The sequence below is a fragment of the Ranitomeya imitator genome, chromosome 8, assembly GCF_032444005.1.
Source record: "Ranitomeya imitator isolate aRanImi1 chromosome 8, aRanImi1.pri, whole genome shotgun sequence".
Classification (NCBI taxonomy): domain Eukaryota; kingdom Metazoa; phylum Chordata; class Amphibia; order Anura; family Dendrobatidae; genus Ranitomeya; species Ranitomeya imitator.
In genome coordinates, this window is record NC_091289.1 from 199,800,842 (window position 1) to 199,945,020 (window position 144,179).

At 49.6% G+C, this 144,179-nt stretch overlaps 3 protein-coding genes across 5 annotated transcripts; 1 reads left to right on the forward strand and 2 right to left on the reverse strand.

Moving 5' to 3' along the window:
- The first annotated feature begins 5,245 nt into the window (after nt 1–5,245).
- Nucleotides 5,246–49,753, forward strand: SPATA1 (spermatogenesis associated 1). 3 transcript variants are annotated; one of them, XM_069735816.1, is made up of 12 exons: nt 5,246–5,447; nt 9,535–9,641; nt 13,517–13,634; nt 21,953–22,006; nt 26,965–27,286; nt 30,716–30,845; nt 31,021–31,081; nt 37,549–37,669; nt 42,736–42,861; nt 43,476–43,654; nt 45,341–45,439; nt 49,415–49,753. In XM_069735816.1, the coding sequence occupies exons 1-12, from the start codon at nt 5,397–5,399 to the stop codon at nt 49,517–49,519; spliced, it is 1,473 nt and encodes a 490-aa protein (XP_069591917.1). In that variant the 5' UTR covers nt 5,246–5,396; the 3' UTR covers nt 49,520–49,753. The 3 variants fall into 3 exon arrangements, with proteins under 3 accessions (XP_069591917.1, XP_069591920.1, XP_069591918.1); XM_069735819.1 differs by lacking the exon at nt 45,341–45,439; XM_069735817.1 differs by lacking the exon at nt 21,953–22,006.
- On the reverse strand, nt 49,751–97,625 carry CTBS (chitobiase). The gene is made up of 7 exons (XM_069735820.1): nt 97,440–97,625; nt 96,080–96,218; nt 87,513–87,721; nt 51,961–52,132; nt 51,221–51,318; nt 50,343–50,504; nt 49,751–50,268 (listed from the first exon to the last, which is right to left on the reverse strand). The coding sequence occupies exons 1-7, from the start codon at nt 97,569–97,571 to the stop codon at nt 50,083–50,085; spliced, it is 1,098 nt and encodes a 365-aa protein (XP_069591921.1). The 5' UTR covers nt 97,572–97,625; the 3' UTR covers nt 49,751–50,082.
- A 3,223-nt stretch (nt 97,626–100,848) lies between these two features.
- On the reverse strand, nt 100,849–118,645 carry LOC138648151 (vitellogenin-A2-like). Its single transcript, XM_069737655.1, has 35 exons — nt 118,597–118,645; nt 118,388–118,408; nt 116,989–117,140; nt 115,870–116,121; nt 114,806–114,970; nt 114,583–114,731; nt 114,182–114,332; nt 113,222–113,379; nt 112,956–113,115; nt 112,612–112,737; nt 112,159–112,377; nt 111,851–112,074; nt 111,666–111,763; nt 111,217–111,341; nt 111,020–111,121; nt 110,812–110,931; nt 110,533–110,722; nt 109,851–109,944; nt 109,512–109,697; nt 108,651–108,798; nt 108,213–108,432; nt 107,957–108,123; nt 107,416–107,871; nt 107,070–107,117; nt 106,677–106,790; nt 104,751–104,963; nt 104,532–104,674; nt 104,082–104,220; nt 103,757–103,892; nt 103,107–103,293; nt 102,698–102,792; nt 102,328–102,425; nt 101,737–101,896; nt 101,350–101,508; nt 100,849–101,090 (listed from the first exon to the last, which is right to left on the reverse strand). The coding sequence occupies exons 1-35, from the start codon at nt 118,634–118,636 to the stop codon at nt 100,981–100,983; spliced, it is 5,325 nt and encodes a 1,774-aa protein (XP_069593756.1). The 5' UTR covers nt 118,637–118,645; the 3' UTR covers nt 100,849–100,980.
- Between the last annotated feature and the right edge of the window lie 25,534 nt (nt 118,646–144,179).

Below are 144,179 nucleotides of genomic sequence, written 5' to 3' on the forward strand. Positions count from 1 at the left end.
AAAGTGGGGTGTTTGCCCACTGTGATGCCAGTTCTGATGCCCAGAACCCATTTGGGCCGGGCTGGAGGGTCCTGGCTCTGATGTGTCTGCAGTGTGAGATCAGTGCCCACAGTCATTTAACCCTTTCACCAATGCCCTTCGGTGCCCACTTTGATGCCCATTTTTGTGCCAGTTTTATAGTCTTTCTAGCTGTTTTTAAGTATATTCACATCAGGGCCCCTCCCTGCACCGTGTGTTATTATTGAGGGGATTATTTTTTGTTGTTAAACCTATAAGAAACAGAAAAGAAAAAATTACCGAATATGAAACTGACGAGTAAGGAACCAACTTCAGCCTCGTCCTTTCCAGCCGATTCCATCAGGAGACGTCTCCTAGAAGTGACCGGTGACTTTTCTCCTAGAAGTGACCGGTGACTTTTCTCCTAGAAGTGACCGGTGACTTTTTTCCTAGAAGTGACCGGTGACTTTTCTCCTAGAAGTGACCGGTGACTTTCCTCCTAGAAGTGACCGGTGACTTTTCTCCTAGAAGTGACCAGTGACTTTTCTCCTAGAAGTGACCAGTGACTTTTCTCCTAGAAGTGACCAGTGACTTTTCTCCTAGAAGTGACCGGTGACTTTTCTCATAGAAATGACCAGTGACTTTTCTCCTAGAAGTGACCAGTGACTTTTCTCCTAGAAGTGACCAGTGACTTTTCTCATAGAAATGACCAGTGACTTTTCTCCTAGAAGTGACCGGTGACTTTCCTCCTAGAAGTGACCGGTGACTTTTCTCCTAGAAGTGACCGGTGACTTTTCTCCTAGAAGTGACCGGTGACTTTTCTCCTAGAAGTGACCGGTGACTTTTTTCCTAGAAGTGACCGGTGACTTTTCTCCTAGAAGTGACCGGTGACTTTTCTCCTAGAAGTGACCGGTGACTTTTCTCCTAGAAGTGACCGGTGACTTTTCTCCTAGAAGTGACCGGTGACTTTTCTCCTAGAAGTGACCGGTGACTTTTCTCCTAGAAATGACCGGTGACTTTTCTCCTAGAAGTGACCGGTGACTTTTCTCCTAGAAGTGACCGGTGACTTTTCTCCTAGAAGTGACCGGTGACTTTTCTCCTAGAAGTGACCGGTGACTTTTCTCCTAGAAGTGACCGGTGACTTTTCTCCTAGAAGTGACCGGTGACTTTTCTCCTAGAAGTGACCGGTGACTTTTCTCCTAGAAGTGACCGGTGACTTTTCTCCTAGAAGTGACCGGTGACTTTTCTCCTAGAAGTGACCGGTGACTTTTCTCCTAGAAGTGACCAGTGACTTTTCTCCTAGAAGTGACCAGTGACTTTTCTCCTAGAAGTTACCAGTGACTTTTTTCCTACACGTGACCAGTAACTTTTCTCCTAGAAGTGACCAGTGACTTTTCTCCTAGAAGTGACCAGTGGCTTTTCTCCTAGAAGTGACCAGTGGCTTTTTTCCTACACGTGACCAGTGACTTTTCTCCTAGAAGTGACCGGTGACTTTTCTCCTAGAAGTGACCAGTGGCTTTTCTCCTAGAAGTGACCAGTGGCTTTTTTCCTACACGTGACCAGTGACTTTTCTCCTAGAAGTGACCGGTGACTTTTCTCCTAGAAGTGACCGGTGACTTTTCTCCTAGAAGTGACCGGTGACTTTTCTCCTAGAAGTGACCGGTGACTTTTCTCCTAGAAGTGACCGGTGACTTTCCTCCTAGAAGTGACCGGTGACTTTTCTCCTAGAAGTGACCGGTGACTTTCCTCCTAGAAGTGACCGGTGACTTTTCTCCTAGAAGTGACCGGTGACTTTTCTCCTAGAAGTGACCGGTGACTTTTCTCCTAGAAGTGACCGGTGACTTTTCTCCTAGAAGTGACCGGTGACTTTTCTCCTAGAAGTGACCAGTGACTTTTCTCCTAGAAGTGACCAGTGACTTTTCTCCTAGAAGTGACCAGTGACTTTTCTCCTAGAAGTTACCAGTGACTTTTTTCCTACACGTGACCAGTAACTTTTCTCCTAGAAGTGACCAGTGACTTTTCTCCTAGAAGTGACCAGTGACTTTCCTCCTAGAAGTGACCGGTGACTTTTCTCCTAGAAGTGACCAGTGACTTTTCTCCTAGAAGTGACCGGTGACTTTTCTCCTAGAAATGACCGGTGACTTTTCTCCTAGAAGTGACCGGTGACTTTCCTCCTAGAAGTGACCGGTGACTTTTCTCCTAGAAGTGACCGGTGACTTTTCTCCTAGAAGTGACCGGTGACTTTTCTCCTAGAAGTGACCGGTGACTTTTCTCCTGGAAGTGACCGGTGACTTTTCTCCTAGAAGTGACCGGTGACTTTTCTCCTAGAAGTGACCGGTGACTTTTCTCCTAGAAGTGACCGGTGACTTTTCTCCTAGAAGTGACCGGTGACTTTTCTCCTAGAAGTGACCGGTGACTTTTCTCCTAGAAGTGACCGGTGACTTTTCTCCTAGAAGTGACCGGTGACTTTTCTCCTAGAAGTGACCGGTGACTTTTCTCCTAGAAGTGACCGGTGACTTTTCTCCTAGAAGTGACCGGTGACTTTTCTCCTAGAAGTGACCGGTGACTTTCCTCCTAGAAGTGACCGGTGACTTTTCTCCTAGAAGTGACCGGTGACTTTCCTCCTAGAAGTGACCGGTGACTTTTCTCCTAGAAGTGACCGGTGACTTTTCTCCTAGAAGTGACCGGTGACTTTTCTCCTAGAAGTGACCAGTGACTTTTCTCCTAGAAGTGACCAGTGACTTTTCTCCTAGAAGTGACCAGTGACTTTTCTCCTAGAAGTTACCAGTGACTTTTTTCCTACACGTGACCAGTGACTTTTCTCCTAGAAGTGACCAGTGACTTTTCTCCTAGAAGTGACCAGTGGCTTTTCTCCTAGAAGTGACCAGTGGCTTTTTTCCTACACGTGACCAGTGACTTTTCTCCTAGATGTGACCAGTGACTTTTCTCCTAGAAGTGACCAGTGGCTTTTTTCCTACACGTGACCAGTGACTTTTCTCCTAGAAGTGACCAGTGACTTTTCTCCTAGAAGTGACCAGTGACTCTTCTCCTAGAAGTGACCAGTGACTTTTTTCCTAGAAGTGACCAGTGACTTTTCTCCTACACGTGACCAGTGACTTTTCTCCTAGAAGTGACCAGTGACTTTTTTCCTACACGTGACTAGTGACTTTTCTCCTAGAAGTGACCAGTGACTTTTCTCCTAGAAGTGACCAGTGACTTTTTTTGCTAGAAGTGACCGGTGACTTTTCTCCTAGAAGTGACCAGTGATTTTTCTCCTAGAAGTGACCAGTGACTTTTCTCCTAGAAATGACCGGTGACTTTTCTCCTAGAAGTGACCGGTGACTTTCCTCCTAGAAGTGACCGGTGACTTTTCTCCTAGAAGTGACCGGTGACTTTTCTCCTAGAAGTGACCGGTGACTTTTCTCCTAGAAGTGACCGGTGACTTTTCTCCTAGAAGTGACCGGTGACTTTTCTCCTAGAAGTGACCTGTGACTTTTCTCCTAGAAGTGACCGGTGACTTTTCTCCTAGAAATGACCGGTGACTTTTCTCCTAGAAGTGACCGGTGACTTTCCTCCTAGAAGTGACCGGTGACTTTTCTCCTAGAAGTGACCGGTGACTTTTCTCCTAGAAGTGACCGGTGACTTTTCTCCTAGAAGTGACCGGTGACTTTTCTCCTGGAAGTGACCGGTGACTTTTCTCCTAGAAGTGACCGGTGACTTTTCTCCTAGAAGTGACCGGTGACTTTTCTCCTAGAAGTGACCGGTGACTTTTCTCCTAGAAGTGACCGGTGACTTTTCTCCTAGAAGTGACCGGTGACTTTTCTCCTAGAAGTGACCGGTGACTTTTCTCCTAGAAGTGACCGGTGACTTTTCTCCTAGAAGTGACCGGTGACTTTTCTCCTAGAAGTGACCGGTGACTTTCCTCCTAGAAGTGACCGGTGACTTTTCTCCTAGAAGTGACCGGTGACTTTCCTCCTAGAAGTGACCGGTGACTTTTCTCCTAGAAGTGACCGGTGACTTTTCTCCTAGAAGTGACCGGTGACTTTTCTCCTAGAAGTGACCGGTGACTTTTCTCCTAGAAGTGACCAGTGACTTTTCTCCTAGAAGTGACCAGTGACTTTTCTCCTAGAAGTTACCAGTGACTTTTTTCCTACACGTGACCAGTGACTTTTCTCCTAGAAGTGACCAGTGACTTTTCTCCTAGAAGTGACCAGTGGCTTTTCTCCTAGAAGTGACCAGTGGCTTTTTTCCTACACGTGACCAGTGACTTTTCTCCTAGAAGTGACCGGTGACTTTCCTCCTAGAAGTGACCGGTGACTTTTCTCCTAGAAGTGACCAGTGACTTTTCTCCTAGAAGTGACCGGTGACTTTTCTCCTAGAAGTGACCAGTGGCTTTTTTCCTACACGTGACCAGTGACTTTTCTCCTAGAAGTGACCAGTGACTTTTCTCCTAGAAGTGACCAGTGACTTTTCTCCTAGAAGTGACCAGTGACTTTTTTCCTAGAAGTGACCAGTGACTTTTCTCCTACACGTGACCAGTGACTTTTCTCCTAGAAGTGACCGGTGACTTTTCTCCTAGAAGTGACCAGTGACTTTTCTCCTAGAAGTGACCGGTGACTTTTCTCCTAGAAGTGACCGGTGACTTTTCTCCTAGAAGTGACCAGTGACTTTTCTCCTAGAAGTGACCAGTGACTTTTTTTGCTAGAAGTGACCAGTGACTTTTTTCCTACACGTGACCAGTGACTTTTCTCCTAGAAGTGACTCGCGCTCTTTTTTCCACTAGACGAGGATTTGAGAGGATCTGCTGGGAAAAAAGTAATCCTCCAAAAGCTCCATGTGCACATGGCCCAAGGACGGGCTGAGAGGAGCCGCATTTGGCCAGTGAGCCCCTCTGCCAGCTCTCGCCCCATGACGCCGGTCTGCCGCAGCTTCTCTTTCAGATTTACACCCCTGACAGGACTCGCAGCGCACACCTGTCTGGTCCTTTTTCTGCCCACACTAGTGCCTCCAATACCCGGCCCTGCGGAGGAGCAACCTGCGACCACGTCTACCGTCTGTAGATTCCCCTGACTGGTCAGAACCTGTGTGTGAACGCAGCTTTATACAATGCGTCTCTGACTTCTGGACTCGCAGCCAATTCACCTGCCCACAACCAACCCCCTAATTACCAGATTCCAGCCCTGCGCCGGAGGAGCGGCGTCCTGACGACAGAGGCGTGGTGCACACTTGTAGGACACAACAAACGCCGCGCTCTTGGCAGATGATGTAGTGTGTGGACATTACCGCCGGGTGCTGTGTGTCCAAGGTGTGGCAGCTACACGCCGGCTCCTGAGGCCCCGGACAGCACAGCGCTGACTGACTGCCACCATGCAAGCGTCCACTTTGGGTTCTTATTCGCCATGGATCAGATTCACACTCCGATGAATCAGACGAGGCCGTCGACAGCGGGGGTGAGAGCGGAGACGTCTGCGGGGCTCCTGTGTATTCCATGTGTCTGGTGGATCCATGTGGGACGTGCACTGAGATGACGTGCGATGTATGAGTGGACCTGGGCGTGAGTTTAGATCATTGGGTCTGAGAACCCGGAGACGGGAAATGCGAGAATAGAGGCGCATTCACACAAGGCAGACATTCCTGCGAGCGGCAGATTCACCTGGATTCATTTAGTAGAAATCCATTTACTGTGGATCCAGATGGACGATATTTTATCATTTGGGGGATTATTGTTTTTACTTTTTGTGACCTCGAGATTTCAGACTTCTTGTAATGAAGGAAACTTTGGGGCACAAGATGCAGCTTAGATGTAATCAGATGAAAATTGTGATTTCTAAGTCTTTGCGTCCTCAGTACATTGTGACGTGAGGCATCTTACAAAGAAAGGAAACTGTCGGTAAAACATCTACTGGTCCTTCAAGCAAAGCTGCTAAAATGTGCCCCAAAGCTGCCAGTACAAGTCCCCCGGTGATAACGTCCCCCCGTAGTTCTCCAGTACAAGTCCCCCGGTGATAACGTCCCCCCGTAGTTCTCCAGTACAAGTCCCCTGGTGATAACATCCCCCCGTAGTTCTCCAGTACAAGTCCCCTGGTGACAACGTCCCCCCGTAGTTCTCCAGTACAAGTCCTCTGGTGATAACGTCCCCCCGTAGTTCTCCAGTACAAGTCCCCTGGTGACAACGTCCCCCCGTAGTTCTCCAGTACAAGTCCCCTGGTGACAACGTCCCCCCGTAGTTCTCCAGTACAAGTCCCCTGGTGACAACGTCCCCCCGTAGTTCTCCAGTACAAGTCCTCTGGTGATAACGTCCCCCCGTAGTTCTCCAGTACAAGTCCTCTGGTGATAACGTCCCCCCGTAGTTCTCCAGTACAAGTCCTCTGGTGATAACGTCCCCCCGTAGTTCTCCAGTACAAGTCCCCTGGTGATAACATCCCCCCGTAGTTCTCCAGTACAAGTCCCCTGGTGATAACGTCCCCCCGTAGTTCTCCAGTACAAGTCCCCTGGTGACAACGTCCCCCCGTAGTTCTCCAGTACAAGTCCCCTGGTGACAACGTCCCCCCGTAGTTCTCCAGTACAAGTGCCCTGGTGATAACGTCCCCCCGTAGTTCTCCAGTACAAGTCCCCTGGTGACAACGTCCCCCCGTAGTTCTCCAGTACAAGTCCCCTGGTGACAACGTCCCCCCGTAGTTCTCCAGTACAAGTCCCCTGGTGACAACGTCCCCCCGTAGTTCTCCAGTACAAGTCCTCTGGTGACAACGTCCCCCCGTAGTTCTCCAGTACAAGTGCCCTGGTGATAACGTCCCCCCGTAGTTCTCCAGTACAAGTCCCCTGGTGATAACATCCCCCCGTAGTTCTCCAGTACAAGTCTTCTGGTGACAACGTCCCCCCGTAGTTCTCCAGTACAAGTCCCCTGGTGATAACGTCCCCCGTAGTTCTCCAGTACAAGTCCCCTGGTGACAACGTCCCCCCGTAGTTCTCCAGTACAAGTCCCCTGGTGACAACGTCCCCCCGTAGTTCTCCAGTACAAGTCCCCTGGTGATAACGTCCCTCCGTAGTTCTCCAGTACAAGTCCCCTGGTGATAACATCCCCCCGTAGTTCTCCAGTACAAGTCCTCTGGTGATAACGTCCCCCCGTAGTTCTCCAGTACAAGACCTCTGGTGATAATATCCCCCCGTAGTTCTCCAGTGCAAGTCCCCTGGTGATAACGTCCCCCCGTAGTTCTCCAGTACAAGTCCCCTGGTGACAACGTCCCCCCGTAGTTCTCCAGTACAAGTCCCCTGGTGACAACGTCCCCCCGTAGTTCTCCAGTACAAGTGCCCTGGTGATAACGTCCCCCCGTAGTTCCCCAGTACAAGACCCCTGGTGATAACATCCCCCCGTAGTTCTCCTGTACAAGTCCCCTGGTGATAACGTCCCCCCGTAGTTCTCCAGTACAAGTCCCCTGGTGATAACGTCCCCCCGTAGTTCTCCAGTACAAGTCCCCTGGTGATAACGTCCCCCTGTAGTTCTCCAGTACAAGTCCCCTGGTGATAACGTCCCCCCGTAGTTATCCAGTACAAGTCCTCTGGTGATAACGTCCCCCTGTAGTTCTCCAGTACAAGTCCCCTGGTGATAACGTCCCCCCGTAGTTATCCAGTACAAGTCACCTGGTGATAACGTCCCCCTGTAGTTCTCCAGTGCAAGTCCCCTGGTGATAACATCCCCCCGTAGTTATCCAGTACAAGTCCTCTGGTGATAACGTCCCCCCGTAGTTCTCCAGTACAAGTCCTCTGGTGATAACGTCCCCCCGTAGTTATCCAGTACAAGTCCCCTGGTGATAACATCCCCCCGTAGTTATCCAGTACAAGTCCCCTGGTGATAACGTCCCCCCGTAGTTCTCCAGTACAAGTCCCCTGGTGATAACGTCTCCCCCATAGTTCTCCAGTACAAGTCCCCTGGTGATAACGTCCCCCCGTAGTTATCCAGTACAAGTCCTCTGGTGATAACGTCCCCCCGTAGTTCTCCAGTACAAGTCCTCTGGTGATAACGTCCCCCCGTAGTTATCCAGTACAAGTCCCCTGGTGATAACATCCCCCCGTAGTTATCCAGTACAAGTCCCCTGGTGATAACATCCCCCCGTAGTTCTCCAGTACAAGTCCCCTGGTGATAACGTCCCCCCGTAGTTATCCAGTACAAGTCCTCTGGTGATAACGTCCCCCCGTAGTTCTCCAGTACAAGTCCCCTGGTGATAACATCCCCCCGTAGTTATCCAGTACAAGTCCCCTGGTGATAACATCCCCCCGTAGTTCTCCAGTACAAGTCCCCTGGTGATAACGTCTCCCCCATAGTTCTCCAGTACAAGTCCCCTGGTGATAACATCTCCCCCATAGTTCTCCAGTACAAGTCCCCTGGTGATAACATCCCCCCGTAGTTATCCAGTACAAGTCCCCTGGTGATAACATCCCCCCGTAGTTATCCAGTACAAGTCCCCTGGTGATAACGTCTCCCCCATAGTTCTCCAGTACAAGTCCCCTGGTGATAACATCCCCCCGTAGTTATCCAGTACAAGTCCCCTGGTGATAACATCCCCCCGTAGTTCTCCAGTACAAGTCCCCTGGTGATAACGTCTCCCCCATAGTTCTCCAGTACAAGTCCCCTGGTGATAACATCCCCCCGTAGTTATCCAGTACAAGTCCCCTGGTGATAACATCCCCCCGTAGTTATCCAGTACAAGTCCCCTGGTGATAACGTCTCCCCCGTAGTTCTCCAGTACAAGTCCCCTGGTGATAACGTCTCCCCCATAGTTCTCCAGTACAAGTCCCCTGGTGATAACGTCCCCCCGTAGTTCTCCAGTACAAGTCCCCTGGTGATAACATCCCCCCGTAGTTCTCCAGTACAAGTCCCCTGGTGATAACATCCCCCGTAGTTATCCAGTACAAGTCCCCTGGTGATAACATCCCCCGTAGTTCTCCAGTACAAGTCCCCTGGTGATAACATCCCCCCATAGTTCTCCAGCACAAGTCCCCTGGTGATAACATCCCCCCGTAGTTCTCCAGTACAAGTCCCCTGGTGATAACGTCTCCCCCATAGTTCTCCAGTACAAGTCCCCTGGTGATGACGTCCCCCATAGTTCTCCGGTCACTTTGGACCCATTGAGATGCCCCCAGTCCCTGGTACAATCATTCGGTGACATAAAGGTCCTTAGCGATCTGATAACGTGTATCTAATGAATGAGAATCTGGGTGGTCAGCAGGTGAGGACCTTGTCTCTGGGGAGACCCCATGGGCAATGTCCCCGTCCTAGGAGATCACCTGGTTTCTTTCCGAGCCCCTGATGGTCCATCACCATGGTCTGTCCACAGGCCGAGGTCTGATGTAGGAACGTTCCTGATACTCCCTTATAATCCAATGTTTGGTCTCGAACAAAAAAACCTACAGACTAAGGAAATGTGTCTACACCTCTATGACATGGAATCGTAGGTGACGTCTGATGATGGGGGTAGTAGTGTGAATGCATCAGGTCTATATTTATCGAGTATATATAATGTATGGCCGCCTGTATTTCAGCTGATAGAACTGCACGTCTATCTTGTGCCGGAAGATCTGTGGAGCCCCAAACTCAATAAAGCTTCTCTGGATGTGATCGGGAGATTTATTTCACTTGGATTCATCAGGTAAAGAAAAGAAAGAATCCTTTATATGTGACGAGCACGGCAGTATCGCGACTGGATTATTTATCCTGCCTAGAAAGGGACAAATAATACATTTGTCCACATTGTCCCACATGTTGGTCAGATGCATGAGCCCTCGAAGTTCTAAATCTTATAAGGACAAACAAGTTCCCCCACTATGGAGTAATGTTCCCCATCCTGTGCCCATCCTACTGGGTGTATATATACATATGTACATGACTCGTCCTGGTATATATCTTCCCCATCATGGGCCCATCCCAGTATATATGTCCCTTAACCTGGTATATATGTCCCTTATCCTGGACCCATCCTGGTATATATGTCCCCCACCCTGGTATATATGTCCCCCATCCTGGTATATATGTCCCCCACCCTGGTATATATGTCCCCCATCCTGGTATATATGTCCCCCACCCTGGTATATATGTCCCCCCATCCTGGTATATATGTCCCCCCATCCTGGTATATATGTCCCCCATCCTGGTATATATGTCCCCCACCCTGGTATATATGTCCCCCATCCTGGTATATATGTCCCCCACCCTGGTATATATGTCCCCCCATCCTGGTATATATGTCCCCCATCCTGGTATATATGTCCCCCATCCTGGTATATATGTCCCCCATCCTGGTATATATGTCCCCCATCCTGGTATATATGTCCCCCATCCTGGTATATATGTCCCCCATCATGGTATATACGGTATGTCCCCCATCCTGGTATATATGTCTCCCATCCTGGTATATATGTCCCCCATCCTGGTATATATGTCCCCCATCCTGGTATATATGTCCCCCATCCTGGTATATACGTCCCCCCATCCTGGTATATACGTCCCCCCATCCTGGTATATACGTCCCCCCATCCTGGTATATGTCCCCCATCCTGGTATATATGTCCCCATCCTGGTATATACGTCCCCCCATCCTGGTATATGTTCCCCATCCTGGTATATATGTCCCCCATCCTGGTATATATGTCCCCCATCCTGGTATATACGTCCCCCATCCTGGTATATATGTCCCCTTCCTGGTATATATGTCCCCCATCCTGGTATATACGTCCCCCATCCTGGTATATACGTCCCCCCATCCTGGTATATACATCCCCCCATCCTGGTATATGTCCCCCATCCTGGTATATATGTCCCCATCCTGGTATATACATCCCCCCATCCTGGTATATGTCCCCCATCCTGGTATATACGCCCCCCCATCCTGGTATATGTCCACCATCCTGGTATATATGTCCCCATCCTGGTATATATGTTCCCCATTCTGGTATATATGTTCCCCATCATGGTATATATGTCCCCTATCCTGGTATATATGTCCCCCCATCCTGGTATATATGTCCCCCCATCCTGGTATATACATCCCCCCATCCTGGTATATACGTCCCCCCATCCTGGTATATACATCCCCCCATCCTGGTATATACGTCTCCCCATCCTGGTATATGTCCCCCATCCTGGTATATACGTCCCCCCATCCTGGTATATGTCCCCCATCCTGGTATATATGTTCCCCATCCTGGTATATATGCCCCTCATCCTGGTATATATGCCCCCCATCCTGGTATATATGTCCCCCATCCTGGTATATGTCCCCCATCCTGGTATATATGTCCCCATCCTGGTATATACGTCCCCCCATCCTGGTATATGTTCCCCATCCTGGTATATATGTCCCCCATCCTGGTATATATGTCCCCCATCCTGGTATATACGTCCCCCATCCTGGTATATATGTCCCCTTCCTGGTATATATGTCCCCCATCCTGGTATATACGTCCCCCATCCTGGTATATACGTCCCCCCATCCTGGTATATACGTCCCCCCATCCTGGTATATGTCCCCCATCCTGGTATATATGTCCCCATCCTGGTATATACATCCCCCCATCCTGGTATATGTCCCCCATCCTGGTATATACGCCCCCCCATCCTGGTATATGTCCACCATCCTGGTATATATGTCCCCATCCTGGTATATATGTTCCCCATTCTGGTATATATGTTCCCCATCATGGTATATATGTCCCCTATCCTGGTATATATGTCCCCCCATCCTGGTATATATGTCCCCCCATCCTGGTATATACATCCCCCCATCCTGGTATATACGTCCCCCCATCCTGGTATATACGTCCCCCCATCCTGGTATATACGTCCCCCCATCCTGGTATATGTCCCCCATCCTGGTATATACGTCCCCCCATCCTGGTATATGTCCCCCATCCTGGTATATATGTTCCCCATCCTGGTATATATGCCCCTCATCCTGGTATATATGCCCCCCATCCTGGTATATATGCCCTCCATCCTGGTATATGTCCCCCATCCTGGTATATATGTCCCCCATCTGTGTATATATTTCCCTCATTCTGGTATATACATCCCCCCATCCTGGTATATACGTCCCCCCATCCTGGTATATACGTCCCCCCATCCTGGTATATATGTCCCCCCATCCTGGTATATGTCCCCCATCCTGGTATATATGTCCCCATCCTGGTATACACGTCCCCCCATCCTGGTATATGTCCCCCCCCATCCTGGTATATACGCCCCCCCATCCTGGTATATGTCCCCCATCCTGGTATATATGTTCCACATCCTGGTATATATGTTCCCCATCATGGTATATATGTCCCCCATCCTGGTATATATGTCCCCCCATCCTGGTATATATGTTCCCCATCCTGGTATATATGTTCCCCATCATGGTATATATGTCCCCCATCCTGGTATATATGTCCCCCCATCCTGGTATATACGTCCCCCCATCCTGGTATATACGTCCTCCCATCCTGGTATATATGTCCCCCCATCCTAGTATATACGTCCCCCCATCCTGGTATATGTCCCCCATCCTGGTATATACATCCCCCCATTCTGGTATATGTCCCCCATCCTGGTATATATGTTCCCCATCCTGGTATATATGCCCCCCATCCTGGTATATATGCCCCCCATCCTGGTATATATGCCCCCCATCCTGGTATATATGTTCCCCATCCTGGTATATATGCCCCCATCCTGGTATATATGTCCCCCATCCTGGTATATATGTCCCCCATCCTGGTATATATGTCCCCCATCCTGGTATATATGTCCCCCATCCTGGTATATATGTCCCCCATCCTGGTATATATGTCCCCCATCCTGGTATATATGTTCCCCATCCTGGTATATATGTCTCCCATCCTGGTATATATGTCCCCCATCCTGGTATATATGTCCCCCATCCTAGTATATATGTCCCCCATCCTGGTATATATGTCCCCCATCCTGGTATATATGTTCCCCATCCTGGTATATATGCCCCCCATCCTGGTATATATGCCCCCCATCCTGGTATATATGTCCCCCATCCTGGTATACATGTCCCCCATCCTGGTATACATGCCCCCCATCCTGGGCCCATCCTGGTATATATGTTCTCCCATCCTGGTATATATGCCCCCCATCCTGGTATATATTATTATTATTATTATTATTATTATTATTTATTATTATTTATTTATATAGCACCATTGATTCCATGGTGCTGTACATGAGAATGGGTTACATACAAGTTACAAATATCACATACAGTAAACAAACTAACAATGACGGACTGATACAGAGGGGCGAGGACCCTTCCCTTGCGGGCTTACATTCTACATGTCCCCCATTCTGGTATATATGCCCCCCATCCTGGTATATATGTCCCCCATCCTGGTATATAGTGTATGTCCCCCCTAAATCTCTTTGTGCACACGGCCTGATTCCGGCCTAGACATCAGAATGGCAGGTGATGTCCTTGCGGCTGGTGATTGGACTCTTTTTTTGTCATTGCTGGCTCTTTTTTAGGGTGCCCCCTGATATAAAGCTGCGGACGCTGAGGGAGAACCTGGCTGAATTCCTGGGAGACGACTCCGTCACAGACAAGTTTGTGTTCCTGAAATGTGTTGGCAGCAGCCTGGCGGTGGTAACTGTCTATAGGCGTCCGATCTCTTGTCGTCTTGATAATCTGATGTCTTTACCTGTGTATTCTGTCATCTCGTCTTTATATGAATATGTCGCCCACCCGGCTGGTGATAGTCGCTGCTCGGCATCCCGTGTAGTCAGGGCCTCCGATAGCGGCTTACTCTGGGGTGTTACTGTCACCTGATGTTCATTGTTGGAGTCAGTGGGACGTGGTAACAGTTTGTGGCGTCTTGTCGGCCCATCGCTCGTAGGGGACCGTCCTCCTACGCTGCTCATTTTCAGTCCCGTCCTGGAATGATGCTGCTCATAAAGGGGCGCAACTGATGCAAACAGACCCACATTGGGCATTTCGGGGTATTTGCACATGTTCCTGTTGTGATGCAGTGACCCCTGTAACAGGTAGGGGGCCCTGCATGGTCTCCCCAGTATACGCACGGAGGCATATTGAGGCCATAGGAATGCATGGCAGTTGCATTCATGGATGTGATTATGTGATAAAGTCCGGCATTGTGGTGAATGGCCGATATATGTGTCGCAGAGGAGGGGACTCTGCGCTGCCAGCCTGAAGCGATGTGGTGTTCTGGGTCCTATAGTCCCACAAGTGCATGCTGTATGTTTATAATGGGAGGTTGGCAGGGCTAGTTATGTGAGATCGGCGGGACAAACTAGCCACACACCCACACTCCCACCCAGGGGAGTGGTTAAGGGTATATAATGTGACCAGGGTGTGGGTCACATGTCGCTGTGAGTTTCCTGTTTGAAGCCTGTGTTGGAAGACCTGGGAGGAGGCTTCCTGAAGAGCACATAATGGGGCTTTGCTACTGGTGGCCTGGGTATTGGACGGTCCCAGCTGGGGATGGACATCCTGAATAGTACCCGGACTGGCCACCTGTGTGATCCTGTGTAACCTGGGTGTTGGGAGGTCCTGGGAGTAGGATCGGATCCCTGAATAGCACGAGGTGAAGAGCGGGATCTGCAGAGCCAGTGACAGCTACTGTGTGGGGAAGCTACAGTCCTTCGGTGGGTCTGGACTGACTAATGTGTGCCGGCCAGGCAAGTTGGTGATCCCCGTGAGGCAGTTTCCCAAGAGAGAGGACTGACAAGGAGTCAGCAGGTGGGGCAGGAGCTCCCGTAAGCTACCATAGACTGTTGGTGCTTGTGTTGTGATATGAACCGTGTGGTAACCCACGGCAACTGGTCAAAGGAGGACCAGCGTGATTAGTTGCTGCAACCTGTTAATGGGAAGATAATGAGTTAACCACATCTTGCTGTGTTACAGAATGGACTACATGTAAGTCAGTGAAATGCAACTTGGCTTACGATGCAGTTTGTGCTGTATATAATGAACCATATGGACTGATTTGTGTGAAAAACCGTGCCCGTGTGCCTGAATCTCGTGCCAAGCGAGTGTCCCCCAATACACTCAGTAAGAGCAATCTTACACTGTGCAGTCTTATTGGAAAATTGCATCAAATAAGCTTATGCATGGTCTCCGGAGGACGGCACTTTTTATGTCCGGTGATCGGCCAATTCAGAAGTGACAGCTCGTCGTACACATCTGCAAGGAACGCTGCAACAAAAATCTAGTATTATGTCATGCTGGATAAACCAGATCACGAGCTCTCCTCTCTGGCTGATAAAGGGGGTCTGCAGTGGGGGTCTGTGTATGTCATATCCATATGACATACTAGCAGAGCTCATGGACAGTGCAGCAGTCACTTAGGTTACCGGGATACCTGATCACATCTATGAGTAATGTGCATGGCGTCCTGTGGGGGTGGGACGTGTCCAGGATACCTGATCACATCTATGAGTAATGTGCATGGCGTCCTGCGGGGGTGGGACGTGTCCGGTATTCCTGATGACATCTATGAGTAATGTGCATGGCGTCCTGCGGGGGTGGGACGTGTCCGGGATACCTGATCACATCTATGAGTGATGTGCATGGCGTCCTGCGGGGGTGGGACGTGTCCGGGATACCTGATCACATCTATGAGTGATGTGCATGGCGTCCTGCGGGGGTGGGACGTGTCCGGGATACCTGATCACATCTATGAGTAATGTGCATGGCGTCCTGCGGGGGTGGGACGTGTCCGGGATACCTGATCACATCTATGAGTGATGTGCATGGCGTCCTGCGGGGGTGGGACGTGTCCGGGATTCCTGATCACATCTATGAGTAATGTGCATGGCGTCCTGTGGGGGTGGGACGTGTCCGGGATTCCTGATCACATCTATGAGTGATGTGCATGGCGTCCTGCGGGGGTGGGACGTGTCCGGGATACCTGATCACATCTATGAGTGATGTGCATGGCGTCCTGCGGGGGTGGGACGTGTCCGGGATACCTGATCACATCTATGAGTAATGTGCATGGCGTCCTGCGGGGGTGGGACGTGTCCGGGATACCTGATCACATCTATGAGTGATGTGCATGGCGTCCTGCGGGGGTGGGACGTGTCCGGGATACCTGATCACATCTATGAGTAATGTGCATGGCGTCCTGCGGGGGTGGGACGTGTCCGGGATACCTGATCACATCTATGAGTGATGTGCATGGCGTCCTGCGGGGGTGGGACGTGTCCGGGATTCCTGATCACATCTATGAGTAATGTGCATGGCGTCCTGCGGGGGTGGGACGTGTCCGGGATACCTGATCACATCTATGAGTGATGTGCATGGCGTCCTGCGGGGGTGGGATGTGTCCGAGTTACCTGATCATATCTATGAGTGATGTGCATGGCGTCCTGCGGGGGTGGGACGTGTCCGGGATTCCTGATCACATCTATGAGTGATGTGCATGGCGTCCTGCGGGGGTGGGACGTGTCCGGGATTCCTGATCACATCTATGAGTGATGTGCATGGTGTCCTGCGGGGGTGGGACGTGTCCGGGATTCCTGATCACATCTATGAGTGATGTGCATGGTGTCCTGCGGGGGTGGGACGTGTCCGGGATTCCTGATCACATCTATGAGTAATGTGCATGGCGTCCTGTGGGGGTGGGACGTGTCCGGGATTCCTGATCACATCTATGAGTAATGTGCATGGCGTCCTGCGGGGGTGGGACGTGTCCGGGATACCTGATCACATCTATGAGTGATGTGCATGGCGTCCTGCGGGGGTGGGACGTGTCCGGGATTCCTGATCACATCTATGAGTAATGTGCATGGCGTCCTGCGGGGTTGGGACGTGTCCGGGATTCCTGATCACATCTATGAGTAATGTGCATGGTGTCCTGCGGGGGTGGGATGTGTCCGGGATACCTGATAACATCTATGAGTAATGAGCATGGTGTCCTGCGGGGGTGGGACGTGTCCGAGTTACCTGATCATATCTATGAGTGATGTGCATGGCGTCCTGCGGGGGTGGGATGTGTCCGGGATACCTGATCACATCTATGAGTAATGTGCATGGCGTCCTGTGGGGGTGGGATGTGTCCGGGATACCTGATAACATCTATGAGTGATGTGCATGGCGTCCTGCGGGGTTGGGACGTGTCCGGGATTCCTGATCACATCTATGAGTGATGTGCATGGCGTCCTGCGGGGGTGGGACGTGTCCGGGATTCCTGATCACATCTATGAGTGATGTGCATGGCATCCTGCGGGGGTGGGACGTGTCCGGGATACCTGATCACATCTATGAGTAATGTGCATGGCGTCCTGCGGGGTTGGGACGTGTCCGGGATTCCTGATCACATCTATGAGTGATGTGCATGGCGTCCTGCGGGGGTGGGATGTGTCCGGGATTCCTGATCACATCTATGAGTGATGTGCATGGCCTCCTGCGGGGGTGGGACGTGTCCGGGATACCTGATCACATCTATGAGTAATGTGCATGGTGTCCTGCGGGGGTGGGATGTGTCCGGGATACCTGATCACATCTATGAGTGATGTGCATGGCGTCCTGCGGGGGTGGGATGTGTCCGGGATTCCTGATCACATCTATGAGTGATGTGCATGGCCTCCTGCGGGGGTGGGACGTGTCCGGGATACCTGATCACATCTATGAGTGATGTGCATGGCGTCCTGCGGGGGTGGGATGTGTCCGGTATTCCTGATCACATCTATGAGTGATGTGCATGGTGTCCTGCGGGGGTGGGACGTGTCCGGGATTCCTGATCACATCTATGAGTGATGTGCATGGCGTCCTGCGGGGGTGGGATGTGTCCGGGATTCCTGATCACATCTATGAGTGATGTGCATGGCCTCCTGCGGGGGTGGGACGTGTCCGGGATTCCTGATCACATCTATGAGTAATGTGCATGGCGTCCTGCGGGGGTGGGATGTGTCCGGGATACCTGATAACATCTATGAGTAATGTGCATGGCGTCCTGCGGGGGTGGGATGTGTCCGGGATTCCTGATCACATCTATGAGTGATGTGCATGGCGTCCTGCGGGGGTGGGACATGTCCGGTATTCCTGATCACATCTATGAGTGATGTGCATGGCGTCCTGTGGGGGTGAGACGTGTCCGGGATTCCTGATCACATCTATGAGTAATGTGCATGGTGTCCTGCGGGGGTGGGACGTGTCCGGGATTCCTGATCACATCTATGAGTAATGTGCATGGCGTCCTGCGGGGGTGGGATGTGTCCGGGATTCCTGATCACATCTATGAGTGATGTGCATGGCGTCCTGCGGGGGTGGGACATGTCCGGTATTCCTGATCACATCTATGAGTGATGTGCATGGCGTCCTGTGGGGGTGAGACGTGTCCGGGATTCCTGATCACATCTATGAGTAATGTGCATGGTGTCCTGCGGGGGTGGGACGTGTCCGGGATTCCTGATCACATCTATGAGTAATGTGCATGGCGTCCTGCGGGGGTGGGACGTGTCCGGGATTCCTGATTACATCTATGAGTAATGTGCATGGCGTCCTGCGGGGGTGGGACGTGTCCGGGATACCTGATCACATCTATGAGTGATGTGCATGGCGTCCTGCGGGGGTGGGACGTGTCCGGGATACCTGATCACATCTATGAGTGATGTGCATGGCGTCCTGCGGGGGTGGGACGTGTCCGGGATACCTGATCACATCTATGAGTGATGTGCATGGCGTCCTGCGGGGGTGGGACGTGTCCGGGATTCCTGATCACATCTATGAGTAATGTGCATGGCGTCCTGTGGAGGTGGGACGTGTCCGGGATTCCTGATCACATCTATGAGTAATGTGCATGGCGTCCTGCGGGGGTGGGACGTGTCCGGGATTCCTGATCACATCTATGAGTGATGTGCATGGCGTCCTGCGGGGGTGGGACGTGTCCGGGATTCCTGTTCACATCTATGAGTGATGTGCATTGTGTCCTGCGGGGGTGGGACGTGTCCGGGATTCCTGATCACATCTATGAGTAATGTGCATGGCGTCCTGCGGGGGTGGGACGTGTCCGGGATTCCTGATCACATCTATGAGTAATGTGCATGGCGTCCTGTGGGGGTGGGACGTGTCCGGGATACCTGATCACATCTATGAGTGATGTGCATGGCGTCCTGTGGGGGTGGGACGTGTCCGGGATACCTGATCACATCTATGAGTGATGTGCATGGCGTCCTGCGGGGGTGGGACTTGTCCGGGATACCTGATCACATCTATGAGTAATGTGCATGGTGTCCTGCGGGGGTGGGACGTGTCCGGGATACCTGATCACATCTATGAGTGATGTGCATGGCGTCCTGCGGGGGTGGGACTTGTCCGGGATACCTGATCACATCTATGAGTGATGTGCATGGCGTCCTGTGGGGGTGGGACGTGTCCGGGATTCCTGATCACATCTATGAGTAATGTGCATGGCATCCTGCGGGGGTGGGACGTGTCCGGGATTCCTGATCACATCTATGAGTGATGTGCATGGCGTCCTGTGGGGGTGGGACGTGTCCGGGATTCCTGATCACATCTATGAGTGATGTGCATGGCGTCCTGCGGGGGTGGGACGTGTCCGGGATACCTGATCACATCTATGAGTGATGTGCATGGCGTCCTGTGGGGGTGGGACGTGTCCGGGATTCCTGATCACATCTATGAGTGATGTGCATGGCGTCCTGCGGGGGTGGGACGTGTCCGGGATACCTGATCACATCTATGAGTGATGTGCATGGCGTCCTGCGGGGGTGGGACGTGTCCGGGATTCCTGATCACATCTATGAGTGATGTGCATGGCGTCCTGCGGGGGTGGGACGTGTCCGGGATACCTGATCACATCTATGAGTGATGTGCATGGCGTCCTGTGGGGGTGGGACGTGTCCGGGATACCTGATCACATCTATGAGTGATGTGCATGGCGTCCTGCGGGGGTGGGACGTGTCCGGGATTCCTGATCACATCTATGAGTGATGTGCATGGCGTCCTGCGGGGGTGGGACGTGTCCGGGATTCCTGATCACATCTATGAGTGATGTGCATGGCGTCCTGCGGGGGTGGGACGTGTCCGGGATACCTGATCACATCTATGAGTGATGTGCATGGCGTCCTGCGGGGGTGGGACGTGTCCGGGATACCGATCACATCCATGAGTGATGTGCATGGCGTCCTGTGGGGGTGGGACGTGTCCGGGATACCTGATCACATCTATGAGTAATGTGCATGGCGTCCTGCGGGGGTGGGACGTGTCCGGGATTCCTGATCACATCCATGAGTAATGTGCATGGCGTCCTGTGGGGGTGGGACGTGTCCGGGATTCCTGATCACATCTATGAGTAATGTGCATGGCGTCCTGCGGGGGTGGGACGTGTCCGGGATTCCTGATCACATCTATGAGTGATGTGCATGGCGTCCTGCGGGGGTGAGACGTGTCCGGGATACCTGATCACATCTATGAGTGATGTGCATGGCATCCTGCGGGGGTGGGACGTGTCCGGGATTCCTGATCACATCTATGAGTGATGTGCATGGCGTCCTGCGGGGGTGAGACGTGTCCGGGATACCTGATCACATCTATGAGTGATGTGCATGGCATCCTGCGGGGGTGAGACGTGTCCGGGATACCTGATCACATCTATGAGTGATGTGCATGGCATCCTGTGGGGGTGGGACGTGTCCGGGATTCCTGATCACATCTATGAGTAATGTGCATGGCGTCCTGCGGGGGTGGGACGTGTCCGGGATACCTGATCACATCTATGAGTAATGTGCATGGCGTCCTGTGGGGGTGGGACGTGTCCGGGATTCCTGATCACATCTATGAGTGATGTGCATGGCGTCCTGCGGGGGTGAGACGTGTCCGGGATACCTGATCACATCTATGAGTGATGTGCATGGCGTCCTGTGGGGGTGGGACGTGTCCGGGATTCCTGATCACATCTATGAGTAATGTGCATGGCGTCCTGCGGGGGTGGGACGTGTCCGGGATTCCTGATCACATCTATGAGTAATGTGCATGGCGTCCTGCGGGGGTGGGACGTGTCCGGGATACCTGATCACATCTATGAGTAATGTGCATGGCGTCCTGTGGGGGTGGGACGTGTCCGGGATTCCTGATCACATCTATGAGTAATGTGCATGGCGTCCTGCGGGGGTGGGACGTGTCCGGGATACCTGATCACATCTATGAGTGATGTGCATGGCGTCCTGCGGGGGTGGGACGTGTCCGGGATACCTGATCACATCTATGAGTGATGTGCATGGCGTCCTGTGGGGGTGGGACGTGTCCGGGATACCTGATCACATCTATGAGTGATGTGCATGGCGTCCTGTGGGGGTGGGACGTGTCCGGGATTCCTGATCACATCTATGAGTAATGTGCATGGCGTCCTGTGGGGGTGGGACGTGTCCGGGATTCCTGATCACATCTATGAGTGATGTGCATGGCGTCCTGCGGGGGTGGGACGTGTCCGGGATTCCTGATCACATCCATGAGTAATGTGCATGGCGTCCTGCGGGGGTGGGACGTGTCCGGGATACCGATCACATCTATGAGTAATGTGCATGGCGTCCTGATTCTTTCTGTTGTCTTGCAATCCTTCTTCCTGGGAACGTGACTTCATTGTTTTGTAGCCAAATATTTGCAGTTTCCCGGAGTTGCGATTTCACCATTGTTGCGCAGCTCCTCTCCTCGGTGCTCTGCGGACGCAGAGTTCTGCATGAATCTCTATGTTATGCGGGAGGACAGCGGCGTCTTCTCCGCAGATTTATTATTATTTATTTTTATTAAGTGAAAGAAAACAGAGAACCTGACGGCAAAGACGGACGGGAGACTTCATCTTGCTGAGCTGTGATTGGCTGCGTCGAGCGACACGTCTTGATTTTATGTATTTTTGTCCTAATCAATAAAGCTGCGATTATTTCAGTCCATCTGTTCTCATATAAATGTATTTTTGTGTGCAGGTAAAATTGCGTCAGGAATATGATCTGAAGCTGAAGTCGTTTGCTCCACCGTATGTAAGTCGTCTGTGCACTCCCTAATGCAAAACCTTCAGGCGCCTCCATCCTGCTGGGCTCCTCTCACTCCATCACTGACTGCTGTGTACGCAATGTGTAACTTGTATCTTAGGCTATGTTCACATTAGCGTTTTGCGTGTTTGCGTCGGGCGACGCAGCGGCGACGCATGCGTCATGCGCCTCTATATTTAACATGGGGGACGCATGGACATGCGTTGTGCTGCGTTGTGCGACGCATGCGTTTTTTTTTTGCCGCAAGCGTCGGGCGCAGAAAACGCAACAAGTTGCATTTTTCTTGCGTCCAAATTTCGGCAAAAAACGATGCATGCATCGCAAAACGCAGCGTTTTTGCATGCGTTTTGGTGCGTTTTTATTTGCGTTGTGCGTTGCGTCGCCGACGCAGTGGCGCACAACGCAAATGTGAACGTAGCCTTACTGACTGCATAATTAAATGGGAAAACCCTTGACGTTGTATCACTGGATGATCGCACTGATGTATTGGTGCAGGACCCGAGATCGCAGAGCAATGCGGTAAACAGGATTATTTAACAGTAGAGATGAAAGTGATCTGGAAACAAGAAATAAAGGCAGAACAAAGATTAATGCGTCACTCTGAAGTTTACAGAGCGCTTATCGTGACTCCCGCTGGTCCTCCTTGAAATACAGTCCGATGGGGGTTGTAGTACCAGAAACGCCCGGCGCAGGGTGCTGAGATAGGGTCCTTTGTCAACACTCTGACTTCTGGCGGCGGTCTCCGGTTTTACCCGCTGAGCCCCTGGTCCATAAACATGTGCAGCCAAAGTGAAGGAAGCTGCTGGAGTCTGTATCTAGAGTGAGGTGATGCACGGTGGGCAGCAGAGGGGAGCGCACCGCAGTGTCCTGTACCGGCCTCAGTACGAGCGCTGCCCGGTGCTCTCCTCTGTCACTGCTCTGCTGGACTCTGGTCGCGGAAGTTTGCGGCACACGCCGCTGCACACCCCGCGGCATGCCCTGCCTGCTGCACACCCTGCGGCACACCCTGCTGTACACCCTGCCTGCTGCACACTCTGCGGCACACCCCGCGGCACGCCCTGCTGCACGCCCGAGGCATGCCCTGCCTGCTGCACACCCTGCGGCACACCCCGCTGCACACCCTGCCTGCTGTACACCCCACTGCACACCCCGCTGTGCACCCTGCTGCACACGCCGCTGCACACCTCACTGCACACCCCGCTGTAAATCCTGCTGCACAGCCCGCTGCACACCCTGCCTGCGGCACGCCCGGCTGCATGCCCCGAGGCATGCCCTGCTTGCTGCACACCCTGCAGCACACCCCGCTACACACCCTGCCTGCTGCACACCCCGCTGAACACCCTGCTGCACACCCTTATGCACAGCCTGCCTGCTGTACACCCCACTGCACACCCTGCTGCACACCCCGAGGCATGCCCTGCCTGCTGCACACCCTGCGGCACACCCCGCGGCACACCCTGCCTGCTGCACACCCCGCTGCACACTCTGCTGCACACCCTTCTGCACACCCTGCCTGCTGTACACCCCACTGTATACCTCACTGTACACCCTGCTGCACACCCTGCCTGCTGTACACCCCACTGCACACCTCACTGCACACCCTGCTGCACACCCTGCTGCACGCCCCGAGGCATGCCCTGCCTGCGGCACACCCCGCTGCACACCCTGCCTTCTGCACACCCTGCTGCACACCCTGCCTGCTGTACACCCCACTGTACACCTCACTGCACACCCCGCTGTACACCCTGCTGCACACCCCACTGCACACCTCACTGCACACCCTGCTGCACACCCCGCTGCAACCTCACTGCACACCCCGCTGCACACCCCGCGGCACACCTTTCTGCACACCCCGCTGCACACCCAGCTGCACACCCCACTGCACACCCCGCAGCACACCCCGCTACACACACCACGGCACACCTCGCTGCACACCCCGCTGGCCGGAAACCCACTGCCGATTCACCCGCTTTCAGCTCTGTTTCCCGCTTAAACACGCCCCCCTCTTCCGGGTCATGGGTCCTGTCGGGTACCCTATTTCTTCCCCTGGACAACACGGGACGCAGCCTCGACAGTTCCAGACCTGGTCAATGCAGGTATCCGCAGCCCGATCTTCCTCCTTATACTATTGCCCCTAATAATTAGAAGAGCAGTGGTCCCCGAGGTTTTGCCAGGCACAGCGCCGTCCTCCTCTATAGGCAGTGTCCGGTATTGCAGCTACCACTCACATTGGGGCAGCACCGGAGGCAGCTGATGGGACGGCGCTGTGTCAGGTAACAATGTTTATGAGGCTCATACTTTCATCCTTCTTCACATTTCATACAGTGCCTACAAGTAATATTCAACCCCCTGCAGATTTAGCAGGTTTAATAAGATGCAAATAAGTTAGAGCCTTCAAACTTCAAACAAGAGCAGGATTTATTAACAGATGCATAAATCTTACAAACCAAAAAGTTTTGTTGCTCAGTTAAATTTTTATAAATTTTAAACATAAAAGTGTGGGTCAATTATTATTCAACCCCTAGGTTTAATATTTTGTGGAATAACCTTTGTTTGCAATTACAGCTAATAATCGTCTTTTATAAGACCTGATCAGGCCGGCACAGGTCTCTGGAGTTATCTTGGCCCACTCCTCCATGCAGATCTTCTCCAAGTTATCAGGGTTCTTTGGGTGTCTCATGTGGACTTTAATCTTGAGCTCCTTCCACAAGTTTTCAATTGGGTTAAGGTCAGGAGACTGACTAGGCCACTGCAACACCTTGATTTTTTGCCTCTTGAACCAGGCCTTGGTTTTCTTGGCTGTGTGCTTTGGGTCGTTGTCTTGTTGGAAGATGAAATGACGACCCATCTTAAGATCCTTGATGGAGGAGCGGAGGTTCTTGGCCAAAATCTCCAGGTAGGCCGTGCTATCCATCTTCCCATGGATGTGGACCAGATGGCCAGGCCCCTTGGCTGAGAAACAGCCCCACAGCATGATGCTGCCACCACCATGCTTGACTGTAGGGATGGTATTCTTGGGATCGTATGCAGTGCCATCCAGTCTCCAAACGTCACGTGTGTGGTTGGCACCAAAGATCTCGATCTTGGTCTCATCAGACCAGAGAACCTTGAACGAGTCAGTCTCAGAGTCCTCCAAGTGATCATGAGCACACTGTAGACGAGCCTTGACATGACGCTTTGAAAGTAAAGGTACCTTACGGGCTCGTCTGGAACGGAGACCATTGCGATGGAGTACATTACTTATGGTATTGACTGAAACCAATGTCCCCACTGCCATGAGATCTTCCCAGAGCTCCTTCCTTGTTGTCCTTGGGTTAGCCTTGACTCTTCGGACAAGCCTGGCCTCGGTACGGGAGGAAACTTTGAAAGGCTGTCCAGGCTGTGGAAGGCTAACAGTAGTTCCATAAGCCTTCCACTTCCGGATGATGCTCCCAACAGTGGAGACAGGTAGGCCCGACTCCTTGGAAAGGGTTTTGTACCCCTTGCCAGCCTTGTGACCCTCCACGATCTTGTCTCTGATGGCCTTGGAATGCTCCTTTGTCTTTCCCATGTTGACCATGTATGAGTGCTGTTCACAAGTTTGGGGAGGGTCTTAAATAGTCAGAAAAAGCTGGAAAAAGAGATAATGAATCCAAACATGTGAAGCTCATTGTTCTTTGTGCCTGAACTACTTCTTAATACTTTAGGGGAACCAAACAGAATTCTGGTGGGTTGAGGGGTTGAATAATAAATGACCCTCTGAAAAGACTTTTCACAATTTAAAAAAAAATAAACAAAGAAATAACATTCTTTTTTGCTGCAGTGCATTTCACACTTTCAGGCTGATCTACAGTCCAAATGTCACAATGCCAAGTTAATTCCAAATGTATAAACCTGCTAAATCTGCAGGGGGTTGAATACTACTTGTAGGCACTGTAGATAATGTAACAGGCAGACAATCTGCAAATCAATGTATATATAAATCATCTTATCTCACCCTCAGAAAACCCCTAAAAGCCATTAGGTGTCTCCTTTATGTGTAACCTGCTGTGTGATGGCCAGCATAATCCATCTGTAACAGCAGAGGCAGATTACAGGAAGTGGGGGTGTGGCTTTATACATCTACAGGAAGTGGGGGTGTGGCTTTATACATCTACAGGAAGTGGGGGTGTGGCTTTATACATCTACAGGAAGTGGGGGTGTGGCTTTGTACATCTACAGGAAGTGGGTGTGTGGCTTTGTACATCTACAGGAAGTGGGGGTGTGGCTTTGCACATCTACAGGAAGTGGGGGTGTGGCTTTGCACATCTACAGGAAGTGGAGGTGTGGCTTTGCACATCTACAGGAAGTGGGGTGTGGCTGTGCACATCTGCAGGAATTGGGGCGTGGCTTTTTACCTCCACAGGAAGTTGTGTAGAGCTTTGTACCGATATAGGAAGTGGTGTCGGTAGGTTTTGCCTTTTGTCTCCACTTCTGCCCTCTTGTCTGACATACTGCATGCAGGTGAAAAACAAAGGCTGGGTTTTGACTCCGGGCAGACGAGCCATTGGAAAACAGCAGGACCAATGCATGCAGGCAACTGAGGGAAAAGAAGTTCCAGCACCTATAGTGCTGGCTGAATGCTGGTGAGGAGACCACTAAAAAATATAATGGACAGCAAATTACTGAGAAGGAGAACCAGACCAGATCCTGGACGTATTATGCTGGTGCTGTCGTGGGGTTGAGGGCAGCAGGACCGCGCTTGTCTACAGGCTTTGTGTGTAAGGACAGGCACAATCTAACGGATACTTCTTCCAAATTAAAAAAAGTGCTTAATTGCAGCTAAGATGAGTGTAAATGTGACGATCTGTCAGCGCGGTGTGGTGCAGACCCGTCCTGGGGGGCTTCCTGCTCCGTCCTCCGAGGTCCTTCCTCACTGACCAGTGTGCACACTGTAAACTCCTCGTCCCATTTGGTCTTTTTTTCAGGCTCGTGAACCAGAATTATATCTACTCCCCGGGGACCTTTATGAAGGCAGTGTATACGCATCCACAGTCTCTCCGGAGCAGCGGCATTTCCAGGCCGAGTATTCATCCTCTGAGCAGTCTGAAGCGCGAGCCGACGCCATCATCGATGAGAGGACGACGGTTCAGCCGATCCCTGAGAATGACCCAGCCGCGCCCCGACCACCGCAGGACGGAGGCCGGAGCTTCATATGGAATAAGAAGAGAGGCGACGTAGTGCCGGCCACCAGCCAGATACAATATCAAGTTCAGATGGAGAGCGGCGCTGTCTTACCTCTGCTCAACGGTATCAGTCACTCGTCTGCATGGAAACAAATGTCTAAATGTGCAGAGACGCTGAGACAGGGAAACTCATCTTCCCACCTTCCTTCCCTTTTTCTTGGCCTGTCATGTTAGCAGCAGGCTTTCCCCAACTGCAGCACCTTCTCCCCTCTCACAACATGCAGTCTCAGAGCCATAGAGAGAAGCTGCAGCTGCATCCCCCTCCTCCTCTCTCACAGCATTCAGTCGCCGAGAACCTGCAGCTGCATCCCCCCTCCTCTCTCACAGCATTCAGTGGCAGAGAAGCTGCAGCTGCATCCCCCTCCTCTCACAGCATTCATTCGCAGAGAAGAGCAGCTCCATCCCCCTCCTCCCCTCTCACAGCATGCAGTCTCAGAGGCACAGAGAGAAGCTGCAGCTGCATCCCCCTCCTCCCCTCTCACAGCATTCAGTCACACAGACGTGCAGCTCCATCCCCCTCCTCCCCTCACAGCATGCAGTCTCAGAGCCATAGAGAGAAGCTGCAGCTGCATCCCCCTCCTCCCCTCTCACAGCATTCAGTCACAGAGAAGCTGCAGCTGCATCCCCCTCCTCTCTCACAGCATTGTCGCAGAGAAGCTGCAGCTGCATCCCCCTCCTCCTCCCACAACATGCAGCCTCAGAGCCATGGAGACAGAGAAGCTGCAGCTGCATCCCCCTCCTCCCCTCTCACAGCATGCAGTCTCAGAGCCACAGAGACAGAGAAGCTGCAGCTCCATCCCCCTTCTCCCCTCACACAGCAGGCAGTCTCAGAGCCACAGAGACAGAGAAGCTGCAGCTGCATCCCCCTCCTCCTCTCTCACAGCATTCAGTCACACAGAAGTGCAGCTCCATCCCCTCCTCCCCTCTCACAGCATGCAGCCACAGAGAGAGAGAGAAACTGCAGCTCCATCCCCCTCCTCCCCTCTAACAGCATGCAGTCTCAGAGACACAGAGAGAGAGAAGCTGCATCCCCCTTCTCCTCACAGCATTCAGTCACACAGAAGTGCAGCTCCATCCCCCTCCTCCCCTCTCACAGCATGCAGACTCAGAGCGACAGAGAGAGAAGCTGCAACTGCATCATCCTCCTCCCCTCTCACAGCATTCAGTCACATAGAAGCTGCATCCCCCTCCTCTCTCACAGCATTCAGTCACAGAGAAGTGCAGCTCCATCCCCCTCCTCCCCTCTCACAGCATGCAGCCTCAGAGCGACAGAGAGAGAGAGAGAAGCTGCAGCTGCATCATCCTCCTCCCCTCTCACAGCATTCAGTCACAGAGAAGCTGCATCCCCCTCCTCTCTCACAGCATTCAGTCACAGAGAAGCTGAAGCTGCATCCCCCTCCTCCCCTCTCACAACATTCAATGGCAGAAAAGCTGCAGCTGCATCCCCCTCTCACAGCATTCAGTCGCAGAGAAGCTGCAGCTACTTCCCCCTCTCACAGCATTCAGTTGCACAGAAACTGCAGCTCCATCCCCCTCCTCCCCTCTAACAGCATGCAGTCTCAGAGCCACAGAGAGAGAAGCTGCATCCGCCTCCTCCTCTCACAGCATTCAGTCACACAGAAGTGCAGCTCCATCCCCCTCCTCCCCTCTCACAGCATGCAGCCTCAGAGCCACAGAGAGAGAGAGAGAAGCTGCAGCTGCATCCTCCTCCTCCCCCTCACTGCATTCAGTCACAGAGAAGCTGCAGCTGCATCTCCCCCTCCTCTCTCACAGCATTCAGTCGCAGAGAAGCTGCAGCTGCATCCCCCTCCTCTCACAGCATTCAGTCACAGAGAAGCTGCAGCTGCATCCCCCTCCTCCCCTCTCACAACATTCAGTGGCAGAGAAGTTGCAGCTGCATCCCCCTCCCCCTCTCACAGCATTCAGTCACATAGAAGTGCAGCTCCATCCCCCTCCTCCCCTCTCACAGCATGCAGTCTCAGAGGCACTGAGAGAAGCTGCAGCTGCATCCCCCTCCTCTCACAGCATTCAGTCGCAGAGAAGCTGCAGCTGCATCCCCCTCCTCCCCTCTCACTGCTTTCAGTCGCAGAGAAGCTGTAGCTGTATCCCCCTCCTCTCACAGCATTCAGTCACAGAGAAGCTACAGCTACATCCCCCTCCTCCTCTCACAACATGCAGCCTCAGAGCCATGGAGACAAAGAAGTTGCAGCTGCATCCCCCTCCTCCCCTCTCACAGCATGCAGTTTTAGAGCCACAGAGACAAAGAAGCTGCAGCCTCATCCCCCTTCTCCCCTCACACAGCAGGCAGTCTCAGAGCCACAGAGTAAAGGTACCGTCACACTGAACGATATCGCTAGCGATCCGTGACGTTGCAGGGTCCTGGCTAGCGATATCGTTCAGTTTGACACGCAGCAGCGATCAGGATCCTGCTGTGATGTCGTCGGTCGCTGCAGAAAGTCCAGCACTTTATTTCGTCGCTGGACTCCCTGCAGACTTCGCTGAATCAGCGTGTGTGACGCCGATTCAGCGATGTCTTCACTGGTAACCAGGGTAAACATCGGGTTACTTAGCGCAGGGCCGCGCTTAGTAACCCGATGTTTACTTTGGTTACCAGCGTAAAAGTTAAAAAAAACAAACACTCTGCACTGGTTGTGAGCGCCGGCCAGCCGGAAAGCAGAGCACAGCGGTGACGTCACCGCTCTGCTTTCCGGCTGGCCGGCGCTCACAGTCAGTGCAGGAAAGCACAGCGCCGGGGACAGACAGCGGAAGGTAAGTATGTAGTGTTTGTTTTTTTTACTTTTACGATGGTAACCAGGGTAAACATCGGGTTACTAAGCGCGGCCCTGCGCTTAGTAACCCGATGTTTACCCTGGTTACCGGCATCGTTGGTCGCTGGAGAGCTGTATGTGTGACAGCTCTCCAGCGACCAAACAGCGACGCTGCAGCGATCGACATCGTTGTCGGTATCACTGCAGCGTCACTTAGTGTGACGGTACCTAAAGAGAAGCTGCAGTTGCATCCCCCTCCTCCCATATCACTGCATTCAGTCGCAGAGAAGCTGCAGTTGTATCCCCCTCCTCTCACAGCATTCAGTTGCAGAGAAGCTGCAGCTGCATCCCCCTCCCCCTATCACAGCATTCAGTCACATAGAAGTGCAGCTCCATCCCCCCTCCTCCCCTTTCAGAGCCACAGAGACAAAGAAGCTGCAGCTCCATCCCCCTTCTCCCCTCTCACAGCAGGCAGTCTAAGCCACAGAGAGAGAAGCTGCAGATGCCCTTTGTATAGTGTAGCTGGAGACATACAGTATATACAGGGAGGATGTGGATACAGGGGATGGACAGGCTGCAGGAACGTGAGTAGAATGCATCCTCTCATGGCCAAATATCTTACAAAGTTCATGTTACATTACTGACACATTTTAAAGCATTGTCCATATATTGTAGATGTCAGTGTTGTAAATAATAATAAACCTTGATACATTTCTTTTATCCAGGAAACATTAAACAGTCAGAAATAGTCGGATCTGAGGATGGCAAGATATTATCAGGAAGAAACCCGACTGGTGATTCTGGGATTGCACATTCCCTCCTGGGTGCAGAACTCGACCGTTCACAGCACAAGCGGTAAGATAAGGGGACGATTTATGGAAACTCTTTCATGCCTATTGCAACCAATCACAGCACAGCTTTTATTTTTCAAGAGCAGAATATTTAAGATCGCTGCACTGCGATTGGTTGCCAGGAGCCACAGCTCTTCCTCTCACTGATACTCTGTGTCTCCTATTTGTTTTATTTTTAGGCAGGAAACATTTATACAAGAAAATCCTGCAAATCGGGGATCAAGGGACGAGCGCAATCAGGTAACCGGGGGCTGTGGATGGGATATTGCGGGTCCGGGGATGGCGCCTCAGGTGATGTGCAGCCCGATCGCCATGTCAATCAGTTGCAATTTTATTTTGCCGCTTTTCTGTTTTATTTTGTTATTCGCTGATGTTTTTTGCACTTTGGCGCATGCAGTTCAGGAATTTTGCACAAACTAAAATATGATTTTTTTTAGTTTATTTAACCGTTTTTTGCAATTTCTTAGAGCATAAAGTCTGAAGTTTTGTAAAATGCCGCCAGAATTACTGACTTGCATAAAATCACTCCAGGGGCGACTCAAGATCCCAAATAAAGAATCACGGGAAAACATCGGGGAACACCAACGTCCGAGTGCGGCCGGATTATTGTGTTCTCACATCTATAGACTGGAATAGACGAGTTTAATCTGCGTCTGACTCCCTTCTCCTGGTGATTGACGTCTCCCAGGTACATACATGACAGATACCTGTCAATCAGCTGGAGCAGGGCGGCACCGGACCAGTGGGGTCTCAGGTCCAGCTTTTCATACCGTGTTTTCTCTGGACCACCGCAGTATTTCAGAGAGACAAACCTTGCTGCAATGGGGGAGTTGCGCTCTGATTCACACCTGTCTGTAATGACGGAGCTGCGCTCTGATTCACACCTGGCTGTAATGACGGAGCTGCGCTCTGATTCACACCTGGCTGTAATGACGGAGCTGCGCTCTGATTCACACCTGGCTGTAATGGCGGAGCTGCGCTCTGATTCACACCTGGCTGTAATGGGGGAGCTGCGCCCTGATTCACACCTGGCTGTAATGGGGGAGCTGCGCCCTGATTCACACCTGGCTGTAATGGCGGAGCTGCGCTCTGATTCACACCTGGCTGTAATGGGGGAGCTGCGCTCTGATTCACACCTGGCTGTAATGGCGGAGCTGCGCTCTGATTCACACCTGGCTGTAATGGCGGAGCTGCGCTCTGATTCACACCTGGCTGTAATGGCGGAGCTGCGCTCTGATTCACACCTGGCTGTAATGGCGGAGCTGCGCTCTGATTCACACCTGGCTGTAATGGCGGAGCTGCGCTCTGATTCACACCTGGCTGTAATGGCGGAGCTGCGCTCTGATTCACACCTGGCTGTAATGACGGAGCTGCGCTCTGATTCACACCTGACTGTAATGGGGGAGCTGCGCTTTGATTCACACCTGGCTGTAATGGCGGAGCTGCGCTCTGATTCACACCTGGCTGTAATGGCGGAGCTGCGCTCTGATTCACACCTGGCTGTAATGGCGGAGCTGCGCTCTGATTCACACCTGGCTGTAATGGCGGAGCTGCGCTCTGATTCACACCTGGCTGTAATGACGGAGCTGTGCTCTGATTCACACCTGTCTGTAATGACGGAGCTGCGCTCTGATTCACACCTGGCTGTAATGACGGAGCTGCGCTCTGATTCACACCTGACTGTAATGACGGAGCTGCGCTCTGATTCACACCTGGCTGTAATGGCGGAGCTGCGCTCTGATTCACACCTGGCTGTAATGGCGGAGCTGCGCTCTGATTCACACCTGGCTGTAATGACGGAGCTGCGCTCTGATTCACACCTGGCTGTAATGACGGTGCTGCGCTCTGATTCACACCTGGCTGTAATGACGGAGCTGCGCTCTGATTCACACCTGGCTGTAATGACGGTGCTGCGCTCTTATTCACACCTGGCTGTAATGGCGGAGCTGCGCTCTGATTCACACCTGGCTGTAATGACGGTGCTGCGCTCTTATTCACACCTGGCTGCAATGACGGAGCTGCGTTCTGATTCACACCTGACTGTAATGACGGAGCTGCGCTCTGATTCACACCTGGCTGTAATGGCGGAGCTGCGCTCTGATTCACACCTGGCTGTAATGACGGAGCTGCGCTCTGATTCACACCTGGCTGTAATGACGGTGCTGCGCTCTGATTCACACCTGGCTGTAATGACGGAGCTGCGCTCTGATTCACACCTGGCTGTAATGACGGTGCTGCGCTCTGATTCACACCTGGCTGCAATGACGGAGCTGCGTTCTGATTCACACCTGGCTGTAATGGCGGAGCTGTGCTCTGATTCACACCTGTCTGTAATGACGGAGCTGCGCTCTGATTCACACCTGGCTGTAATGACGGTGCTGCGCTCTTATTCACACCTGGCTGTAATGGCGGAGCTGCGCTCTGATTCACACCTGGCTGTAATGGCGGAGCTGCGCTCTGATTCACACCTGGCTGTAATGACGGAGCTGCGCTCTGATTCACACCTGGCTGTAATGACGTAGCTGCGCTCTGATTCACACCTGGCTGTAATGACGGAGCTGCGCTCTGATTCACACCTGGCTGTAATGACGGTGCTGCGCTCTGATTCACACCTGGCTGTAATGACGGAGCTGCGCTCTGATTCACACCTGGCTGTAATGACGGTGCTGCGCTCTTATTCACACCTGGCTGCAATGACGGAGCTGCGTTCTGATTCACACCTGGCTGTAATGGCGGAGCTGCGCTCTGATTCACACCTGGCTGTAATGACGGTGCTGCGCTCTGATTCATGGTGCTCGTGGTTCGGGCATTGTGAATCCAGTGACAGGTTCCCTTTAAGGAGTTTTCCCCCACAGAATGGATCCAGTGCAGGTTTTCTGCTGTGGATTTCCATGTGGAATATCTGCTGCGTCTTTCTCTGCCAGCAAAGTACATGAGATTTTAAGAGATGTCATTCATAAGCTGTGAAAAAGAAAAAAAACTCCACAGCAAAAATTCAGCCGTGCTGCAGATCTGAGCTGCAGTGCCTGAAATCTGCAGAAAATTGTGCAGGTTTTTTTAAACTTTATATTAGTCAGTAAGAACAGGTCCCAAAGGGTTTTTCTGGGACTTTTATATTTCCGTTTTTTTCTTAGGATTGTCAGGGTCGTCGCACTGATCACATAGGTCACAGCAGGCAGTGGATGTCCTTGGTGTCAACGCTCGTTGCGTCTCAGTCCTAACCTGCTGATGGGACAGCTACGTAGCGCCAGGGATGTTCACTGCAAAACGTACGGTGTCTTATACGCCATGAAGAGGACGGTTATCCAGACACCGCGACCGTCCCACAACTTATGGATGACTGTCCCGGGAGTCGGACCCCACTGATGTTCAGGGGCCCGTGTGCAGCTCCGTGTGTTCATCCGCGTCACAGGCGGTGCAGGAGCTACTGTCCACTGCATGCACCGTCCTGTGATGTCTGTGAGCGCACACGGACCGGCCACGGACCAAACACACCCAACTGAACGAGCCTAAGTTTGGGAAAAGTTTGAGAATGTTTCTGTAATGTAAACAAGATAAAGATCAGTTCCCCCTCACACAGGACACGCTGCATCTCCTGCCCGTGTGTCCCGTGTTCCCTGCGTCTCCTGCCCGTGCGTCCCGTGTTCCCTGCGTCTCCTGCCCGTGCGTCCCGGGCAGGAGACACCTGGCTGTAATGGCGGAGCTGCGCTCTGATTCACACCTGGCTGTAATGGCGGAGCTGCGCTCTGATTCACACCTGGCTGTAATGACGGAGCTGCGCTCTGATTCACACCTGGCTGTAATGACGGAGCTGCGCTCTGATTCACACCTGGCTGTAATGGCGGAGCTGCGCTCTGATTCACACCTGTCTGTAATGACGGAGCTGCGCTCTGATTCACACCTGGCTGTAATGACGGAGCTGCGCTCTGATTCACACCTGACTGTAATGACGGAGCTGCGCTCTGATTCACACCTGGCTGTAATGGCGGAGCTGCGCTCTGATTCACACCTGGCTGTAATGGCGGAGCTGCGCTCTGATTCACACCTGGCTGTAATGACGGAGCTGCGCTCTGATTCACACCTGGCTGTAATGACGGTGCTGCGCTCTGATTCACACCTGGCTGTAATGACGGTGCTGCGCTCTGATTCACACCTGGCTGCAATGACGGAGCTGCGTTCTGATTCACACCTGGCTGTAATGGCGGAGCTGTGCTCTGATTCACACCTGTCTGTAATGACGGAGCTGCGCTCTGATTCACACCTGGCTGTAATGACGGTGCTGCGCTCTTATTCACACCTGGCTGTAATGGCGGAGCTGCGCTCTGATTCACACCTGGCTGTAATGACGGTGCTGCGCTCTTATTCACACCTGGCTGCAATGACGGAGCTGCGTTCTGATTCACACCTGACTGTAATGACGGAGCTGCGCTCTGATTCACACCTGGCTGTAATGGCGGAGCTGCGCTCTGATTCACACCTGGCTGTAATGACGGAGCTGCGCTCTGATTCACACCTGGCTGTAATGACGGTGCTGCGCTCTGATTCACACCTGGCTGTAATGACGGTGCTGCGCTCTGATTCACACCTGGCTGCAATGACGGAGCTGCGTTCTGATTCACACCTGGCTGTAATGGCGGAGCTGTGCTCTGATTCACACCTGTCTGTAATGACGGAGCTGCGCTCTGATTCACACCTGGCTGTAATGACGGTGCTGCGCTCTTATTCACACCTGGCTGTAATGGCGGAGCTGCGCTCTGATTCACACCTGGCTGTAATGACGGTGCTGCGCTCTTATTCACACCTGGCTGTAATGGCGGAGCTGCGCTCTGATTCACACCTGGCTGTAATGACGGAGCTGCGCTCTGATTCACACCTGGCTGTAATGACGGAGCTGCGCTCTGATTCACACCTGACTGTAATGACGGAGCTGCGCTCTGATTCACACCTGGCTGTAATGACGGTGCTGCGCTCTTATTCACACCTGGCTGCAATGACGGAGCTGCGTTCTGATTCACACCTGGCTGTAATGGCGGAGCTGCGCTCTGATTCACACCTGGCTGTAATGACGGAGCTGCGCTCTGATTCACACCTGGCTGTAATGACGGTGCTGCGCTCTGATTCATGGTGCTCGTGGTTCGGGCATTGTGAATCCAGTGACAGGTTCCCTTTAAGGAGTTTTCCCCCACAGAATGGATCCAGTGCAGGTTTTCTGCTGTGGATTTCCATGTGGAATATCTGCTGCGTCTTTCTCTGCCAGCAAAGTACATGAGATTTTAAGAGATGTCATTCATAAGCTGTGAAAAAGAAAAAAAACTCCACAGCAAAAATTCAGCCGTGCTGCAGATCTGAGCTGCAGTGCCTGAAATCTGCAGAAAATTGTGCAGGTTTTTTTAAACTTTATATTAGTCAGTAAGAACAGGTCCCAAAGGGTTTTTCTGGGACTTTTATATTTCCGTTTTTTTCTTAGGATTGTCAGGGTCGTCGCACTGATCACATAGGTCACAGCAGGCAGTGGATGTCCTTGGTGTCAACGCTCGTTGCGTCTCAGTCCTAACCTGCTGATGGGACAGCTACGTAGCGCCAGGGATGTTCACTGCAAAACGTACGGTGTCTTATACGCCATGAAGAGGACGGTTATCCAGACACCGCGACCGTCCCACAACTTATGGATGACTGTCCCGGGAGTCGGACCCCACTGATGTTCAGGGGCCCGTGTGCAGCTCCGTGTGTTCATCCGCGTCACAGGCGGTGCAGGAGCTACTGTCCACTGCATGCACCGTCCTGTGATGTCTGTGAGCGCACACGGACCGGCCACGGACCAAACACACCCAACTGAACGAGCCTAAGTTTGGGAAAAGTTTGAGAATGTTTCTGTAATGTAAACAAGATAAAGATCAGTTCCCCCTCACACAGGACACGCTGCATCTCCTGCCCGTGTGTCCCGTGTTCCCTGCGTCTCCTGCCCGTGCGTCCCGTGTTCCCTGCGTCTCCTGCCCGTGCGTCCCGTGTTCTCTGCGTCTCCTGCCCGTGCGTCCCGTGTTCCCTGCGTCTCCTGTCCGTGCGTCCCGTGTTCCCTGCGTCTCCTGCCTGTGTCCCGTGTTCTCTGCGTCTCCTGCTTGTGTGTCCCGTGTTCCCTGCGTCTCCTGCCTGTGTGTCCCGTGTTCCCTGCGTCTCCTGCCTGTGTGTCCCGTGTTATCTGCGTCTCCTGCCTGTGTGTCCCGTGTTCCCTGCGTCTCCTGCCTGTGTGTCCCGTGTTCCCTGCGTCTCCTGCCTGTGTGTCCAGTGTTCCCTGCGTCTCCTGCCTGTGTGTCCCGTGTTCCCTGCGTCTCCTGCCTGTGTGTCCCGTGTTATCTGCGTCTCCTGCCTGTGTGTCCCGTGTTCCCTGCGTCTCCTGCCTGTGTGTTCCGTGTTCCCTGCGTCTCCTGCCTGTGTGTCCCGTGTTATCTGCGTCTCCTGCCTGTGTGTCCCGTGTTCCCTGCGTCTCCTGCCTGTGTGTCCCGTGTTCCCTGCGTCTCCTGCCCGTGTGTCCCGTGTTCCCTGCGTCTCCTGCCCGTGTGTCCCGTGTTATCTGCATCTCCTGCCCATGTGTCCCGTGTTCCCTGCGTCTCCTGCCTGTGTGTCCCGTGTTCCCTGCGTCTCCTGCCTGTGTGTCCCGTGTTCCCTGCGTCTCCTGCCTGTGTGTCCCACCTCTGATCTATCTTTTGCAGTTTGGCGATAGTTCTTTTAGACATCGATCAGACTGCGCTCACTACCGGCCTCCGCCGTCTCCACCTCTTCTACCAGATTTCCCAACGGTTCTGTCTCCGGCACCGAGGATTCCTTCACACGGTAAGTGCTGATGATGGAGACGACAGAGATGAAAGCGCGTAGCGGCACAGATACTCATAGTCAGGGATTATGCCCCACAAGTGATCAATATCCACTGTCACCCTGGGCCAGCTATAGGCGCCCACTACCCTCCCCCATAGATCGCAGGTTTAGGTGCCCTCGGGGGTCTAAGACATAAATGTTCTAAAAAAAATAGTTTTTACAAATGCTAAAAATGAAGAAAACAGAAGTGTGAATCGCCCCCATACTCCTCAATTTCCACATGTAAGTTAAATCTATAAAAATATCAAAGCAATAATGTCGTACAGTAAACAGTACTAAAATCCTTATGCCATGTCTTGGTCACTAAACTCCCAAAAATGCAATAAAAAGTGATCAAAACATTAGATTTGCTCTAAAATGGTATCAGAGAATAGAGGGAGACACAAAAGCGCAAATAGGGTCTTATCAAACGCTACACAAAGTTGCCCACCAAGAGAACTACTCACCTGGTGAGGTTGAAGGAAGGACATAATGGCGGCTGCTGCAGATCCACAGGTCAGTGCAGGACCTGATTGAAACACACACTTAAGTAGGAAACAAGGATCATCCCCTCACTGCCGCGGGGATGATCCTTTTTTCCTACCTAAGTGTGTGTCTAAAATGGTATCAATAAGGACCTCGGCTCAACAAGGACCTCGGCTTAATAAGGACCTCGGCTCAGTAAGGACCTCGGCTCAATAAGAATCTCAGCTCAATAAGGACCTCGGCTCAGTAAGGACCTCGGCTCAACAAGGACCTCGGCTCAATAAGAATCTCAGCTCAACAAGGACCTCGGCTCAATAAGGACCTCGGCTCAGTAAGGACCTCGGCTCAACAAGGACCTCGGCTCAACAAGGACCTCGGCTCAATAAGAACCTCGGCTCAACAAGGACCGCGGCTCAATAAGGACCGCGGCTCAATAAGGACCTCGGCTCAGTAAGGACCTCGGCTCAGTAAGGACCTCGGCTCAGTAAGGACCTCGGCTCAATAAGGACCTCGGCTCAATAAGAACCGCGGCTCAGTAAGAATCTCAGCTCAACAAGGACCTCGGCTCAATAAGAACCGCGGCTCAATAAGAATCTCATCTCAACAAGGACCTCGGCTCAATAAGGACCTCGGCTCAATAAGGACCTGAGCTCAATAAGAATCTCAGCTCAACAAGGACCTCAGCTTAATAAGAACCGCGGCTCAATAAGAATCTCATCTCAATAAGGACCTCGGCTCAATAAGGACCTCGGCTCAATAAGGACCTCAGCTCAATAAGAATCTCAGCTCAACAAGGACCTCAGCTCAATAAGAACAGCGGCTCAATAAGAATCTCATCTCAACAAGGACCTCGGCTCTACAAGGACCTCGGCTCAATAAGGACCACGGCTCAATAAGGACTGCGGCTCAGTAAGGACCTCGGCTCAATAAGGACCGCGGCTCAATAAGAACCGCGGCTCAGTAAGAATCTCAGCTCAACAAGGACCTCGGCTCAATAAGGACCTCGGCTCAATAAGGACCTGAGCTCAATAAGAATCTCAGCTCAACAAGGACCTCAGCTCAATAAGGACCTCGGCTCAATAAGGACCTCGGCTCAATAAGGACCTCAGCTCAATAAGAATCTCAGCTCAACAAGGACCTCAGCTCAATAAGAACCGCGGCTCAATAAGAATCTCATCTCAACAAGGACCTCGGCTCAACAAGGACCTCGGCTCAATAAGGACCACGGCTCAATAAGGACCGCGGCTCAGTAAGGACCTCGGCTCAATAAGGACCGCGGCTCAATAAGGACCACGGCTCAGTAAGGACCTCGGCTCAATAAGGACCTCGGCTCAATAAGGACCGCGGCTCAGTGAGGACCTCGGCTCAATAAGGACCGCAGCTCAGTAAACCTCGGTTCAATAAGAATCTCAGCTCAACAAGGACCTCAACTCAATAAGAATCTCATCTCAGCAAGGACCTCGGCTCAATAAGGACCTCGGCTCAGTAAGGACTTTGGCTCAATAAGGGCCGCGGCTCAGTAAGAACCTCGGCTCAATAAGAATCTCAGCTCAACGAGGATCTCGGCGCAGTAAGGACCTCGGCTCAATAAGGACCTCGGCTCAATAAGGACCACGGCTCAGTAAGGACCTCGGCTCAATAAGGACCTCGGCTCAGTAAGAACCTCAGCTCAATAAGGACCTCGGCTCAATAAGGACCTCGGCTCAATAAGGACCTCGGCTCAGTAAGACCTCAGCTCAATAAGGACCTTGGTCAATAAGGACCTCGGCTCAATAAGGATCTCGGCTCAGTAAGGACCTCGGCTCAATAAGGACCTCGGCTCAGTAAGAACCTCAGCTCAATAAGGACCTCGGCTCAATAAGGACCTCGGCTCAATAAGGACCTCGGCTCAGTAAGAACCTCAGCTCAATAAGGACCTTGGTCAATAAGGTCCTCGGCTCAATAAGGATCTCGGCTCAGTAAGGACCTCAGCTCAATAAGGACCTTGATCAATAAGGACCTCGGCTCAATAAGGACCTCGGCTCAATAAGGACCGCGGCTCAATAAGGACCTCAGCTCAATAAGGACCTTGGTCAATAAGGACCTCGGCTCAATAAGGACCGCGGCTCAATAAGGACCTCGGCTCAATAAAAACCTCTGCTCAATAAGGACCTCGGCTCAACAAGGACCTCGGCTCAATAAGGACCTCGGCTCAACAAGGACCTCGGCTCAATAAGGACCTCGGCTCAACAAGGACCTTGGCTCAACAAGGACCTCGGCTCAATAAGGACCTCTGCTCAATAAGGACCTCGGCTCAATAAAATCTCTGCTCAATAAGGACCTCGGCTCAATAAAATCTCTGCTCAATAAGGACCTCGGCTCATCACACATGTCACAAAAGTTGCAGGTCCCAGAAAATGGCAAAACAAAAAGAACAATTGTATTTATTTTACAAAGATTTGTTTTGCTTTTTTTCCACTAAAATAATAAAATTGTTTATCCAGTACGCCGTAATCGTACTGTCCCGGATAATCCTGTTACCAACTTATTTTACCAAGCAATGATGAACACTGTAACCCTCAAACCCTATTAACCATGCTGGCAAAATTGTGTTTTCTTGTTTTTTTTCAATTTTACCTAATTAGGATTCTTCTTCCATGTTCCTGTACATTACTTGCCAATATGAGGGCCGTCATTCAAAACTACAACTTGTCCTCCAAAAAAAAGCCCTTATGGCTGCGGCTCTTGGAAAAAGAGGAGGAAAAAATGAAAACGCAGAAATGAAAAGTGGCCTGGAAGGGTTAATGGCCCGGACCACGCGGAGGACACGAAGACCCGCAGCTACTAGTGATGAGCGAGCCTGTTGCCACTACTCGGTGCTCGCCCATCACTAGCAGCTGCCACTACTCGGTGCTCGCCCGTCACTAGCAGCTGCCACTACTCGGTGCTCGCCCGTCACTAGCAGCTGCCACTACTCGGTGCTCGCCCGTCACTAGCAGCTGCCACTACTCGGTGCTCGCCCGTCACTAGCAGCTGCCACTACTCGGTGCTCGCCCGTCACTAGCAGCTGCCACTACTCGGTGCTCGCCCGTCACTAGCAGCTGCCACTACTCGGTGCTCGCCCGTCACTAGCAGCTGCCACCTACTCGGTGCTCGCCCGTCACTAGCAGCTGCCACTACTCGGTGCTCGCCCGTCACTAGCAGCTGCCACTACTCGGTGCTCGCCCGTCACTAGCAGCTGCCACTACTCGGTGCTCGCCCGTCACTAGCAGCTGCCACTACTCGGTGCCCGCCCGTCACTAGCAGCTGCCACTACTCGGTGCCCGCCCGTCACTAGCAGCTGCCACTACTCGGTGCTCGCCCGTCACTAGCAGCTGCCACTACTCGGTGCTCGCCCGTCACTAGCAGCTGCCACTACTCGGTGCTCGCCCGTCACTAGCAGCTGCCACTACTCGGTGCTCGCCCGTCACTAGCAGCTGCCACTACTCGGTGCTCGCCCGTCACTAGCAGCTGCCACTACTCGGTGCTCGCCCGTCACTAGCAGCTGCCACTACTCGGTGCTCGCCCGTCACTAGCAGCTGCCACTACTCGGTGCTCGCCCGTCACTAGCAGCTGCCACTACTCGGTGCTCGCCCGTCACTAGCAGCTGCCACTACTCGGTGCTCGCCCGTCACTAGCAGCTGCCACTACTCGGTGCTCGCCCGTCACTAGCAGCTGCCACTACTCGGTGCTCGCCCGTCACTAGCAGCTGCCACTACTCGGTGCTCGCCCGTCACTAGCAGCTGCCACTACTCGGTGCTCGCCCGTCACTAGCAGCTGCCACTACTCGGTGCTCGCCCGTCACTAGCAGCTGCCACTACTCGGTGCTCGCCCGTCACTAGCAGCTGCCACTACTCGGTGCTCGCCCGTCACTAGCAGCTGCCACTACTCGGTGCTCGCCCGTCACTAGCAGCTGCCACTACTCGGTGCTCGCCCGTCACTAGCAGCTGCCACTGCTCGGTGCTCGCCCGTCACTAGCAGCTGCCACTGCTCGGTGCTCGCCCGTCACTAGCAGCTGCCACTGCTCGGTGCTCGCCCGTCACTAGCAGCTGCCACTGCTCGGTGCTCGCCCGTCACTAGCAGCTGCCACTTCTCGGTGCTCGCCCGTCACTAGCAGCTGCCACTACTCGGTGCTCGCCCGTCACTAGCAGCTGCCACTACTCGGTGCTCGCCCGTCACTAGCAGCTGCCACTACTCGGTGCTCGCCCGTCACTAGCAGCTGCCACTACTCGGTGCTCGCCCGTCACTAGCAGCTGCCACTACTCGGTGCTCGCCCGTCACTAGCAGCTGCCACTACTCGGTGCTCGCCCGTCACTAGCAGCTGCCACTACAATATATATATGTATAAGAAATACCCCAAACTGAGCTGCAGTGTCGGTGCGCAGGATGAACGCACAATGTGAACGGCCACAGTCTGCAGATTATCCAGGGAGCACAGACTGCAGTAATTCTGCATTTACCTCCTAGAAAGAACAGGCCGATGCCACGCTTATCTCTGCCGGATGCCAATACATCAGACATTTCTTCTGTTTTATTTTTAGGTGAAACAATTATGGAACAATTAACTATTTTAAAAGAGGAACGGATCCAGCTGGAGAAATCCCGAGAGGAGATAATAAAACGGATAAAATATCTGCTGGAACAGCAAAAACTCAGACGCCAGCAAGGTACTGATCCATGAGTGGTGGGGAGGTACCGGTCTGTATGTGATAGTGATCAGGTGCCAGAAAGGTATCGATCTGTATGTGATAGTGATCAGGTGCAGGAAGGTATCCATCTGTATGTGATAGTGATCAGGTGCCCGGAAGGTATCGATCTGTATGTGATAGTGATCAGGTGCAGGAAGGTATCGATCTGTATGTGATAGTGATCAGGTGCAGGAAGGTATCCATCTGTATGTGATAGTGATCAGGTGCAGGAAGGTATCCATCTGTATGTGATAGTGATCAGGTGCCAGAAAGGTATCGATCTGTATGTGATAGTGATCAGGTGCAGGAAGGTATCGATCTGTATGTGATAGTGATCAGGTGCCAGAAAGGTATCGATCTGTATGTGATAGTGATCAGGTGCAGGAAGGTATCGATCTGTATGTGATAGTGATCAGGTGCAGGAAGGTATCCATCTGTACGCCATAGGCGGAGTCATCAGTCACTGCGGTGTCCCCCGTCTTCTGCACCAGTTGTAATATTGTTTCAGCGAATTCTAAGTCATTGATACAATGTTCCTTGGTTGTTACTGATCAGCAGCGGGGTCAGTATTAGTTTTGCTTTTCTTCCTGTAGTCAGAGATTCCTGGAAGAAGAAGTATTTTGAAACAAAGAAAGAGACGGCGACATTAGAGGAGAGACTGAAGAAGCTGGTAATCGAAACCGACGTTAACTACCAGAGGCTCCTGACCCAGCTGGCAGCGCGAGACAGCAAAAAACGTGCAAAGCACCCGACACTTGCTGCCAACCCAAAGGTATATATAGGGATCAGGACAACAGTAATGGACCCCAGTATATAGGGGGCAAAAGAAACATCACCCCCTGCTGGCCACAAACAATGCTCCTTCTGAATACAGGGAGCTCCCCCTAGTGGAGGCTGCAGGGAGTCATTGTACATATCTATGTCTGCCAAGGGGGCGGAGATGTAACTGCTATAACAATACAGTGGCAGGTGAACGTCTGTGCACCGCTGGTCAAAATTACTGTTATTGTGAACAGTTCAGCAAGGTGAAGATAAAATTATCTCTAAAACGGCTAAAGTTACAGATCACACATTTCCTTTCTATTTTAGCCAATAAAAAAATAGAGAGAGAATTTTTACATCTTTTTACATGTTAAAAATTACAAAAAGGAAAATAGGCTGGTGTAAAAGTTTGTGCACCCTGCATGGTTAATACGAGCGCCCCCTTTTGCAAGTATCACAGCTTTGAAGCCGGACAAGAGTCTTTCAGTTCTTGTTTGAGGGATTTTCATCCATTGTTCCCGTTCTTTGAGATCTCTGGTCGCCTTCCATCCTCAGCTATTTTGTGGTCTCACCACAGATTTTCAGTGATGTTCAGATCAGGGGACTGTGAGGGCCATTGTAAGGAAAGGGCAGCTTGAAAACGCTTTTCTCGCTTCTTACAGCCTTCTCCTGCTTTGTGGCCTCCACCATTTTCCCAAGTGCTCGGCAGCTCCTTAGAAGAACCCATGGCTGCTGGTTTTTGGCACAAGGTTAGAGGAGGCTGGGTTTTTATAAAGTTGGGTAATTTGCATCATCTGGCCTTTCCTAACAATGATGGTGTACAAGCCTAACCCTACCAGGCTATTTAAGGGCTGAAACCTTGGTCAAAGTTGTCTGAGCACACTAATCTCAAAGGGTGCCCAAACTTTTGCATTGGCGAATTTTCCTTTTTTGTAATTTTTAAAATGAAAAAGACAATTTTTTTTTTGCTTGTCAAAAATACAAAGGAAATGTGTGATCTGTAACTTCAGGCCTTTTAGATCATTTCACCTTCAACTTACTGATCTGTTCACAATAACAGCAATTTTGGCCAGGGGTGCCCTGACTTTTACATGCCATTGTATATGAGAACATTAATCCACAAACGATATTGGACATACATTGTATCACAATAGATTGCAGACACTATTAGGCTCTGCTCACAGTGACGTAGATTCTCTTATGTGAGAGAATCGGGCCAATTATATTATTGACACTCGACACAATCTGTCACCTGAGAGTGATCTGAATTTTTTGCATGAGAGAATCGTAGCATTGGTGATCGGAAGATGGAGATCTTCATTTCTCAGTCTTCTCCATTCTCCGTGGTTGTCGCACTGCACTCCGATGTCATCCGAGTGCAGCCTGATGTTCTGCATGCACCTATAGACATGTATGGCTGTGCATGATTTCAATTCCGGTGCCACTTGCAGCATGCGGAGATTGTTTATTCACGCCGATTCACCATGTGAAAACAATGGCAGATCTGTGCGGCCCCACCATACACCACGGGGCAGAGTGTGATCCGATAAGGCACACACAGCGCGCGGCCGTGTTATACACCAGTGTGAGCGAGCCCTTAAGATTAGACACCAGGCTGATGGCCGCCCGTTGAGAGTCATCGTGTAAGATGCGATTCATCTTCCTCCATGGCCGGTGATTGTATTTCTCTGGACAGGACTCTTTAATAATGGCAATAACCGCAACGCGGCAGGAACTCGACCAGCTGAAGCGGAAGGTGGACAACGCCAGGATCAAGCTCGTCATCGAAATTAAGGTGACTGAAAACACTATGCCATAACTCAGTCAGAGGTGCCCAGCAGTTAGAAATGGTAAAACCCCCCCGACCCAACATCACCCCCCACTAAGGAGCTGGTCCCATGTGTGGGGGGGAGCCGGCCATCTCTCCGCCACCTTCCTCTGACTGGTGCCTCGACCACTGCCGATGGTGGCAGAGCGGCTCCTTGGTGTTTATGGGGAGTTGCCCAGTCTGCCTAGGTCCACCAGACTCCATTACCAAGCCTTGCTTTGGTTTGTGGCATTTTTGGGATCAGCAGCTTCGTTTCAATGCTGTGCAGGCTCTGGGTGCAGCCAGATTCCATAGAACTCGAAAAACAAAGTTATAGAGTAAATGTCCATCGTGAAAGTGAGTAACGTCAAGTAACGTCACATCTGACACCTGCCAATCACGCAGTGCCAGTAACATGAGGTCAACGGCTCCGCCAGGCCTGGACGTGAGGTCGGCGGCTCCTCCTGGCCTGGACGTGATGTCGGCGGCTCCTCCAGGGCTGGACGTGAGGTCGGCGGCTCCTCCAGGCCTGGACGTGATGTCAGCGACTTCTCCAGGCGTGGATGTGATATCAGCGACTTCTCCAGGCGTGGACGTGAGGTCGGCGGCTCCTCCAGGGCTGGACGCGAGGTCGGCGGCTCCTCCAGGCGTGGATGTGATGTCAGCAACTTCTCCAGGCGTGGACGTGAGGTCGGCGGCTCCTCCAGGGCTGGACGTGAGGTCGGCGGCTCCTCCAAGCGTGGATGTGATGTCAGCGACTTCTCCAGGCGTGGACGTGAGGTCGGTGGCTCCTCCAGGCGTGGACGTGAGGTCGGCGGCTCCTCCAGGCGTGGACGTGATGTCAGCGACTTCTGCAGGCGTGGACGTGAGGTCGGCGGCTCCTTCAGGAGTGGACTGTTGTGAATTCTGTTGTCAAGCTCCCTCCTGTGGTCATGAGTGGTACTTCGGCTGGTTCTGTCTATGAGCTTCCTCTGGTGGATGTGAGTGGGGCTGCGGCTTCTGAGTTTCCTTCCTCAGGTGACGAGGTTAAGTCGTTAGGTGCTGCTCTATTTAACTCCACCTAGTTCTTTGTTCCTGGCCTCCAGCCAATGTTCCAGTATTGGTCTTGCTTTCTCCTGGATCGTTCTTGTGGCCTGTCTGCCCTGCATAAGCTAAGTTCTGCTTGTGTTACTTTTGTTTGCTATTTTTTCTGTCCAGCTTGCTATATTGGTTTTTCTTGCTTGCTGGAAGCTCTGAGACGCAGAGGGAGCACCTCCGTACCGTTAGTCGGTGCGGAGGGTCTTTTTGCCCCCTCTGCGTGGTTGTTTGTAGGTTTTTGTGCTGACCGCAAAGCTATCTTTCCTATCCTCGGTCTGTTCAGTAAGTCGGGCCTCACTTTGCTAAATCTATTTCATCTCTGTGTTTGTATTTTCATCTTTACTCACAGTCATTATATGTGGGGGGCTGCCTTTTCCTTTGGGGAATTTCTCTGAGGCAAGGTAGGCTTATTTTTCTATCTTCAGGGCTAGCTAGTTTCTCAGGCTGTGCCCGAGGTGTCTAGGTCTGGTCAGGAACGCTCCACGGCTACCTTTAGTGTGGTATGATAGGATTAGGAATTGTGGTCAGCAGAGTTCCCACGTCTCAGAGCTCGTCCTATGTGATTAGCAACTATCAGGTCATTTTCTGTGCTCGTAACCACCAGGTCCATTGTGGTTCTGAATCACCTGTTCATAACAGTGGACGTGAGGTCGGCGGCTCCTCCAGGCCTGGACGCGAGGTCGGCGGCTCCTCCAGGCCTGGACGCGAGGTCGGCGGCTCCTCCAGGCCTGGACGCGAGGTCGGCGGCTCCTCCAGGCCTGGACGCGAGGTCGGCGGCTCCTCCAGGTCTGGACGCGAGGTCGGCGGCTCCTCCAGGCCTGGACGCGAGGTCGGCGGCTCCTCCAGGCCTGGACGCGAGGTCGGCGACTCTTCCAAGCCTGGACGTGAGGTCGGCGGCTCCTCCAGGCCTGGACGTGAGGTCGGCGGCTCCTCCAGGCCTGGACGTGAGGTCGGCGGCTCCTCTAGGCCTGGACGTGAGGTCGGCGACTCCTCCAGGCCTGGACGTGAGGTCGGCGACTCTTCCAGGCCTGCACGGGAGGTCGGCGGCTCCTCCAGGCCTGGACGTGAGGTCGGCGGCTCCTCCAGGCCAGGACGCGAGCAAAGCAGGACTAGCGCTTCACAGCAGATAAACACCCTGACACCAGACAAGGTAAAACTAACAGACTCCACTGTGAGAAGCCGCCATTGATCCGGCTCCGGTGCAGTTAAACCTACAAAGCCACGGCATAAAGTGCCCAGGAAATAATAAGGGGGACGCGACCCTCGCTTACAACCCACAGCCCCTCTAATCAGCTGATCGGTGCTGGGAGCAAGACCCCTGCTGACCTGATACCATTAAGATCCCACCATGTCTGGTCTTACTGACCGCTCATCAGATCCCGCTTCAGGAAAAGCCCTTTAATTATAAGAGTCCAGAACGTCTGAAGTCCAAATCCTTAGAGTCTCCTATGAAGTAACGAGTGACGCACAGGCAGTGTATTATAGGCGAGTCTAATGTCTGTGGCCAGAGAAGGAGCTCCGCAGTCACAAACCTCCATTGCTCTGCTGCGGCTCCTGCTCTCGGGGGCAGGTGAGCGCGGATTGGACTATTGTCAGCTGTAACTCACAGTAAACCCCTCAGGACATCAGCATAAGGCAGAAACAGTCAGAAATGATGATGTGCTCCATAATTAGTGACTTTTCACTCTCGGTTTCTGTACTTTAGCCATTAAAATAAATCCCCAATAAATTGATGCAATTCAGAAATCTGGCTTAGACCTACTTCCATTGCTGACCGTGCCCATTGCCCACAAATCAGTGCCATCAAATCACAAAAAGTCAAATCCTTGTAGATAAGAAGTGCGCAGCAAAATTTGCAATATCTTGATGACAAAATTTTGGGCAAAGCTCTGGATCCATGTGCACCTACAGTGGGGAAATAAGTATTTGATACTCTGCTGATTTTGCAAGTTTCCCCCTACATGGAATACGGAGATTAATGTGGGAGTAAGGCTACGTTCACATTAGCGTTACGCTAATGTGCGTCGCTGTTGCGTCGGCGACGCAGCGGCGACGCGCCCCTATGTTTAACATAGGGGACGCGTGCGTTTTTTTGTTAGCGTTTTTCGACATGTGCGTCGTTTTCGACGCTAGCGTCGGACGCACGAAAATGCAACAAGTTGCATTTTTCGTGCGTCCGATTTTCGTCAAAAAACGACGCACGCGTCGCAAAACGCAGCGTTTTTGCGCGCGTTTTTGGTGCGTCGCGCGTTGCGTCGCCGACGCAGCGGCGCGCAACGCTAATGTGAACGTAGCCTTAATTGTTTGTCTTCATTGGATTTTTTTTTTTTTTTTTTTTTTAAAGGGGAAACGGGCTGACTTGTTTTATTTTAATATTTTTTGTCTCCTCGGGGACCTGAACCTGCAATGGATTAATAGCTTCTTCTATAGACTGCAATGCTTCAGGCAGAATGCGATTATTCCACGAAGCCCCTCCAGGAGACCCCCGGCTGCCAGAACAGCCCCCTGTATTGCATTTACATGAAATTGGGAAGTACAGAACCCAGAATAAAATAGGGGAACAAAGCGACCCCCCCTCTGGTTACTCTCAACTCTATGTCTTTGTTTTAACTTCTGTGTTAATAAAATTATTCTTTTTTATTCTGGTTCTGTATTTCCCCTTTTTTTGGATAATTAATTGTTTTGGAAGTTTACCTGAAAATTCTTTATGGTCTTTATTCTGGTTTTTGATTGTGTTTACGTAGTAGAATAGTAATGATCGCCGCTCGCTGCCGACTGTGTGACGCGGCTCCATGCAGGCGGGAAGGGGTTAATAGGGAAAGTCACAAAGTGGCTCCGTATATTCATCCCAAATGTGAAATTAACATCTTCTTTGCTGAATTTCAGATGAGGACGCAGGCGTCGTCCGACCTGAACGTTCTGAAAGCAGAATTAGCCCAGAGGAAGTGTCAGTCCGGGCTGGGCAGCCCACCATCGCTGTACGCACTGTGAGGCCCCATGCACACACAGACGTCGCACGTGGACCCCATATTTATTGCTTTTCTACGTGATAAGAGTTTTGAAAATAAAATTTCTATCTATTTTCTAGAAGGCTGCATGTCAGGGATGGTCACTGCATAACGTAGCGCCAGGACTAAAACCCGAGTACACAGGCAGCGATTCTGGAAATGTAGTTTGTTTGTTTGTTTGTTTTTTACTTTGTAACATTAAAACTTCTGGACCTTAGACTGAAAGATCTTTATTGCAGCAGAACCTAAGAACCTACATAGGAAGAATTAAATGGGTAACACCTGTGGTCACCACTAGAGGGAGCACAAGAGCTCGCTGAGTACTGGTAGTGTAGACTCGGTACGCAGTAAGCTCCTGAGCTCCCCCTAGTGGTGGCCACAAGAGTGCAGAAACTGAAGTAATGAAGCAGTAAAGTGATCATGGCGGCACTGGGGGGTGGCAGATGATTGAGCCTCATTTGTGCCAGCGCTACAATCATCCCAGGTATGGCTGACGTCAGCATAGTGCAGTCTGCACAGCTGCAGCCCTCCTCTCAGAGCCCCCCATCATGGCAGTAAGGCTTTCCACATGGCTGCAGTCTGTTGTTGGGCTATAGGATCACTGGAGTAATCCAGTAGATCTCCATTCCACATGCCGATGCCTCTGAGACCTAGTTTCTTAACATAAGTCGCCTTTAATGAAATGCTTTCCGGATCGTCGTACCAAACCTGGTGGAAGTCTCCCTTGGAGTCCTATGGAAACATGAAACTCGTTTAGTCATCGGCCAGGACGGTGACCAGATCCAACATGGAGGACGAGCACCGACCTTATAATTATAAAATGGAGCTTTCTGCACGTCGTTCCATAATCTGCCGCTCACCGAATCGTTCACTTGCTTCATAATCGTGCGGAACGGCACCTGCCGGCCCACCGCGTCGCTGCACTCGGCCCCTCGAAATGGCTTCTTGGCTAATTTGCACCGATGATCCTGAGAAAATCCAAAAAACAGAAATATTCTAATGACTATCAGAGGGTTTTCCTACAATCTCAGGTTATCCATAGCGTAGGCGATAAGTTACTGATTGCCAGGGTCCGACAGCGGGAGCCCAGGACGGCGGGGGGCTGCCTAGTCATCAATGGATCGACCTGCGCTCGATTTATGGTCTATGGGGCGAACGGAGGACCCCGAGTACAATGTCCCACAGACAGTGGATGGAGCTCCGAGCCACCATAGGCCTCTCCGGCGCCCCCTTCTCAGGATTGCCGGGAGTCCGCAGTCAGTGCGCTATCCCCTCACCTGTAGAGTTAACCCTTTAAATACAGCGAGTGGTGTAATGGGCCGAGATAATCACTCATCATGTCGGCACGTGATCTGCACCATTACAGTTCTGATGGGTCGGTGGCTGCTTCCCTTGGGGCCATCATCACATCATTATGTCAGAATTTGGGCCCAATGATGGGGTCTCTGGTGGCCCAGTCGGATCTTGGGAGTTGGGGCTCATGCACCTATAATATGATACTGGAGCCCCATTCCATGAGAGAGAGGGTGCGGTACAGAAGCACGATATGGCGGCACACAGGGTCTATAGCGCCATAGTATGGATGTACAGGGTCCCGGTCCTCACGGGTCAGGACTTATAGGCTCCAGAAGGAGAATCCATCACTTCCGGGCTAGCGAGACCCCCCAATAATGGGACACAATACCTGTGTTAGGTTCAGGCAGCCGTAGTCGTAGCCGTACCAGGGGACGCCCATCACCAGCTTCTTCGGATCAATGCTGATATTGATGAACTGCTCGTACCCTGCAAGAGATGAGGAACATTTCTAAAAAAAAATGCCAAAATGGAAGTGGAGAAACGAAGATGGAGGAAAACGTCTCGCCCCAATCACACAGTCCTGACATTTTCTGTACAATTAAAGGGATTGTCCACTACCGGCCAACTCAGCAAAATAAAGGCAATGTCTGCGCGCCGGTCCTGCGATCTAGAGTCACGGACCAGCTGCAATCGCTGAGCGGTTCCTTGTGCCTGTGACGGGCTAGGTCGCTGTTCACACCTCAGGGATATTTGCTGACCGAGCGGTCCGTGAAGAATCACAGAAACCTGCATGATGTCATCCAAGCGTCTGATCGACCGCAGTAACACAAGCCGACGTCTCGCGACCACAGTGGACGTGACGCCATCTGTGCCAACTGGTCTTTACACAAATTGTTAGATAGGAAAAAGGTGGAGACATTCTATTCACAAATAAGAGAAACTGATGAATCTCGGTCCGTTCTTCTCGTATGTGAAAAGAGGAAAAAATGAGAAACCCCTGAAACACCGGAGCGGAGGGAGGACGGGTGCGTCTGTGCCCCGAGGCCTTCAGTCCTCATGGTCTCCTGCACCTCACCCACAGCACACGTCCCGGGGCAGACATGGCGGTCACACTGCTGGAGGACTGACCCGCGATGGTTTGGTTGAATGGCGCGTTTGCCCCAGCGATACATTCCGTCCAGATCTGGGATTGTTCATCGTAGGACATCACAAACAAGAAGTCGCACAGGTCCGCGATGGCCGTATAGTTATAGCATCGGAGGTCAATGCAGGCGGGCGACCACGGAACATCGAACGTCACCTACAAGAGGGCGAACACACAGAAGGGGTTAAACACACAGTGGGGTCTGAACCGGTCATACTGCTCCGGATTGAGGTCACTTTAGATCAATATCTGCAAATTGGAACAACGGGTGGAAAGATTCGCGCCATTTCTTAATTTTGGACTCACTCCGATTTGGCTTCTAAATAAGAGTAAAATAATTATCTAAATTCCATTCTACAAAGTATCACAGTCCTGGGCAGTGGCGCACCACCAATGGCGGCAGACCACACGGCTGCTATGGGGCCCCATGAGTCAGGGGTCCGGTGCCAACACCAGCACTGGGCCCCCACCAGTCATTGCACAGGGGCCCCATGAGTCAGAGGTCCGGTGCCAACACTAGCACTGGGCCCCCACCAGTCATTGCACAGGGGCCCCATGAGTCAGAGGTCCGGTGCCAACACTAGCACTGGGCCCCCACCAGTCATTGCACAGGGGCCCCATGAGTCAGAGGTCCGGTGCCAACACTAGCACTGGGCCCCCACCAGTCATTGCACAGGGGCCCCATGAGTCAGAGGTCCGGTGCCAACACTAGCACTGGGCCCCCACCAGTCATTGCACAGGGGCCCCATGAGTCAGAGGTCCGGTGCCAACACTAGCACTGGGCCCCCACCAGTCATTGCACAGTCCACTGAATTGTCATCCTGGATACAATGATGGAGGAGGGAGCATCAGCTGACACTTCCTCCATTATTATTCCTCGGCGTCTGACGGGGAATGATTAGGAGAGGTGAGTATACTGTATAGAGGACCATGGGCTGTGCAGTGTACTGTATAGAGGGCCATGGGGAGTGCAGTATACTGTATGGAGGACCATGGGTGAGTGCAGAATACTGTATAGAGGGCTACGGGCGAGTGCAGTGTACTGTACTGTATGGAGGACCATGGGGAGTGCAGTATACTGTACTGTATGGAGGACTATGGGCGAGTGCAGTGTACTGTATGGAGGGCCATGGGCGAGTGCAGTATACTGTACTGTATGGAGGACTATGGGCGAGTGCAGTGTACTGTACTGTATGGAGGACTATGGGTGAGTGCAGTATACTGTATGGAGGACTATGGGCGAGTGCAGTGTACTGTACTGTATGGAGGATCATGGGGAGTGCAGTATACTGTACTGTATGGAGGACCATGGGGAGTGCAGTATACTGTACTGTATGGAGGACTATGGGCGAGTGCAGTATACTGTACTGTATGGAGGACTATGGGCGAGTGCAGTGTACTGTATGGAGGACTATGGGCGAGTGCAGTGTACTGTATGGAGGGCCATGGGCGAGTGCAGTATACTGTACTGTATGGAGGACTATGGGCGAGTGCAGTGTACTGTACTGTATGGAGGACTATGGGTGAGTGCAGTATACTGTATGGAGGACTATGGGCGAGTGCAGTGTACTGTACTGTATGGAGGACCATGGGGAGTGCAGTATACTGTACTGTATGGAGGACCATGGGGAGTGCAGTATACTGTACTGTATGGAGGACTATGGGCGAGTGCAGTATACTGTACTGTATGGAGGACTATGGGCGAGTGCAGTGTACTGTATGGAGGGCCATGGGCGAGTGCAGTGTACTGTATGGAGGGCCATGGGCGAGTGCAGTGTACTGTACTGTATGGAGGACTATGGGCGAGTGCAGTGTACTGTATGGAGGGCCATGGGCGAGTGCAGTGTACTGTACTGTATGGAGGACTATGGGCGAGTGCAGTGTACTGTACTGTATGGAGGACTATGGGTGAGTGCAGTATACTGTATGGAGGACTATGGGCGAGTGCAGTGTACTGTACTGTATGGAGGACCATGGGGAGTGCAGTATACTGTACTGTATGGAGGACTATGGGCGAGTGCAGTGTACTGTATGGAGGGCCATGGGGAGTGCAGTATACAGTATGGAGGGCCACGGGCGAGTGCAGTGTACTGTATGGAGGACCATGGGCTGTGCAGTAAACTGTATGGAGAGCCATGGGCTGTGCAGTAAACTGTATGGAGGACCATGGGCTGTGCAGTATACTGTATAGCGGACCATGGGCTGTGCAGTATAATGTATGGAGGACCACGGCGAGTGCAGTATACTGTATAGAGGACCATGGGCTGTGCAGTATACTGTATAGAAGACCATGGGCTGTGCAGTATACTGTATGGAGGACCATGGGCTGTGCAGTATACTGTATGGAGGGCCCCGGGCTGTGCAGTATAATGTATGGAGGACCATGGGGAGTGCAGTATACTGTATGGAGGACCATGGGCGAGGGCAGTATACTGTATAGAAGACCATGGGCTGTGCAGTATAATGTATGGAGGACCATGGGCTGTGCAGTATACTGTATAGAAGACCATGGGCTGTGCAGTATAATGTATGGAGGACCACGGGGAGTGCAGTATACTGTATGGAGGGCCCCGGGCTGTGCAGTATAATGTATGGAGGACCATGGGGAGTGCAGTATACTGTATGGAGGACTATGGGCGAGGGCAGTATACTGTATGGAGGGCCATGGGCGAGGGCAGTATACTGTATGGAGGGCCATGGGCTGTGCAGTATGCTGTATGGAGGACCATGGGCTGTGCAGTATACTGTATGGAGGACCATGGGCTGTGCAGTATACTGTATGGAGGACCATGGGCTGTGCAGTATACTGTATGGAGGACCATGGGCTGTGCAGTATACGGTATGGAGGACCATGGGGAGTGCAGTATACTGTATGGAGGACTATGGGCGAGGGCAGTATACTGTATGGAGGGCCATGGGCTGTGCAGTATACTGTATGGAGGACCATGGGCTGTGCAGTATACTGTATGGAGGACCATGGGCTGTGCAGTATACTGTATGGAGGACCATGGGCTGTGCAGTACACTGTATGGAGGACCATGGGCTGTGCAGTACACTGTATGGAGGGCCATGGGCGAGGGCAGTATACTGTATGGAGGGCCATGGGCTGTGCAGTATGCTGTATGGAGGACCATGGGCTGTGCAGTATACTGTATGGAGGGCCATGGGCTGTGCAGTACACTGTATGGAGGACCATGGGCTGTGCAGTATACTGTATGGAGGACCATGGGCTGTGCAGTATACGGTATGGAGGACCATGGGGAGTGCAGTATACTGTATGGAGGGCTAGTGGAGGTCATTATACTGTATGGAGGCTTATCATACTGCATGCAGGGCTGTGTGGAGGTCACAGTTGGTGTGAGGGGACATCATACTGTGTTGGGGTCCACACACTTTGCCAGGAGAGTTAAGGTGGGGTACAGTAGGGTCACCATACTGTGTATGTGGAGGGTACTGTGGGGGGGGATAATACAGTGTTTGTGGGGCACTTTGTCGGTATCATACTTTGTAAATTGCAATAAATGGGAATCTGGGGCTTCAGTTGGAGGAAAATCACCTTGTAGAGGTTGTAAAGCTGTGAGATGCTTTTCTGTGACCCTACTATTACTTTTTGGTGGGGGGTGCAGGCAATTAGAACTTCTGCTATGTGGCCCCGTGATTTATATGCACGGCCCTTGTCCTAAGCTGCATTCACACTTTTCAGGCTCCAGAGCAGAAATCTTCAAAATATCTGGGCAATTTGCATTATAAATTGTTACAGAAGACACAGAACAGTAATATCATAGAAAACGAGTTGTCCCATAAATATCGCTGCTGCTAGTGGTCCTGTGTGATGGCAGCAGAACAGTGAATGCAGCTCCGGGAGAACAACATCAATACAATGTAGCAAAAGTGGATATAAATAAACAAAGAAAGCAGAAACTGAGAAATAAACATGGACGTTCACAGGACAGAATGTAAAAACCAACACATTGCGTCCTGCAGGAGAGGACACAGCGACGTAATAAAGGGAAGAAAAACCTAAGAAAAAATGGATACAAGAGCTCAAAGTAAAAAATGTAACAACTTTATTAAAGACCAATCATGAACAACAATACACAAATAAACTTTAAAAACCATACATATACGATGCAAAGGCTAAAAGCAGAGACGAGCCTAGTGCCACGCACAAAAACACAAGTATAAGTACAAATGTGATGTCAAACACATCAGGTAGTAGCTGAAAAACTCATAGGGCCATATATAGTTAGCATATATCCTATATAATAATAAATAGTAAGTGTAATATGGTCACAATACAAGCTATAGTTCTAAAGTACTAGGCAGGCGGCAGGAATGTAACAAAAATATATGACCAAATGTAAGGGTGTCACATTAAGAACATAGTGCATATTGAATCAACCCCACCTGGTAAATATCAGCTGTTACAAAAGCAGTAGTATAGCAAAGCTGTCCGATCCCTCCTAAATGGCTCACTAAACCATGCAATGCATGTGAACCCGGGAAATCCCAAGCAAGGAAAGGGGAGGAAAGACTAGGCTGTAGGAAAGTGAATACCTTACCGACCTGCTGTAATCATGCGTGGAAGAGGAGGCCCCGACGCGCGTTTCGCAGAAGTTGCTTCCTCGGGGGGCGCTAGTGAGGAGTGGAAAGAAAGGGGGTCCTTAAATATCCAACTAATGAGACCTCCAGGCGGTAGGAATGGCGCTGCATCCGGCCCGGCAGTGGCTGGAAGCGGCGGAGGCGGCGTCCAACGTCACACACCCGCGCCCCGCACTGACGCGTCAGTGGGAGGGGCCGGCCGTGCGACGCGAATAGGACGCGTGTCCACGGCAACCAAGCACACGCCCAGCCAGTGAAGCGCACGCCGCCCGGAGGGAAGGAAGACGCTGACCAAGGAGAAACAGCAAGGAGTCTATGGGGAGAAAGTGCATATCGCTCTGATCACTGCAGAGAAAGTGGAATCGGACTAAAGTGCATACCAGGAGGCCGAACATAGCCACAAAAAGGTTGATGCATTAAGTTAGACTACATATAAAAGTGATATTGAAATGGGATAATGGTGATAATAATGAAAGTGAACAATATGTCACCAGACCACTGATGGGCACTAGTCTACTAATACTAGGTGCTAAAATATATAACCCATATAGGGAACTAATTAAATAGGTGATACTAAAAATAGCATAATAGAGATGTAAAAATGGTGAAAGCATAAAGCGCTACGAAAAACAAAGAAGGAAATAATCCTACAGGGGGAATCATAATGGCAATATGCTGAGCACCCGGAGGAGGATGTGGGGGGCACATACTTTCTCCATATTAATGTCTATGGATGTAGATGAGGACAGTGAAGCCCCCGGAGGAGGATGTGGGGGCACATACTTTCTCCATATTAATGTCTATGGAGGACAGAGAAGCCCCCGGAGGAGGATGTGGGGGGCACATACTTTCTCCATATTAATGTCTATGGATGTAGATGAGGACAGAGAAGCACCCGGAGGAGGATGTGGGGGGCACATACTTTCTCCATATTAATGTCTATGGATGTAGATGAGGACAGTGAAGCCCCCGGAGGAGGATGTGGGGGCACATACTTTCTCCATATTAATGTCTATGGATGTAGATGAGGACAGTGAAGCCCCCGGAGGAGGATGTGGGGGGCACATACTTTCTCCATATTAATGTCTATGGATGTAGATGAGGACAGAGAAGCCCCCGGAGGAGGATGTGGGGGGCACATACTTTCTCCATATTAATGTCTATGGATGTAGATGAGGACAGTGAAGCCCCCGGAGGAGGATGTGGGGGCACATACTTTCTCCATATTAATGTCTATGGAGGACAGAGAAGCCCCCGGAGGAGGATGTGGGGGGCACATACTGTCTCCATATTAATGTCTATGGATGTAGATGAGGACAGTGAAGCCTCCGGAGGAGGATGTGGGGGGCACATACTGTCTCCATATTAATGTCTATGGATGTAGATGAGGACAGAGAAGCCCCCGGAGGAGGATGTGGGGGGCACATACTGTCTCCATATTAATGTCTATAGATGTAGATGAGGACAGTGAAGCCCCCGGAGGAGGATGTGGGGGCACATACTGTCTCCATATTAATGTCTATGGATGTAGATGAGGACAGAGAAGCCCCCGGAGGAGGATGTGGGGGGCACATACTGTCTCCATATTAATGTCTATAGATGTAGATGAGGACAGTGAAGCCCCCGGAGGAGGATGTGGGGGCACATACTGTCTCCATATTAATGTCTATGGATGTAGATGAGGACAGAGAAGCCCCCGGAGGAGGATGTGGGGGGCACATACCTTCTCCATATTAATCTCTATGGATGTAGATGAGGACAGTGAAGCCCCCGGAGGAGGATGTGGGGTGCACATACTTTCTCCATATTAATGTCTATGGATGTAGATGAGGACAGAGAAGCCCCCGGAGGAGGATGTGGGGGGCACATACTTTCTCCATATTAATGTCTATGGATGTAGATGAGGACAGTGAAGCCCCCGGAGGAGGATGTGGGGTGCACATACTTTCTCCATATTAATGTCTATGGCTGTAGATGAGGACAGTGAAGCCCCCGGAGGTGGATGTGGGGGGCACATACCTTCTCCATATTAATGTCTATGGATGTAGATGAGGACAGAGAAGCCCCCGGAGGAGGATGTGGGGGGCACATACTGTCTCCATATTAATGTCTATGGATATAGATGAGGACAGTGAAGCCCCCGGAGGAGGATGTGGGGGGCACATACTTTCTCCATATTAATGTCTATGGATGTAGATGAGGACAGAGAAGCCCCCGGAGGAGGATGTGAGGGGCACATACTGTCTCCATATTAATGTCTATGGATGTAGATGAGGACAGAGAAGCCCCCGGAGGAGGATGTGGGGGGCACATACTTTCTCCATATTAATGTCTATGGATGTAGATGAGGACAGAGAAGCCCCCGGAGGAGGATGTGGGGGCACATACTGTCTCCATATTAATGTCTATGGATGTAGATGAGGACAGAGAAGACCCCGGAGGAGGATGTGGGGGGCACATACTGTCTCCATATTAATGTCTATGGATGTAGATGAGGACAGTGAAGCCCCCGGAGGAGGATGTGGGGTGCACATACTTTCTCCATATTAATGTCTATGGATGTAGATGAGGACAGAGAAGCCCCCGGAGGAGGATGTGGGGGGCACATACTTTCTCCATATTAATGTCTATGGATGTAGATGAGGACAGTGAAGCCCCCGGAGGAGGATGTGGGGGGCACATACTGTCTCCATATTAATGTCTATGGATGTAGATGAGGACAGAGAAGCCCCCGGAGGAGGATGTGGGGTGCACATACTTTCTCCATATTAATGTCTATGGATGTAGATGAGGACAGAGAAGCCCCCGGAGGAGGATGTGGGGGGCACATACTTTCTCCATATTAATGTCTATGGATGTAGATGAGGACAGTGAAGCCCCCGGAGGAGGATGTGGGGTGCACATACTTTCTCCATATTAATGTCTATGGCTGTAGATGAGGACAGTGAAGCCCCCGGAGGTGGATGTGGGGGGCACATACTTTCTCCATATTAATGTCTATGGATGTAGATGAGGACAGAGAAGCCCCCTGAGGAGGATGTGGGGGGCACATACTGTCTCCATATTAATGTCTATGGATATAGATGAGGACAGTGAAGCCCCCGGAGGAGGATGTGGGGGGCACATACTTTCTCCATATTAATGTCTATGGATGTAGATGAGGACAGAGAAGCCCCCGGAGGAGGATGTGAGGGGCACATACTGTCTCCATATTAATGTCTATGGATGTAGATGAGGACAGAGAAGCCCCCGGAGGAGGATGTGGGGGGCACATACTTTCTCCATATTAATGTCTATGGATGTAGATGAGGACAGAGAAGCCCCCGGAGGAGGATGTGGGGGCACATACTGTCTCCATATTAATGTCTATGGATGTAGATGAGGACAGAGAAGCCCCCGGAGGAGGATGTGGGGGGCACATACTTTCTACATATTAATGTCTATGGATGTAGATGAGGACAGTGAAGCCCCCGGAGGTGGATGTGGCGGGCACATACTTTCTCCATATTAATGTCTATGGATGTAGATGAGGACAGTGAAGCCCCCGAAGGAGGATGTGGGGGGCACATACTTTCTCCATATTAATGTCTATGGATGTAGATGAGGACAGTGAAGCCCCCGGAGGAGGATGTGGGGGGCACATACTTTCTCCATATTAATGTCTATGGATGTAGATGAGGGCAGTGAAGCCCCCGGAGGAGGATGTGGGGGGCACATACTTTCTACATATTAATGTCTATGGATGTAGATGAGGACAGTGAAGCCCCCGGAGGTGGATGTGGCGGGCACATACTTTCTCCATATTAATGTCTATGGATGTAGATGAGGACAGTGAAGCCCCCGAAGGAGGATGTGGGGGGCACATACTTTCTCCATATTAATGTCTATGGATGTAGATGAGGACAGAGAAGCCCCCGGAGGAGGATGTGGGGGGCACATACTTTCTCCATATTAATGTCTATGGATGTAGATGAGGACAGTGAAGCCCCCGGAGGAGGATGTGGGGGGCACATACTTTCACCATATTAATGTCTATGGATGTAGATGAGGACAGAGAAGCCCCCGGAGGAGGATGTGGGGGGCACATAATTTCTCCATATTAATGTCTATGGATGTAGATGAGGACAGTGAAGCCCCCGGAGGAGGATGTGGGGGGCACATACTTTCACCATATTAATGTCTATGGATGTAGATGAGGGCAGTGAAGCCCCCGGAGGAGGATGTGGGGGGCACATACTTTCTCCATATTAATGTCTATGGATGTAGATGAGGACAGAGAAGCCCCCGGAGGAGGATGTGGGGGGCACATACTTTCTCCATATTAATGTCTATGGATGTAGATGAGGACAGAGAAGCCCCCGGAGGAGGATGTGGGGGGCACATACTTTCTCCATATTAATGTCTATGGAGGACAGAGAAGCCCCCGGAGGTGGATGTGGGGGGCACATACTTTCTCCATATTAATGTCTATGGATGTAGATGAGGACAGAGAAGCCCCCGGAGGAGGATGTGGGGGGCACATACTTTCTCCATATTAATGTCTATGGATGTAGATGAGGACAGTGTAGCCCCCGGAGGTGGATGTGGGGGGCACATACTTTCTCCATATTAATGTCTATGGATGTAGATGAGGGCAGTGAAGCCCCCGGGGGAGGATGTGGGGTGCACATACTTTCACCATATTAATGTCTATGGATGTAGATGAGGGCAGTGAAGCCCCCGGAGGAGGATGTGGGGGGCACATACTTTCTCCATATTAATGTCTATGGATGTAGATGAGGACAGAGAAGCCCCCGGAGGTGGATGTGGGGGGCACATACTTTCTCCATATTAATGTCTATGGATGTAGATGAGGGCAGTGAAGCCCCCGGGGGAGGATGTGGGGTGCACATACTTTCACCATATTAATGTCTATGGATGTAGATGAGGGCAGTGAAGCCCCCGGAGGAGGATGTGGGGGCACATACTTTCTCCATATTAATGTCTATGGATGTAGATGAGGACAGAGAAGCCCCCGGAGGAGGATGTGGGGGGCACATACTTTCTCCATATTAATGTCTATGGATGTAGATGAGGACAGAGAAGCCCCCGGAGGAGGATGTGGGGGGCACATACTTTCTCCATATTAATGTCTATGGAGGACAGAGAAGCCCCCGGAGGAGGATGTGGGGGGCACATACTATCTCCATATTAATGTCTATGGATGTAGATGAGGACAGTGAAGCCCCCGGAGGAGGATGTGGGGGGCACATACTTTCTCCATATTAATGTCTATGGATGTAGATGAGGACAGTGAAGCCCCCGGAGGAGGATGTGGGGGGCACATACTTTCTCCATATTAATGTCTATGGATGTAGATGAGGACAGTGAAGCCCCCGGAGGTGGATGTGGGGGGCACATACTTTCTCCATATTAATGTCTATGGATGTAGATGAGGACAGAGAAGCCCCCGGAGGTGGATGTGGGGGGCACATACTGTCTCCATATTAATGTCTATGGATGTAGATGAGGACAGTGAAGCCCCCGGAGGAGGATGTGGGGGGCACATACTTTCTCCATATTAATGTCTATGGATGTAGATGAGGACAGAGAAGCCCCCGGAGGTGGATGTGGGGGGCACATACTGTCTCCATATTAATGTCTATGGATGTAGATGAGGACAGTGAAGCCCCCGGAGGAGGATGTGGGGGGCACATACTTTCTCCATATTAATGTCTATGGATGTAGATGAGGACAGTGAAGCCCCCGGAGGATGCGGGGGGCACATACTTTCTCCATATTAATGTCTATGGATGTAGATGAGGACAGTGAAGCCCCCGGAGGAGAATGTGGGGGGCACATACTGTCTCCATATTAATGTCTATGGATGTAGATGAGGACAGAGAAGCCCCCGGAGGTGGATGTGGGGGGCACATACTTTCTCCATATTAATGTCTATGGATGTAGATGAGGACAGTGAAGCCCCCGGAGGAGGATGTGGGGGGCGCATACTTTCTCCATATTAATGTCTATGGATGTAGATGAGGACAGAGAAGCCCCCGGAGGTGGATGTGGGGGGCACATACTTTCTCCATATTAATGTCTATGGATGTAAATGAGGACAGTGAAGCCCCCGGAGGAGGATGTGGGGGGCACATACTGTCTCCATATTAATGTCTATGGAGGACAGAGAAGCCCCCGGAGGTGGATGTGGGGGGCACATACTTTCTCCATATTAATGTCTATGGATGTAGATGAAGACAGAGAAGCCCCCGGAGGAGGATGTGGGGGGCACATACTGTCTCCATATTAATGTCTATGGACGTAGATGAGGACAGTGAAGCCCCCGGAGGAGGATGTGGGGGGCACATACTTTCTCCATATTAATGTCTATGGCTGTAGATGAGGACAGTGAAGCCCCCGGAGGTGGATGTGGGGGGCACATACCTTCTCCATATTAATGTCTATGGATGTAGATGAGGACAGAGAAGCCCCCGGAGGAGGATGTGGGGGGCACATACTGTCTCCATATTAATGTCTATGGATATAGATGAGGACAGTGAAGCCCCCGGAGGAGGATGTGGGGGGCACATACTTTCTCCATATTAATGTCTATGGATGTAGATGAGGACAGAGAAGCCCCCGGAGGAGGATGTGAGGGGCACATACTGTCTCCATATTAATGTCTATGGATGTAGATGAGGACAGAGAAGCCCCCGGAGGAGGATGTGGGGGGCACATACTTTCTCCATATTAATGTCTATGGATGTAGATGAGGACAGAGAAGCCCCCGGAGGAGGATGTGGGGGCACATACTGTCTCCATATTAATGTCTATGGATGTAGATGAGGACAGAGAAGACCCCGGAGGAGGATGTGGGGGGCACATACTGTCTCCATATTAATGTCTATGGATGTAGATGAGGACAGTGAAGCCCCCGGAGGAGGATGTGGGGTGCACATACTTTCTCCATATTAATGTCTATGGATGTAGATGAGGACAGAGAAGCCCCCGGAGGAGGATGTGGGGGGCACATACTTTCTCCATATTAATGTCTATGGATGTAGATGAGGACAGTGAAGCCCCCGGAGGAGGATGTGGGGGGCACATACTGTCTCCATATTAATGTCTATGGATGTAGATGAGGACAGAGAAGCCCCCGGAGGAGGATGTGGGGTGCACATACTTTCTCCATATTAATGTCTATGGATGTAGATGAGGACAGAGAAGCCCCCGGAGGAGGATGTGGGGGGCACATACTTTCTCCATATTAATGTCTATGGATGTAGATGAGGACAGTGAAGCCCCCGGAGGAGGATGTGGGGTGCACATACTTTCTCCATATTAATGTCTATGGCTGTAGATGAGGACAGTGAAGCCCCCGGAGGTGGATGTGGGGGGCACATACTTTCTCCATATTAATGTCTATGGATGTAGATGAGGACAGAGAAGCCCCCTGAGGAGGATGTGGGGGGCACATACTGTCTCCATATTAATGTCTATGGATATAGATGAGGACAGTGAAGCCCCCGGAGGAGGATGTGGGGGGCACATACTTTCTCCATATTAATGTCTATGGATGTAGATGAGGACAGAGAAGCCCCCGGAGGAGGATGTGAGGGGCACATACTGTCTCCATATTAATGTCTATGGATGTAGATGAGGACAGAGAAGCCCCCGGAGGAGGATGTGGGGGGCACATACTTTCTCCATATTAATGTCTATGGATGTAGATGAGGACAGAGAAGCCCCCGGAGGAGGATGTGGGGGCACATACTGTCTCCATATTAATGTCTATGGATGTAGATGAGGACAGAGAAGACCCCGGAGGAGGATGTGGGGGGCACATACTGTCTCCATATTAATGTCTATGGATGTAGATGAGGACAGTGAAGCCCCCGGAGGTGGATGTGGGGGGCACATACTGTCTCCATATTAATGTCTATGGATGTAGATGAGGACAGTGAAGCCCCCGGAGGAGGATGCGGGGGGCACATACTTTCTCCATATTAATGTCTATGGATGTAGATGAGGACAGAGAAGCCCCCGGAGGAGGATGTGGGGGGCACATACTGTCTCCATATTAATGTCTATGGATGTAGATGAGGACAGTGAAGCCCCCGGAGGAGGATGCGGGGGGCACATACTTTCTCCATATTAATGTCTATGGATGTAGATGAGGACAGAGAAGCCCCCGGAGGAGGATGTGGGGGGCACATACTTTCTCCATATTAATGTCTATGGATGTAGATGAGGACAGTGAAGCCCCCGGAGGAGGATGTGGGGGGCACATACTTTCTCCATATTAATGTCTATGGATGTAGATGAGGGCAGTGAAGCCCCCGGAGGAGGATGTGGGGGGCACATACTTTCTACATATTAATGTCTATGGATGTAGATGAGGACAGTGAAGCCCCCGGAGGTGGATGTGGCGGGCACATACTTTCTCCATATTAATGTCTATGGATGTAGATGAGGACAGTGAAGCCCCCGAAGGAGGATGTGGGGGGCACATACTTTCTCCATATTAATGTCTATGGATGTAGATGAGGACAGAGAAGCCCCCGGAGGAGGATGTGGGGGGCACATACTTTCTCCATATTAATGTCTATGGATGTAGATGAGGACAGTGAAGCCCCCGGAGGAGGATGTGGGGGGCACATACTTTCACCATATTAATGTCTATGGATGTAGATGAGGACAGAGAAGCCCCCGGAGGAGGATGTGGGGGGCACATAATTTCTCCATATTAATGTCTATGGATGTAGATGAGGACAGTGAAGCCCCCGGAGGAGGATGTGGGGGGCACATACTTTCACCATATTAATGTCTATGGATGTAGATGAGGGCAGTGAAGCCCCCGGAGGAGGATGTGGGGGGCACATACTTTCTCCATATTAATGTCTATGGATGTAGATGAGGACAGAGAAGCCCCCGGAGGAGGATGTGGGGGGCACATACTTTCTCCATATTAATGTCTATGGATGTAGATGAGGACAGAGAAGCCCCCGGAGGAGGATGTGGGGGGCACATACTTTCTCCATATTAATGTCTATGGAGGACAGAGAAGCCCCCGGAGGTGGATGTGGGGGGCACATACTTTCTCCATATTAATGTCTATGGATGTAGATGAGGACAGAGAAGCCCCCGGAGGAGGATGTGGGGGGCACATACTTTCTCCATATTAATGTCTATGGATGTAGATGAGGACAGTGTAGCCCCCGGAGGTGGATGTGGGGGGCACATACTTTCTCCATATTAATGTCTATGGATGTAGATGAGGGCAGTGAAGCCCCCGGGGGAGGATGTGGGGTGCACATACTTTCACCATATTAATGTCTATGGATGTAGATGAGGGCAGTGAAGCCCCCGGAGGAGGATGTGGGGGGCACATACTTTCTCCATATTAATGTCTATGGATGTAGATGAGGACAGAGAAGCCCCCGGAGGTGGATGTGGGGGGCACATACTTTCTCCATATTAATGTCTATGGATGTAGATGAGGGCAGTGAAGCCCCCGGGGGAGGATGTGGGGTGCACATACTTTCACCATATTAATGTCTATGGATGTAGATGAGGGCAGTGAAGCCCCCGGAGGAGGATGTGGGGGCACATACTTTCTCCATATTAATGTCTATGGATGTAGATGAGGACAGAGAAGCCCCCGGAGGAGGATGTGGGGGGCACATACTTTCTCCATATTAATGTCTATGGATGTAGATGAGGACAGAGAAGCCCCCGGAGGAGGATGTGGGGGGCACATACTGTCTCCATATTAATGTCTATGGATGTAGATGAGGACAGAGAAGCCCCCGGAGGAGGATGTGGGGGGCACATACTTTCTCCATATTAATGTCTATGGAGGACAGAGAAGCCCCCGGAGGAGGATGTGGGGGGCACATACTATCTCCATATTAATGTCTATGGATGTAGATGAGGACAGTGAAGCCCCCGGAGGAGGATGTGGGGGGCACATACTTTCTCCATATTAATGTCTATGGATGTAGATGAGGACAGTGAAGCCCCCGGAGGAGGATGTGGGGGGCACATACTTTCTCCATATTAATGTCTATGGATGTAGATGAGGACAGTGAAGCCCCCGGAGGTGGATGTGGGGGGCACATACTTTCTCCATATTAATGTCTATGGATGTAGATGAGGACAGAGAAGCCCCCGGAGGTGGATGTGGGGGGCACATACTGTCTCCATATTAATGTCTATGGATGTAGATGAGGACAGTGAAGCCCCCGGAGGAGGATGTGGGGGGCACATACTTTCTCCATATTAATGTCTATGGATGTAGATGAGGACAGAGAAGCCCCCGGAGGTGGATGTGGGGGGCACATACTGTCTCCATATTAATGTCTATGGATGTAGATGAGGACAGTGAAGCCCCCGGAGGAGGATGTGGGGGGCACATACTTTCTCCATATTAATGTCTATGGATGTAGATGAGGACAGAGAAGCCCCCGGAGGTGGATGTGGGGGGCACATACTGTCTCCATATTAATGTCTATGGATGTAGATGAGGACAGTGAAGCCCCCGGAGGATGCGGGGGGCACATACTTTCTCCATATTAATGTCTATGGATGTAGATGAGGACAGTGAAGCCCCCGGAGGAGAATGTGGGGGGCACATACTGTCTCCATATTAATGTCTATGGATGTAGATGAGGACAGAGAAGCCCCCGGAGGTGGATGTGGGGGGCACATACTTTCTCCATATTAATGTCTATGGATGTAGATGAGGACAGTGAAGCCCCCGGAGGAGGATGTGGGGGGCGCATACTTTCTCCATATTAATGTCTATGGATGTAGATGAGGACAGAGAAGCCCCCGGAGGTGGATGTGGGGGGCACATACTTTCTCCATATTAATGTCTATGGATGTAAATGAGGACAGTGAAGCCCCCGGAGGAGGATGTGGGGGGCACATACTGTCTCCATATTAATGTCTATGGAGGACAGAGAAGCCCCCGGAGGTGGATGTGGGGGGCACATACTTTCTCCATATTAATGTCTATGGATGTAGATGAAGACAGAGAAGCCCCCGGAGGAGGATGTGGGGGGCACATACTGTCTCCATATTAATGTCTATGGACGTAGATGAGGACAGTGAAGCCCCCGGAGGAGGATGTGGGGGGCACATACTTTCTCCATATTAATGTCTATGGATGTAGATGAGGACAGTGAAGCCCCCGGAGGAGGATGTGGGGGGGGCACATACTGTCTCCATATTAATGTCTATGGATGTAGATGAGGACAGAGAAGCCCCCGGAGGAGGATGTGGGGGGCACATACTGTCTCCATATTAATGTCTATGGATGTAGATGAGGACAGAGAAGCCCCCGGAGGAGGATGTGGGGGGCACATACTTTCTCCATATTTATGTCTATGGATGTAGATGAGGACAGTGAAGCCCCCGGGGGAGGATGTGGGGGGCACATACTGTCTCCATATTAATGTCTATGGACGTAGATGAGGACAGTGAAGCCCCCGGAGGAGGATGTGGGGGGCACATACTTTCTCCATATTAATGTCTATGGATGTAGATGAGGACAGTGAAGCCCCCGGAGGAGGATGTGGGGGGCACATACTTTCTCCATATTAATATCTATGGATGTAGATGAGGACAGAGAAGCCCCCGGAGGAGGATGTGGGGGGCACATACTTTCTCCATATTAATGTCTATGGATGTAGATGAGGACAGAGAAGCCCCCGGAGGAGGATGTGGGGGGCACATACTGTCTCCATATTAATGTCTATGGATGTAGATGAGGACAGAGAAGCCCCCGGAGGAGGATGTGGGGGGCACATACTTTCTCCATATTTATGTCTATGGATGTAGATGAGGACAGTGAAGCCCCCGGGGGAGGATGTGGGGGGCACATACTTTCTCCATATTAATGTCTATGGATGTAGATGAGGACAGAGAAGCCCCCGGAGGAGGATGTGGGGGGCACATACTTTCTCCATATTAATATCTATGGATGTAGATGAGGACAGAGAAGCCCCCGGAGGAGGATGTGGGGGGCACATACTTTCTCCATATTAATGTCTATGGATGTAGATGAGGACAGTGAAGCCCCCGGAGGTGGATGTGGGGGGCACATACTTTCTCCATATTTATGTCTATGGATGTAGATGAGGACAGTGAAGCCCCCGGAGGAGGATGTGGGGGGCACATACTTTCTCCATATTAATGTCTATGGATGTAGATGAGGACAGTGAAGCCCCCGGAGGAGGATGTGGGGGGCACATACTTTCTCCATATTAATATCTATGGATGTAGATGGGGACAGTGAAGCCCCCGGAGGTGGATGTGGGGGGCACATACTTTCTCCATATTAATGTCTATGGATGTAGATGAGGACAGTGAAGCCCCCGGAGGAGGATGTGGGGGGCACATACTTTCTCCATATTTATGTCTATGGATGTAGATGAGGACAGTGAAGCCCCCGGAGGAGGATGTGGGGGGCACATACTTTCTCCATATTAATGTCTATGGATGTAGATGAGGACAGAGAAGCCCCCGGAGGAGGATGTGGGGGGCACATACTTTCTCCATATTAATGTCTATGGATGTAGATGAGGACAGTGAAGCCCCCGGAGGAGGATGTGGGGGGCACATACTGTCTCCATATTAATGTCTATGGATGTAGATGAGGACAGTGAAGCCCCCGGAGGAGGATGTGGGGGGCACATACTTTCTCCATATTAATGTCTATGAATGTAGATGAGGACAGTGAAGCCCCCGGAGGAGGATGTGGGGGGCACATACTTTCTCCATATTAATGTCTATGGATGTAGATGAGGACAGTGAAGCCCCCGGAGGTGGATGTGGGGGGCACATACTTTCTCCATATTAATGTCTATGGATGTAGATGAGGACAGAGAAGCCCCCGGAGGAGGATGTGGGGGGCACATACTTTCTCCATATTAATGTCTATGGATGTAGATGAGGACAGTGAAGCCCCCGGAGGAGGATGTGGGGGGCACATACTGTCTCCATATTAATGTCTATGGATGTAGATGAGGACAGAGAAGCCCCCGGAGGAGGATGTGGGGGGCACATACTTTCTCCATATTAATGTCTATGGATGTAGATGAGGACAGAGAAGCCCCCGGAGGAGGATGTGGGGGGCACATACTTTCTCCATATTAATGTCTATGGATGTAGATGAGGACAGAGAAGCCCCCGGAGGAGGATGTGGGGGGCACATACTTTCTCCATATTTATGTCTATGGATGTAGATGAGGACAGTGAAGCCCCCGGAGGAGGATGTGGGGGGCACATACTTTCTCCATATTAATGTCTATGGATGTAGATGAGGACAGTGAAGCCCCCGGGGGAGGATGTGGGGGGCACATACTTTCTCCATATTAATGTCTATGGATGTAGATGAGGACAGAGAAGCCCCCGGAGGAGGATGTGGGGGGCACATACTTTCTACATATTAATGTCTATGGATGTAGATGAGGACAGTGAAGCCCCCGGAGGAGGATGTGGGGGGCACATACTGTCTCCATATTAATGTCTATGGATGTAGATGAGGACAGAGAAGCCCCCGGAGGAGGATGTGGGGGGCACATACTTTCTCCATATTTATGTCTATGGATGTAGATGAGGACAGAGAAGCCCCCGGAGGAGGATGTGGGGGGCACATACTGTCTCCATATTAATGTCTATGGATGTAGATGAGGACAGTGAAGCCCCCGGGGGAGGATGTGGGGGGCACATACTTTCTCCATATTAATGTCTATGGATGTAGATGAGGACAGAGAAGCCCCCGGAGGAGGATGTGGGGGGCACATACTTTCTCCATATTTATGTCTATGGATGTAGATGAGGACAGTGAAGCCCCCGGAGGAGGATGTGGGGGGCACATACTTTCTCCATATTAATGTCTATGGATGTAGATGAGGACAGTGAAGCCCCCGGAGGAGGATGTGGGGGGCACATACTTTCTCCATATTAATATCTATGGATGTAGATGGGGACAGTGAAGCCCCCGGAGGTGGATGTGGGGGGCACATACTTTCTCCATATTTATGTCTATGGATGTAGATGAGGACAGTGAAGCCCCCGGAGGAGGATGTGGGGGGCACATACTTTCTCCATATTAATGTCTATGGATGTAGATGAGGACAGAGAAGCCCCCGGAGGAGGATGTGGGGGGCACATACTTTCTCCATATTAATGTCTATGGATGTAGATGAGGACAGTGAAGCCCCCGGAGGAGGATGTGGGGGGCACATACTGTCTCCATATTAATGTCTATGGATGTAGATGAGGACAGAGAAGCCCCCGGAGGAGGATGTGGGGGGCACATACTTTCTCCATATTAATGTCTATGGATGTAGATGAGGACAGTGAAGCCCCCGGAGGAGGATGTGGGGGGCACATACTGTCTCCATATTAATGTCTATGGATGTAGATGAGGACAGAGAAGCCCCCGGAGGAGGATGTGGGGGGCACATACTTTCTCCATATTAATGTCTATGGATGTAGATGAGGACAGAGAAGCCCCCGGAGGAGGATGTGGGGGGCACATACTTTCTCCATATTAATGTCTATGGATGTAGATGAGGACAGAGAAGCCCCCGGAGGAGGATGTGGGGGGCACATACTTTCTCCATATTTATGTCTATGGATGTAGATGAGGACAGTGAAGCCCCCGGAGGAGGATGTGGGGGGCACATACTTTCTCCATATTAATGTCTATGGATGTAGATGAGGACAGTGAAGCCCCCGGGGGAGGATGTGGGGGGCACATACTTTCTCCATATTAATGTCTATGGATGTAGATGAGGACAGAGAAGCCCCCGGAGGAGGATGTGGGGGGCACATACTTTCTCCATATTAATGTCTATGGATGTAGATGAGGACAGTGAAGCCCCCGGAGGAGGATGTGGGGGGCACATACTTTCTCCATATTTATGTCTATGGATGTAGATGAGGACAGTGAAGCCCCCGGAGGAGGATGTGGGGGGCACATACTTTCTCCATATTAATGTCTATGGATGTAGATGAGGACAGTGAAGCCCCCGGAGGAGGATGTGGGGGGCACATACTTTCTCCATATTAATGTCTATGGATGTAGATGAGGACAGTGAAGCCCCCGGAGGAGGATGTGGGGGGCACATACTGTCTCCATATTAATGTCTATGGATGTAGATGAGGACAGTGAAGCCCCCGGAGGTGGATGTGGGGGGCACATAATTTCTCCATATTAATGTCTATGGCTGTAGATGAGGACAGTGAAGCCCCCGGAGGAGGATGTGGGGGGCACATACTTTCTCCATATTAATGTCTATGGATGTAGATGGGGACAGTGAAGCCCCCGGAGGAGGATGTGGGGGGCACATACTTTCTCCATATTAATATCTATGGATGTAGATGGGGACAGTGAAGCCCCCGGAGGAGGATGTGGGGGGCACATACTTTCTCCATATTAATGTCTATGGATGTAGATGAGGACAGTGAAGCCCCCGGAGGAGGATGTGGGGGGCACACACTGTCTCCATATTAATGTCTATGGATGTAGATGAGGACAGTGAAGCCCCCGGAGGTGGATGTGGGGTGCACATACTTTCTCCATATTAATGTCTATGGATGTAGATGAGGACAGTGAAGCCCCCGGAGGTGGATGTGGGGGGCACATACCTTCTCCATATTAATGTCTATGGATGTAGATGAGGACAGTGAAGCCCCCGGAGGAGGATGTGGGGGGCACATACCTTCTCCATATTAATGTCTATGGATGTAGATGAGGACAGTGAAGCCCCCGGAGGTGGATGTGGGGGGCACATACCTTCTCCATATTAATGTCTATGGATGTAGATGAGGACAGAGAAGCCCCCGGAGGTGGATGTGGGGGGCACACACTTTCTCCATATTAATGTCTATGGATGTAGATAAGAACAGTGAAGCCCCCGGAGGTGGATGTGGGGGGCACATACTGTCTCCATATTAATGTCTATGGATGTAGATGAGGACAGTGAAGCCCCCGGAGGTGGATGTGGGGGGCACATACTGTCTCCATATTAATGTCTATGGATGTAGATGAGGACAGTGAAGCCCCCGGAGGTGGATGTGGGGGGCACATACTTTCTCCATATTAATGTCTATGGATGTAGATGAGGACAGAGAAGCCCCCGGAGGTGGATGTGGGGGGCACATACTTTCTCCATATTAATATGTATGGATGTAGATGAGGACAGAGAAGCCCCCGGAGGTGGATGTGGGGGGCACATACTTTCTCCATATTAATGTCTATGGATGTAGATGAGGACAGAGAAGCCCCCGGAGGAGGATGTGGGGGGCACATACCTTCTCCATATTAATGTCTATGGATGTAGATGAGGACAGTGAAGCCCCCGGAGGTGGATGTGGGGGGCACATACCTTCTCCATATTAATGTCTATGGATGTAGATGAGGACAGAGAAGCCCCCGGAGGTGGATGTGGGGGGCACATACTTTCTCCATATTAATGTCTATGGATGTAGATGAGGACAGAGAGGCCCCCGGAGGTGGATGTGGGGGGCACATACTTTCTCCATATTAATGTCTATGGATGTAGATGAGGACAGTGAAGCCCCCGGAGGTGGATGTGGGGGGCACATACCTTCTCCATATTAATGTCTATGGATGTAGCTGAGGACAGAGAGGCCCCCGGAGGTGGATGTGGGGGGCACATACTTTCTCCATATTAATGTCTATGGATGTAGATGAGGACAGTGAAGCCCCCGGAGGTGGATGTGGGGGGCACATACCTTCTCCATATTAATGTCTATGGATGTAGATGAGGACAGTGAAGCCCCCGGAGGTGGATATGTGGGGCACATACCTTCTCCATATTAATGTCTATGGATGTAGATGAGGACAGAGAAGCCCCCGGAGGTGGATGTGGGGGGCACATACTTTCTCCATATTAATATCTATGGATGTAGATGATGACAGTGAAGCCCCCGGAGGTGGATGTGGGGGGCACATACTTTCTCCATATTAATGTCTATGGACGTAGATGAGGACAGTGAAGCCCCCGGAGGAGGATGTGGGGGGCACATACTTTCTCCATATCAATGTCTATGGATGTAGATGAGGACAGTGAAGCCCCCGGAGGAGGATGTGGGGGGCACATACTTTCTCCATATTAATGTCTATGGATGTAGATGAGGACAGAGAAGCCCCCGGAGGAGGATGTTGGGGGCACATACTTTCTCCATATCAATGTCTATGGATGTAGATGAGGACAGTGAAGCCCCCGGAGGAGGATGTGGGGGGCACATACCTTCTCCATATCAATGTCTATGGATGTAGCTGAGAACAGAGAAGCCCCCGGAGGAGGATGTGGGGGGCACATACTTTCTCCATATTAATGTCTATGGATGTAGATGAGGACAGTGAAGCCCCCGGAGGAGGATGTGGGGGGCACATACTTTCTCCATATTAATGTCTATGGATGTAGATGAGGACAGAGAAGCCCCCGGAGGAGGATGTGGGGGGCACATACTGTCTCCATATTAATGTCTATGGATGTAGATGAGGACAATGAAGCCCCCGGAGGAGGATGTGGGGGCACATACTTTCTCCATATTAATGTCTATGGATGTAGATGAGGACAGAGAGGCCCCCGGAGGTGGATGTGGGGGGCACATACTTTCTCCATATTAATGTCTATGGATGTAGATGAGGACAGTGAAGCCCCCGGAGGCGGATGTGGGGGGCACATACCTTCTCCATATTAATGTCTATGGATGTAGATGAGGACAGAGAAGCCCCCGGAGGTGGATGTGGGGGGCACATACTTTCTCCATATTAATGTCTATGGATGTAGATGAGGACAGAGAAGCCCCCGGAGGTGGATGTGGGGGGCACATACTTTCTCCATATTAATGTCTATGGATGTAGATGAGGACAGAGAAGCCCCCGGAGGAGGATGTGGGGGGCACATACTTTCTCCATATTAATGTCTATGGATGTAGATGAGGACAGTGAAGCCCCCGGAGGTGGATGTGGGGGGCACATACCTTCTCCATATTAATGTCTATGGATGTAGATGAGGACAGAGAAGCCCCCGGAGGTGGATGTGGGGGGCACATACTTTCTCCATATTAATGTCTATGGCTGTAGATGAGGACAGAGAAGCCCCCGGAGGAGGATGTGGGGGGCACATACTTTCTCCATATTAATGTCTATGGATGTAGATGAGGACAGTGAAGCCCCCGGAGGAGGATGTGGGGGGCTCATACTTTCTCCATATTAATGTCTATGGCTGTAGATGAGGACAGAGAAGCCCCCGGAGGAGGATGTGGGGGGCACATACTTTCTCCATATTAATGTCTATGGCTGTAGATGAGGACAGTGAAGCCCCCGGAGGAGGATGTGGGGGGCACATACTTTCTCCATATTAATGTCTATGGATGTAGATGAGGACAGTGAAGCCCCCGGAGGAGGATGTGGGGGGCTCATACTTTCTCCATATTAATGTCTATGGCTGTAGATGAGGACAGAGAAGCCCCCGGAGGAGGATGTGGGGGGCACATACTTTCTCCATATTAATGTCTATGGATATAGATGAGGACAGAGAAGCCCCCGGAGGAGGATGTGGGGGGCACATACTTTCTCCATATTAATGTCTATGGATGTAGATGAGGACAGAGAAGCCCCCGGAGGTGGATGTGGGGGGCACATACTTTCTCCATATTAATGTCTATGGATGTAGATGAGGACAGAGAAGCCCCCGGAGGAGGATGTGGGGGGCACATACTTTCTCCATATTAATGTCTATGGATGTAGATGAGGACAGTGAAGCCCCCGGAGGTGGATGTGGGGGGCACATACCTTCTCCATATTAATGTCTATGGATGTAGATGAGGACAGAGAAGCCCCCGGAGGTGGATGTGGGGGGCACATACTTTCTCCATATTAATGTCTATGGCTGTAGATGAGGACAGAGAAGCCCCCGGAGGAGGATGTGGGGGGCACATACTTTCTCCATATTAATGTCTATGGATGTAGATGAGGACAGTGAAGCCCCCGGAGGAGGATGTGGGGGGCTCATACTTTCTCCATATTAATGTCTATGGCTGTAGATGAGGACAGAGAAGCCCCCGGAGGAGGATGTGGGGGGCACATACTTTCTCCATATTAATGTCTATGGCTGTAGATGAGGACAGTGAAGCCCCCGGAGGAGGATGTGGGGGGCACATACTTTCTCCATATTAATGTCTATGGATGTAGATGAGGACAGTGAAGCCCCCGGAGGAGGATGTGGGGGGCACATACTTTCTCCATATTAATGTCTATGGATGTAGATGAGGACAGTGAAGCCCCCGGAGGAGGATGTGGGGGGCACATACTTTCTCCATATTAATGTCTATGGATGTAGATGAGGACAGTGAAGCCCCCGGAGGAGGATGTGGGGTGCACATACTTTCTCCATATTAATGTCTATGGATGTAGATGAGGACAGTGAAGCCCCCGGAGGAGGATGTGGGGGGCACATACTTTCTCCATATTAATGTCTATGGACGTAGATGAGGACAGAGAAGCCCCCGGAGGAGGATGTGGGGGGCACATACTGTCTCCATATTAATGTCTATGGATGTAGATGAGGACAGTGAAGCCCCCGGAGGAGGATGTGGGGGGCACATACTGTCTCCATATTAATGTCTATGGAGGACAGAGAAGCCCCCGGAGGTGGATGTGGGGGGCACATACTTTCTCCATATTAATGTCTATGGACGTAGATGAGGACAGAGAAGCCCCCGGAGGTGGATGTGGGGGGCACATACTGTCTCCATATTAATGTCTATGGATGTAGATGAGGACAGTGAAGCCCCCGGAGGTGGATGTGGGGGGCACATACTTTCTCCATATTAATGTCTATGGATGTAGATGGGGACAGTGAAGCCCCCGGAGGAGGATGTGGGGGGCACATACTTTCTCCATATTAATGTCTATGGATGTAGATGGGGACAGAGAAGCCCCCGGAGGTGGATGTGGGGTGCACATACTTTCTCCATATTAATGTCTATGGATGTAGATGAGGACAGTGAAGCCCCCGGAGGAGGATGTGGGGGGCACATACTGTCTCCATATTAATGTCTATGGAGGACAGAGAAGCCCCCGGAGGTGGATGTGGGGGGCACATACTTTCTCCATATTAATGTCTATGGACGTAGATGAGGACAGAGAAGCCCCCGGAGGAGGATGTGGGGGGCACATACTTTCTCCATATTAATGTCTATGGATGTAGATGGGGACAGTGAAGCCCCCGGAGGAGGATGTGGGGGGCACATACTTTCTCCATATTAATGTCTATGGATGTAGATGGGGACAGTGAAGCCCCCGGAGGAGGATGTGGGGGGCACATACTTTCTCCATATTAATGTCTATGGATGTAGATGGGGACAGTGAAGCCCCCGGAGGAGGATGTGGGGGTCACATACTTTCTCCATATTAATGTCTATGGATGTAGATGGGGACAGTGAAGCCCCCGGAGGAGGATGTGGGGGGCACATACTGTCTCCATATTAATGTCTATGGATGTAGATGAGGACAGTGAAGCCCCCGGAGGTGGATGTGGGGTGCACATACTTTCTCCATATTAATGTCTATGGATGTAGATGGGGACAGTGAAGCCCCCGGAGGAGGATGTGGGGGGCACATACTTTCTCCATATTAATGTCTATGGATGTAGATGGGGACAGTGAAGCCCCCGGAGGAGGATGTGGGGGGCACATACTTTCTCCATATTAATGTCTATGGATGTAGATGGGGACAGTGAAGCCCCCGGAGGAGGATGTGGGGGGCACATACTTTCTCCATATTAATGTCTATGGATGTAGATGAGGACAGTGAAGCCCCCGGAGGAGGATGTGGGGGGCACATACTTTCTCCATATTAATGTCTATGGATGTAGATGAGGACAGTGAAGCCCCCGGAGGTGGATGTGGGGGGCACATACTTTCTCCATATTAATGTCTATGGATGTAGATGGGGACAGTGAAGCCCCCGGAGGAGGATGTGGGGGGCACATACTTTCTCCATATTAATGTCTATGGATGTAGATGGGGACAGTGAAGCCCCCGGAGGAGGATGTGGGGGGCACATACTTTCTCCATATTAATGTCTATGGATGTAGATGGGGACAGTGAAGCCCCCGGAGGAGGATGTGGGGGTCACATACTTTCTCCATATTAATGTCTATGGATGTAGATGGGGACAGTGAAGCCCCCGGAGGAGGATGTGGGGGGCACATACTGTCTCCATATTAATGTCTATGGATGTAGATGAGGACAGTGAAGCCCCCGGAGGAGGATGTGGGGGGCACATACTTCCTCCATATTAATGTCTATGGATGTAGATGAGGACAGAGAAGCCCCCGGAGGAGGATGTGGGGGGCACATACTTCCTCCATATTAATGTCTATGGATGTAGATGAGGACAGAGAAGCCCCCGGAGGTGGATGTGGGGGGCACACACTTTCTCCATATTAATGTCTATGGATGTAGATGAGGACAGTGAAGCCCCCGGAGGAGGATGTGGGGGGCACATACTGTCTCCATATTAATGTCTATGGACGTAGATGAGGACAGAGAAGCCCCCGGAGGTGGATGTGGGGGGCACATACTGTCTCCATATTAATGTCTATGGATGTAGATGAGGTCAGTGAAGCCCCCGGAGGAGGATGTGGGGGGCACATACTTTCTCCATATTAATGTCTATGGATGTAGATGAGGACAGTGAAGCCCCCGGAGGAGGATGTGGGGGGCACATACTGTCTCCATATTAATGTCTATGGAGGACAGAGAAGCCCCCGGAGGTGGATGTGGGGGGCACATACTTTCTCCATATTAATGTCTATGGACGTAGATGAGGACAGAGAAGCCCCCGGAGGTGGATGTGGGGGGCACATACTGTCTCCATATTAATGTCTATGGATGTAGATGGGGACAGTGAAGCCCCCGGAGGAGGATGTGGGGGGCACATACTTTCTCCATATTAATGTCTATGGAGGACAGAGAAGCCCCCGGAGGAGGATGTGGGGGGCACATACTTTCTCCATATTAATGTCTATGGATGTAGATGAGGACAGTGAAGCCCCCGGAGGTGGATGTGGGGGGCACATACTATCTCCATATTAATGTCTATGGATGTAGATGGGGACAGTGAAGCCCCCGGAGGAGGATGTGGGGGGCACATACTTTCTCCATATTAATGTCTATGGATGTAGATGGGGACAGTGAAGCCCCCGGAGGAGGATGTGGGGGTCACATACTTTCTCCATATTAATGTCTATGGATGTAGATGGGGACAGTGAAGCCCCCGGAGGAGGATGTGGGGGGCACATACTGTCTCCATATTAATGTCTATGGATGTAGATGAGGACAGTGAAGCCCCCGGAGGTGGATGTGGGGTGCATATACTTTCTCCATATTAATGTCTATGGATGTAGATGAGGACAGTGAAGCCCCCGGAGGCGGATGTGGGGGGCACATACTTTCTCCATATTAATGTCTATAGATGTAGATGAGGACAGAGAAGCCCACGGAGGTGGATGTGGGGGGCACATACTTCCTCCATATTAATGTCTATGGATGTAGATGAGGACAGTGAAGCCCCCGGAGGTGGATGTGGGGGGCACATACTGTCTCCATATTAATGTCTATGGAAGTAGATGAGGACAGTGAAGCCCCCGGAGGTGGATGTGGGGGGCACATACTGTCTCCATATTAATGTCTATGGATGTAGATGGGGACAGTGAAGCCCCCGGAGGAGGATGTGGGGGGCACATACTTTCTCCATATTAATGTCTATGGATGTAGATGAGGACAGTGAAGCCCCCGGAGGAGGATGTGGGGGGCACATACTTTCTCCATATTAATGTCTATGGATGTAGATGGGGACAGTGAAGCCCCCGGAGGAGGATGTGGGGGGCACATACTTTCTCCATATTAATGTCTATGGATGTAGATGGGGACAGTGAAGCCCCCGGAGGAGGATGTGGGGGGCACATACTTTCTCCATATTAATGTCTATGGATGTAGATGGGGACAGAGAAGCCCCCGGAGGTGGATGTGGGGGGCACATACTGTCTCCATATTAATGTCTATGGATGTAGATGGGGACAGTGAAGCCCCCGGAGGAGGATGTGGGGGGCACATACTTTCTCCATATTAATGTCTATGGATGTAGATGAGGACAGTGAAGCCCCCGGAGGAGGATGTGGGGGGCACATACTTTCTCCATATTAATGTCTATGGATGTAGATGGGGACAGTGAAGCCCCCGGAGGAGGATGTGGGGGGCACATACTTTCTCCATATTAATGTCTATGGATGTAGATGGGGACAGTGAAGCCCCCGGAGGAGGATGTGGGGGGCACATACTTTCTCCATATTAATGTCTATGGATGTAGATGGGGACAGTGAAGCCCCCGGAGGAGGATGTGGGGGGCACATACTTTCTCCATATTAATGTCTATGGATGTAAATGAGGACAGTGAAGCCCCCGGAGGAGGATGTGGGGGGCACATACTGTCTCCATATTAATGTCTATGGAGGACAGAGAAGCCCCCGGAGGTGGATGTGGGGGGCACATACTTTCTCCATATTAATGTCTATGGACGTAGATGAGGACAGAGAAGCCCCCGGAGGAGGATGTGGGGGGCACATACTGTCTCCATATTAATGTCTATGGACGTAGATGAGGACAGAGAAGCCCCCGGAGGAGGATGTGGGGGGCACATACTTTCTCCATATTAATGTCTATGGATGTAGATGAGGACAGTGAAGCCCCCGGAGGAGGATGTGGGGGGCACATACTTTCTCCATATTAATGTCTATGGATGTAGATGAGGACAGTGAAGCCCCCGGAGGAGGATGTGGGGGGCACATACTGTCTCCATATATTAATGTCTATGGATGTAGATGAGTACAGAGAAGCCCCCGGAGGAGGATGTGGGGGGCACATACTTTCTCCATATTAATGTCTATAGATGTAGATGAGGACAGTGAAGCCCACGGAGGAGGATGTGGGGGGCACATACTTTCTCCATATTAATATCTATGGATGTAGATGGGGACAGTGAAGCCCCCGGAGGAGGATGTGGGGGGCACATACTGTCTCCATATTAATGTCTATGGATGTAGATGAGGACAGTGAAGCCCCCGGAGGAGGATGTGGGGGGCACATACTTTCTCCATATTAATGTCTATGGATGTAGATGAGGACAGTGAAGCCCCCGGAGGAGGATGTGGGGGGCACATACTTTCTCCATATTTATGTCTATGGATGTAGATGAGGACAGTGAAGCCCCCGGAGGAGGATGTGGAGGGCACATACTTTCTCCATATTAATGTCTATGGATGTAGATGAGGACAGTGAAGCCCCCGGAGGAGGATGTGGGGGGCACATACTTTCTCCATATTAATGTCTATGGATGTAGATGGGGACAGTGAAGCCCCCGGAGGAGGATGTGGGGGGCACATACTTTCTCCATATTAATGTCTATGGATGTAGATGAGGACAGAGAAGCCCCCGGAGGAGGATGTGGGGGGCACATACTTTCTCCATATTAATGTCTATGGATGTAGATGAGGACACAGAAGCCCCCGGAGGAGGATGTGGGGGGCACATACTTTCTCCATATTAATGTCTATGGATGTAGATGGGGACAGTGAAGCCCCCGGAGGAGGATGTGGGGGGCACATACTTTCTCCATATTAATGTCTATGGATGTAGATGGGGACAGTGAAGCCCCCGGAGGAGGATGTGGGGGGCACATACTTTCTCCATATTAATGTCTATGGATGTAGATGGGGACAGTGAAGCCCCCGGAGGAGGATGTGGGGGGCACATACTTTCTCCATATTAATGTCTATGGATGTAGATGAGGACAGTGAAGCCCCCGGAGGTGGATGTGAGGGGCACATACTTTCTCCATATTAATGTCTATGGATGTAGATGAGGACAGTGAAGCCCCCGGAGGAGGATGTGAGGGGCACATACTTTCCTCCATATTAATGTCTATGGATGTAGATGGGGACAGTGAAGCCCCCGGAGGTGGATGTGGGGGGCACATACTTTCTCCATATTAATGTCTATGGATGTAGATGAGGACAGTGAAGCCCCCGGAGGAGGATGTGGGGGGCACATACTTTCTCCATATTAATGTCTATGGATGTAGATGAGGACAGAGAAGCCCCCGGAGGAGGATGTGGGGGGCACATACTTTCTCCATATTAATGTCTATGGATGTAGATGAGGACAGTGAAGCCCCCGGAGGATGCGGGGGGCACATACTTTCTCCATATTAATGTCTATGGATGTAGATGAGGACAGAGAAGCCCCCGGAGGAGGATGTGGGGGGCACATACTTTCTCCATATTAATGTCTATGGATGTAGATGAGGACAGAGAAGCCCCCGGAGGAGGATGTGGGGGGCACATACTTTCTCCATATTAATGTCTATGGATATAGATGAGGACAGTGAAGCCCCCGGAGGAGGATGTGGGGGGCACATACTTTCTCCACATTAATGTCTATGGATGTAGATGAGGACAGAGAAGCCCCCGGAGGAGGATGTGGGGGGCACATACTGTCTCCATATTAATGTCTATGGATGTAGATGAGGACAGAGAAGCCCCCGGAGGAGGATGTGGGGGGCACATACTTTCTCCATATTAATGTCTATGGATGTAGATGAGGACAGTGAAGCCCCCGGAGGAGGATGTGGGGGGCACATACTTTCTCCATATTAATGTCTATGGCTGTAGATGAGGACAGAGAAGCCCCCGGAGGAGGATGTGGGGGGCACATACTTTCTCCATATTAATGTCTATGGATGTAGATGAGGACAGAGAAGCCCCCGGAGGAGGATGTGGGGGGCACATACTTTCTCCATATTAATGTCTATGGATGTAGATGAGGACATAAAAGCCCCCGGAGGTGGATGTGGGGGGCACATACTTTCTCCATATTAATGTCTATGGATGTAGATGAGGACAGTGAAGCCCCCGGAGGAGGATGTGGGGGGCACATCCTTTCTCCATATTAATGTCTATGGATGTAGATGAGGACAGAGAAGCCCCCGGAGGAGGATGTGGGGGGCACATACTTTCTCCATATTAATGTCTATGGATGTAGATGAGGACAGTGAAGCCCCCGGAGGTGGATGTGGGGGGCACATACTTTCTCCATATTAATGTCTATGGATGTAGATGAGGACAGTGAAGCCCCCGGAGGTGGATGTGGGGGGCACATACTGTCTCCATATTAATGTCTATGGATGTAGATGAGGACAGTGAAGCCCCCGGAGGTGGATGTGGGGGGCACATACTTTCTCCATATTAATGTCTATGGATGTAGATGAGGACAGTGAAGCCCCCGGAGGTGGATGTGGGGGGCACATACTTTCTCCATATTAATGTCTATGGCTGTAGATGAGGACAGTGAAGCCCCCGGAGGAGGATGTGGGGGGCACATACTTTCTCCATATTAATGTCTATGGATGTAGATGAGGACAGTGAAGCCCCCGGAGGAGGATGTGGGGGGCACATACTTTCTCCATATTAATGTCTATGGATGTAGATGAGGACAGAGAAGCCCCCGGAGGTGGATGTGGGGGGCACACACTTTCTCCATATTAAGGTCTATGGATGTAGATAAGGACAGTGAAGCCCCCGGAGGAGGATGTGGGGGGCACATACTGTCTCCATATTAATGTCTATGGATGTAGATGAGGACAGTGAAGCCCCCGGAGGAGGATGTGGGGGGCACATACTTTCTCCATATTAATATCTATGGATGTAGATGAGGACAGTGAAGCCCCCGGAGGTGGATGTGGGGTGCATATACTTTCTCCATATTAATGTCTATGGATGTAGATGAGGACAGTGAAGCCCCCGGAGGAGGATGTGGGGGGCACATACTTTCTCCATATTAATGTCTATGGATGTAGATGAGGACAGAGAAGCCCCCGGAGGTGGATGTGGGGGGCGCATACTTTCTCCATATTAATGTCTATGGATGTAGATGAGGACAGAGAAGCCCCCGGAGGTGGATGTGGGGGGCACATACTTTCTCCATATTAATGTCTATGGATGTAAATGAGGACAGTGAAGCCCCCGGAGGAGGATGTGGGGGGCACATACTGTCTCCATATTAATGTCTATGGAGGACAGAGAAGCCCCCGGAGGTGGATGTGGGGGGCACATACTTTCTCCATATTAATGTCTATGGATGTAGATGAGGACAGAGAAGCCCCCGGAGGAGGATGTGGGGGGCACATACTGTCTCCATATTAATGTCTATGGACGTAGATGAGGACAGTGAAGCCCCCGGAGGAGGATGTGGGGGGCACATACTTTCTCCATATTAATGTCTATGGATGTAGATGAGGACAGAGAAGCCCCCGGAGGAGGATGTGGGGGGCACATACTTTCTCCATATTAATATCTATGGATGTAGATGGGGACAGTGAAGCCCCCGGAGGAGGATGTGGGTGGCACATACTTTCTCCATATTAATATCTATGGATGTAGATGGGGACAGTGAAGCCCCCGGAGGAGGATGTGGGTGGCACATACTTTCTCCATATTAATGTCTATGGATGTAGATGGGGACAGTGAAGCCCCCGGAGGAGGATGTGGGTGGCACATACTTTCTCCATATTAATATCTATGGATGTAGATGGGGACAGTGAAGCCCCCGGAGGAGGATGTGGGGGGCACATACTTTCTCCATATTAATATCTATGGATGTAGATGGGGACAGTGAAGCCCCCGGAGGAGGATGTGGGTGGCACATACTTTCTCCATATTAATGTCTATGGATGTAGATGGGGACAGTGAAGTCCCCGGAGGTGGATGTGGGGGGCACATACTGTCTCCATATTAATGTCTATGGATGTAGATGAGGACAGTGAAGCCCCCGGAGGAGGATGTGGGGGGCACATTCTTTCTCCATATTAATGTCTATGGATGTAGATGAGGACAGTGAAGCCCCCGGAGGAGGATGTGGGGGGCACATACTTTCTCCATATTAATGTCTATGGATGTAGATGAGGACAGAGAAGCCCCCGGAGGAGGATGTGGGGGGCACATACTTTCTCCATATTAATATCTATGGATGTAGATGGGGACAGTGAAGCCCCCGGAGGAGGATGTGGGTGGCACATACTTTCTCCATATTAATGTCTATGGATGTAGATGGGGACAGTGAAGTCCCCGGAGGTGGATGTGGGGGGCACATACTGTCTCCATATTAATGTCTATGGATGTAGATGAGGACAGTGAAGCCCCTGGAGGTGGATGTGGGGGGCACATACTGTCTCCATATTAATGTCTATGGATGTAGATGAGGACAGTGAAGCCCCCGGGGGAGGATGTGGGGGGCACATACTGTCTCCATATTAATGTCTATGGATGTAGATGAGCACAAAGAAGCCCCCGGGGGAGGATGTGGGGGGCACATACTTTCTTCATATTAATGTCTATGGATGTAGATGAGCACAAAGAAGCCCCCGGGGGAGGATGTGGGGGGCACATACTTTCTTCATATTAATGTCTATGGATGTAGATGAGGACAGTGAAGCCCCCGGAGGTGGATGTGGGGGGCACATACTTTCTCCATATTAATATCTATGGATGTAGATGAGGACAGAGAAGCCCCCGGAGGTGGATGTGGGGGGCACATACTTTCTCCATATTAATGTCTATGGATGTAGATGAGGACAGTGAAGCCCCCGGAGGTGGATGTGGGGGGCACATACTTTCTCCATATTAATGTCTATGGATGTAGATGAGGACAGTGAAGCCCCCGGAGGTGGATGTGGGGGGCACATACTTTCTCCATATTAATGTCTATGGATGTAGATGAGGACAGTGAAGCCCCCGGAGGAGGATGTGGGGGGCACATACTTTCTCCATATTAATGTCTATGGATGTAGATGAGGACAGTGAAGCCCCCGGAGGAGGATGTGGGGGGCGCATACTTTCTCCATATTAATGTCTATGGATGTAGATGAGGACAGTGAAGCCCCCGGAGGTGGATGTGGGGGGCACATACTTTCTTCATATTAATGTCTATGGATGTAGATGAGGACAGTGAAGCCCCCGGAGGTGGATGTGGGGGGCACATACTTTCTCCATATTAATATCTATGGATGTAGATGAGGACAGAGAAGCCCCCGGAGGTGGATGTGGGGGGCACATACGTTCTCCATATTAATGTCTATGGATGTAGATGAGGACAGAGAAGCCCCCGGAGGTGGATGTGGGGGGCACATACTTTCTCCATATTAATGTCTATGGATGAGGATGAGGACAGAGAAGCCCCCGGAGGAGGATGTGGGGGGCACATACGTTCTCCATATTAATGTCTATGGATGTAGATGAGGACAGTGAAGCCCCCGGAGGTGGATGTGGGGGGCACATACCTTCTCCATATTAATGTCTATGGATGTAGATGAGGACAGAGAAGCCCCCGGAGGTGGATGTGGGGGGCACATACTTTCTCCATATTAATGTCTATGGATGTAGATGAGGACAGAGAGGCCCCCGGAGGTGGATGTGGGGGGCACATACTTTCTCCATATTAATGTCTATGGATGTAGATGAGGACAGTGAAGCCCCCGGAGGAGGATGTGGGGGGCACATACTTTCTCCATATTAATGTCTATAGATGTAGATGAGGACAGTGAAGCCCCCGGAGGTGGATGTGGGGGGCACATACCTTCTCCATTTTAATGTCTATGGATGTAGATGAGGACAGAGAAGCCCCCGGAGGAGGATGTGGGGGCACATACTGTCTCCATATTAATGTCTATGGATGTAGATGAGGACAGAGAAGCCCCCGGAGGAGGATGTGGGGGGCACATACTTTCTCCATATTAATGTCTATGGCTGTAGATGAGGACAGAGAAGCCCCCGGAGGAGGATGTGGGGGGCACATACTGTCTCCATATTAATGTCTATGGATGTAGATGAGGACAGAGAAGCCCCCGGAGGAGGATGTGGGGGCACATACTGTCTCCATATTAATGTCTATGGATGTAGATGAGGACAGAGAAGCCCCCGGAGGTGGATGTGGGGGGCACATACTTTCTCCATATTAATGTCTATGGCTGTAGATGAGGACAGAGAAGCCCCCGGAGGAGGATGTGGGGGGCACATACTTTCTCCATATTAATGTCTATGGACGTAGATGAGGACAGTGAAGCCCCCGGAGGTGGATGTGGGGGGCACATACTTTCTCCATATTAATGTCTATGGATGTAGATGAGGACAGTGAAGCCCCCGGAGGAGGATGTGGGGGGCACATACTTTCTCCATATTAATGTCTATGGATGTAGATGAGGGCAGTGAAGCCCCCGGAGGTGGATGTGGGGGGCACATACTTTCTCCATATTAATGTCTATGGATGTAGATGAGGACAGTGAAGCCCCCGGAGGAGGATGTGGGGGGCACATACCTTCTCCATATTAATGTCTATGGCTGTAGATGAGGACAGAGAAGCCCCCGGAGGAGGATGTGGGGGGCACATACTTTCTCCATATTAATGTCTATAGATGTAGATGAGGACAGTGAAGCCCCCGGAGGAGGATGTGGGGGGCACATACTGTCTCCATATTAATGTCTATGGATGTAGATGAGGACAGTGAAGCCCCCGGAGGAGGATGTGGGGGGCACATACCTTCTCCATATTAATGTCTATGGATGTAGATGAGGACAGAGAAGCCCCCGGAGGTGGATGTGGGGGGCACATACCTTCTCCATATTAATGTCTATGGATGTAGATGAGGACAGTGAAGCCCCCGGAGGTGGATGTGGGGGGCACATACCTTCTCCATATTAATGTCTATGGATGTAGATGAGGACAGAGAAGCCCCCGGAGGAGGATGTGGGGGGCACATACTTCTCGGTATCATACAGTATCTCATTACCTGGGAGCCCGGGATCTCGGTGTGGAAAGCCTCGGTCGTCTCCTTCACCAGTGCGGTGAGGGTGGAGTATTCGGGGGTGTGGGGGAGCACTGGCTGCTCTATATCCAGATTGATCCCGTCCATATACTGAGCCTTCGCCAGATTCACTTTCTCCGCTATCCAGGCCGATCTCTTCTCGGAATCCACAATGTCCTTCAGTGGAACGTCGCCTGTAATAAAGGGGGAAGATCCTCGTTACTTTTCGGAGGGAGTCCGGTTCTGGAACAAGATTGAACCCCGATGATTTTCAGATTATGGGGTCTGTCAGTAACCCCTTCAGTGCTGTTCTCAGCATTGGCAGCTCTATATATGCTCCTGGTGCTGAAGCTCTACCTATATAAAGCCCATAGTGCGGAGCTCCGACTGTATATGAGCACCGGGCAGAACATCACAGCGAGAGCTGAACTCCACCATCCAGCGATCGAGAAAGTCGAACTAGCGGCCAACGTTACAATGTGGGCTATATCATGGGGGCAAACCTGTGATGTGCAGCACATACAGTACAGAGCAAAAGTTTGGACACACCTTCTCTTTTAAAGATTTTTCAGTATTTTTATGACTATGAAACCGGTTTTTACGTACCGGTAATAGGATTTTACAGAGTCCACGACAGCACCCATACGAGAGAGGGGATCCGCCCACCATCTGGACAGGAACCTACAGGATTTAAAGGGGCGGTCCCCCTCACCACTCCAGTTTGTGTTTCAGAGTATAAGGGACACCGCCATTGAGTTAGTACACAATCATAAATACTTAAACATTACTAAATACCATCACCTTCTAGAGAGTGACAATTAAAAGCACACCTTCCAATAGAGTGCAGGAAACCAGTGATTAACTACGGGGGGGAATGTGCGGGTGCTGTCGTGGACTCTGTAAAATCCTATTACCGGTACGTAAAAACCGGTTTTCCTATCGCCACGACAGCACCCATACGAGAGACTTTAAAAGACCAATCACCTGGGAGGGACTACAGCACTAAGTACTGAACGGCCAAAGTCTAAATTGGCCTTACATGATAGATCAAGACGGTAATGATTATAAAAGGTGGAAGGAGATGACCATGTTGCCGCCTTACATATCACGTCTATGGAGACGTCCGTTCTCTCCGCCCAGGATGAGGCCATGGCTCGGGTGGAGTGGGCCTTGATGCCTTCTGGTGGAATTTGACCTTTGGCAGTATAGGCAAGGCATATCGCATCTCTGATCCATCTGGCAATAGAGCCCTTTGTTACACTCGCCCCCTTCCTTGGATTCTGAAAGGAAACAAACAGAGCCCTACTCTGCCTCCAAGGTTCTGTTTTGTGCAGGTATTGTAATACTGCTCTTCTAACGTCTAGCATATGACATTTCTGCTCCTCTGCTGAAACTGGATTATCACAAAATGATGGTAAATATATTTCTTGACTTCTATGGAATTTAGAAGCTACCTTTGGCAGATATGCTGGGTCCGGTTTTAAAACTAACCTATCCTGAAAGACCATTAGATAAGGAGGGTCTACCGACAACGCTTGCATATCACTCACTCTTCTAGCAGAAGTCAAGGCCACTAGCAGAGCCGTCTTTAAAGTTAAATTTTTAATGGAGACAGAATCTAATGGCTCAAAGGGGGGTTCTGTTAAAGCATCCAAAACCAAATTTAGATCCCATGGCGGTAATCTAACAATATGTACAGGGTTACTACGTTCCATAGCTCTCATGAATCTAGATACCCATCTATTTCCTGCCACATTGCTATTGTATAATGCCCCCAGGGCAGATACCTGAACTCTAAGGGTATTTACCGCCAAACCCAATTCTCGGCCTTTCTGCAAGAATTCCAGAATAGCTGGAATTGGAATTTTATCCGTAAAGGGCTGTTGATAAAAGGCAAGGAATTTTTTCCAGATTTTACAGTAAATTTTAGTAGTGACTTCTTTCCGGCTACTTAAAAGGGTAGATATTAAAGCGTCAGAAAAACCCCTCCTTTTTAATAATTCCCTCTCAAATTCCATGCCGTCAAATGCAGAGATTCCACATTCGGATAACGAAATGGACCCTGAGAAAGGAGTTCCGGACTCACCGGCAACACCCAGGGGTCGGTCACGGACATTGCCCTGAGTAAGGAGAACCATGCCCTTCTGGGCCAGAAGGGGGCAATTAGGATTACTCTCGCCCCCTCCTTCCTGATCTTCCTGAGAACTAGAGGGATCAGACATAGTGGGGGAAATGCGTAGGCTAGAGGGAAATCCCAATGAATCTGAAGGGAGTCTACTACAGAAGGTTTGTCCGCTACCCGAAGGGATGCAAACTTCTTGGTTTGTCTGTTTTCCCTCGTAGCAAACAGATCTATAACAGGTAACCCCCAGAGACCCACTATCTGTTTGAAAACTAGCCGATTTAGGACCCACTCTCCCTGACGCAGAGAATGACGGCTGAGGTAATCTGCCTCTATGTTGTGTTCTCCTCGTATGTGAACCGCTGAAAGAGAATGAAAATGAGCTTCGGCTATGTTGAATATGTCTGCGGTGGTGATCATCAGAGAACTTGACCTCGTTCCTCCCTGATGGTTGAGATATGCGACCACTGTCGTGTTGTCCGACTGAACTCTTACATGCGAGCCCCGCAGGAACGGTAGCCATCTGAGCAGGGTATTTTTTACTGCCATAAGCTCCTTCCAATTTGAGGATCTTTGGGCCTCTAAGCGAGACCATTGTCCTTGAGCCCAAACCTCTCCTATGTGAGCTCCCCATCCTATTGGACTGGCATCGGTTGTGACCGTGTTGTCTGGAACTATTTCCCAATGTACCCCTTTTGCCAGATGTTCCATATTTAGCCACCATTCTAGACTCTTTAGAGTGGTGGTAGATAGCTTGAGTCTTCCGCTTAAGTGACCTTGAAGACTCCTCTCTGTATCCAGGACCTGGGCTTGCAATATCCGAGTGTGGAATTGAGCCCACTGAACAGCCGGTATGCATGATGTTAACGATCCCAATAGGGACATTGCGTCTCTTAAGGTCAGATCCGATTTCTTTATCACAGCTCTGACTTTGTGTATAATCTTCTGCTTCTTTTCCTCTGGAAGAAAACACAGCTGATGTTCTGAATTTAGCAAAATACCCAGGAAAATCTGATTTGTTGATGGGTTTAGTTTTGACTTCTCTAAGTTGACCAGCCAACCTAGGTCCTGTAGGGAAGATATTATACAGTTTAGGCGATCTTTACACTGAACAAACGAATTACCCACTACTAGGAAGTCATCCAAGTAGGGTATAACTAATGTATCCTGTTCTCTGATATGAGCCATTACTTCCGCAATGACTTTAGTAAACACTCTTGGCGCCATAGATAATCCAAATGGCATTGCCGTAAACTGAAAGTGCCTGACCTGATTGTTTAAGCACACCGCCATTCTGAGGAACCGTTGGTGATCTTCGTGAATGGGCAGATGGTAGTACGCATCTTTTAGATCCAGGACTGTCATATAACACCTGGGAAAAAGAAGTTTAGTCGCTGATTTAATTGATTCCATCTTAAAAGCATGGTATTGTAGGAATTTGTTCAGTTTCCGTAAATTTATGATGGTTCGAAAGGAACCATCAGGTTTGGAGATTAAAAATAAAGGGGAATAGAATCCTTCCCCCTCCTGCTCTTTTGGAACCTCTACAATAACTTCTTTCTGTCTCAGTGTCTGAATCTCTTTTTCCAGGGCCTTCTGTTGGTCTAAGGAACCAGGGGCAGTCAATATATAATAATTTGAAGGTTTTTCCCGGAACTCTAATCTCAATCCTGACCTAATTATACCCAGGATCCAATTACTGGAAGTTATCCTGGCCCACTGAGTATAGAAATGTTTTAGTCTGCCCCCTACAGGAAGATTTGAATTAACGATAGTTTCGCCTACGTCTTGAGGAAGATGATGTATTGAAGTCTGAACTTCTCTTCTTCGGCTCTGGCGCCTCCCAATTTCGGGCTGAGTAGGGTCTCCGGTACGGGAAGCGTCTCTTGAAGGTATTCCTAAAGGTGGGATTGAACACTTTAAGAAAACCTCTATTCCTATCCTCAGCCTTAGCTAGGATGTCATCTAGCACCGGGCCAAATAAGTACTCACCCCTGCATGGAATGGTACATAGTTTAGCTCTAGCCTGTGCGTCTCCTTTCCAGGTTTTAAGCCATAAAGCCCGCCGGGCAGCATTTGAAAGTCCTGCTGATCTGGCCGCCAGTTTCAAGGAATCCACCGAGGCATCCGCCAAATACGCCACACCATCCCGAATCTGGGACAGTGAATCCAGCAACTTATCACGAGGTATTTTAGTTTTAAGCTGCTCCTCCAGCTGGGCTACCCAGACCATAACTGATCTGGCTGTGCAGGTACCTGCGATTGCTGGTTTAAAAGCACCTGACGATGCTTCCCAAACTTTTTTAAGAAACATGTCTGCTTTCCTATCCGAAGGGTCTTTCAGAAAACCTACATCCTCCAGTGGTAAGGTGCCTGATTTGGATGTGGAGGCCACAGCCGCATCCACTTTAGGTATTTTCACCCACTCTGCTAGGACTTTATCATCAAAAGGGTACCTTCTCTTTGCTGATGATGGTAGGAAACCCTTATCCTGTTTGTCCCACTCACGCTTAATAAGGTCCTTCACAGTATCTACCACAGGAAACGATTTACGGCTTCTCTGGCACAACCCTGCAAACATTAAGTCCTGGGTTGACCTTGGCTCTTTGTTCTCTACAACCCCCATGGTTGTGCGAACTGCCTTAACCAGTACGTCCATTCCATCTACTGAAAAACAAGGTCTCCCTTCTTCGTCCGAAGAGGACGGTGATGATGAACGTGAGCATTCACCTTCCTGCAACAACGGACTGGATCCTGGTGATACTTCCCTGGATCTCTCATGCCGACTGCTTCTAAGGGAACAATCAATTTCCTCCCTTATAACTGCTCTGAGATCTGATGCACGAAGGGGAGCCTCTTCTTCTAAGGTCTGGCAAATACAAGTTTGGCAGAGCCTTTTCTGATAACTATCAGGTAAGGGAACTGTACATAGGGCACATTGCCTGTGCTTAGATTTGGCTGATTTCTTTGCCTAAAACAAAGCACAATGACAGACAGACTATATCAGCTACCAGGTGATTTTCGTCATGACACTCACCAAGGCTGAACTGAGCAGTACCGGTCTCTGAGGGGAATCCGTATGTGACGTTGAGGCACCCGCATGCTGCTGCCCCCGTACCACACTGCTGCTGCTTTTGGAGCGGCTGCTGTCGCTCTTCTTGCGCTGGTCAGGCACCTCCACCTGAAGGTGCTCTGTGTCCGCAACCGAGGACATTTCTTTGCCGCACGTTGCTCTGCAGCCTCTGCCGCTTAATACCAGCAGCCGCGCCTCCTCAGCCTCCCCCGGAAGTCCTACCTTCCACTTCCGGGTCATCAGTATGAAGGGACGCTGAGCCAGCCGCGCTCACGCGACCCAGGGCGGCACTGCCCGACCCCTGGGATCGCATCCGTACGGCCAGACGAGGAGGGGTCTGAAAAAGAACACCCCCGACGCTGCTTCCAGAGTCCCCGATTCTGCCGTTCTCAAGGATACCGCGCAGAGGCCTGGTGGACCTGGGTAAGAGACATCCTGCAGGGTCCTACCATCCGGACAGGAACCCAAACTGGAGTGGTGAGGGGGACCGCCCCTTTAAATCCTGTAGGTTCCTGTCCAGATGGTGGGCGGATCCCCTCTCTCGTATGGGTGCTGTCGTGGCGATAGGAAAAATAGTAAATTTACACTGAAGGCATCAAAACTATGAATTAACACATGTGGAATTATATACTTAACAAAAAAGTGTGAAACAACGTTAATTATGTCTTATATTCTAGGTTCTTCAAAGTAGCCACATTTTGCTTTGATGACTGCTTTGCACACTCTTGGCATTCTCTTGATGAGCTTCAAGAGGTAGTCACCGGGAATGGTTTTCCAACAATCTTGAAGGAGTTCCCATGATGCTTAGCACTTGTTGGCCCTTTTGCCTTCACTCTGTGGTTCAGCTCCCCCCAAACCATCTGGATTGGGTTCAGGTCTGGTGACTGTGGAGGCCAGGTCATCTGGTGTAGCCCCCCATCACTCTCCTTCTTGGTCAGATAGCCCTTACACAGCCTGGAGGTGTTTGGGGTCATTGTCCTGTTGAAAAATAAATGATGGTCCAACTAAACGCAAACTGGATGGAATAGCATGCCGCTGCAAGATGCTGTGGTAGCCATGCTGGTTCAGTATGCCTTCAATTTTGAATAAATCCCCAACAGTGTCACCAGCAAAGCCCCCCCACACCATCACACCTCCCCCTCCATGCTTCACGGTGGGTACCAGGCATGTAGAGTCCATCCGTTCACCTTTTCTGCATCGCACAAAGACACGGTGGTTGGAACCAAAGATCTCAAATTTGGACTCATCAGACCAAAGCACAGATTTCCACTGGTCTAATGTCCATTCCTTGTGTTCTTTAGCCCAAACAAGTCTCTTCTGCTTGTTGCCTGTCCTTAGCAGTGGTTTCCTAGCAGCTATTTTACCATGAAGGCTGCTGCACAAAGTCTTCTCTTAACAGTTGTTGTAGAGATGTGTCTGCTGCTAGAACTCTGTGTGGCATTGACCTGGTCTCTAATCTGAGCTGCTGTTAACCTGCGATTTCTGAGGCTGGTGACTCGGATAAACTTATCCTCAGAAGCAGAGGTGACTCTTGGTCTTCCTTTCCTGGGGCGGTCTTCATGTGAGCCAGTTTCTTTGTAGCGCTTGATGGTTTTTGCCACTGCACTTGGGGACACTTTCAAAGTTTGCCCAATTTTTCGGACTGACTGACCTTTATTTCTTAAAGTAATGATGGCCACTCGTTTTTCTTTACTTAGCTGCTTTTTTCTTGCCATAATACAAATTCTAACGGTCTATTCAGTAGGACTATCAGCTGTGCATCCACCAGATTTCTGCTCAACACAACTGATGGTCCCAACCCCATTTATAAGGCAAGAAATCCCACTTATTAAACCTGACAGGGCACACCTGTGAAGTGAAAACCATTCCCGGTGACTACCTCTTGAAGCTCATCAAGAGAATGCCAAGAGTGTGCAAAGCAGTCATCAAAGCAAAAGGTGGCTACTGTGAAGAACCTAGAGTATAACACATAATTTCAGTTGTTTCACACTTTTTTGTTAAGTATATAATTCCACATGTGTTAATTCATAGTTTTGATGCCTTCAGTGCGAATTTACAATTTTCAAAGTCATGAAAATACAGAAAAATCTTTAAATGAGAAGGTGTGTCCAAACTTTTGCTCTGTACTGTAGGAAACCGCCGGCTTCTTACCAGATACCCGCACCCTCATTATCGCCCCCAAGGCAGCAGCGGGTCTGCAGACGGCCAAGGTTTGATTCTTAGTGATTGTCGGAGAAGCTTTTATGTTCATTCATGAAACCGTGATTCCATGTTGTTGCTGTCAAAAACCAATTTCTCATAACCCCCTCCCCTCCCCCACAGGCTTTATTGGCCAGTGCAGATGAGCGCAGTTATGATCCATGTGCACAACGGACGCTATGGACCAATGGAAGTGGATGGGACTGTTCACACGAGCCGACCATCGAGATCACCGCAGCCCGCACTCATCTTGTCCATTTCGTAGATGAGCGGTAAAAATTGGGTTCAATCATAAAACGTGCGACTGCAGAACCGTGCGACCCGGACTCCGTACAGTCACAGCTGCAGTGTGCGACTGTCTGGCCACAGAGACACATTCATGTGACATGGGCCAATATCGATGGACGCTGAGCTATGAGGAGCTGGTGACGCAATGCCAAGGCGTCTTCATTAGTCCGGTGACGTTGATGACCAGGTTTCCTCTATGATTGCCTGTACTCAACCTACACAAAATATCAGATCAATCCGTCTTCTACTTAAAGAGATTTTCTCACATTGGACATTTATCACTTCTGGGAAATTAAACCACTAAGAAAAGAATAGAATTAAGATAGTTGTATAAGATTAGGAAAACTATGTCCTGTGTTTCCCAGAAATATCACCACTCCGCAACTTCATGGCCGCCCTGGTAATGCAGCATAGCCTCATTCACATGGATAAGACTGAGCCGTAATACCACGCGCTGACCACAGACAGGGGTGGCGCTGTTTCTAAGGGGAAAAAATAAGCCCCTTATCTTCTGATGATGTAAATGCCCATTAATTGAAATTTGATATGTTGTCACACTGAACGCCATGACTACTTTCCTTACACGAGTCATTCAGTATATATGAGGCCATTTCTCACCTGTATCCTACTCCAAGCAGGTTCCTATACATTTATTGCATTAGGGTCAATATTTTTGAGCTTTATACAACTCAGCAGATCTCAACTGATGTCCGATGCATTTTTGCATCTGTTTTGCCATCACTCATCAGGCTTTTCCCCATCTTAATCCTTGGTCCTGAGGGAATCACATCGTTACACCAAAACTGTGCACTTGTCTGATGCTACATCTGATCATTTCCAGTGCGCAGAGAAATAATGACACAAACTTACCCTTCAGGACGAATCTTGCACCTCTGGAATGTGCAAAACACATAAGTTCTGGGTCATATGGCGCAAACAGGGCGACCGTGGTGACATGAGCCCAGTCATAGGACTTCCAGTTCTTCCCTTTGACATAAAATACATAAACCTGAACACACAGAAGAGAACAAGTCATGTTTATTTATGATGTGAAGTACCAGGCCACTAACTGCCAACTGGGCGTTACCATTCTCTGTCAAAGGGGCGTGTCCCTACACAAGCGCCTGATTAATCACAGCAGGGATCATCAAACTGTAGAAAAACCCTTCTCAGGAGGGGAATGGTAACACCCATTTGTCAATTTATTCATACATTTACAGGAGGTATAAGAAAAGACCGACACAAAGCAGAGTTCTCAGAAAAGAAGCTTCAAAATTCTTATTTCAAAGGGAACAATTGTATATAGTTCAGATTATATATAAGTGTGAGTGTATATATATATATATATATATATATATATATATATATATATATATATCAGACAAGTGTGGAGGGAAGAAGAAAAGGAAACATCACTGGGTGGTCCTGGCTGGGATTGGGGAAGAGGGGTCCAGAGGAAAATACCGGACCACTTATAGCGCCCTACGCACACCTTACATTTTTGTTTTTCGGGTGTCGTCCACCACTGTACAATACAAGGTATAAGGTGGAGGTAAAAACGTGTGCGGCCCCTCATAGTCAGCACTGCGCCGCCCGCACGTGTCCTGGCATCACGCAGTATGGAGCACGGAGTGTGGCAGGGGAATAGTGTGGCTTTATTTTTGGCTTTTTAATCCCCTCTCTGGACCGATTAATAGTAGTGGGGGGACAACGCCTTTAATTTACCACTGAACTTGTATCAAGTGATGTTTATGGATTATTGGCCCCTACATCAATAAGTCCTGAGTCCGCAGACTTCACAATCGGCCATCGCACAAATGCAAACAGGCAGATTCACTATGATGTGTGGTCACCCAGCTTTCCCAGAAGTAGATAGAACTAGGAATCACCCACATTTGCATTCATGTTACATTGTTATTATTATTTATATAGCATCGTTAATTCCATGGTCCTGTACATGAGAAGGGGTCACATACAGAGTATTTTCACGATCTGCAGCTGAACGTTTGCAACAAATTCCCTCTGTAGCCTGGGCCTGACAGCAGCTCCTGTGACACCTGCTAATCAGTACTACCGTCCTGATAAGTGCTGAATAATGAGGACAATCACCTAGAATCAGCCGCTCTCTCCCTGCTCCTCCGCCACAATCACTGTGTTTACAAACAGGAAGTTACTCGGATACATTGTATCACACGCACAGGACTCCACCTGACACACAGACACACTGTACCTCAAAGTCCCGGGGCTCTTTAATGGGCTGACACAGAGCGGGGTCAGAACAGGGGCACCCACCCCAGCAGACAGAAGCCCCCACTAGGAGGAGCAGCCCCAGCAGAGGACGTCCGGCATCACACAGACCCATCCTCTCTGCACAGCATCCAGCACCGGAGTCAGCTCTGCTACCTCACACACAGGGGTAGAGAGGAGGAGGAAGAGGGAGGTGTCAGGGGAGGAGATGGGTCCTGTCATCACTGAAATAATGAGAAATGTGTGCAAACATCTATACATGCACACAGTGACTGCACCAGCAGAATAGTGAGTGCAGCTCTGGAGTATAATACAGGATGTAACTCAGGATCAGTAATGTAATGTATGTACACAGTGACTGCACCAGCAGAATAGTGAGTGCAGCTCTGGAGTATAATACAGGATGTAACTCAGGATCAGTAATGTAATGTATGTACACAGTGACTGCACCAGCAGAATAGTGAGTGCAGCTCTGAAGTATAATACAGGATGTAACTCAGGATCAGTAATGTATGTACACAGTGACTGCACCAGCAGAATAGTGAGTGCAGCTCTGGAGTATAATACAGGATGTAACTCAGGATCAGTAATGTATGTACACAGTGACTGCACCAGCAGAATAGTGAGTGCAGCTCTGGGGTATAATACAGGATGTAACTCAGGATCAGTAATGTAATGTATGTGCACAGTGACTGCACCAGCAGAATAGTGAGTGCAGCTCTGGAGTATAATACAGGATGTAACTCAGGATCAGTAATGTAATGTATGTGCACAGTGACTGCACCAGCAGAATAGTGAGTGCAGTTCTGGAGTATAATACAGGATGTAACTCAGGATCAGTAATGTAATGTATGTACACAGTGACTGCACCAGCAGAATAGTGAGTGCAGCTCTGGAGTATAATACGGGAGGTAACTCAGGATCAGTAATGTAATGTATGTACACAGTGACTGCACCAGCAGAATAGTGAGCGCAGCTCTGGAGTATAATACAGGATGTAACTCAGGATCAGTAATGTAATGTATGTGCACAGTGACTGCACCAGCAGAATAGTGAGTGCAGCTCTGGAGTATAATACAGGATGTAACTCAGGATCAGTAATGTAATGTATGTGCACAGTGACTGCACCAGCAGAATAGTGAGTGCAGCTCTGGAGTATAATACAGGATGTAACTCAGGATCAGTAATGTAATGTATGTGCACAGTGACTGCACCAGCAGAATAGTGAGTGCAGTTCTGGAGTATAATACAGGATGTAACTCAGGATCAGTAATGTAATGTATGTACACAGTGACTGCACCAGCAGAATAGTGAGTGCAGCTCTGGAGTATAATACAGGAGGTAACTCAGGATCAGTAATGTAATGTATGTACACAGTGACTGCACCAGCAGAATAGTGAGTGCAGCTCTGGGGTATAATACAGGATGTAACTCAGGATCAGTAATGTATGTACACAGTGACTGCACCAGCAGAATAGTGAGCGCAGCTCTGGAGTATAATACAGGATGTAACTCAGGATCAGTATTGTAATGTATGTACACAGTGACTGCACCAGCAGAATAGTGAGTGCAGCTCTGGAGTATAATACAGGAGGTAACTCAGGATCAGTAATGTAATGTATGTACACAGTGACTGCACCAGCAGAATAGTGAGTGCAGCTCTGGGGTATAATACAGGATGTATCTCAGGATCAGTAATGTAATGCATGTACACAGTGACTGCACCAGCAGAATAGTGAGCGCAGCTCTGGAGTATAATACAGGGTGTAACTCAGGATCAGTAATGTAATGTATGTACACAGTGACTGCACCAGCAGAATAGTGAGTGCAGCTCTGGGGTATAATACAGGATGTAACTCAGGATCAGTAATGTAATGTATGTACACAGTGACTGCACCAGCAGAATAGTGAGTGCAGCTCTGGGGTATAATACAGGAGGTAACTCAGGATCAGTAATGTAATGTATGTACACAGTGACTACACCAGCAGAATAGTGAGCGCAGCTCTGGAGTATAATACAGGAGGTAACTCAGGATCAGTAATGTAATGTATGTACACAGTGACTGCACCAGCAGAATAGTGAGTGCAGCTCTGGAGTATAATACAGGATGTAACTCAGGATCAGTAATGTAATGTATGTACACAGTGACTGCACCAGCAGAATAGTGAGTGCAGCTCTGGAGTATAATACAGGATGTAACTCAGGATCAGTAATGTAATGTATGTACACAGGGACTGCACCAGCAGAATAGTGAGTGCAGCTCTGGAGTATAATACAGGATGTAACTCAGAATCAGTAATGTAATGTATGTACACAGTGACTGCACCAGCAGAATAGTGAGTGCAGCTCTGGAGTATAATACAGGATGTAACTCAGGATCAGTAATGTAATGTATGTACACAGTGACTGCACCAGCAGAATAGTGAGTGCAGCTCTGGAGTATAATACAGGATGTAACTCAGAATCAGTAATGTAATGTATGTACACAGTGACTGCACCAGCAGAATAGTGAGTGCAGCTCTGGAGTATAAAACAGGGTGAATCATTGATAAAAAGTGTTAAAACCAGTCTACAGAATCCATCATTGTGCCTTCCATATTTAACATTGCAAAGTACCATGTATTATGTTAGCCCTGCTGTTCTGTGTCAGCTCTGATCTCACTGCACAGCTGTGTATGATTATAGTAGTAGACTCTCTGTCATTACATGTCTGATCGAGGGTAATGCATCCTTTCATTTACAATAAGTTAAGGAGGCGGAGTCGTAGGGAGATCTATTCCCCACCCATAGATCTTAACAGCTCATTTAAATATAAGAAAAATGTGGATTTTTCTGGAGTAAGACATTGGATTGCAGATATCAAGGTGTCATGTTTTTCAGCTTCCTATGACCTGCCGCCCCCATAGACGGCTCCGGAGGACGATCACTGACACATTCCCTTTAAGCGACTGGAGCAAATCTGTTTGTCCTCACGACTGTTCCAATCTCTTCCCAACAGGACACACAGTTCACTGGTCCCCGTTTTCCTTCCGTACTTTGTCCTGCCCCCGATTGTTGGCTGTGATAGACGATGAATGATCGGAGAGAATCTAGGGCGATGTGGGCGAACAACACGTCACAGGAGCAATGGCTGCCGACCGGCTCAGTTCTAGACGTCTGGGGCACAAGCAGCTGCCGCACGTAACGGCTCAGGAACGCTGCAACATGTGGATGAAGGTGTCCATAGAGGTTATGTGGGATTATGGCTCTGAGAGTCGGCCTTCCCTTCTAACGAGGCCACCACGAGAAATACAGAGATTCGCTCAGGAACGCCCAATAGAAATGTCTGATCACAACCCAGAATTGTAAAGAATCAAACAAAAGACAAAAGGAAACATTGTTGTGGATGCAAATATTTATTGAAAATTTCAGAGTTTAGGACGAAGAACTATACAGTTGGTTAGAAAGTGCGATTGGCTTGATTGGCGCTGACATTACAGCTCATTCTTTAGTTTCTAGGTATCAACAAGAAGGGTCATCGACATTAAGCCGCACACTTCAGGGACTCGCAGGAGCAGGAGGTGTGCGCTTCTACTTGCTCTGTGTAGTCTTCGGGTCTGTCAATCAGCGATTCCTCCTCTGCCAGATCTGTGGGGAAAACAGAAAGATATAATCGTGAGTCCATGTATCAACCATACAGAGCAGGGGCAGACGACCATCTGTGCCCCCAGGGCCCAGCGCGTAGGGGGCAGCTACCACCATGTCTATTAGACCGCATGTGAGTGTAAGGGCCGATGTCATCTGCAGGCGTAATGGGGGGCATGATGTCCAGCTAATGGGGAGCCGGGTCATACACTGCTGCAGTCACTTGCTGCACGTTCCTTCCCATAAACAAGAGCGAATAGATAAAACCACTTACCGGCAGTTGTGCAGTGGAAGCCGACAGAGACGGGGGTGGTGGCTGATGGGGTACAACCTTTGGCGCAGCGCAGGACGGGGTGGATAGAGTAACATTTGCTTTCCTCCCTTTCTGGTTTCTCAGTCTTCACCAAAGAGCGATGAAGTTTGCAGACTGTAAAATATAGAGATTATTATTTCCCTCGCTACGCCCTGGGTCTAAGGTAAACCTTACTATTATGGTAACGTGAGTAACCAGGTCACTGCCTCCTAGACAGTCAGCACACTCCTCCTCTGCTGCTGTCAGAACTCCATCACTCTACTGGTCACTCGGCTCTGTCCCTGCACATTACAGGATGTTATGCGGTGGTCACCTACATCAGGCCTGCTACGTATCACCCACCTCCGCTGCAGGCTTCTTCAGCCAGGATCCAAGAATGGCCAAAGCTTTCTTCATCCTTTGCTACTGATCCGTCAGGCATCTTGAATTCCTGTTCTGTCTCATCATCATGGTGGCCGCAGATTCCACAGGTCTTGCCTTTCATCCATAGAGCTGTGCGAAGCTGCAAAAGAAAAGGGAGATATTACTGGGATATCTGATAATATGGGGGTCTGCAACGCCTCTAGGTAACCAACCCTCCGCAGCTAACACGTGGCCATTGCAAGAATTAATGATGCAAAATTGTGGCCTCAATCCAATGTTAGTGCATTCAATGGTCCACTAATCAGATAAGATTCATGTGATCCACTAATAGGATGAGATCCATGTGATCCACTAGTCGGATGAGCTCCATGAGATCTACTCATTGGATGAGCTCCATGTGATCCACTTATTGGATGAACTCTGTGTGATCCACTTATCGGATGGGCTCCATGTGATCCACTTATCGGATGGGCTCCATGTGATCTACTCATTGGATGAGTCCTGTCTACACGGGTGGTTGAGGACACCGCAGATGACGGAGTCACTAGACGTTCCAGGTGGCTCCATTACCTCACTTGACTTTCCGTCGTAGAGCAGCTCATCGATACCAAACTCTGGGGCAGAAAGGACAATTCTTCCGTCTCTCTCTTCAATTCTCACTGATGGTTCTGGAAGAATAACATAGTGTCAGTGTCAGGTCTCTGGTGGCGTTCAGCGCGCGCTGCGGTGCTCAGGGGATGTCGTTTATACACGGTATGGCGGTAATATTTGAGCACTTTATGGTAATACTGTTCACATTCTACATGGAGGTATGATTTCTGCATTATACGATGGTAATCTTTGTATGTTCTCTTTCCTCCTCACTTCCTTTCCCCTTTTTCAGCTTTCATCGATCTCCCCGTGCTGTTTTGCTCCCTTGTTTGCTCTCAGTCTCACTCACCCTGGCTGGGTTGATACGGGAGTCTGTCCCGGGAAATGTCAATGTTGTTCACCTTCACCCTGGGCTCTCCGGATCGGCTGTCCATCATAATTTCACTAGAAAACAGAAGAAAATGTAAAGAAAAGTTCTTGATGCTGCAAAGCCACAAAATGTGTCCAATAGAAGAGAACGGGAGCTGAGGCAATCACACGGCTGCTCCCATCCACTTCTCCCAATATCGCGGTCGTCACTGATGTCCGGCCTTTGGCTGGGAGTTGTAGTCCCACTCTGACCGGTCATACCTGTGATATCATGTCATAGCTGCGATCTGCCTTTCAATCAACATTCACTAAGACATGACACAATGTAACAATGTGACACAATGCAACAATGTAACACAACATCTTAGTGCAGTATTACGGCCACTCACAACTCTCCCAGCTTAACGCTCAGATCTTTGTGGTCGGGGTTCTCCTTGGATTTCTTGGCCATGATCAGGAACTTATTTTCCTCGGTGCAGTCCTGAGCGAGGACGTGGTAGCAGTGCCCGGGCATTGTGTAGTTGTAGTTCACATCGTTGAATGTCTGTATCATGTTGTTGGACAGCGAGCAGCGTCCTAGAGGAGGACATTTTAGGGTTTTATAATATATTTCACGTTTAACAACATAATCTCAAAATAATGTGTAACTGGAACCTTCCAGCGTCGACCCGTGGGCCAAAAAGTCCAAAGATCGCAACCATCTCCAGGTGAGGCCAATGGGAGCTGAATAGGCAGAGGAAGGACCAAAGATGGACCGGACCCCCAGAGCACCAGCAGGTCCTCCAGCAGGTCCTCCAGCAGGTCCTCCAGCAGGCCCACAATGAGAAAAAGGCCCAAAGGCCCAGAAGAAGACAATGGAGGAGACTTCGGGAGGTCACACTGACCACTAGGGTCTGCGCCTCTGGATTAATTACAAATAACTTCAGGATTTTATTGAGGTCCTATATGGCGGGCGGACCCCTGAACACACCCTGTGGCCCCCATCTGACGCTGGGTAGGATATATGTGCTCAGAATGTAGGGTCCAAAACTAAACTCACCTTTTAGTCTGTCTGCTATTGAGTTGTGAGCATCAGCAAAGACATTCCAGGTCGGGATCGGAATGTCTGCGGGACGAGCGTGCCAGGCGGCGGTGAAGGCGGCGGGCAGGTTCAGGGCTTGGTAGTACAGGGTTGCCTGCAATAAGTAAACACAAGCACATTAGCACTAATGGCCGCAGTTTACTAAGCACAGCGCCCCCTTGTTAACAGGCTGTGCCTGGTATTACAGCTCAGCCTCACTACATTGCACCGTCCTTCTCTAGTCGAATCCTAGGATGGGCGAGAATGCTGACAATCCGGCGTGGATGACACATCAGGAGGTTACCTGCGGCACTTGGAAGACGACATTCATGGTCCTGGGGTTGGAGAGGGCCAGGACGAGTTTCGCTTGTTTGGATGGGTTTCTTTGGAGCTTTTCAGCGAATCCTAACATGAGGGCAGCTCCGGGGACGTACCAACTGACCCTGAAAATGGAACCCAAATTCATGACAATTAAACATATGCTTTATACAGATTTTATTTTATTTTTTTGTGGGTGGGGCTTAAAGAATTGGGTGGGGCTTACTTGAAGAGGTGGGGCTTGTTAAAGGGCGTGGCCTAGTGAAGTGGGTGTGGCTTAGCACGCTTGTTCTGCACAGTCCTCCGCACCTTTAGCTGCACCATGTACCTGGCCCGGTGGTGCACGCCTTGGTGGGCTCGAGGTGCCATAAATGTTTCTTTTGCACATTTAGGAACGCTCATTGGGAGGAGCTAGAAGTATTATTTATTCACTTACGCTTGTCCAACGGATTTCAGCTTGGATGGGATTCTTGGCCAGCTAAACTTCAGTCTGAGCGCGGGTTGACTGCCCCAACGTCCGGTTTCGGCCCATGCAGCGATCTTGTACTGTTGACAGTTCTGACCCCATTTCAGTTCGGCCTGGGATATAACAACAGCGTTAGATGATGTGTGGACTATTTGGAGATCTATGGGCATGCGATAAGACGCTTATTACCTGGGCTTCGTGTTGGCTCTCCACCTGAGCGCTGATGCACGCTCTCCAGCGGCTCTCGCCAGTAATGTCCACCACGTAGGCCTGAAGCTTAGGCTTGGATGAGTGATAGTCTTCATAGACGATCAGCTGGTAGCCCTGCTTCTTATGGTCGGCACGGACGGCCTGCAGCGTGGCCACCAGGCTGGGAGACTTGTGTTCTCCGAGGAATCTGCCCTGAAATGAGATCACAGATCGGTTTTACGCTTCCAGAAATTATTCCTCAAACTTCCTTCACTTTGTAAGAAACCAAAAACTTTCCACCACAACAAACATGATGGAGACTGGAGACCGGAGTCATCCGATGAAGGCTGCTCTGTGTTGAACCACAGAAAAAAATACTTCAGGCTAAAAAACTTTAGTTATTTGCATACTTTCCTATTCATATCTGGGGCAAGGGTTAAGGTTTGCTCTAGGGTTAAGTTAGGAATCTGGTTTTCAGTGGTGCTGGGGTTATCAATGGTGCTAAGGTTAAGGATAGGGTTAGGAGTGGTGCTAGGGTCAAGGATAGGGTTAGGAGTGGTGCTAGGGTTAGGGATAGGGTTAGGAGTGGTGCTAGGGTTAAGGATAGGGTTAGGAGTGGTGTTAGGGTTAGGGATAGGGTTAGGAGTGGTGCTAGGGTTAAGGATAGGGTTAGGAGTGGTGCTAGGGTTAGGGATAGGGTTAGGAGTAGTGCTAGGGTTAAGGATAGGGTTAGGAGTGGTGCTAGGGTTAGGGATAGGGTTAGGAGTGGTGCTAGGGTTAAGGATAGGGTTAGGAGTGGTGTTAGGGTTAAGGATAGGGTTAGGAGTGGTGTTAGGGATAGGGTTAGGACTGGTGCTAGGGTTAAGGATAGGGTTAGGAGTGGTGTTAGGGTTAGGGATAGGGTTAGGAGTGGTGTTAGGGTTAAGGATAGGGTTAGGAGTGGTGTTAGGGATAGGGTTAGGACTGGTGCTAGGGTTAAGGATAGGGTTAGGAGTGGTGTTAGGGTTAGGGATAGGGTTAGGAGTGGTGCTAGGGTTAGGGATAGGGTTAGGAGTGGTGCTAGGGTTAGGGATAGGGTTAGGAGTGGTGCTAGGGTTAGGGATAGGGTTAGGAGTGGTGCTAGGGTTAGGGACAGAGTTAGCAGTGGTGCTAGGGTTAGGGATAGGGTTAGGAGTGGTGCTAGGGTTAGGGATAGGGTTAGGAGTGGTGCTAGGGTTAGGGATAGGGTTAGGAGTGGTGCTAGGGTTAGGGATAGAGTTAGCAGTGGTGCTAGGGTTAGGGATAGGGTTAGGAGTGGTGCTAGGGTTAGGGATAGAGTTAGCAGTGGTGCTAGGGTTAGGGATAGGGTTAGGAGTGGTGCTAGGGTTAGGGATAGGGTTAGGAGTGGTGCTAGGGTTAGGGATAGGGTTAGGAGTGGTGCTAGGGTTAGGGATAGAGTTAGCAGTGGTGCTAGGGTTAGGGATAGGGTTAGGAGTGGTGCTAGGGTTAGGGATAGGGTTAGGAGTGGTGCTAGGGTTAGGGATAGGGTTAGGAGTGGTGCTAGGGTTAGGGATAGAGTTAGCAGTGGTGCTAGGGTTAGGGATAGGGTTAGGAGTGGTGCTAGGGTTAGGGATAGAGTTAGCAGTGGTGCTAGGGTTAGGGATAGGGTTAGGAGTGGTGCTAGGGTTAGGGATAGGGTTAGGAGTGGTGCTAGGGTTAGGGATAGGGTTAGGAGTGGTGCTAGGGTTAGGGATAGGGTTAGGAGTGGTGCTAGAGTGAGGGATAGGGTTAGAGGTAAGAAGAAATTGTAACAAGAAATATAACATTAGAGAACCTTTTAGTTTAAAGTTTTATGTTTGATTTCAGCAAAAAAAAAAACAATAACATAAAATAAGATGATGAAAGGGCAAGGTATGCTCACTGCACCACTACTCCCATCATACTTACTCTTGTCTGGGGTCTTCCTGCAGATTCGCTGCTGCTGCTGCTACTGCTGCTGCTGGAACTAGAGCTGGATGTGGACTGTGAGGCGCGGATACGGCCGGACATGGTCCTGACGCGCTGAGATAAAGGAGAATGAGATGCAATCACAATGGTGACGTTTGCTCCGGGAAGGAGGCATGCAATAAATACGGGGCCCCTAGTTACACTGTGACAATACACATGTGGATGGATTCCAGCATCCTGGCCTGGAATATTCTACAATCATACAGACACAATGCAAAAATACTATTCCACTGTGTATTTTCCACAATTTATCTAATACCACACGACTCAGATTATAGGTTCTACTTATCGAAAATCACAGGTAACATGATGCACTAGTCCAGAGTCACGTACCTCTTCATTTGGTCTCTTAAATCGTAGTTCAAAGATTTCCCGATCATCCTGGAAAATCAACCGAGCACAGTGTAAATGAGCTGCAGGGGTCACACAGGCTTGGGGCTTTTTTTTGCATTTAAAAGTAATGAATAGGATCAATAAATTGGATCTCCTTCCAGACGCAGCGCCTCCGCTGTCCGTGGCTGGTATTGCAGCTTAGCCATATTCATTTCATAGTATATGAGCTGCAATGTCAGACTCCGGTCTATGGGGCGCTGTTTCTGGAGAACAAATCCTTTTTTTGGAATCCTGAACAATTCATTTAAACATTTTGGCATTTAGTTGGACATGACGGTGATGGTACCTCACGTGCACCACTGACGTAGTGGCGGGATTTTTGCTGCCTGTGTTTCTCTTGCTGATGGGCCGGCTGCTGCTGTTTCTTATCCTTTTGTTGTTGGCTTGAGCTGCTGCTGGAGCTGTCGCTCTTGCTGCTGGAGCTGTCACTCTTGCTGCTGGAGCTGTCGCTGCTGGAGCTGTCGCTCTTGCTGCTGTGTTTATGGCCATCTTTCGTCTTGCTGCTGTCACTGCTGCTGCTGCTGCTGCTGCTGCTGCTGCTGCTGTCGCTCTTGCTGCTGCTGCTGCTACTGCTCTGCTTGGTGTTGTGCTTATGACCTTTCTGTGGCTCGTCTTCCCATGAGCGATGTCCATGTGGCTTGTGCTGGTTGCTGGTTGCATGCCCGTGCTTACGCTTTGCCTCATCGTCTTCTTCACGTACTGGTTTCCTGGCTTTGCGTGCACGCAAGGTCTGATTTGCGGCCTATAACATCAAGTCATAAAAGGTCAGATGCCACTTCCATAGAGAAGGAACGAGACGTCCACGATACTCGATGCAAGTCACTCACCAAAGTCTCGTCAATGCCAAGGATGGTCCTCAGCCTCTTGTGGACTTCAGATTCCTCAAGATGTTCACCTTTCTCTTCCAGGTCGGCCAGAGCAATTATTTTGGAGGCAGCCTTGGACCCGGTAGTGATTTCCAGCAGAAGCTTTTCGATGGCTAAGTCCTTCTGAGCTGGAAGAGGAGAACGAATGGCGGTTACTCCACCTGGAAGCTCCAGATCAGAGATCAGAAAAGTTACAGAAACACTTGGGGAATCGTACCTGGCTTCACCGAGAGTTTAGCTTCATGTTCTCCCACGATTTGGTAAAACCTGGTATGTTTGCGTCCTGCGGCGCTACGGGCCTTGTGCTGGGCACAGATGTGGATGTTGATTTTAGGAACTTTAATGCAGAGGTGGAACATGTTAGCTGGCGTGTACTGGTGCTGTCCGGTCTCTCCGGGGTAAGCGAACTTCTTGGCAGTGATTTCAGAAGATCCCTCCTGAAAAGACACAAAACACTTATTTCTATAGAATATCTTTACTTGCTATTTTTGGATGTTTAATTTCATATAAATAACCCAAAAAGTTATTTTTTTTCCTTGAATGTTTGGCCAAATTGTTTTTTCCTTCCGCAGTAACGGTTCCCCGACCGTCTCCATTTCTGGCCCCATAGGTTACATCCTCATTTCCTCTCTACTTGGCGTTCGTGCACATTTACCATCATGCTGGTGCCTTCTGCTGAAGCCTTTTCAGACTTTTCGAAATGTTTCTGCAGAATGTCGGGTTCGGCTCCTTTCGGGACAATTGGTGTCTTCTTTGCTGCTTCTATCTCTCCCACATTTCTGGACACAGCAAACACCTGAGTCCTGGGGATGGAAAGAATAAACTATTACTTTATGTCATCTTTTCCTGTATACTGGTCTTTAGTACCAGTTATGCATCAATGGTTGTCCAGTGTAGAAAACCCAAGATATGAATCATGGAAGTGAATCCTAAGAGAAGTGAGAGGGTTAACTGCTCAGGGGCTTCGTCATTGCTGTGAATGGGCGCCCGGCTCGCTGTGTGAGCCCTGGGGGTAAATGGATCCCTTACTTACAGGTGATTGCTGGGGGACACTTTGTAATCTGTAGATCACCAAAAACTTCTAACAAATATGGATTAGTAAAAGCAAAAGTTTTAGGGAGTTTAATGGATGACTAAGAGGTTTTCCACATTCACGACCCTCAATTTTAAGCCAAAGCTGAGCGCATCGTTGCTGTGGAGGACCTGGCACATCCGGGCATTTTTTGGACTGTTTTGTTTTCAGTGAGTACTCTGTAGTACTTCATTTCCCCTGCGGAGGAGCTGTGGAGAAGTTACACACTTGCTGGTGGGTTTTCCCGCAGGATGCAGCTGATCACTCGGTGTATGGGATAGACGCTTGGTTGGAGGGCACCAGATTGGACATCCCCTCCACTAATTCATTCGATTCATTCCCTGCCCCCTTCCAGCTTACATTGTAGCACTCAAGTCGCTGGCGCTCACTGTCCTCAGCAATGACAACGGTTACTATGTCCCTGATGCACGCTCTGGACATTACCTTACAGTCACCAGGTCATTTTCTTGCAGGATTGGTTGCGTTTCGATCTTGATGTTCTTATCTTTAGGATTGAACTTTATGGAGCTCTTCAGTGGAGTGACGGCCTGGATCTTGGCCTGGAATTCGATTCCGGATTGTACGAGCGGTGTGTTCACTCCCATGCTTGCCACTGTGAGCACTGAAATGCTGGAAATACCGTAGACGAGGATTAGTTGTATCAAGATACGACGTGTAATTTGCATATATTAAATAAGGATACTAATGTGTAAAGTTCTAGAAAGTTCCATCAAACCTGTAAAAACCTAGAAAAATGTAATTATGATATCTGTGTATACTAACCTGGGGGTTACATCAGCCCGGAGTTGGATATTGGATTGCAAAAGTTGAGCGACGCTCAGGTCACTGGATGGTGATGGATTTGCTTTCATGTCAACTGAAACATAGAATGCAATATTGTTTCAGGATCAAATGAAGTTCTATGGCAGAACTATTGATCATCATAGGAGAAATATAAAACATCAATGAAACCCAATGGCAGAATCCACCATTGTGCAGCCCGGTAATTCCCAGACGGGGGTCTCCTTAGAATTCAGGAGTTTATTGGAAACTGGTCAGAAGTTTCCCAGAAGAAAACAAGATGAAGAGCTGCCGACTTACAGAAGGAACTAACTCTGCCTTGTCTAGAAAACTTTTGAGGATACCATGGATGGTTAGGAATATGAATATTTGTGTTATTGACCATATTATGCCTAATCATCCATATGATGCTGAAATGACCAAAACTAGACTTTATCCAAGATCCCAGAAAATCCAATTTTACATGAAGCAAAACAAGGAAAAAGAAGATGATGACGAGCGCCAAGATGAAAAATATGCAATCTTACAAGTAAAAACTCAAAGAGAAAAAGTTGCATTCTGGAGAAACACTATTCATTGAGTCACCAGTTGTCCAGCCGGATTTGATGGCCCTAAGTAGCTGGATTTGGGGACTGACTATTCCTAAAAATGTCAATTCTCTTACGGTTAACAGCAGCGTTGCCGACAGCAGCAGAGTATACACTCAGCTCCAGAGGAAGACCCATGGAAGTAGGTACGATGTGTCTGACTTCAGCCAGCAGAATGGGATGAGCCCACTGTGCTACAAGTCCATCGAGAAGTTTCTGGATCATTTTCTTAATCATGGGATGACGGGAAGTGGGCTCTGTCAGTATCTGGAAACATTGAGGATAAATAATAAAAATCACTCCTGAAATATGGTAAATGTTATATGAATCTTTTGTAAGACCACAAACAATCGTACCCTGAAAACGCTTTGGATGGTTTCCTTGGTGGCATCATTGTAGAAGACTTCTTGCCCCAACACCTTAACATTTGCAGAAATCAAAGGCACCTCGGATGGGAGACTTCTAAATCCGGTCAACTTAAAAACAAACACAAGCAAAATGTTAGGAAGTCCTTCATCTGCCGCATGTGACAGCCCTGAACCAAGACTAAGCTGCAACACTCACACTTTTGATGATCTTAACGATGTTCTTCTGCATGGAGTACTGATCGAATGCGATGTTCTGCTTCCTAAGGACTTCCTGGAGGCCTTCAGCCCGTACAGCGAGCTGGAACGAGGAGCAGATTACACGTAACGGTCGTTAGCATTTAATAGACGAATTTATAGATATCGGGGAACAGGTGTTGATTCTTTTTAAGGTACCTCAATGATATCTGTAGTTGCACCGGACACGTATCCGCGGAGTTTGAAGATGACGACAGCTGGCATCGTAGTGGTAGGACTGTTCATAATGAGGACGTTGGCAGTAGCTCCAGACATCAGAGGGTCTAAGAAATAAAATAAATCATTGTCACAATATATTGGCCACCAGATTTGACCATGCAAATGGCAGATAGTGAACTTGAGAAATACAATGTGTCAAGACAGTGAAACCTCCGGCACCCCAAAGTTGGGTTACAATAGTCTACAGGTGTGAAGTAGGACGCTCCTAGGGAGACGTAGCTATAGGATCACAGACGGCGCTGGAGGTTGGGAGGATATTATAACTGGCACTTCCCAGGTTTGGGGCCATAACACACTTTGCTTTAGGGCCCCGGGGCTTTACTTTCTACACCATTTTACATTTCCTTGGCTTCATTTTAGTTACTTACAATTGAAAGTGTCGAAGTTGATGACTTTGCTGTAGCGCATGCTCAGTTTGTCAAGCACGGGGCTTAGGATCTTGATGGCGACGTTGCAAGCACCATTCCTATAAGTCAGTTGATGAATATATTAGCACCACTCTGGATGGACACACAGGCTCTGTAATGGGTCACGGTAAGACAGACGCACTTACAGCTCATAGTATTCCGGCACTGTGGCTTTGGTCAAAGACTTCATGTAAGAGTAGGCAAAACTGGCCAACTGCAGGTTGACTTTAGCCTCTTTCTGTATGATTAGAGCCATGGTGGTCACAGCAGCTGCAGGTGGTCTAGTTTCCAGGAGAACTGCAACAGCCATCATGCGGACCTCAGTGTGAACGCGACGATTCATCAGGAGGCTGAGCAGAATTTCCTGAACCTATGTAGAAGGGATGTGGTCATGAGGGGTTGTCATGTATGATAGGGCCTATACATCAGACGGACCCTAGCTAGAGACACTTACTCTCTTGGGGTCATCCTTGGCTATGTTCCTGAGGGACATCACTGCATCAACCTGAACTTTAATTGGCAGCTGGAAGGCACTAGAGGAAAATCCTGGCAGGAATTTCAGGATGCGCTTGATGCACGCAACTTGTCCAGTGTTACCCAAAGCCTTCAGAGCAAGGATGATCTCTTCGGGGCGAGCCTTGTTGGCAGCTTCAGCAGCAAAATCGTGAAGGGGCTGAAATGAATTAGATCTTTAGTAAGAAAGCAACAAATCTGACGTCTTTAATCTTCTAATGTGAACTAGGTTTAATAATGATCGCTCATTGATTGGTCGCGTCAGTCGGGCTGGTTGGGTTGGTTTGGGGTTTACAGATCATTTGCTCATATATTACATCGAGCTCTCAGGTTTAAGAGAGATTTGTAACATATTTCTCTGACAATCAACGAAATAACGTGATGAGTGACTCACCTGAAGAGCGGACTCTGGGCAGGCTTCCATGTTGGAGCAGTATTTGTTGACCAGAGTACCATAAGACAACATGGCTGCCTTGAGCAACATTGGGGAATTCTGGACTCGGGAATCTTGTATCAGATCCTAAACAAACAATAAGACAATATATGAGATTGAGAACTTTAAAAATCCAACTTTTTAAGTGAGTATTTCAATAATCCTTATCTTGGGCCTTCGCTGCCATACCAGACACAACAGACGAGAAATGTTTTCGGAAGGAGGTACTGTGTTTTTGCAAATAATAGTAATGCTGATGTATTATGAAGAAATCTGTCCACAGAAAAGGAGGATAAAAGACTCACAGCTGCAATCTGGAGAGCGCTCTGGCTGGCCCGTGTGTGATGCATGGCAAGAGTGATAGACATGGCGGCCTCCTGGATGCTCTGGTTTGGAATATTGCGCTTCACGACCTTCAGAGACTCGGTGGAACCGATGAGAGGGATCGCTTTAATCAACCATTGTCTGAAAACACAAACGGAAAATGGAGCTAAAGATAGTATGCAGCACAAATTTGCCCTAAAGGGCATATTCATAGGTCGTTAGATAATCGCAGGCCCCCAGTCCTCACCTGTATAGAGGTCGGTCAGAATACTGCTTGAAGATGGCCTGGATGCTATCTGGGTCTGTGTCACGCAGGAGCTGGATCAACTGTAGGAATTTAGCAGGGGCCTCTGCCTGTACCTCCTGCTGGTTGTTCTGTACCAGGCGTTGAAGAGTGTCCGAGATCTGCAAGAAGGATGTCAAATATTGCTGTACTTAGTTCAGATATATGTAATCAACTATGTGTTCAAGATGTCCTATGGTAAAAGACCTGGTGGTGATGTCTGAAAATAGCTATGTGATATCCATGGCTCTGACTTCTGAGATCACCCATGGCTCTAAGTTCTTGGTTCACCCACGGGTCTAAGTTCTCGGTTTACCCATGGCTCGAAGTTCTCAGCTCTCTCATGGCTGGAAGTTCTCAACTCACCCATGGATCTAAGTTCTCAACTCACCCATGGCTCTAAGTTCTCAGCTCACCCATGGCTCTAAGTTCTCAGCTCACCCATGGATCTAAGTTCTTGGTTCACCCATGGATCTAAGTTCTCATCTCTTCCATGGTTCAAAGTTCTCTGCTCACCCATGGCTCTAAGTTCTTGGTTCACCCATGGCTCTAAGTTCTCGGTTCACCCATGGCTCAAAGTTCTCAGCTCACCCATGGCCCAAAGTTCTCGGTTCACCCATGGCTCTAAGTTCTCATCTCTTCTATGGCTCTATGTTCTCAGCTCACCCATGGCTCAAAGTTCTCAATTCACCCGTGGCTCTAAGTTCTCAGCTCACCCATGGCTCTAAGTTATCAGTTTATTCATGGATATAAGTTTTTGGTTCACCTATGGTGTTAAGTTTATATGTCACCCATGACTGAGGTCTTACTTCATCAATGACTCTAGGCTCTAGTGCTACCCCCGACTCAATGTTCTAGCCTCAACCTTAGTGCTATGTTTAACTAGCAAATCTCGATTCCCAGCCTTACCAGTCTGTATCTTACCTGAGACTCTATGTTCTTGCCCTTCAACAAGTGAAGTGGCATCTGGAAAACCTCAGAGCCGAAACGGTATGTCAACCCTCCGCGGTTTTCAAGTTGCACACGTGGCTCGCTCACCCGGCTGGATTTGATCTCTTTCAAGGTGAGGATTTGTCTGGAAAAAAAGAGAGATATATTTAATCATTCTGCACAAAGCAGATCTTGGGGTTAGACAAATGGCTCATTGCGTAGGTTTTCAGCCAAGGAGTATGGATGAGTACAACATCTCTCCCTGCTGAGGTTCTTGGTCATAAATCTTGATGTTTTTTGCAGTGGAGTTATTTGAATATGTCACCTAGTGTGATGGTATTGCTGGTCCATGTTATTAACACAAGATAATATAAGGGACTTGTCATAGACTCTACCTGACTTCTGTGTAAGCAGATCCATAAAGTTCATAGAATGGAGAGTACTGGTAGACTTCCTTGGCCTTCGCTTCCTCTATGACGGCTCCTTGTGCCTTGTTCCTAATTCTGTAGGTGCAGGTCAGCATGCCACGCAAGTTCTTGGATTTCTAAAGAGAAATTAGGAATTAATAAATATCTAGAAAGTCCACTCGCATTAATGTCCACATGAGCCGACACTTACCTGCTGGCACGCTCGGCACGTCTCCAGGAAAGTCATTCCGATTCTCTTCACTGCACGATTCTCACACTTTTCAAGGTCCCGTGATTTGATGACAATGATGGAATTGGACTTCTTGTCATCGTCTTGGATCAGATATCTTGTTGGACACTTTCCAGAGATACAATCCTGTGTGGAAAAAAAAAGCAAAAATTAGGTGACAAATGCTGTGGAGGATACATAGGTTGCAATTATGGAGCTGGATAGTTCTGGTGCTTAGTTGGCTATATGCCTGATGCTGGACGTTCTTGATCAGTGCCCGCACCATGATGTTACGCTGTTTGTCAGTCCATTTCAGATAGGCTTGATGCCTGGTTTTGGGTTGAGGCTCCACAGGCAGCAGTGACCCCCTATCTGGCCCCCTATCTGACCACCGTGTATCAGAGGTGGGCCATGCATGTGTGCTTCCCCCCGCTCAAGTATTTGGATGTTAGAGAGATGGACAAGCCATTGCCTTCTTAGAAGTATGAGAGGTTGGTCGCCTCTATTTTTGACATGAGGGCGTAGGACTCCAAGGTAGAGATGGCCCCTGGTCATGTGCATTCCCTGTAATCTGCCCCCAGTTTATTTGCTTCACCCATGGGTCCGTCTGCCCAGCTAATACCAACCTTCCTACTTGGCAAATAAGGGGACATTTATTCTATGGTCTGAGGGTCCTGTACTCATGAGACAGCTGTGACCAGGCAGTGTTCAGCCAGACTTATGTCCCCCAACTCCTCCATGCACGTGAACGATTGGTTTGGATGAGTGATCATGTGTATCAATGGGGAGAGGGGAGAAAGACCCTGACTCCTCTTGTAATCTGGCATTTATAACGCCAAGATGAAAGGCCGAACGTTAGAGAAGGGGAAAGTTTCTGTCTATTTCCAGAGGTGACCACTGAATTATGCTGCCAGTTACGTCATATAAATGAAGAAAAAGTATTAGAAAATATCAAAACTGGTGCAAAAAACGCCAAAGAAACAATTTACAAGCTGCTGAAATGTTTCTAGACACGGGAAGACGAGTAAAGAAGGCGCCGTACAAACCTCGTCCAATTGGTAAACGTTCTGGGACTTTCTGACGTGGACTTGCAGCAGATTGACGAGTCCTCGGATGATGTTGACCACTGTGATTGAGGTGCCCTCGGCGGCAAACACATCACCAACCCGCCCATCGTGGTACTCAAACTTAAAGGGATGTTTGAACTGTTCTGCGATGGCTTGGCTCAGTTTAGTAGAACGAGTGAATGGATCTCTTGGCCATAGACCGTGATATTCCTTGATGTCAAGTTTTTGGACCTGTGAAGAAATACAAGAGTTCATTCAAAAGGATTTTCAACGACTAATCTGTTGTTTTTTTCTCCCTCCTTGTACAAGAAACATCAATAGATTGTGTATAAGAAGCCAAGGAAGGAATTTCCTCTAACGATTGGCCTGCAATGTACTTAATAAGGCAGGTAAGGTCTGTGTGATGGGGACACTGCTCTGGTTCACTATGACCTGAGTCTATACATCAGGGAATGATGATGGCTGACATGTCTGTAGTGTATAACTCCATGTATCAGAACTATAGAAGCCATCTGTGCTCACAGCTGCCATTTAATATGTATTCTATGTGGCGGTATTCGCACACATGTCAGCAATAGTCTTTAGTTATGACTGGATGTATTTTAGATGAAAGATATTTTATTACAAGGAGAACCTGTCATGTGCCATAAATATGTTTTTTTTTAACCTGGTCTGAATGCCGCTCTTCTCCTGAATCCGGCAATGTTTTTCTTTTATTCCTGTGCCTCTGGGTTCCTGACATATGGCCCTGTCTTTATTGTATGTAAATCTATTTTCTTCAGCTAAGTGGGCGTGGTCCTGAATAGGACTCGCACAGAGAAGGGGTCATGGCCACACCCACTCAGCTACAATGACTAGATTTATATGCTGGGAATAGGAAGCCATAGCTCAGGAATGGAGAGGCGTAGGAAAGAAAAAAGAACACCGCCGGATTCAGGAGAACAGCGGCATTCACCCCAGGTACAAGGAATACAACTATAGATGTAAGTGACAGGTAACTATGGAGCTAAATTAATCAAAAAGAGGCAAAATGTTGTAGGCTTGGCACGTAGTCTCGATTACTATGACCACAACTAAGGTCCCTTTCTCCATCATTACCCTCAGGATGAACGTTCTTTGGGCAAATCCACTGATTTCAGCATCAAAGTTCAACTTGAGTCCAGCCTTTGACAGGCCGTTATCCGGCAGGCCGCTCACGATTATTCCTTCATAGTTGTACAGGTACGTCTTGGTTGGGTTTAAAAGTTGTTCTAGAAATACACAACAGAAAAAAAGACACGAAACCATGAGTTCATTACAATTATTGGGGAGCAGCCATATTTAAAGGGAACATCTGGTTTGGAAAAATGATTTTTGCATCCTCTATAAGAACAGTTAAAGGGGTTGTCTCAAGCCTTTAAATGGGTCAAAGTGCAAAGTGCTTGTAAAAACAAGGAAGCTTGCAACATTTCTCTTTTCATAAGAACCGACGGATTTGTAATTCTATCATTTTCTACTCGTTGCTTAGTTTCCGGCCACCTCTGCAGTCAGATCTGACGCTGGCTGTAGTCCTGGATTTTGGCAGCCTCTGTGCCCCTGTGCTTGTCTGATGCTGCAGAGGGACAGTTGCTCCTGTTTGTAGCATGACAACGCACAGTTTGGGCCAGACCGCTGGTGAAAGTTGTCAATCATCAGGAACGCACCGCTGCCGTCAATCCGGAAGCCGGGAGGCAGAGGAGCGGTGCGCTCCTGAAGAAAGAAGATGAGACCACACCTTTACTAGAGTGGAAGCCCTCCTCTGTGATCGGTATTAATTAGGGCTCCCTTATATTATATTCATACATGACATCGTACAAGGGTTGTGAAGGACTTATATATAGCGGGTCCTTATATATGACACCCAATCACTGATCAGCTGTCCTCACCTCCCGCTGGATGTGCGCTGTGTAGTGGCCGTTCTCGGTACTGCAGCTCAGATCACATTCACTTCAATAGGAGTTGAGCTGCAGTACCGGGGGCAGCCACTATAGGGAGCTGTGCTGTCCTGTCTGTGTACACTATGTCGCTGCACTCATGAGTCGGGGTGCCAGATGTCAGACCACCTCTGATCTCATAATGATGATCTATTTTCAGGATAAGCCATCAATAGCTAGGTTGTTATAACTAATGTAATACTTCATATCCCCTGCGGGGGCGCTGCAGCGACTCGGCCCAGTTACTGCTGAGTTCTCGCATAGATCAGAGCTGATCACCGGTGGTCCCGGCAGGAGGCTCTATCTGATCAGCTAAATAATGGCCGCCTATCATTACAGCGCCAGCATGGAGATTCTCACCACAATGTCCGGGCGAGAGGGTGAAATGAGGAATAATTCTCACTGACACACGGAGGATCTAAACATAGTTATTAAGGTTGAAGGAAGTCTATAAGTCCATGTAGTTCAGCCCATAGCCTAACCTAACAAGCCCCAACATGTTGATCCAGAGGAAGGCAAAAAAAAACCATGTGGCAAATACTCACCGTTTTGTGATTTTTCACTACCTGTAAAATGGAGAAACAAATGAAGGAAAATGTGTTAATGGCAAATAATAAGAACACAATATGCGCAGGATTATCGCTGTGTATTTGGCATTGATGTCATATAATTGCTACGTTTATAAAATAAAAATGTTATATCTAAAAAAAAGCAAAAATGTATCAGACGGCTCTGAGCCCGCAGCGGCACTCACCCGCCAGAGCGAGCAGTAGTGCTAGGATGATTCCCCTCATGACGATGGTGAATACCAAACCTCCGGCAGCCCGGGGTATTTATACCCGAATATTGCCGATCGCGTCATCTTGGCAGCGATCACCGCCGGTAAATGATCAACTTTCCCCCGATGATTCCAAGATTCTTTACTGCAATAATTTATAACGATAGAATAAAAACTGCAGAAAACAAAGTCCTGACGGGAGACGGACACTAGAACCCGGCAATGTGCAGAGTGTATAGGAAGATTCATTCTGATATTTTGTACATTTTTAGCCTTATTTTTTGTATTTTGATGGAAAGCTAAAATGGCTGGTTAATGATTGCATCATGCGCGGTCGGGATGACTTTGTTTGCTCTTGGTCATCGTGACTGAATTCATCAGATTTCACCTCGCTGATAAGAACTAGAAAATTATTTTTCTAGAATAGATAAAAAAAAGTTGCAATCAGTTCTTTTGCTTTTTTTTTTTTTTTAAGTTTTTGAAGCAGCCATATTGTATAATGATCACAATGAGAAAACAATGTATCTATCCGTCTGCATGAGAAAGCAATGTATCTATCTGTCTATACAAGAAAACAATGTATCTATCCGTCTGCACGAGAAAACAATGTATCTATCCATCTGCACGAGAAAACAATGTATCTATCTGGCTGCATGAGAAAACAATGTATCTATCCGTCTGCATGAGAAAGCAATGTATCTATCTGTCTATACAAGAAAACAATGTATCTATCCGTCTGCACGAGAAAACAATGTATCTATCCATCTGCACGAGAAAACAATGTATCTATCCGTCTGCATGAGAAAGCAATGTATCTATCCGTCTGCAATGAGAAAGCAATGTATCTATCCGTCTATACAAGAAAACAATGTATCTATCCGTCTATACAAGAAAACAATGTATCTATCCGTCTATACGAGAAAACAATGTATCTATCCGTCTATACGAGAAAACAATGTATCTATCCGTCTATACGAGAAAACAATGTATCTATCCGTCTGCACGAGAAAACAATGTATCTATCTGTCTATACGAGAAAACAATGTATCCATCGTCTACACAAGAAAACAATGTATCTATCCATCTGCACGAGAAAACAATGTATCTATCTGGCTGCATGAGAAAACAATGTATCTATCCGTCTATACGAGAAAACAATGTATCTATCCATCTGCACGAGAAAACAATGTATCTATCTGGCTGCATGAGAAAACAATGTATCTATCCGTCTGCACGAGAAAACAATGTATCTATCCGTCTATACGAGAAAACAATGTATCTATCCGTCTGTACGAGAAAACAATGTATCTATCGTCTACACAAGAAAACAATGTATCTATCCGTCTGCACGAGAAAACAATGTATCTATCCGTCTATACGAGAAAACAATGTATCTATCCGTCTGTACGAGAAAACAATGTATCTATCGTCTACACAAGAAAACAATGTATCTATCCGTCTGCACGAGAAAACAATGTATCTATCCGTCTGCACGAGAAAACAATGTATCTATCCATCTGCACGAGCAAACAATGTATCTATCTGGCTGCATGAGAAAACAATGTATCTATCCGTCTATACGAGAAAACAATGTATCTATCCATCTGCACGAGAAAACAATGTATCTATCTGGCTGCATGAGAAAACAATGTATCTATCCGTCTACACAAGAAAACAATGTATCTATCCGTCTGCACGAGAAAACAATGTATCTATCCATCTGCACGAGAAAACAATGTATCTATCCGTCTGCATGAGAAAACAATGTATCTATCCGTCTATACGAGAAAACAATGTATCTATCTGGCTGCACGAGAAAACAATGTATCTATCCGTCTGCACGAGAAAACAATGTATCTATCCGTCTGCACGCCAATACCTGGAGAATAAAGGCCTCGTCACACTTAGCGACGCTAAAGCGATCCCGACAACGATACGACCTGTCAGGGATCGTTGCTGCGTCGTTATGTGGTCGCTGGTGAGATGTCAAACAGTGAGATCTTCCCAACGACGCAGCAGCGATGCGGCGACCTGTAGCGACCTGTACAACGATGTCGTTGGTCGTTGTGACCCTGTCACATGGCAGCTATTTTGACGATTCAGACCTCGATGAGGGACGTCCTGTGTGACGTTGTAGTCACACAGGCGTGCATTTGCGGTGCCTTTTCCGCGCCCATTCAGTTCCGATTGGTGGTCGCTACTGCGTTCTGATTGGCTGCCTGAGATGAAATGAAAACGTATTTGAGACCCCAAACGATACCTACCGTGCACAAAGTATAGGTGTCTGAAGAACCGTTGAAGAATAGATAAATTGAAGAGGAGTCGCAGGCCGGAGAACTCTACAACGATCTGCAAACCACCACGCGGTCAGGAACAAAGGATGGAAGCGCTACTATGTCGCCTTCTGTTGAATGCATGACCGCCAATCAGAACGCAGTAGCGACCACCAATCGGAGCGGAGGGGTGGGGAAAAGGCAACGCAAATGCACGCCTATGTGTCGGTGTCGGAGTCGTCAACGAGGTCGTTGGTAAGGTGTCAAACACAGCGATGTGTGCTACCCAGCGGGACCTCAACGATCAAAAAAAGGTCCAGGCCATTCCGACACGACCAGCGATCTCACAGCAGGAGCCTGGTCGCTGCTACGTGTCAAACATAGCGAGATCGCTACTGAGGTCGCTGTTGCGTCACAAAACTTGTGACTCAGCAGCGATCTCGCTAGCGACCTCGCTTTGTGTGACGGGGGCTTTAGGGTTTGTGTCCACGTTCAGGATTGCATCAGGATTTGGTCAGGATTTTATGCAGGTAAAATCCTGACCAAATCTGCACCTGAGGTCACTGGCAGGTCACCTGCGTTGTCCTTGTGTTTTTTTCTGCACTGTAAGAACATGCTGCGTTCTTAAAATACGCGCCGCATGTCCGTTTTCACGGGTCTGCCGCATGCGTCTTTTACTGCATAGTGGAGACAGGATTTCATTAAATCTCCTCCACTATGCTGTAACATCTGGATGCTGCGTTTTTTACGCTGTGGCTCAACGCTGCGTAAAAAATGCAGCATTTCCTGAACGTGTGCACATACCCTTATAATCACAGCTAAGGCTGAGCCTCGCACCTCAGGACCAGGGAGGGCTAAAGCAAAAGATGCGCGAGAAAATGGCCGCAGAGTCGCACGTCTTATTCACAGAGATTGTTTTTTTCCTCCAGCTCCATTGCCCCCGGTGTATAACTTCCTGCCCCCCGTTGTATAACCTCCAGCCCCTTGTATAACTTTCGCCCCCCTGTATAACCTGACAGATCGGCCAGTGGTGCGGCCATGACATCTGCCTGGGTCTCCCCCATCACCTGTGAGTGATATTATTGAGAAGTGGAAGGAACCGCAGCAACTCAGCCACAAAGTGGAGACCCCGTAACGTTACAGAGCGGGGGGCCGAGTGCTGAGGAGCCGAAATATCACCACTGCTCAACTGCACAGTCCAGACCCCCTCTGGTATAAACACTGCACACTGAGCTTCATGGCGGAGCAGCTGCACACAGCCGTACATCACCAAGCACAATGCCGAGCGTCGGATGGAGAGGTGTCATGCGGCCACCACTGGACTATCCCATTGTGGCAGGTCAGACGCCCAACCACTGCTTCATTTATTCCCTATCGGGATGTGGAAACAGTGAGGGCAGCACTCAGCCTCCTTATGAATGGCGCACAGATCACACAAGCACCCTGCACCTTGCACACTGCTCCTTGCACACTCCACCCTGCCTGTACACTGCTCCCTGCACACTGCTCCCTGCACCCTGTTCCTTGCACACTACCCCCTGCTCCCTGCACCCTGTTCCTTGCACACTGCTCCCTGCACACTCCACCCTGCTCCCTGTACACTGCACCTTGCACACTGCTCCCTGCACCCTGCACACTACCCCCTGCTCCCTGTTCCTTGCACACTGCCCCCTGCTCCCTGCACCCTGTTCCTTGCACAATAGCTCCTGCTCTCTGTTCCTTGCACACTGCACCCTGTTCCTTGCACACTACCCCCTGCTCTCTGTTCCTTGCACACTGCCCCCTGCACACTACCCCCTGCTCCCTGTTCCTTGCACACTGCACCCTGTTCCTTGCACACTACCCCCTGCTCTCTGTTCCTTGCACACTGCCCCCTGCACACTGCTCCCTGCACCCTGTTCCTTGCACACTACCCCCTGCTCCCTGTTCCTTGCACACTGCACCCTGTTCCTTGCACACTACCCCCTGCTCTCTGTTCCTTGCACACTGCCCCCTGCACACTGCTGCCTGCACCCTGTTCCTTGCACAATACCCCCTGCTTTCTGTTCCTTGCACAATACCCCCTGCTCTCTGTTCCTTGCACACTGCTCCCTGTTCCTTGCACACTACCCCCTGCACACTGCTCCCTGCACACTGCTCCCTGCCGCTGCACCTGAACAGGGGTAGCAGCAGTCGAACCCCAACCAGTCAACAAGTCATCACTTGTCAGGCACATAGGTGATCATCTGCTTTAACGATACAACCCCTTTAATTTTGCATTACACAAACACAATTTCTCTGCTTTTTTTGCATTCAGTGAATTCTACATGCCACATCTCATCATATCATCGCCTTTTCATTGTGGTTTTTACAATTATGTTGGTGATTCATCTTTTCTTCAATCATCACATTTATACTTTCAGGTTTTTTGTGGGATTTTCATGTCCTGTAGAGAAAGCTATAGGAAAAATAGCACAATCCCCTTCCCAAAAAAAGCAACAAAAAACAAAGGGAACATGCAGGAAACGCAATAGACCTGAACCTCCAAACAAAACGAAATAAGTGTCCAGGTGCAGTCTGCTGTATAGCACTGGCATGTCCAGGTGCAGGCTGCTGTATAGCACTGGCATGTCCAGGTGCAGGCTGCTGTATAGCACTGGCATGTCCAGGTGCAGGCTGCTGTATAGCACTGGCATGTCCAGGTGCAGGCTGCTGTATAGCACTGGCATGTCCAGGTGCAGGCTGCTGTATAGCACTGGCATGATCAGGTGCAGGCTGCTGTATAGCACTGGCATGTCCAGGTGCAGGCTGCTGTATAGCACTGGCATGTCCAGGTGCAGGCTGCTGTATAGCACTGGCATGATCAGGTGCAGGCTGCTGTATAGCACTGGCATGTCCAGGTGCAGGCTGCTGTATAGCACTGGCATGTCCAGGTGCAGGCTGCTGTATAGCACTGGCATGTCCAGGTGCAGGCTGCTGTATAGCACTGGCATGTCCAGGTGCAGGCTGCTGTATAGCACTGGCATTGTCAGGTGCAGGCTGCTGTATAGCACTGGCATGTCCAGGTGCAGGCTGCTGTATAGCACTGGCATGTCCAGGTGCAGGCTGCTGTATAGCACTGGCATGTCCAGGTGCAGGCTGCTGTATAGCACTGGCATGATCAGGTGCAGGCTGCTGTATAGCACTGGCATGTCCAGGTGCAGGCTGCTGTATAGCACTGGCATGATCAGGTGCAGGCTGCTGTATAGCACTGGCATGTCCAGGTGCAGGCTGCTGTATAGCACTGGCATGATCAGGTGCAGGCTGCTGTATAGCACTGGCATGTCCAGGTGCAGGCTGCTGTATAGCACTGGCATGATCAGGTGCAGGCTGCTGTATAGCACTGGCATGTCCAGGTGCAGGCTGCTGTATAGCACTGGCATGATCAGGTGCAGGCTGCTGTATAGCACTGGCATGTCCAGGTGCAGGCTGCTGTATAGCACTGGCATGTCCAGGTGCAGTCTGCTGTATAGCACTGGCATGTCCAGGTGCAGGCTGCTGTATAGCACTGGCATGTCCAGGTGCAGGCTGCTGTATAGCACTGGCATGTCCAGGTGCAGGCTGCTGTATAGCACTGGCATGTCCAGGTGCAGGCTGCTGTATAGCACTGGCATGTCCAGGTGCAGGCTGCTGTATAGCACTGGCATGTCCAGGTGCAGGCTGCTGTATAGCACTGGCATGATCAGGTGCAGGCTGCTGTATAGCACTGGCATGTCCAGGTGCAGGCTGCTGTATAGCACTGGCATGTCCAGGTGCAGGCTGCTGTATAGCACTGGCATGTCCAGGTGCAGGCTGCTGTATAGCACTGGCATGTCCAGGTGCAGGCTGCTGTATAGCACTGGCATGTCCAGGTGCAGGCTGCTGTATAGCACTGGCATGTCCAGGTGCAGGCTGCTGTATAGCACTGGCATGTCCAGGTGCAGGCTGCTGTATAGCACTGGCATAAAGAGATGCAGCAGAGCCGGGAGTGTGCGGAGGGGCGTGCAAACATCGGATGTATGAAGCTGCAGTCCCAGAGTTTGCTGCATCTGAACTTTCCTAATCTCTGCCCAAACAAAGAAGAGGGCGAGGGTGCAGACAGACACGGGTGTCCGGGAATCCTTCAGAGATTTGGGGCATTTCCAGACTGTCCGCTCTCGGTTCACACTCTCTACATAGGATTAATAAATCAGCTCCAGAGTTTGTGACACTGTTTTTAGTTCATTATTGACTTTTATGCCGCAGAGAATTTTTGGTTAAAAAAAAAAAGATAAATAACAGAAAAATGTAATGTAAATAGAAAACGCATTAATTTTCACATACATTTTTTTTACATTTCTTTAATGTGTAAATTCTCTGCGTAGTGTTCATCCATTATGGTAACTGATCCAGGGGGAAATATACCATCGGCTGCACAGGGGCCCAAGAGACCCCAAATCAGGGGAAATTGTGCATTATAAGCCCTATGGGACTGTAGGGCCCAGATGTTGTTCTTGCACCGCGGCCTCTGTCTGTGTCCTCAGCCGATCAATCTCCTTATCACAAGTTCTATATGTCAGGGTGGCCCTGTCCCCAGCGACTGGGTTTGTCACGGCGTATGTGTGCACCATACACAAGATATTGGATGGATAAAATTCTCCCCCATCGAACATATTCCCCCCAGAGCTCCTATAGAATCCAAAGCCTCAACAGGAGGAGATTTCTGGAAATATAAACTCAACAAGGACTGAATGAAACATCAGAAGTGTTTCTATAGTATTGTATAATGTCTTTAATAAATAGAGCACAACACGCTTAAAAAGCCTAAAAAAATTCACAAATTAGGTTTTCACTAATTTTATTTACAACATGTATGTTACTATATGTATATATAATCTATCGTAACAAATAAAATCACAATTTATTATTATTTTTTATTTTTTAGGGTCAAATAAGCAGAATAGTTCAGAGGTCTGTGCCCCGAGGTCTGTGCCCCGAGGTCCCTTCACAAAGAGAAGTGAATGTTAAATCGTAACAGATTTTCTATTTTCCTTCCTTTTTAATTTTATTTTTATCTGCAGACAAATCATACATTTTAATGTCATATATTTTTAGGCTAATAAATTGTATTTTAATTATTGTTATACAGATTTGTTACAAATTTATGATTGTATTTTAAATGTAACTGCTCCGTTCAGGGCGTCGGGTGTGTTTGACGCCCATTTTTTCTATGTCCAGCCCACCCTATGTATGTAATATTGGCTATGTACCTGAGGAAGTGGAAATATCCACAAAACGCGTAAAGGATGCAACTCTTCTGAACTCTGTGGTTCCCTTGCTTGATTCTGGAGGAGTGAGGAACGGTCAGCATCTTGAATATCCTATCCATAACTTTTATCATAAGCATTAGGGCTTGTTTCCACATGCGAGAAACACATCCGTGTCTCGCATGTGGAAACGAAGTTCTGGCGCCGGCACTCCGGAGCAGAGCGTGTGACCGCATAGCAACACATGGAGCCGCACGCTCCACTCCGGAGTGCCGGCGCCAGAACTTCGTTTCCACATGCGAGACACGGACGTGTTTCTCGCATGTGGAAACAAGCCCTTAGTAGCATTGTCATTGTATACTGTCTCTCTTAGGCTACTTTCACACTAGCGTTTTTTTAAATCCGTCACAATGCATCGTTTTGCAGAAAAAACGCATCCTGCAAAAGTGCTTGCAGGATGCGTTTTTTCCCCATGCACTTCTATTGATGACGCATTTGCGACGGATTTGCACACTTCGCATCCGTCTTGCGATGAATGCGTCGTGCTTTGGCGGACCGTCGGGAGAAAAAAACCCTACATGTAACGTTTTTTTCTCCCGACGGACCGCTTTTTCCGACCGCGCATGCGCGGTCGGAACTCCGCCCCCACCTCTCCACACCTTACAATGGAGCAGCGGATGCGCCGGAAAAATGCATCCGCTGCCTCCATTGTGCAATGCAGCAAACGCTAGCGTCGGAATCTCTCCCCGATGCATTGCGACGGGGAGATTCCGACGCTAGTGTGAAAGAAGCCTTCCAGGAGTGGGTGATAAATACAGAAGTGGTGCAGATGTTTCTATTATACTTTTCCTCTAATTGTTCCACTCCTGGTTTTGGCTACAAATACTGATGTAAAATACTGACCAAATACTGATAGTGTGACGGCAGCCTTATACACACACACTGCGAGGTGTCGGGAACCGTAAAATACTCAAGATTTCTTTTCTTGTCATTTACTTCTTCATCTCTTTGTTACTAAATCATTGGTTGTAAAACTAGTGATGGCCACCAGGTGGCAGCATGACTCCACTCTCCAGTCTCCCAGCTCCTGATGTTTCAGCTGTTCCTTTCCTTGTTGCCCTCAGGATTCTCCAGTTTCCTTATTTTTTCTTTTGCAGACTAATTAATAGAATAAACAAAAAGTAATGACATATATAACAAGTGCATTTTTTTTAGTTTTAAGCCATAAAGAAGTTTAAAACAAAGTTTAAACTTAAAATAATTTTTTATCACTTGTTTTTTACCTGCAAAGCAAAAACGCGTCATGTAGCAAAATGTAATTGTAATCTTGGCCTGTATTACAGACGCATGGACAGAGCCCAACGAGTGCCGATGATTCGGGCCTTATTCCCGCTGCCTCCGTGCTTTCGCCAGGATTATCACATGCAGTGTTGCTGAACTAGATTTCTGTGGAATCAATGCTTAAAGGCTCAGTAAAGTCTTAAAAAACTTTTCACATTTTATCTCCATGTGTCTGAATTTTCGGTGGCTCCCGAATGATTGCTGAAACGAAGGGGCAAAAATGGTTAATTAACCCTCAGAGAGCAAGTGCTGGGGGGTATAGGGTGTGTGGGGGCTCATCGACCTAACCTGAGCCCATACACTACTCTGCATGTGCTCCTGGTCCTTCATTTTAGGGATCAGGGGGGATCTCAGGACCGAGACCATCGCTGGTCAAAACTTCATGCGTGTCACTAAAAAATCAGCAAAGTTTTTTTTTAATTTAGTTACCCTTTAAGCAGTACGTGTGTATAATATATAAGCACGCAGGCGGTATATCACGTATATGTGCTGTATACAGTATATCCAGGTGAGCTGTAATACCAGGCATGCCCCATGGACAGAGGTGGCGCTGTTTTCTAAAGTCGCAGCAGTATAAACATTTATTTTATTCATGATAAACTTTGTATCCATTAATAGAATTAAAGCGGATTATCTGAATCGATACATATTATGGCATTCCGAAAATCAGGCAAATCTATGAATCCTCATTCTCAATGTATACAGGGTGATCAGGACATTCTTGGTACTCGGGGACAGAGGTCCTATCGCCAGCGTGTCCCTGGCAAGTGACGGGCATTTACACAAGAAGATGGCGACATAGCTGGATGTCGGAGTGACCGCGGCTCCGAGTGACAAGCAGATGTTTGTCTTGGGATGGAAAATAGAAAAAAAAAATAATCAGCACAAAGTTGTTGGTTCATTTGGGGATACAAATGACCTTTTGATTTCTTTATACTTTTTTTATTTTATATTTTGGGTGTGGGGAGAATATAAAATTGTAGTTCTGGAATTGTTTTATGTATTTGTAGGATAAAAAAAATCTATAAAATAAATAATGTATCTGCTTATATTTGGGGGATGATAACATTTATTTGTTGTTTTTTCACTTTTTTCACAATACGACCTTTTGTTAATTAACATTTTTATGTTTCTAAAAACTTTATGAAACTTTAAAACATTTTTTTATCCAATGATGGGACTTGACTACATGGCGATTGTATGTTATGTCATCACCTGGAGGTCTTCATTACCCCATGGAAACCCCTTTGCACCAAACAATTCCATCCTAAGGGCAAACAAGCGGAGACTTCCTTCGCTCTGTGACCACTTAGGTGCCGGCTATCACCTCCAGGTGATTCACTACTTGTCCATGCTGCACAGTACAATGGTCCATTATCGATCCAGAAATTGTCCTATAATATTTCAGGACTTTTTGGATCACACTGTCTAGATTGTGCCTGATTGCGGACTGTAACCTCTATGATTAGTCGCTCCTGTGTCTGAGCGACCGCTCCATCCGTCAGTGGGCTAAGACTCATAGTACAAAGTGACCCCCGACCTGCTGTTCAATATGCAATTATTCAAGAACGATAGCCGCGACCAGAAAAGAGAAATTCATAAAAAGTCTAATGCGGTGGTTTGCGAAAGTATTCACCCCTTGTCATTTTCCGTGTTTTGCTACTTCACAACCTGGAATTTCACTGTTTTTTTGAGGGTTTGCATCAGTTCATGAACAGAAGATGCCGACAACTGCGAACATTTGTTTTTCTTTTTATTGTGGAGCAAACAACAAATAGGACAAAATAACTGAAAACTTCAGTGTGCATAACTATTCACCCCCCTAAAGTCAGTACTTTGTAGAACCTCCTTTGTGGCAATTACTGCTGCAGGTCACTTTGGATAAGTCTCTATGAGCTTTCCACATCTTGTCATTGTGATTTCTGCCCATTCCTCAAGGCAAAGCTGCTCCAGCTCCTTCAGGTTAGATGTTTCCTCTGGTGAACAGCGATCTTCACGTCTGACCACAGATTCTCCATTGGATTAAGATCTGGGCATTGACTCGGCTGCTCCAGAACATTTACATGTTTCCCCTTACACCACTGGAGTGTTGCTTTAGCAGTTTGCTTTGGGTCACTTTCTTGTTGGAAGGTGAACCTCCGTCCCAGTCTCAAATCACTGACAGACTGAGACAGATTTTGCTCAAGAATATCCCTATATTTCACACCATCCATCTTCCTCTGGACTCTGACCATTTTTCCTGTCCTTGCTACCAAAAGACCTCCCTACAGCATTATACTGTCACCACCATGTTTCACTGTGGGGATGGTGATCTCAGGGTGATGAGCTGTGTTGTTTTGGCACCAGACATAATGTTTATCTTGGTGGCCAAAAAGTTCAATTTTGACTTCATCTGACCACAGCACCTCCATACATTTTGAGACATTCACACATGTCTTTTGGCAAACTCAAAATAAGCCTTAACATTTATGTATATAAGTAAAGATTTTTTCTGCCCACTCCTCCATAAAGGCCACCTCTATGGAGTGTACAGCTTATTGTGGTTGTATGCACAGATGCTCCAGTCTCTGCTCGGGAACTCTGCAGCTCCTTCAGGGTCACCTTTGGTCTCTGTGCTGCCTCTCTGATTAAAGCCTTCCTTGCCCGGGCTGAGAGTTTTGGTGGGCGCCATCTCTTGGCAGGTTTGTTGTGGCACCATGTCCTTTCAGTTTGATGATAATGGATTTGATGGTTCTCCGGGGATCATCAGAGATTGGGAGATGTGTATTCTGGCCTAAAGAGAGGTAAGGCAATTACCGCACATAATGGATGAGGGGATTCATCAGAGCATTGGTGTATTATCGGCATGTATTACACGCACTGCACTGGGTGGAGTGGGTCTCCAGCTGCTGTGCTCTGCATAGGCAGCGACATTGATGACAAAGCTCCCTTCATTGCCCTGATCTTTGTCATTTCAATGGTGGCCTATGAAGAGCGCAGCAGTCGCTGAAAAATTAATCTCACCTGTTGCGCTTTGCATAAACCGCTCTAGGCAGCCACTCAACACGCTCTTGTAGGTGCTGATCCCTTAACAAAGCAGGTGGCATAAGGAGGGGAAGGGAATGGGTAAAATTGTGTGCCCCATAAACTGTGGCCCTTGGGATTAGAGGGCCTGAACTAAACAAGGAAAGGCCCTGAGAATGGGCCCTGGTACTGCAAGGGAGTAGGAGAGGGTTAAAGAAAAAATGCAAGAAAATTGGGGTGGAGTTGGTAGGGGTATATAGGGGTTTTGGAGCCAACTGGCCTGTCAGTCATTTTTCCTGCAATTGGTGTGGACAGAGTATGGAGGCCCTGGAGGAACAAGTACAGGCCAGGATTGCCAAGGAAGGCCTAGGATGTCTGCAGGGCCTTCTTTTGAGGACGCAGAGGATGGAGGGCACAGTAGAAGTGGAAGGTATCCTGTTATGGACCTGGTGGTTAGGAGCACCCGGAACGACCTGATGGTTAAACTCACACAGGACAAGCTCTGGGAAGTGGGAGCTCTGCTGACCGCAACCCCTAATCCTATCACACAACTAGAAATAGCCGTGGAGCGTACCTAACACGACCTAGACGCCTCTTCACAGCCTAAGAGCTAACAAGCCCTAAAGATAGAAAATAAAGCCTACCTTGCCTCAGAAATTCCCCAAAGGAAAAGGCAGCCCCCCACATATATTGACTGTGAGTTAAGATGCAGTCACAAACACAGAAATGAAACAGGTTTCAGCAAAGGGAGGTCAGACTTACTAAACAGACCAAGGATAGGAAAGGTATCTTTGCGGTCAGCACAAAACACTACAAAAAGACCACGCAGAGTGTGCAAAAAGACCTCCGCACCGACTCACGGTGCGGAGGTGCCACTCTGCATCCCAGAGCTTCCAGCTAGCAAGGCTAGATCATGATAGCCAGCTGGACAAGGAAACAATGAACATATAATTAACTAGCAGGGACTTAGCTTCTGCTGGAGTAGACAGGTCACCAGAAAGATCCAAGAGCGAACTGAACCAGTACAAGAACATTGACAGCTGGCATGGAGTAACGATCTGAGTGGAGTTAAATAGAGCAGCCAGCCAAAGAATAAACCACGTCACCTGTGGAAGGAACCTCAGAAGCTTCAGCTCCACTCACAGCCACCAGAGGGAGTCCATGGACAGAACTCGCCGAAGTACCATTCATGACCACAGGAGGGAGTTCGATAACAAAATTCACAACAGTACCCCCCCTTGAGGAGGGGTCACCGAACCCTCACCAGAGCCCCCAGGCCGATCAGGACGAGCCAAATGAAAGGCACGAACTAGATCGGCAGCATGAACATCAGAGGCAAAAACCCAGGAATTATCTTCCTGACCATAACCCTTCCACTTGACCAGGTACTGGAGTTTCCTTCTCGAAATACGAGAATCCAAAATCTTCTCCACCACATAATCCAACTCCCCCTCGACCAACACCAGGGCAGGAGGATCAACGGAGGGAACCATAGGCGCCACGTATCTCCGCAATAACGACCTATGGAATACATTATGGATGGCAAAAGAAGCTGGAAGGGCCAAACGAAATGACACAGGATTGAGAACTTCAGCAATCTTATACGGACCAATGAAACGAGGCTTAAACTTAGGAGAGGAAACATTCATAGGAACATAATGAGACGACAATCAAACCAAATCCCCAACACGAAGTCGGGGACCAACACAGCGCCGGTGGTTAGCGAAACGTTGAGCCTTCTCCTGGGACAATGTCAAATTGTCCACCACATGAGTCCAAATCTGCTGCAACCTGTCCACCACCGTATCCATAACAGTACAGCTGGCCAGAAGTATTAATGCATCTCAATAGAGGGATAAGAGAAGTTCTGAGACCATTTTTTTTTCTCTGCAGTGTTTTTTGTCTTTCTTTTCCCCTAAACCTCTGGGTGGTTCAGGACACAGGTGTAGATATGGACATTCAAGGTCTGTCCTCTTGTGTGGATCATCTCACTGCAAGGGTACAAAACATTCAAGATTTTGTGGTTCAGAATCCGCTGTCAGAGCCTAGGATTCCTATTCCTGACTTGTTTTTTGGTGATAGATCTAAGTTCCTGAATTTTAAAAATAATTGTAAACTGTTTCTAGCTTTGAAACCCCGCTCCTCTGGTGACCCCGTTTAACAAGTAAAAATCATTATTTCTTTGTTGCGTGGTGACCCTCAAGACTGGGCATTTTCCCTTGCGCCAGGAGATCCTGCATTGCGTGATGTTGATGTGTTTTTTCTGGCACTTGGATTGCTTTATGATGAACCAAATTCAGTGGATCAGGCAGAGAAAATCTTGCTGGCTTTGTGTCAGGGTCAGGATGAAGCGGAGGTGTACTGTCAGAAGTTTAGAAAGTGGTCTGTGCTTACTCAGTGGAATGAGTGTGCCCTGGCGGCAATTTTCAGAAATTGTCTTTCTAAAGCCCTTAAGGATGTCATGTTGGGATTTCCCACGCCTGCTGGTCTGAATGAGTCTATGTCTTTGGCCATTCAGATCGATCGGCGCTTGCGTGAGCGCAAAGCTGTGCACCATCTGGCGGTATTCTCTGAGCATAGGCCTGAGCCTATGCAGTGTGATACCAGAGCTGAACGGCAAGAACACAGACGTCGGAATGGGCTGTGTTTTTACTGTGGTGATTCCACTCATGCTATCTCCGATTGTCCTAAGCGCACTAAGCTGTTCGCTAGGTCTGCCACCATTGGTACGGTACAGTCTAAATTTCTTTTGTCCGTTACTCTGATTTACTCTCTGTCATCCTTTTCTGTTATGGCATTTGTGGATTCAGGCGCTGCCCTGAATTTGATGGACTTGGAGTTTGCCAGGCGCTGTGGTTTTTTCTTGGAGCCCTTGCAGTATCCTATTCCATTGAGAGGAATTGATGCTACGCCTTTGGCCAAGAATAAGCCTCAGTACTGGACTCAATTGACCATGTGCATGGCTCCTGCACATCAGGAGGATATTCGCTTTTTGGTGTTGCATAATGCATGATGTGGTCGTTTTGGGGTTGCCATGGCTACAGGTCCATAATCCAGTATTGGATTGGAAATCTATGTCTGTGTCCGGTTGGGGTTGTCAGGGGGTACATGGTGATGTTCCATTGCTGTCAATTTCGCCTTCCACTCCTTCTGAAGTCCCTGAGTTTTTGTCAGATTACCGGGATGTATTTGAAGAGCCCAAATCCGGTGCCTTACCTCCTCATAGGGATTGCGATTGTGCTATTAATTTGATTCCTGGTAGTAAGTTTCCTAAGGGCCGACTGTTTAATTTATCTGTGCCAGAGCACGCCGCTATGCGGAGTTATATAAAGGAATCCTTGGAGAAAGGTCATATTCGCCCGTCGTCATCACCGTTGGGAGCAGGGTTCTTTTTTGTGGCCAAGAAGGATGGCTCTTTGAGACCTTGTATTGATTACCGCCTTCTTAATAAGATCACAGTCAAATTTCAGTACCCTTTGCCGCTGCTGTCTGATTTGTTTGCTCGGATTAAGGGGGCTAGTTGGTTCACCAAGATAGATCTTCGAGAGGCGTATAATCTTGTGCGAATTAAACAGGGCGATGAATGGAAAACAGCATTTAATACGCCCGATGGCCATTTTGAGTACCTGGTTATGCCATTCGGGCTTTCTAATGCTCCATCTGTGTTTCAGTCCTTTATGCATGACATCTTCCGAAAGTACCTAGGTAGATTCATGATTGTATATTTGGATGATATTTTGGTCTTTTCGGATGATAGGGAGTCCATGGACAGAACTCGCCGAAGTACCATTCATGACCACAGGAGGGAGTTCGATAACAGAATTCACAACAGTGTCCCCCCTCTCTCACGGCAGTTCCCGACGTCAGGGAATGCCTAAGTCTCAGCCCTGTATCCCGACATCACGCAGGTTTAGGTTTAGCCAACCTTTATTTTGCTTGGACAGCAGTGTGCCGGATATGAACATGGAAAGGAATGTTCCTGCAGCGGACCTTGGGTATACCATACTAGGGATTGGTGAAGCTGGTATGGTTAATGGAAGGAGGCTTCATCGAGGTCTTGGTGATCACGGGGTTAGCCGCACTCACAACCTTATGGATGAATGTCAGAGAGCAGATTCGTCTTTGGAATGTTCTTTTGCAGGTTCCGGTGCGGATAACAGAAGGAAGGCTCGGAAGGAGAGTGATGAACATGATCATCACAGGTCTACCAGGATGCATTGGTCAAAGAGAAGATCTTCAAAAGCTCAAGGCAGATTATCATCTGGATCGGTCATTTCAGCTTCCGTGCTGACAAAGATTGGACATAAGCGGTAAAGGGTCTCCAACCATCAAGGTCAAGATCGTTCTGCCTCATCTGGAGCCAGGAGTTCTGCAAGGTCGGGTAGCAGGGTTGCTATTTGATTATCCAAACAAGCACAACCCGCAGCATCGGCTGGAGCAACACCGAGGATGGAGATCAGGAGTCATTCGGAGGGTGAGTGTCCCATGCTACAGGCAAGGTCCACTCCACTTCTCACACACAACATGCACAGGGATTAAGTTTCCTTCCTTAAAAAAATGTTAAACTGTTTGGAAACCAAAAGTGCATCCAGCAATTCACACTTCTCAGCCTGTGGAAATCTTCTCAGCCTGTGGCATTTCCGGTATCACAAGGTTTGGGTTTAACAGACTCGTTTTTTTGTGTGGTAGCTCTTCTGGGTACTGGAAATGGAGAAGCGGAATAACATTAAGCGAGGTGAGTACATCGACATCTGGTCCCTCACTCCAGTGACCGGGTGACTATCGACAGGAGCATTGATAGAGGGAATAAGAAAGCAAAAGTAGCAAAGACGTTTGTTAATTGGCTGCAGGCCTTCTTAGTGTTCGCTCACGGGATTTGTCGTGTGCAGCCTGTGAAGGCCCCGAAGTTAATGATGCATGTAGATACAATTATTAATGATGTAACGTTACTTTCTTGGCACTGCTGACTTGCGCTATACTATACTGTTCCGTAATTTCTCTACTTTGTCACTTTACCTCCTCCTACTTGGGGTAATGCTCTAACCAACGAAGGAGTATTTAGTTTTTCACCGGTGTTCTCCATTGTACTGGAAGACCACAATCTGTGACCCTGCCTTTGTTTCATGAAGCAACGTATCGCTAAATGGGCCCCTTCGCAAAAGGACTACTCGTGTCGGAACTTGCAGGTTGCATAGAAATGACAATGTCCTTCGTTATACAACCAGCATGATCTGATGGGCTTAGGGGCCACTGTCAACAGCAGCATTTGACCGGCCAGGGCGGAATTTCAGAGAAACTAACATTATGGAGGTCTCTGAGCTAAAATCAGCTGGATCCATACATCGGTTGGCTTGTCGGCCCAATCCACGCTCTTTGTTGTATCTCCACTAAGGCTACTTTCACACTAGCGTTTTCTGCAATCCGTCACAATGCGTCGTTTTGCAGAAAAAACGCATCCTGCAAAAGTGCTTGCAGGATGCGTTTTTTCCCCGACCGGCCAGGGCGGAATTTCAGAGAAACTAACATTATGGAGGTCTCTGAGCTAAAATCAGCTGGATCCATACATCGGTTGGCTTGTCGGCCCAATCCACGCTCTTTGTTGTATCTCCACTAAGGCTACTTTCACACTAGCGTTTTCTGCAATCCGTCACAATGCGTCGTTTTGCAGAAAAAACGCATCCTGCAAAAGTGCTTGCAGGATGCGTTTTTTCCCCATAGACTTGCATTGACGACACATTTGCGACGGATTGCCACACTTCGCATCCGTCGAGCGACGGATGCGTCGTGCTTTTGCGGACCGTCAGGAGAAAAAAACGCTACATGTAACGTTTTTTTCTCCTGACGGACCGCTTTTTCCGACCGCGCATGCGCGGCCGGAACTCCGCCCCCACCTCCCCGCACCTTACAATGGGGCAGCGGATGCGCCGGAAAAATGCATCCGCTGCATCCATTGTGCAATGCAGCAAACGCTAGCGTCGGAATCTCTCCTCGACGCATTGCGACGGGGAGATTCCGACGCTAGTGTGAAAGAAGCCGCTGCTCTCCATGCAGTTTACACATGTGATCAAAATGGTTGGTTCCCCTCGTTTAATGGCAGAAAAACCCACAATGGTCACAGAAATAACTTGAATCTGACAAAAGTAATAATAAAAGATCTATGAAAATGGACAAATGAAAGTCAGTCATTGCTTTTCAACCATGCTTCCACAGAATAATAAAAAATAAAACTTATGAAATAGGCCTGGACAGAAATTATGCTACCCTTAACTTAATATTTTGTTGCACAACCTGTGATGTTCTGTGCATAAAAGGCATCCTCCCCTTAAGGGAGGTGCCTGGACAACGTGCTCATTCTGTAGGATCGTTGCCTCCTGCTCAGGCCATACTCTGCTGTGCTCTGCGATTTGAAGACTGTTGCTTTGAATTATTACTATTACCTCTGTCTCCTCAGAATCCTCTGCTGGCAGTTCCCTATCCTGGATCCCTCTGGACACTCTGAATTCCACTCCAGCCTGACCAGGCCTCTCCTCACGGAACCATCCAGATACCTCTACCGGCTAGATCTGTCTTTCCGGGATTACACGGAGCTTCCGCGATTCTTTCCACTGACAGAGCCAGTATTCCACAGTCTCTTCTATACAGACTGTACGGGTTGTCGCTCTGGTCCAGGATTCACGGCATTAAAGCACTGAACCTTTTTGTATTAAAGTATAAAACTTTAACAAGTTAAACCGTGAATGTTCTAAAAGAATCCATAGCCTAAGGTGTGTGAGCCTTATGAGTGGTAGACATTATTAGTACTAATATTTCCGGGACTCATCGCCCATGTATTCGGTGAGTGGTGGCAGCGTGTATGAGCGGGTGTGTGGTCTGGGTCAGTGTGTGATTTATGCTCCCATTACAGCATAGGACAATGGATGAATGCTGGACTGAGAGTGGGGAGATAGATTAACCCTTGCAGGCACAACCCAAGTCACGTGCTGAGAGCGGGCATGTGATGAATCAGTTACACCTTGCCCGGTGCTCCACTGCGTGTCATAATCCAGAGGGTTCTCCCCTCAGTCACCATTTCCCTTTTTGTTAAACTTTCTTTAATAAATACCTCTGGTTTTTGAAGTTTATCCTCCTGTCTCTTGAGTACCGGGTATACAGCTTCCACTGCACCATTAGTGGTCTAGTGAGTCCACTATACATTGTCAGTAGGTAGTAGGGCAAGTAGATGCAAGGCGCTGGCCACTTCTTGCGTTGCTGGTTCAAAAACAGAAAGTGAGCAAGATGCACTGGGGAAGAAAGGAGAATGCATAAGATTAGGGTATTGGGAGAAAATTTCCTGCCAGATATGGTCAACTTTTAAAATTAATTGACCAGATCATTGGCGTTGAGGTCCGTGGTGGGGGCCTATACTGTTTGATTGAGGAAAGGGTGACATTTAGGATTATTCGATAGTGAGGTGATGAGGATTTTGAAGTAGGTTTGTTTGGAGACGTGCATGGTGGAGTTGTATGTTTTAAGCATAAACTTATAATGGATGAATTCTTTTGCCAGATTGTATTTTCTCCATATATGTTCGGCGCACCTGGAGCACCACTGTAGGAAACGAGTTTGCAACGTGTGCCAGGGTTGTCTCTGTCTGTACAGGGCTGTTCTATGTATAGGAGGTGCAGCTTCATCCAGGGCACTCGGCAATGTATCACTGTAATGTCAGGACATGAGAGGGAGGAGATTGGGGCCAACGATGACTGCAAATTCCTCATAAGTTTCTGGATGTTAATGGCCTGTATATTTCTATATTTATGGAAAGTGGGGGTGTCCAGAGCAGGGTTACAGTTCTTGACAGAGAATGAAAGAAGGTTGTGGTCAGAGAGAGGAAGATGGGAGTTAGTGAAGTCATACACTGAGCAGAGCCAGGAGAAGAACAGGTCCAGAGTATTGTCGCCTTCATGTGTAGGAGAGTTATTAACCTGGGAAATGCCGAAGGAGGAAGATAGAGATAAAAGGTGGGAGGCAGATGGGGAGAGGGGATCATCAATGGGGATATTAAAGTCTCCGATTATGAGAGTGGGAATGTCATAGGATAGAAAGTTTGGTAGCCAGGTGGCAAAGTGATCCAGGAACTGATGGGAGGAGCCCAGAAGGCGATACACAACTCACAGGGAGAAGGGCTGGAAAAGTCTGATAATGTGGACCTCAAAAGATGGGAAGATAAGGAATGGTACTGAGGGTGTAACACCCCAGGGTCCTGGTTGTTACAGTGGCATTGCTTTCCTCACAGGGAGAGTGATGTCACGCTTGGAAGCGAAGGAAATCTTTCAACCGGTAAGCACAAAGCACAAAATATGTTCGCACTCCAGGCTAGAAGGGGGAGCTGTTGTGAATTCTGCTTTTGGGCTCCCTCCGGTGGTTGTAGGTGGTAATGCAGTTGTCCCTGGGCTGCAGTCTTGGACAGGTGTATCTGCTGATTGCAATTCTGACTGGGGTATTTAGGTTTGCAGGACTCATTAGTCCTTGCCAGTTGTCAATGTTTCTTGGGAAGTGTTGGACCTCTATCTGGCTTCTCCTGCTTAGCTGCCAATTCAGCAAAGATAAGTGTCTGTTTCTTTTTCTATGGCACACAAGCTGTGTGCTTGTTTTTTTTTATTGTATTCTTGCTCTGTGTGTAGGAGTCTCTGGAGTTGCAGATATACGTTCCACGTCTTTAGTTAGATGGAGGAATTTTTTGTATAATCTGCTGTGGATATTTTTGGAAGGGTTTTAATACTGACCGCACAGAACTCTGTCCTATCCTTTCCTATTTTAGCTAGAGTGGCCTCTTGTGCTAAACCCTGTTTTCTGACTGTGTGTGTCTTTCCTCTCCTACTCACAGCCAATATTTGTGGGGGGCTGCCTATCCTTTGGGGTTCTGCTCTGAGGCAAGGTAGAATTCCTATTTCCATCTTAGGGGTATTTAGTCCTCCGGCTGTGACGAGGTGTCTAGGGCTTGTTAGGTACACCCCACGGCTACTTCTAGTTGCGGTGTTAAGATCAGGATTTGCGGTCAGTATAGTTACCACCTCCTCCAGTGAAAGTTTTCATGCTGCTCCAAGGTCACCGGATCATAACAGGGAGCTCTGAACCCGGTTTTCAGGGGAACTTCATTAGAGATATATTCTGGCTGGAGGGGAAGTGAGTGAGTAGTCTGTCAGGAGGACAGAGAAGAGAGCAGTCAGACAGTGAGTGTCGGAAGGACTGAAGGGGCCATGTAGCCAGAGGTGCTGCAGCTCCTAGATATTGAGATACCAAAAGAACAACAGTGTTCAGTGAGCATGCAGGAGAAGGAAGCACAGGAGAGAGACACCACGGGAGCATAGCAGCATTTGGGGTACCTCCCTGGCCGAGCGCAGATTCCGGTAGCCGGAAGACCGAGGTTGTGTCGGACTCTAGGACGCACAGCAGAAACTGGCAGGACAGCTGGATTACACATCACCTGTCTGCCCTAATACCCAGGAGGCACAGTGGCACATAGAGCCCGGGTCATGATAGAGACCCTATAAAAAGGTTCGAGCCACCTGACATATGGGTTTTTGTGTCCTAACCTTCATGGAGGACAGAGAGAATTGTGAGGACCTTGCCAGAAGCCAAAGGCAGTAAGGGACTACAACATCACCGTGCTAATAGGAAGGTTTCTAACTCCACCTGGTAAAGGGGACTCTGAATTCGCTTCCAAGAAGGCCGGACCCTGCCTGTATCTGTGATCTGGTGCCCTGGACTGAGGTTGCCTGAAGCCTTCAGTAAACCAGGTAAAGAGACTGCAAACCTGTGTCCTCCGTTCTTTACTGCACCATTCACCATGCTCATCTATACACCGGGAGCCCTGGGGACCTACTTCACCTGTGGGAAGTTATACCATCTGGCTGCCATAACATCACCCTAGAGGACCCCTATAAGCAGCGTCGGTCACCACTGTCCCAACACCACAGGTGGCGTTACAAGCACAAACTTTATTTCAAATCCCCTTAAAAGACCTTCCCCTTTATTTTGGCGCCCAGGGCCACGGACCGGGTCGCAGCCACTGTGACATCCCCTTTAAGAACCGGACCCGTACCGAGTATTCCTCGGCCCTGGCGGGCGACTCAACATTGGCGTCACAAACAGGATGGACCGACCCAGTGAACTGGGTCATGTGCGCCTAAGAGGCTGTGATTTGTTGTGAGACTGTGAACTGTGAATTGCTGCCAAAACCGCGGCCAATATAGCACCATGTGGTATGCAGGAGGAAAAGGACGCGTTGTCGTGGGTGGCACCTGGAGGAACGGCGCAAAAACTATGGCCGCCCTCATCAGTATTACTATGTGAGAGAAATATTCCCATCAACAAGAGAGGTCCGCCTCCTAGTCTGGGATGGCGGGGAGAAGAGAAAGAACCACCCACAAAGACAGGAGTGGTGCAGAGAAACCGAGGGAAACGAGACCGAGGAGGCAGTGCCGGAAAGCAACATGGCAGAGGGAGGTGAGCAGACACCGGAGCGTGGGGTGAAGCAGAAGGACTCCCCCAGCCCTGACCTGCAAGAGCTGTACCCGTCACCAATGATGGATCCGGACCTCCTGCGGAGAGAGGTAGAGGAACTCACCCGGCAGCTCATGAAGAACGTGACAGGGTGGAGGGAGGCCTTCATTCGGAGCCTTACTGGACGACTGTCGGCAGCCTCGTCTGGTCCGGAGCAGGAAAGAAGTTCCTTCGCTCCGGAGGCAGAGGTAAGGGGCATGACCCTGACGACCCCGGCGGCGGAAGATCCGATGGACATTCCCGACTCCCCTCCACCGCTATATACACCCAAGCAGGGTTTCGAGGCCCTCAGAGAAATGCCACCATACGTCGAGGGTACCCCGGCCTCCAGTTCTGCAGCAACCCCTGGGCTCGATGACACCCTGCTGGGCCCCCTTCCAATCCCACCGACTCCAACACCCAGAGGGGTATGTTACCGGATACCCCGGGACGACAGCGGCTTGAGGCAGATGACGGCCTCACTTATTCCAACTTGTGGACCCCTAGCTAGCTTCATGGAGGACAGAGAGAATTGTGATGACATTGCCAGAAGCCAAAGGCAGTAAGGGACTACAATATCACCGCGCTAATAGGAAGGCTTCTAACTCCACCTGGTAAAGGGGACTCTGAATTTGCTTCCAAGCCGGCCGGACCCAGCCTGTACCTGTGATCTTGTTGGTGCCCTGGACTGCGGTTGCCTGAAGCTTTCAGTAAACCAGGTAAAGAGACTGCAAACCTGTGTCCTCCGTTCTTTACTGCACCATTCACCATCCTCATCTATACACCAGGAGCCCTGGGGACCTACTTCACCTGTGGGAAGTTGTACCATCTAGCTGCCATAATATCACCCCAGAGGACCCCTTTAAGCAGCGTCGGTCCCCACTGACCGAACACCACAGGTGGCATCACGAGCATAAACTTTATTTCAAATCCCCTTAAAAGACCTTCTCCCTTTATTTGGGTGTCCAGGGCCACGGACCGGGTCGCAGCCACCGTGACATCCCCTTTAACCCTGCTGTTCTGTTCGGTCTGGGGAGACCTATTTTGAACTTTGGTATTTTTTGGGGTGTTCAAGATGCGGTTCTGAAACTTGTGGTTGATTGACTTAAATGAGGATGGGTCGGTCGGCCACGGGTTTCAGAGCCGCATCTTGAATATTTTAAAGAATATTGAAGTTCAAAGTCGGTCATTTTTGACCAACAGAACAGCAGGGTTAAGTACCGGACTGAGTACCCCACGGCCCTGGCAGGCGACTGCGGGGGAATACATGAAAAGTACATTTTGTTGAAAGGAGCAGGTGAACACCTTCACCTTATCTGTTTTTAAGTCTCGGGGTATGAGAAAAGTGTAGTCCACCAGATGAGAGAGCAGCAGCGGAGGTATTGTCTGACTGATGGATCCAGGTTTCTGTAAGAGACAGAAGGTTAAGGGAATTTGAATGGAAAAAGTCATGGATGAAGGGGAGTTTGTTACATGCTAATATCACGTTCCAAAGAGCACAACTGAAAGAGACAGAAAGCATGAAAGGAATATTAATGAGATTAGCAGGGTTTCTGAGTGTAGCAGAAAAGGAGTTAGTCTTATTATTACAAGAAGGGCCTGGATTAGGAGAAATATCTCCTGCAACTAGGAGGAGAAAAGAGAGAGTGAGCAGATGGCTGAGTCAGGGCTGGCGTCGGCACCTGGCGCACCCAGGCAAGTGCCGGGGCCCTGAGCAGGCATGGGGCCCACTCGCCGTCGGGGACACTGGCGTGCTATGGGAGCTTGGTGCTGACCCCCGCGAGTGGACATCCCCCCCGCCACTTTGGGCCCCGGCACTTGCGATACTTACCTCTCCCGGTTCCAGCGCTGCAGCATCTTCCATTCTCTGACTGTGACGTTCAGGTCAGAGGGCGCGATGACGTCACCAGTGTTCGCCCTCTGCCTGAGCAGTCACAGCACAGAGAACAGGAAGACGCAATACTGAGGAGTCTAGAGCAGAGCAGGACAAGCAACGAGAGGTATTTCATTTTTTTTAATATTAGGAGCAATATATGGGGACTATAAGAAGGGGCCCATATATGGAGCATTATATGGGGCTAATTCTATATGGAGTATCTTATGGGACCAATAATATAGGGAGCATCTTATGGGGCCAATTCTATAGGGAGCATCTTATGAGGCCAATTCTATTGTCACGCACGTGCCCAGACTGAATGGCGCGGGCATACGGGGGTGGTTTGTGGCCCCACTGTGCCACAAACCAGACTACCCTGGAAGGGGCGTGACTATGACAGCTGCCTGGGTTTTCTCTGGAGCCTCTGATGGTGAGGTCAGGCTTGTGCAGCAGGCAGCTGCCAGGTGCTACTCCAGGGTGGTGTCTGGCTGTGGCTGCTGATCCCACTAAAGAATGGAGCGGGCACGGCTGGCACTCTGGCTGACAGACGAGCACGGCTGGGACACAGGCAGGCAGACGGGTACAACAGAGACACTGGCGAGCAGGCGGACATGGCTGGCTCTCTGGTAGGCAGGCGGGTACAGCTGGAACATAGGTAGAACCGGTAGGGACCGGTCTGCAGGCAGGTATGAGAAACAGGTAGGAGCCTGTACAGACAGGAGGACTAAGTAACAAGTAGAAGGTGGAACTAAGAGAAGAGAAAGAGAAGGCAGAGCCAAGGGCGGAGCCGCAAGAGGCGGAGACGCTGGAGGCGGAGCCAAGAGCGGAGACGCTGGAGGCGGAGCCAAGAGCGGAGACGCTGGAGGCGGAGCCAAGAGCGGAGACGCTGGAGGCGGAGCCAAGAGCAGAGATGGAGCCAAGTGCAGAAACACAGGAGGGGGAGCCAGATAGAACCGCAAAGAGCGGAGCCAGATAGAACCGCAAAGAGCGGAGCCACAGAGCAAAGCCAGAGAGTACAAAGCAAGGACTGAGTGCAGAGCCGCAAGAGTGCGGAGTGTAAGCAGACTGAGAACACAAGGAAAGACAAAGCAGGGAAGGAAGCCACAGACAAGGAGACCGAGAATAGACAAAGTACAGACAAGGCAAAGGAACAAGACACAGGGACAAAGACACAGGAACAAGGATATTCTGCCTCCTGGAGGGCGGACTACAAGAACAAGGCAAAAGCACAGAGAAAAGCTCAGAGGGAGTAACTCAGAGCAAGGCCAGGCAAACTCAGCAGCTAAACACTAACTGAGCTAA

Bases quoted from the DNA above. Each gene is read 5' to 3' on its own strand.
- SPATA1 (XM_069735816.1), top strand. From the start codon at position 5,397: ATGGATCAGATTCACACTCCGATGAATCAGACGAGGCCGTCGACAGCG. The intron at 30,846-31,020 runs GTAAGATAAGGG...TTTTATTTTTAG, and splicing joins GACCGTTCACAGCACAAGCG to GCAGGAAACATTTATACAAG. The intron at 45,440-49,414 runs GTGACTGAAAAC...GCTGAATTTCAG, and splicing joins AGCTCGTCATCGAAATTAAG to ATGAGGACGCAGGCGTCGTC.
- CTBS (XM_069735820.1), bottom strand. From the start codon at position 97,571: ATGGGTCTGTGTGATGCCGGACGTCCTCTGCTGGGGCTGCTCCTCCTA. The intron at 52,133-87,512 runs GTAATGAGATAC...GCCCTCTTGTAG, and splicing joins CCGAGATCCCGGGCTCCCAG to GTGACGTTCGATGTTCCGTG. The intron at 50,505-51,220 runs GTATTGTGTCCC...GGATTTTCTCAG, and splicing joins GCTGCCTGAACCTAACACAG to GATCATCGGTGCAAATTAGC.
- LOC138648151 (XM_069737655.1), bottom strand. From the start codon at position 118,636: ATGAGGGGAATCATCCTAGCACTACTGCTCGCTCTGGCGG. The intron at 117,141-118,387 runs GTGAGTATTTGC...GTGTATTTCTAG, and splicing joins TAGTGAAAAATCACAAAACG to AACAACTTTTAAACCCAACC. The intron at 111,342-111,665 runs GTAAGTAACTAA...TTTATTTCTTAG, and splicing joins CAACTTCGACACTTTCAATT to ACCCTCTGATGTCTGGAGCT.